Here is a 140,559-nt window from a genome sequence, read left to right on the forward strand (position 1 = left end):
TTAATTAAAATTAGAATTTTTTTTGGTTTAACTGGTTAATATTGTTGGGTAAACTGTAAACCGATTTAAACCATAGTTCATGTATAAATAAATTTGAAACTATCGGTTTAGGGAGAAATAAGATTGTAACTTTTAATTCGGGGAGAAATACGTTTTTAATATACAATTGATGGACATTTAGTACGAGGTCATAGTTTGGTGGACATCTGATGCTATATAATAGTTATCGTGGGGAAATAGCACGTTCACCCCGGTATTTTTGTTCACTTTTTCCATAGGTCTTATTTCTTGACTCAGTTTTAATTTTTTTATTTATGATGAATCAGTTTTGATTTTTTTTTTCCTTGACTCAGTTTTAATTTCTTCAAAAGTCTTTTTCGGAGGCCGTGGTTTTTTTTTTTTTTTTCTCTTTACTGCAGATATTTTCTTTTTAATTATTATTTTGTGCTTTTGAAAATACTATATGCTTATGACAAAATATATACCAAAGGCCAAATTTTAAGAGAAAAAGACTAGGATACCACCAAACCAAGTTTTTGTTCCCAAAGTAGCATTGAAGGTTCAAAGTCACAAAAATAGGTTTCATTAAAGAGGTAAATATACACTTATACCCTTTGGGTTAATTAATCTAAACCTTAGAGTTTAGAGTTAAGAGGTGGGGTTTTGGAATTAGGATTTAAAATTTTATAAAAAATAAATACTAAAATAAAAAATAAAATTTTAAAAACAGTTTTAAAAAGTATTTTCAAATTATAAAAAGAAAATTTCAAAAAAAATAAAAAAAATTTCAAAAAAAAAATTTCAAAAAAAAAGTTATAAAAATTTCGAATCTGAAAACACATAATCTGAAACTATAAAAAAAATTTCTTTTTTTTTATTTTATTTATTTTTATTTATTTTTGTTTGTTTATTTAATTTTAAACCAAGGGTATTAAGGATATTTTACCCTTTAATGAATGTCATTTTTGTGATTTTCTCCTTCTAGTGTTATTTTTGAGACATAAACTTCAAAAGATGCTATTATTGACAATTGCCCAAATTTTAATGTACTTTGTCTTTAAGGATGTTTTTCCATTTTATTATTGCATCGTACTATATTATTACTATAGCTTGAAAATGTATCATTTCATTATCATAAGTCTATAAACATATAAAACTAAATGGTACGTCACAGTACACAAGAGAAGCAGAGAGGCTGGCGGAAATAGCTTAATGGTAGAGTTTGAACAGCTTTGAAATGTCAGACGTTATTGAAAGAAGGATGAAAATCAGATGAGAAAAAGACATCTGAAATCAACCAATTGGAAGTATGCTAAATTAAATGGTTAATTGTTGTTCAATTAGTTAATTAACGTCGACGAATAATTTGCAACCAAGAGTTGTGGAGGTCGTTAGTCAGTGGCGCAATGGTTCAAACTCTGTCATCTACGAACCTCCAATGTTAGTCTTTTCTTTGATTACTGACACATTTTAACTATCGAAAGAGAAAAAACATTTTGATGTGCTTGACCTATTTCAAAAACATATATATGGCTGCTGCAAATCTAATCAGCCAGTGCAAACTTGAGTTCATAATTAACAAAAAATCTGAAATCAGCTTTATAAAAGGTGAAAATCTTACAAAGTCTGGTTTGAAGTTTTAGTACTTGATTGGTCCGAATTGCAACATTAGAACTAGTCCACTTTCCCACCCAAAGACCAGTATTGGATGGACCCACTTATCAAACGGGTCATACATTTACTCATTTAGGATATTTGAAAAACAAATGGGCTTAGTGGTTCAGAAGTAATAACGATTTGGAGATTTGAACTTGGATTTGAGCTTAGAATTTGGCAAATCCTTTGTTGGTAATCCTTAAGAGAAGGAAGTAAACAAGCCCTTTTTGGGTCTCTGAAACAAACCTTGAATACAGAAATGATACTATTTCGCGGTGACAGAGAGTTATTATATACAAACTCACTCATCTAAGTCACACCATCTCCAAGAAGACTATTTTTTTCTCTATAATTTACACTAAAATAGAATAACTCTATTATAGTGTAACTTTTGTTCCAATGGTGTTAATCTATTATAAAGTAAAATATAGAGGAATATCATATTTTACCCTATATTTTACTTTTATTCCACTTTTATATGATATGTTTTTTTCAAATGAGGAGAATAAAGAAAAGCATGTTTGCAGAAGGGATGACATTTTAAAAAGGTTAAGCACATTTTTATCTTTGTAAAACTGTAAAAGTTTCTTAAGTAATAAAACATTAATATTCTAATTATATATGCTTTATTATTTTTAAACAATTATATTTAAATATATCAAAGTTATCTGACAGTTTCAAATAAATTTCTTTTGGGAACTTTTCCTTAACTTTTATTTTTATCAATATTTTAGTTGTAACATATTTACAAAACTCAGAAACACTTGACATCAATTGTCTCCAAGAACACTCAATGCACTCATATTTGTTAGTATTTTTATTGTCTCCCTATACTTCTAATTTGATCAATTATCTACAATTTTTTTCCCAAATTAACCAAATTACACTTAACTAATATAAATACATTTCGTTTAAATTTCCCAATAGTTTAACCTGACTAAAACTTAAACATGTCCTTAATTATAATCTGCAGACTTATTCATGTAGGATTAATTGGGCCACAGGTTAAACAATAAAGTAATCTGTTAAGATGATTATGTTAACTAATTGTGATTTAGTTAAACTGAAAAAAAACTGCGAAAATAATCAAATTATTAGTCTAAAAAGAGCAGCTAATAAATTTAGATCTATTTGACCTTGGTGCCAATAGTATAAAGAAACAATTTATGTCAACTAAAACTTCTCTGGACATTATTTGATAAGTGATTTTTAAGGTTGTTTATGTAACATCACCATATTCATTTTAATTAGAAAGATATAAAAGAAATCTCCTATAAATTAATTCTGGAGCGTTACAACATATTTTTGTAGTCATATGTCATCACGAAAATGATTCTTATAATTGTTACGAAAACAAGTTGGTCCATATAAACATATACTATGATTTTTATTAAACTAACTATCAAATTAAGTAATAGTGTACAAAATATTATTTTTTATTTTCTTAAATAAAAGCTACGGAATTACCTAATATGATTAACATATATATGGCAATTAATGATTATGAATAATACATATTTGATAACAATTTTTCGAACCTCTCCCTTTTCCGTTTAATTTTATACTATTAAAAGATATTAAAAATCACATTAAGCATATAATAAAAAAATTATATTTTTTCTTATATGTTATATTTTGAATTTTTAAAAACAATTATAAATTACTAAAAATGGTAAATCCCACATTGAAAATTTTGTGATCAATAGTTTAACTTTTTTTATTCAAGCAAGATACAAATGATCATATATCGTAGGGATGGACGTTCGAATACACGTTCGGATTCGTATCGGGTATTTCAGAATAAAGGTATAGAACTCATTCGGGTATTTCAAAATTTCGAGTCGGTTTGGATATTTTTTTGTTGGGTACATATATTTAAATCTTGAAGAAAAAATAAATTTTAAAACCATTTAATAATAAATATTATTATAAAAACTCACTCCGCACACGTGCGCTGGTTATCATCTAGTTTGAAGCTGATATAAAAGAAATAAGTAAAATTAATAACATAGTTTGAAGCTGATTATGAAGTAAACGTTTACATTTAATATTTAATATTTATTTTGGTAAGTTTTTTAGAACAAGGTAATACCTCATACACCATCACTAAATGAAAGCTAATCAAATATAACATTAAAATAAAAATAATAAAATAAAAATATTTTTTTAAAAAAAATTGACAACATTATTTAATTCTATTTTATAATACATTAATACCAAAAGTTCTTCAAATTTTATACAATTTTTAAATTATAAATTTCTAATCCTAATACCATTAGTTTCCTTTTAATATCTACAGATTTTTGAAATACTATTTAGTTTTACTATATTTTAATCCTAATACCATTGATTTAATATATTTTAATCAAAGAAATAGGTAAAAATCTAGCTAAATTATAATTTTAAATATAAAAATATTTTAAATATAGTCCTTAGGTATATATTTAAATTTATGTTTAATTAAATAAAAATAAAAATAAAAATATTGTTAAGCAAATAATAAATCTAAAATGTTAATAATTATTTTTATTTTTATTTTGTGTAGGAAAACACTTAATTAATATTAAAACTTTCTGATGTGTACATCTTATATTAATATTTAATAAAAATGATAAAAAAATATTGGAATTCCCTTATTTCGAAAATATCCTCCCAATAATCTAGAAGCTCTAGTCTCTCATTCACCGACTCCACTGAAATTTTCAAAAGAGCAAAAGAAATCTTTAAGAAATATAAAAAATCCCCCAAAAATGTCTTCTCCCTTCCTAATCACATGGACCTTATCAACGCATTATCAGCTTACATCCTCTCCGTTCCCTGCAGCTGTATTGCACTTTCTCCACAAGCGAAAACGACTTCGGATTTACACATCACAGTCCTTTTCTCTCACCAAACCCTCACCTTCTAGAATCTCTTATCTGATTTGCTTGATATGCAAGCAATATAGTAAACCCTAAATACAGATATAACATGAAAAAGTTACTACAGTATATTCTCCTATCAAACTTCCCCTTTATATATTTCTCCTCTTAAATATTTACACGTATGCCTCGGTGGATATAGACCTAGAGAACGTGTGGAACTAAACGTTAACGCACTCACTTTTGACAGCGTGTTAACGTGTAATTGCTTTGTATCAAAGTATATGTATGGCGAAAGGGGAGTGAAGAGATTGATTCTATACTATTAAGTGGCTTTAGGTTTCTTCCTTCTTGTCTTTTAGAAATGCTCCTTGTGGAACTCAAACTTCGTTGAACCCTTTTGGTTGAATGTGTTGCATAGTTTGCTAAGCTCTTTGCCTAGAACTGGTACTCCGCAGTAAAACACTCCTGTCAAAGAAAGAAATTCAAAGATTTAAGAATCATTTTGATGTTTTTTTAATTCTTATTGTTGTTGGTTGTGATGGAAAGTGAAAGCTTCTATCAAATCATGAGAGTGAAAGCTTCCATAAAAGCAGATAGCCCTCAAAATACGTCGAAACTCATTGCCGTATATAAAAATGTAACAGAGCTGTGTGGACTAAATTGAGCGAATCTAAAGATATTCTCTTTTTGTTGAAATATGTGAAGATCTATAAACCATAGAGGTAAGTGATTGTTACCTATTCTTGCATTGCAGTGCTTGGAACTTAGCTTAGAGAGAACCTTTTTCCAGTTGGGTCTTGCAAAGTGTGTTCTGACCTGAAAATTGAAAACACAAATATTTTTGAGTTGTGGGGTTTCCACAAATGAGAAGTTGGGGACCGTTTTGAGAAATCAAAAGAATCACGTACACTAGTGCCAGAGACAATGTCGACTCCATTTTTGGCATGGTTAAGAGCTTGAACCATTGTAATGAGAGCAGAACGAGCATCACCTTCTTCATACACACTTGTCAAATAGTTATGCATCTCTATCACACCCTGTTCAACACACAAAAATAGCAAATCAACTTTGATATTCTCAGGAAAGTGCTAAGTGATTAGGAAATATTTTTACCCGTTGGTCAAGCTCTGCCACTTCGTTCATGACGCCTTTGAACCAATCAAAAGAGCCTTGTTCTCTTGTTACCCAATAGAAGTAAGCATTTGTGGTTTTTAATATTTTCTTTCCTCTCGGTGTATTAGCATTGTTGCCACTGTTGCTTCCTGTGCTGTTCTCTGATGATCTACTAAAATCCGAGATCGAATCCTGTAGATGTAAAATATATTTATCAAATTCACATCTTCATTAGTTGTTTGGAAAAAAAAAGGAGTTTAAAGATTACCGCTTGCTCCTCCATTTTAACAATGTTGTTAAGCAAATCTTTCAAGATACTGATAAATGGAGTTGCACCAATGCCAAGACCAACCAATAAGAGAACATCATATTTTCTATAGTCTTGTGCTGGTGCACCATAGGGTCCATCTATCAACAGCTTTGGCAAACTGTAACAACATTTGACTAAACACATCAGAATGTGGGTAATTACAGTTTTTAAGTCTTTGGTTTATTTTTTTTATTATACCTTTTCTTTGTTGTTTCATCGGCTCTGAGAAGTCCGCTTTTACCGGCAACCGGTGGCTCACACACTTCAGAGAATACTCTTTTGAGTTCTTGAGTCCAATCTCCGAGCTGTCTAATGTGAATACTGAGATAATCATCTCCAGGAGCTGAAGTAATGGAGAATGGATGCCTAAATCAAATACAAATTAGAAAGAAAGATTTATTTTAGTTTACAAAAAAAAGATTTATTTGATTAATAAGAAAGAATGTTTTTGTAATTTTTACCATTCAAATGGAGAAACTGCTGGACATTGAACGAACATGTACTGTCCACTTTTGTAACGAAACTGAGATGGTTTCGACATTTGCAGCGTCAGAACGTTACCAGGATATATAGCAACCTAAGGGAAAAATGAAAGGAAATTAGAATTTTTAAAATCGAGATATGATTTAACAATAAAGAAAACAGAGTACTCTGTTTTTGGTTTCATTCACTAACCTTTAGAAGTCGAACCGAATAAGAACCAGACCGGAAGTACCTAAGTGTTCTTTCTCCACCATAGAGTAAAACTGGTACTGCAAGATACATCCATGTCTACAAAAAGAAGAAAAGCATATTACATTTTTTCAACAATTAATGAGCTTTAAGTCAGTTTAGAGACTTACCGTGTGAACATACCAAGGTTTGGCGAAATAAAGGAAGATACCGTGAAGCACAAGCAAGACATAGACGATGATGAACAAATGGTGCGAATACCAAAAGGCGTTAAAACCAGTAAGACGATCAAATGGCTTTGGAAGCTTGACGAGGTTACGTCGAAACCATCTCGTTGCTAATGTGAATGAGATAGCCATCAGAATGATCATTAAAATCCCTGTGATTCCTTCAGGTCCCTTAACGAGGTCAAAGTACGTTGGCTGTTTGTGCTGAAAGTAGTGAAACAGATAGCGATTGTAATCATATTCCGTGGCTCTAACGATTCTTGGGAAATCACAAGCAATATGGTCTCCAACATGAAGGATCACGGCTACTAGAATGGCTCCTGCTATTGTCTGCACATTACACAAAAGATAAGTGAGTTTAAAACAAAAACAAAAAGGTTCCCTTAAAAACGCTTTTTCAAACCGAAACAAAAAGGGAAAGCGAAGTATAGCTGTTTAGCTGTCAACTTCCAGTGCGTGCACAAAGAATATGAGCCCCACATTATCAGCTTTGCTAGACAGACAGCACATTGCGTTCGAAGAGGGTTTTGTATTTAATCAGTGTTGTTTTTGACTTATAGAGTCACGAAAAGAAAGTTCTAATGGGACCCTAAGAAAATGCTAAAAAGTAACAATCAAATGGAAACAAACAAAATAAAAAAATAAAGTTTATATTTTTCAGGGTTTATTGTATAAGTTCACTAACCTTGTGGAAGTTGATGTTATCATCAAAAGGAATAAAGTAGGAGAGTCTTGTTGATCTGAGCCAAGTAATTGTGTTTCTGCAAACTGGGAAAAGTATAAGAGCCATGTTGAACTTAAGTGTCTCTGCTGCTCCTTTTGCTGTGAGTAAGCAATAACCCATCACATGAAATGCATCTTTTTGCTTGTATTGGAAGAATTTCCACAAGAACAATCCAATCATGATCATGATCCATAAAGACAAAACCCAGATCCTTTTCCAATTTTCTTGCATGAAGTAGACGAAATCCGAGCTCATTCGATGTATTCTGCTATTCTTTCTTAACCCTTGAAGGTTTTGGCTCAATGCTTGGCTTGTATAGCTCAATGCTTGACTGTAGTTGAGGTATGTGTCTTTCTGTAGAAGCAGAGTCTCTAGTTGCCATAGCTACACAAGAAAACAGCAGCATGAGATCTGTCTTATTGAACTTTAATAACAAAAATGCTTATGAGTTAGATAGTAACCGGACAAGCTTACACAGTGATATGTAATAAATTTAAACTCTATTCTACCTTAATTGGACATTTGCAATAGTTTAATTGTTGTAACTACTTCACCTACAAATTCAGGTCATTATTGAATGTCAAACTTTAGCTAATGGATTAGAAAAGGAAAGGAAAAGTTTATACAATATTTGAGCTACTGAATAGAAGGATCTAGGTGTCAGCAAATGAGATAAGAGTAGAAAAAAGTAAAACAGAAAATAATGTAACGCAAATAAAATTGTATTTTATAAACCATATAAGTATTGAATTCTATTTATGGGCGGCGGTTTGGCATACTTTATTCGGTTTGTGTAACGAAAGTTGAACTCTTTTTTTGCACTATAATATTCACATCATGCAAGCACGGAAACAAAACATGTGATGGCATGAAAATTCAATTCTCATTTTGTGACATATTTGAGATACAGAGTATTGGGACCAACCAACCTCAATGTAGCCAAGTCTTTCAGGGTCTAACTCCTCCATAATCAAAGCTGCATATTCCTCTGCTTGTTCTTTCAATCTTGATAGCTTATTTGCAGATGCACTCAGCATTATAATCTGTAATAATCAATTTTCATTTTTGCAAAAAAAGGGATAAGGACCTTTCATAATGTTAAGTAAGACATCTCTATTACATATTGTGTCACGGTCTAAACCAACTTGAATATTTAGTCAAAACCAATTAAAAAATAACAAATTTCAACATACATGCCACCTTAGTTACAGATAAGAATCTAAAGACGTTGGTAAAATACGAAGGACAAGAAAATTCGCATTTTGTTTCTTTTTATTTTTATAATATAGATGGAGTGGTTAGTATATCAGCATTTCATGCGATTTAAGGTCACCAAATCCCCGCCTAACTTTGAGTATATATAAAAAAAAACTAGTTTGAATTTTACGAATAATCTAAAATTTAAATATTTGTTTAACTGAATAATTAATGACACAATCAATGACGTTAATTGTCTGTTTCTTATAAATATGGAGTATTTTTAAAACTAGTCAACATTTAATTAATTACCTCCTTTACTTCCTCTTCTGTAATTCTCCCATCTTCATTCTTGTCCACTCTGTAATTTCCGACAAGAAAAGGTGATTAATAGATTATGATCGATTGCGTATTAATTAAAGTCAAAGGTTCTGTAATAAGAAAACGAGTTTAGTATAATTAAAACATACGCATCGTCAGGAACAATAATTCCCGCACACATGCAAATTACCATTATCATAATTAAGAAGACTGATCTGGAGGGATCGTTTATAGTAAAATGATTATTATGAGCTTTTAAGATAATGATTATTAGTAGGAAAAGCATGATTACGAGTAGTAATCTCATTACTTAATCATTAAGTAACTTTCTCTTTTCCATTTCAAAAAAAAAGAAAAGAAACTTACATGTCGAAGAAGATCTGGAGACGAGAATCGAAGCTATCGTCGTTGATTTGCAACCAATACTCGTAAAGCTCATCGTGGCTGATCTTCTCAACTTTTAATCTCCTTCTCCTGCTCAATGCGTCGTATAGCTCCAATGCAAACTCCTTTGAATCTTTCATTCCTGAGGACAGAAAAAAAACAAAATCAACTTCTTGAAAAAAACATAATCGAGTTCTTGAAAAAAAGAACATGATCGAGTTTCGAACCTATGCACTGGGCGAAGTCGGAGCGATAGATGTAACCGTTCTTAGCAAGCTTTTCGAAGTTGGTCTGAACATCGTTCCATCCTTCAACGTTCTTGTTCTTATTGCTTATGAATCTTAACCCACGTAAAGCTCTCTGAGCACTAGACCGAGTCCGATCTAGCTGAGCTCGTTGTTTCCGCAACGCTCGTGCCTCTAGCGCCGAGTTCACTATACCTCCTCCACCGCCGTTTTGGTTCGCTGAGGTTAACGTGCCGGAGAAGGAACGAGACCACGAGAACCGCTTCAGCTCATGCGATAGCTGCTTCGCCTTCGCCACTGCCTCCGCCTTGAGCTCCTGCGAGAACTGCCGGAGCCGATTCGACGAGGTGCGTTTCATCGTCGGAGATCTCGAGATCGATGCCGGAGTCATTATCCCCCCGCCGGCTCCACCACCGGCGGTTTCGTCGGAGATATCGATGTTAATGGAGGTTGCTGGCTCGACGCTTCGAAGGACGATGGTGTCATCGTCTTGGAGATCGATCGTGACCTCAACGAACTCTTCACCGTAACCGCCGTTGGAGCATTCGGTTCCGGGAGAGGTGGATGCACTTCCGACGGCGAGTTTTCCGGCGGAAACGGAATCAAACGACCACCGGCGACGATCGTTCTTGGAGAACGGCCTCATGGAAAGATCCGGCGAACACTAGGGATGAAACTGTTGGGGGAAGGATGAATATACACGTAGCATATACAGTAGTATATATATTGGTAGGTGGAATCTTTGAAAGGAGGAGAGGGAAAGAGAGAGAGGGAGAGAGAGAGATCTCAAACGCGTCGTGGCTCAGTGGAGAAAGCCATTTTTCACGCGCTGTGCATATCTGTGCTTTATAGGCGAGGGGAGAGAGAGAGAGAGAAAGTGATGCAGAGGTAAAAAAGACTAGAGAGAGAGAAAGAGAGAAACGCACTGAAGCAGAACGTTGACGAAGAGAGAGGAAACACGGCCCATGAGGTTCGAACTGGACCGGCAAAAAGTTTGCGCAATATACTCTTTTTGAAAAAAAAAAACTTTACAATAATAACATTGATTTTTTAATGTTTTTATCCGAATGTCCTCGAAAGAGATCTGACTACCGCCTAATGACCGTCTACCGGAGTTAAGCCGGAAATCTGCCGAAAATATCTAAGAGGCAATGAAACTCACAGCTGTTAACTGTTTACCACAAGACCACGAGCGTCCGGTTTGATTTTTAATGTTTTTATCTTTTTATAATTTTATTTTGTTATTGATTGACAAAAATATTAAACTATATTTTGTTTACCAGAATTTTTTTTATTCTCCTTCTAAACTTGAGCACATCAAATTTACAATTTGCAAAATAGAACAAATTATTTTGTAAAAATACATGTTGCTCCTAAATCAAACTACAAAGAAAGTTAAATATTATGTTTGGGTTCTACGTTTTAAATTCAGGGTTTAAATTTCCTTTTTATTATGAATTTTTATTCTTTTGATACTGAAATTATACAGTTTAATTAGAATTCTAAATTTGGTGTTAGGTTTAAGGTCTGGGACAAAAAAAACTAGTGCTATTTTGGAGAATTTATCTTTTCCTTTTTCAAGTTTATCCGTAAATATCACTAATAGTTTGCTCTTTTATGAAGTATGTAAGACATGTATACTACTGTATCCATGGCGTTTTACACAAGTGAGAAGTGACTGTGTGAATGTAATTTGTCTCTCTGTTAAGTCTACTTAAGTCTATTTCGCCTGACGCGTTTTTGCCAAAGTTGTGCTTGTAAATCTCTGAGAGAAAAACAAAAGGGACGACTTTGAATAAAAGCTTGGACGAAACTTTTGGATAGAAGTGTTGTAGTGATTGATGTAGTATATCGTCAAGTCCACGACGACGACAAATATATTCTCATAACTGAAACGAGTTTAGTTTAAGAAGAGCAAACTAATTTTGATAACAGCATTTTTAAAGTGATTCAAAATATTTTACATCAAACTGAGTATGTTTCATGGGTCGTCGAATAATCTTGTATCGCGGATACTCACATAAGACACGGAGTTGCTTACCAATATATTATTTATAGGAAGGCACACATGCCAATTTATATCTCGAGTGGTTGTGTGCGCCTCTTCATTTTTTTCATAGAGATTTCAATTCAAATATTAGGCTGTGTTAAAGTTGTAAAATAAAAACAAAAAGCTCCATGCAAGTATGAAAGTTAAATGTGAAAAATTTGATGAAGATCTTTTGTCAAAAAACAATTTTTTTGATGAAGATTTTGACTGTACTATACCTGAACCTGATATTAAAATATCGTGTTATTCTCGGGGGCGGACGGACGCCTACGGTAAGGGAGTCACGTACACCCAACTGTTTTTTTTTTCCTTTGAATGTTCTATGTTAATTTGATTAAAATTCTTTTAGTTTACTGAATAAACAACAAAAGTGCCTCCAATTCAATTTTGTTTCTGTTGTTTTTAGTATTGTACCCCCAACTAAATTTTTTTCATCCGCCACTGGTTATTCAATATAACGAGCCCACTTATCGTATAATTGGTTATTTACTGAAGCATGATTAATGATAGATTAGTATATCACACGTTAGAAAAACACAATGAAACCTTCTTTTATTCCAGCAGTTTCATACATGATACATCTATTCATCAATAAATCTTTTTTGGTGAACGCCGCTAGTTGTGGTAGCGACTAAAATTATAGTAAGATGAAAAGCAAATTTAACGGCACGGAAATTAAAATGAACGCTGATAAACTGTCGAAAGTACAAAATATGGGGAAGCAGCTGATGTTGAAATATTCAGCATTGCATTTACTCTTCGCGATCAGCCGCAGCGTCAAGAAAAGCAGGCTGGCAGTGTTTCACTGGTGCTGTGTTTTGCAGCAGTGATAGCTTAAATTTTCAGTCGCTGCCGCAACTACCCGCGTTCATCAAAAGAACAGCCCTAATATATTAGTATCTATTTTTTTATGTTGGCTATATTAGTAGCTGGTTAGATTAATTGGTTTAATATTTAAGCAATAAATCTGTGGGTTAGTGATTAACTCAAATTAGAAGGTTATTTAACTTTCCATGCGTCTAATCAGTTTTTAGTTTTTACCCTGGTTTATGATCAAGAGTCAGTGGGTTTCGTTATGTTTCATGTATGTATGCAGGTGTGGTTCAATGTTTCAACTTCTTCATGAACTAAGTAGAAATCAGAACTTATTAAGATTGCGACTTAGCAACAAACTAATGTGGACTAATTGGACATTCTAAACTTCAAAACGAAATGTCGATTAATCTAAGAAATATTTAATTAGTTTCTTTTTAGACGTTTACTGAGGAACTTTGTCTCCTTTATTTTTGTTAGTCTTTGGAAAAAATTTCGTAATCTACCAAGTAATTACTTATATATATATATATATATAATATTTGTGTTGATTGATGAACTGAGCCACACATGATAGTTTGAAAGCTAGCTAATCCGTATATTACGATGTGTGTTCGACCCTAATTGACATCAAAATTATTATTTATAGAAAAATGAAACTGTATTATGACATCTCATACTAGAATCATACTAGAACCAATGAGTACGATGGTTCTAATTTTTACGATTTACTTGTTGATCATCTCCTTGAAAATTAGGGTAAGTGATTGGTAAGGGCTGTAACTTTATATTTTTGACTGTAAAATTTAACCCGTAGATTTATTTATCGTAGATTTTTCTGCTATAACTTTGAAAACAAAACTATCTATATCAATTTTTAAATTTTCTAGAAATGTTTTTGTTGAAGGTTTTTTATAGAATTTTTTTTGATTGATTGACATATATAATTCTGAACTAAATTTTGGTTTCTAAAGTATTTACAGTAACAACCAATCACTCCAATATGTGAGTTAATATTCTAAAGCAGTATGTTAAGATGTTGTCAAATTAATCGGATTGTAAAAGTCAAGCTTGATTCTAGTTGCTATAGAAATATTTTCAGACATAACTAACCTCAATTTAATAAAACTTGTCTTTTCACGCTTAGCCAATTACAATTTAATAAAATATAATTGTTAATGTAGCCACTAAACAAGTTCTTAAAGTTATGTGGATGAACAATCATAGGTTTTTAACAAACTCGTATTTAAGAGAGAAATTGCGTATATAAACACACTTGGGTATATATATATATATATATATTTAGAATTTTTGTCATTCTATATTCTGCAACTTTTATAATTTCGTAGGAAAATAACTTGTCCCAAGAGTTAGTAAAGTATGCATCTGAACTCCAAGGTTGCAATGAAGAAAAGAAGTCTACTGAAAGAAAATATATTTAGATTAATATACGAGACCTTAATATACTTACAACATTTTCCCTTAACTGCAGATTATAAAATCTAAGGGGAGTTAACCCACCTGCTTGACTTTCAGGCTTTCAAATTTTGACTTATCATGTGCTTTTCGATGAACTAAACTGTTAATTACAAAAATAGGTACCTTTATTGATTAAAGCCAAACTCTAACTGTTGCTTTGTTTAATTTATTGTGTTAATGATTATATGTTTTGCAGAATATAAAGTTCCCCTTTACGTAGGTACATAACATAAACTTACCAAAATTAATGGTCACCAAGTCAAAAGTTTTTTTTTTTTGTAACATGTCAAAAGTTTGTAATATGTTTATAGACGACAAGTTATAGACTTACTGTTATATTATTTATTTTTGAACCCAAAACAAACAATGTATCATCCAAACTTCTGGGCTTCTAGAAGAAAATTACGTGATGGAGGCCCAATACAATGAGAGAAAAGGGGCCCACCATATATCTCCGAAGTCAATGACCCAACTACTTATAACTTACAAAAGAGGATCTATGCCATCTTATTTATTTTTATCTTATTTATTTTTATTAAAAATCTTTGAAAATTATATATTTATCGTCGTTGCTTATTTTATTTAACATTTACAGTTCTTTTTACCCTCCCAACTTTCACTAACGAGGAAAAATGTATGATTATGCGGATTTAAGTCTAGACGATGACATAAAGCTAGAATTAGTAAAATACTTTCTTATCACAAACATATAACTTCTTAGATCAAGAAAATTGGCTTGATGCAAAAAGCAAGAAAACGATAAAAAATGGAATAAAGTATTTGATCCAAAAAAAACAAATGGAATAAAGTACGAACAAATTGGTTTGTCGCCAAAAAAAAGAAGAACAAAATGGTTTATCATAAATCATTTTCTCGTTTTACAATTTTGTGTTAATGACTATCAAATTTTAAAGCGGTTATACCAGATATCAAGCTTATAAATTAATATTTTATTTTAAGAAGTTTCAATATGTTAGATTTGATTGAATCAATATTTCAGTTGGGAATTTTGTTCTCAATTGTACTTCAAAATAGAGTACAATTTCACATTGTAGTCTCTGGTGTACTATTTGATAGAGAATTTTCTATTGTACTACTTTGATATGATGCTTTTAGAAAAAGTTGGTAAAATTAATTCTCCGGTTTCTATCAAACTCATAGATTCAATTCCTCGGTTTTTCTGTGAAAACTTAAAATGTAATTCATTTAAATAACCAGTAAATAAAACATAATTTCAAAAGTATGTTAAAACACGTAAGAAATACGAACTCTCCGATCGCGATCGGTGTGACACCACATACATAAAGTTTGAACTAGAGCCGACCTCATGATGGCTTTCCAAAATTAAAAATATATTATCTTAGGTTAAACTAACTATTTATAAACAACCCATTAGTTACACATGTGTAGCGTATGCCTTTTCAACAAATAAACAAAAAGTTATTCTATCTTTTTTGTGGTTGAAAGAATGTTTAAATTAATCCTCAAAAAGGATGTTTAAATTAAAAACAGTTAAATGATACAAGACTATGACTTATGATTTATGAGCCAAACAGTATTTTACAAGGAACATAAGATAGAGGAGGTTCCTAAGAAGAGGAGGGTAAAGATTACATACAAGTTGACCCGTTGAACACGAGTCTTGTGGTAGTCTTCCACAATCACGACTCCCGCAACCGCTACCGACGATATGAAACTAATATACCACGTCTTGGAAACTACTTTTGTGGACAAAAGCTTTTTAGCGTTACACGGCTTAGGCGCCTGAAAATTTGGAAACAAGAACAAGTTTGAGCAGTGACGCGTTCACTGCGTTTGGTGAAAACGTAAAAGGCCACTATGACTATTAAATTTTAAGTCAATTATTTATTTTTAATTTACTAGTTGTAAATATAAAATACTTCAAATTCATGAGAATCTTATTTGTACGCGTCGTCTGATTTGTGACCAAGAATACTGTGTTGTTGGTGGAGACTAAAAAGAACAATTCCAAATTTAGGAGTTGACGAAATTTTCAAAGCTAATAGTCTAAATGTGATATGATAACTAGAAGCAGACCAAACTCTAACAACCATCTATATTGTGACAAAAATGAAGCCTCCTATTTTCTGTTCAACACGTTAAAGGGACATATTTTAAATTGTTATTCCCCTCTCTTTCCAAAAGATATTTTAAAATGTTAAAAATATTTTTAATTTTTAGTTTTTATAAAATTTTAAAGTAAACAATTTCCACTGATTCTAAACCAATAGCAATTAACAATTTTACTACCGTCCATAAATATTCTTAATAGTTAAAAATTGTTTATATTAATTAATGAAATGTGCCTTTAGATTTTTTAATAAGTTTATCTTTTAAGATACAATTAACAATGTAACTAAAATATTTTTTGGTATCCACAAAAGTGGTGAAATACATCTTACATATCCAGTACTCTGTGTGCCAAGAAAACTGACCATTATGTCTATGAAAACACCACGTTAAAATAGTTTGTTGCAAAAAGCCACTTATAACATTCATGCACTCCATTACCCGTGAAACATGAAAATACTACATCAAATATTCCTAGCTCCATTTGACCAAGAAAAAAGAAATATTTCTAGCTCCTATTATTGTTTCTTCTACTCTTTCCTACTGCAAAACCATCTCTAACCTCAAAATTTATCTGAACTTTCCAAAGCCTCATCAACGTAACATGGAAATCTTTATTTGAAATTCAATACCAACCATATGTGCGCACAAAGACCAATAATGGTAGTGCATACATACTACTACAAAGATATTGAAGTTGGGATTTATATCATTAACCTCGTCGAATTAATAATCTTTAAACACAACAGACCTTAAAAGAACTGTGTGGCTACAACTACAAATGAAAAAAATTTGTTACAACATTGAAGGCAATACATATATAAACTATATATATATAGTCTTCTGCACCTCCTAAACTGTGCAAATAGAGAACTTACCTTACACCGTGACAACATTCATATTTACATACGACTCCTACGAAGTGGTTTTGTCCCCTTGTAATACCAGACCGGCTTTGTGTAAATAAGATTGGTTTTTATAATGGATCTATCAACCGATTCCTGGAAACCTCCGAGCCTTATGAGGATAAGTGGAAGACTTTTGGAGTGTTCTCGTTGGTGGTGGAGGCGGCGGCATCATCATACGGGAATGATTCTTGAACTTGCTTGAAGATGAATGTTTTCTATCTGACTCTATTGCGGATGCTGATGAGCTTGGGAATGATACTTTCTTGTTCTCCATTGTCGATAGTTTCAGTCTCTTTGAGGGCTTAGGAAGATGGTGGCGATCATGATGATTATGCAGCGCTGCTGAATCTTTTCTCACGTGGTTGTTCTTCTTGCTGCTTGAGATAAGATGTAAGGAGGAGGATGACTCAGTTGTTCCGTGCCTTTCAAGAGGCGTTTCTATTAGTTTGGATTTGCGGGCCTTCATTGACTTCTGAGAAAGCTTCGTTGGCCACCTGAGGATTCCGTTTGGGTTGTTGTTGTGGTTTCCGGATTGGACTGCAAAGTCACAAAGCGTTTGAGCAGCTGCTAGTAGCTGAGGACAGGATCGAGCTGCAGGAAAACATAGCATCAATCATAAGACTAGGTGATGAGAAATTGAGTAATAGCATTTGTGAAAACATACCATCGTCTTGAACATCTCGCGAGCCCTCTGCTTCTGCATTTGATGAGATACAAATCCATACCATACAATTTTAGTTAAGAGAATAAAAGGGTGAAAATTTAGATTCTTACCTGTAGGAACACATGACGCTTTTTGAAAGGTAGACACAGATGCTTCTGTGCACTGGCACGAAGTGGTCTTAGTTCCAGCACCGGTTTGCTTCTGTACCGGAAGGACTAAGCTTTGGTTGAAAGTGAGTGAATCCAAATTTGCGAAATGATTTGTTATACTCTCGTGAGAGCTCATAGTAGTCTCCGCTATTCTTAGCCATCGTCCTTGACAAAGCGTTTTGCCGGTAAGAAGCTTTGCAGCTTCCGAGTTGGTTCTAGAGCTCGCATTATAAGCCTGTGACCAAGGGAAATGTGGCAATCCGCCACGTAGAGGTAGTTGTTTAGCTGAACGCTGCTGATCTGACATGTTCTTAGAGTTCTGAGAAGGTTTTGAAGCGTCTTGGAGTAGAGAGTCTAAATCTTTCGGCGAAGGAAGCCCTAATCTTTTCAATACATCGCCAGACTCGCATAATGGAAAATTAAGTGGTGAGGAAGGAATCTCAGGATTGACACAATGATCCTGAAAATACACAAGAGTAGATAACTTTTCAGTTGAATCAACGGAAGCATACAGAAGCATCTAAGGCCATGTCAGAACATATATGAAATTTCAAAGTATTGAATTAGGTAACACACCTTAGAAGATGAGGATAGATCTCCATCAAGAGCATTTACTTTAACGCTGTTTTCACCATTTACTGTGGCAGAGATAGAGCTAGGCGACTCCAGAGATCTGCTGATGCAAGCGTCCAATTCAGCAGAGATTTGTGATTGAACAGGCCTTCTAGTTGGAAGAACAGACCAAACATTTCTGACTACACTCAGCAAAGTGTCATTATTAGTCTTGTCAAGTTTCTTCATTTTGTCTTTGCCCAAAGGAGGACACTCATAAGAGCCTTCAAGAAGCTTGTTCAGTGACAAATCTTCAACGAGTTTGGTAACATCATTTATATCAGGCTTCAAGCCATAGGCACCTGCAGGCAAGGCAGATTATGACTTATGAGGTACACAGAACACTAGAAAAAGATCATAGCATGTCATGACATGAGGACAAGACCTTGCCATATCAACAATGTCGTGTTTAAGTGAAAATACTAGTGAAAACACAGGTGCTGTGACTCTCACATAGTCCCATTGGTACTATAGAGATCCAAAGAGTATATCAGCCAATGAAACCTTTTCAGTTTGATGTTAAGGAGACTAAGAGAAAAGAGCCTGAAAATCACCACACAACCAAGGGAACCTCTAGAGCTACATCAAAACAGGTTCACTTGTAAATTCACTTCAAAGTTCAGATTGAAAGTATACAAGAACTAGCCAAAGTAAATGGACCAAATTGAGGACTCATGGTTAAATCAGCAGCCTAGTACTGTTGGATACCACATACCAAAAAAAGCATTCTCGCCAGTGGCTGTATTGACGGTTGAAAAAGTTCTAGTGAGAACTTTTGGAGTCCTCTTATCACTTCGCCTGCCATTACAGCTGCTTCTTTGCTTCACTGCTAAGGGTTTATCTACGCACAACATTAAACAAAAAAAAATAATAAGTAACCAAATTAAAAAAGTAGCATCCCGAATCAAACTTCAAGAACATATTACATACTCTTAAGTTACCTGAGAGAGTAGATCCTTGTCCACATAACTCCTTGGAGTCATTATCTCTGACAGTGTCATCTAAAAGAATCAATCTAGACCTTTTGGAAGTAAGGTTACTACTACTACTTCTCGAAAGCTTTCCTCTTTTCCTAGAAGACTCCGCACTTTCAGGACTGGCCATAGGTAGATACCCGTTCTGAGGCTCGGAAGAACTCTCAACTCGGAGTTTGGTAAGCCTATCATGTACAAAGTCGTGTGAGTGCATTAACTTGCGCCATTGAGACGGATCTGATACCCCACTGCTACTCCCTCCTCCTAGAAGAGTAAAACAAACAAAGTTAGCAAATTTACCAAATCTCAGATACACTTTGGATCTATAAAGTAATAAAAGGTCAAACCTTTCTTACTAATAGAACGCTCAATCTCGACACGAGTCTTGTCACAGTTGTTGTTGTTGTTGTTGTCTGCTGTTTTATTCGACGAAACCCTAACTCCGCCGCACCCTTCGGATCCCATAAGCTTAGCCTGCGACGAAACCTCCAAAACGTCCATCAGAAGACGACATCGCAACCGTGAAGGCTGCGAGACGAAAAGGACATCTCTTCTTTTCTTCTTCAAGCTAAAAAGAGGTTCGATCGAGGTCGAGAGAAGCTAATTTAATTCGAGTGGGAAAATCGAAAGCTCGAAAGGAGTGAGATTGATTTAGGGATTTGACGATTTGGGGGAAGAAGGCGATGGTGCGGCTGCGTGGTTGATTTTTTCTAGGGCAAAAGAAAAAAAATGAAAGTGGATTAAAGATGAGTATTTATAGTTTTTGGAAAATTAATTTTGTCATCTTTGGATATGCTCTGTGTTCCGGTGTGCTCGTCTGCACCGGTGTGCGTGACGTGTTCACTGCATTATTGCTGTAGAGAGTGATTCGCAACCGTTCAATGCATACTGGTGACGAGGATTTTGTGATCTAACGGCTTTAAGAAGTCGTGTAGGCTTGGGCACGTATATTTTTTTGGTGAGTTTCTGAAATTTTCCCATGGAGTGTTCAGGTGTTGGCTTGGGCATATTTATTCGACAGAATTACCCCTTGTCTGAATACCAACGCCGTTAAATTCTCTAGTGTCCGTTAAATGTTTATATTTTTTTTTATTATTTGATTAACTAAAGGGAAATTAACATATATAACCATAAAAAAAAGTATAATTCGTTTTTTTTTCATAAAAAAGAAGAAGTATAATTCATGTTATACACAAGTGATATAATATGTTATATGAACAAAACTTCACCCCTGTGGTAAATTCTCTAGTTCACTTTATTTTTTTGACACCAATCAAAACGTCATGCAGGATAAATTAAAAAAAATAGCTATTAAGAAAAAAAAGAAGATCACGTTCTATTCTTCTTCATTGCCCACATATATAAGAAGCTTTGTTTGTCAAATTTGAGTGTCGAATTCTATGCTTTCAAATCCGATTTCGATTTCACCTTCTCCAAACCAAATCAAGCCATGTTGCCTTATGAGATAGAAAGAGCAGCTTGTGTCTGTAAAAGCAGAGCAGCTTATGTACTCCTTAATGCAGTTTTAGGGATCTTTTAGACTCTTTGATCTAATCTTTTCAAAATTTCAGATGCAGGGATAAACAAAGGAAGGAGGCTTCACGGCTTCAAGCTGTGAATAGGAAGTTGACGGCAATGAACAAGCTATTGATGGAGGAGAATGATTGGTTGCAGAAGCAAGTGTCACACCTGGTTCATGAAAACAACTACTTCTGTCAACACATTCCCAATGTAAGAATCCTTATCTTGAAGATTAGTAGTTTGTTTTACTTTAAAAGAGAGTTCCATATTGATTTTGTTTTATTTTTTGGTTCAAGGCTTCACTTCCAGCTAAAGACACAAGCTGTGAATCGGTGGTGACGAGTGGTGACAAGTGGTCTAGAGCCTACAAGGGTATGTGTAGATAGAACCATTCCTATGCAATGCTCTACTACTACTACTACCTTACATATGTAGCAAGACTGATCTACTATTCACTTCATGTATAAATATGTGAATAATCTTTCATATATTTATGGAAATTTATTGTTAGAGTAATTATATAATAGATTATGGGATAATAATAAAGAGAAAAAGACCAAAATAGCACTAAATCAAGTTTTTGTTCCCAAACTAGCACTCAAGGCCAAAAGTCACAAAAATAGCACTCAAAGGGTGGGGTTTAGGGTTTAGAGTTTAGGATTTAGGGTTTAGAGTTTAGGTTTTAGGGTTTAGAGTTGAGAAGTGAGGTTTCGGGGATAAGATTTCAAATTTTGAAAAATAAAAAAATTTAAATTTTTCAAAAGATAAAATACTATTTTGGTCATTTTAGTTTTTGAGTGCTATTTTTGTGATATAAACTTAAGAAGGTGTTATTTTGGAGATTTGCCCAATAATAAATGAGTTCATTTAAATTATGTAAACTATTTATATACTTAGAGAAATATAAGGTAAGACCAAATAAATAGTTAAGTCTAATGAAATGGTTTAACAATCTTGTTTAAATAGATTTTTTTAGGACTCGTTTTCTTTTAATAGTATTGATACAAGAAGTTACAATAGGTCGAAGTGGATGATTCCCAAAACCCTAGTTCCACCTTCTCGATATATATATTTATATATATATATATGTGAGCGCTCAGAACAAAAAAAAACATAAAAAAGCTAGAAAGATGATAGGTCGACGATTAGCAACCGGATACTCCTTTCTTTCAAGGATGAGTTCGAAGATGAAGACACAAAAACTTAGCACATCCTCAGAAACAGCAGATATGTCTGTCTTAGAGATAATCGCAAGTCCCTCTCTGTCAAAGAAGGAGCTGCAAAAAGCAATGAATAAACAAAACGATGCTGACTTGGTCCTTACCGGTAAAGTGATTGCTTCAGAAGCAAGAGACTCAAATTTCGTCTTCTCTCCGGCATCACTCAACAGCGTCCGAACCATTGCGGCTGCCCGCTCCGCTACTGAAGAACGTAAGGCCGTCTTTAACGAGACTGCTACCGTCGCCTTTGCTGATGGTAAGGCGAATGGTGGCCCCAAGATCACGGCGATTAACGGTGTTTGGGTCGAGCAATCACACTCCCGGTTGATCATTCGCATAAAAATCTTTTGGTGAATGTCTTCAAGGCTACTTTCACTCAAGTTGACTTCATGTCCAAGGTAGGTTTCCCCCCAATGCCTTAGTTTTCTTTTTGTTTGACAAAAGTTCCCATGCATTAGTTTTATATGCGATTATATTGAATTAATACTAATATATTTTTATTGTTCTGAAGGCTGGACAAGTGCGTACAGAGCTGAATAAATGGGGTTTCAGATCAGACCAATGGTCTCATCAAGGATCTTCTTCCTCCTGGATCCGTTGATAACAAAACGGAAAAAGTTTATGGAAACGCATTGTACTTCAAGGGAGCTTGGGAAGACAAATTCAGCAAGTCAAAGACGAAAGACAGAGACTTTCACCTTCTCAATGGAACCTCAGTCTCTGTGCCGTTCATGAGCAGTGGTCATGATCGCCAATACGTTCAGAGATGTGGTGGTTTCAAGGTCCTTGTGCTTCCATTTCGACAAGCCTTGATATCAACCGCAGTTTCTCAATGTATTTCTATCTTCCCGACAAGAAAGATGGTTTGGATAATCTTGTTAATAAAATGACATCAACCCCTGGTTTTGTGGATAATCACACTCCGACATGTCGAGTTAAACTTGGCGATTTCGCAATTCCAAAGTTTAAGATCTCTTTTGGGTTTGAGGCTTCAAGTGCTTTCGAGGGAAGTCTGGTTTCAGAGGCTTTGTATCATAAAGCTTGTGTCGAGATCGATGAAGAAGGCGCTGAAGCTGCTGCTGCTACTATGTTTCCTGTGCCAAGAAGCATTACTAAAGCTAGCGTTGATTTCGTGGCTGATCATCCCTTTCTTTTCTTGATTAGAGAGAACACAACGGGAACCGTTTTGTTTGCTGGTCAAATCTGCGATCCTTCCCAGTCTTCTTAACCGGGCCGAGATCAGATTCAACTTGGCAAAGTTTGTGTCCTAGCGGTTATGGTTTTAGTTTTATGTTCTAGATTGAGAAATTATATTTAGAAACCAAAAATTAGTTTCAGTCTATTAGTTGAAGTTCATTGAACCGATATGTGATATGTCTAAGAAGATTTGATTCAGTCCATATCGATTTGATTTGATGTTTTCTACGAATTTATATTTTATTATTATTTTGGTCAGCAAAGTTTGGTATTTCTTTTTCGGGAAATTGCCATGAATATCATATTCATATATACCATTTTTCATGTTTATACTAATCATTTTTACACTCACTTTTAATGAAAGGTAAATTACATTTTTTCTGAGGTAAAAGACACTTATATTCTTAGGGTTAACTAATCTAGGTTCAGGGTTAATGGATGGGGTATGATTTTTGAAATGTAAAATTTAGGATTTTAATAAATATATAAATAAATACTTGAAGAATATAAGAAAAGAAACTTAAAAATAGTTTCAAACATAATTTTTGATTTTCAAAAAAGAATTTTGAAAAAAAATTCAAAAAAATTTAAAAAGTCGAATTTGAAAAAGTATAATTTGAAGACATAAAAAAAATATATCTTTATTTTTTAAATTTTAAAATAATGATTTATTATATACATAGATAACAAGGGTATAAAATTCTTTTGCTACTTAATGAAGAATGTATTTTTTAAAATGTCTTTAGTGGTGGTAAATATGAAAAATGGTACTATGAAAATAGTAAACATATAAAAATAATTTTTAGCAGCTTCATAAATTATGCAATAAGTTAACTAACTAAGAATTACATTTTCTCACATTTTTCTTACAATATACATTAATAATAAATATACATCTATACTATTAAAACATAAACCATAGCTTATTTTATGTATAATTTTTTTCATTTGGAGTTTGGACCATTCCTTCAAAAATTAATCAAAATTTACATAGATTAATCATAATTTATTTTCTATCTATACTATTAAAACAGAAACCATAACCTATTTTATATGTGATTTTTTTTTTTCATTTGGAGTTTGGACAATTCCTTAAAAATAAATTCTTTTGGATAGCCCTATTTAGTTTATTTTCACAAAATAGCCTCTCAAGGAGAAAAATGACCAAAAGAAGTTTTATTAAAAGGTAAAATATGCATTTATACCCCTTGGATTAACTAATATTGATTTATGGTTTAGAGTTAAGGGGTGGATTTTGGGATGGGGTTTCAAATTTCAAAAATAAATATTAAAAATTTCAAAATAAAAAGATGCTATTTTGGTCATTTTATTTTATGAGGTCTATTTTTGTGGCAAAACTTAAAAAATGCTATTTGAGAGAATTGCTCTTCCTTAAATAATTAAACAAATTTTACATAGTTATAATCTATACTATTAAAACATGGGGAAATTACATGTTTACCACTTTCATGGTACCACTTTTCATTTTTACCACCACTAAAGAGATATTTTCAAAAATACATTTTTTATTAAGTGGTAAAAAACTACAACAGGTGAAACCAATAAGAACACAAAGGATTCAAGACCAACTGTCTCTTTATTAAGAATCACTTAAACAATCTTTTACAAAGACTTGTCTAATCTGAATTACACAACACCACACACGGCTTGTCACATACCAATTCTTAATCTACCTGTGAAGATCAATCTCTCTTCTTCAAGATCGTTATCACGCAAACTCGGGAGCACACACACGAGTGTTCACCCGGTGTTCACCGCACCACTCCGTTAACGAGGAATGGCCGCTATACTTCACCGGGGCCGGGATTGAACCGGCAATCTACTATGCCTTCAACGGATGAGCTCACAAGCCGAGCCACCGTCTTTACAAAGCGTTCTCCTAGCTCTCTCTCACTAGATGATTCTTGATCACTGATCTAACAACCTAATCAGCTCAAGTCAACAATCTTATCCTCTGCTAACTAACTCTTATATGTTGAGCTAGCTAACCTTTACACACGCGCACAAGCCACACGTGTGAGTACTATCTAAGGAGAGAGAACTCGGTCCAATACAATTACAAGCTTAACCGTTCTAAACCGAAACGAATCTAAGCCTAATCTATTGAATCCTAAACCGAACGTAAGACTTGAATAATACTCAACAAATCTCCTCCTTAGGCAAGTCTTCACTCATCACAAGCTTAGATGACAACTTCATTCTCAAATCCAGAATAAAAACCTCTTTTCTCATATCACATACCTGATACTTACCGAAACACTAACTTGAAGCTCTTCACCGAACTCCTCCTTGAGTCCTTGACCGGACTTCAAGACTTCTCCTCAGACTTCAGTCTTCAGTAACCCGAAGCACCTTCAATGCTTCTCTCATCTTGAATACTGGCAAGACCTTAGTAAAAATATCCGCCGGATTGTTAGCAGTAGCAATCTTCAAGACTTGTACCTCTCCTACTTTAATCAAGTCTCTGATAAAATGATACTTAGTAGCCATGTGTTTGGTTCGCTCATGGAACACCGCATTCTTCGATAATGCTATAGCACTTTGACTGTCACAGAATATTTCAACTGTATCTTGCGGGAAACCCAACTCCTCTGCAAATCTCTTCAACCAGACTCCTTCTTTTACTGCCTCAGATAATGCAATATACTCTGCCTCAGTTGTGGATAGAGCCACTACTTTCTGTAGAGAAGACCTCCAGCTAACAGGGTTTCCTCCTGCTGTAAAAATCATTCCAGTTGTTGACTTGGCATGATCTAAATCTCCTCCGTAATCTGAATCACAGTAGCCTCTAACTACAAAATCACCTTTCCTTTTAAAACTTAGCTTAGTACCAACTGAGCCCTTGATGTATCTAAGAACCCACTTCACAGCCTGCCAATGTTCCTTAATTGGCCGTGACATAAACCGACTGATCACACCAACTGCATAGCCTAGATCAGGTCGAGTTCCAACCATTGAGTACATCACGCTACCTACTGCATTCTGATAAGGAATCTTCCTCATGTACTCCTCCTGATCCTGAAACTCCTTATCTGTTGCAGTCTTGAGTGAAAAATGAGCTCCTAATGGAGTAGCCACTGATTTACACTGATCCATCTCGTATTTTCCTAGAACTTTCCACAAGTACTCTTCTTGTGACACAGATAGTTCTCCTTTAACTCGATCCCTTGCTATCTCCATTCCTAAGATTTTCTTGGCATCTCCCAAGTCCTTCATATCAAACTCCTTTCCCAATACAGATTTGAGCTTCTGAACTTCAGCTTTGTCTGTAGACGCGATAAGAATGTCATCTACATATAGTAGCATGTAGACATATACTTCTTTATCATTCTTCTTGAAGTAAACACAAGGATCATACTCACTCCTGATATATCCTTTCGATCTCACAAAATCATCAAACCGCTTATTCCATTGTCTCGGACTCTGCTTTAACCCATACAACGACCTGTTGAGTTTACAAACTCTGTTTGGATATCTCTTATCTACAAACCCCTCAGGCTGCTCCATCACAATGAATTCATCAAGATTTCCATGCAAAAATGCAGTCTTCACGTCCATCTGCTGTAACTCCATGTCAAAATGCGTGACTGCTGACAACATGAATCTTATAGAAACATGTTTTACTACAGGAGCGAAGATCTCTTGATAATCTATCCCTTCAGTCTGAGAGTACCCCTTAGCCACCAACCTAGCCTTATATCTCGGTGGTTCTACTCCAGCAATGCCAGCCTTTCTCTTGAATATCCATCTGCACCCTATAGCCTTCTGACCCTTTGGTCTCTCAATGAGTTCCCATGTCTCATTTACTTCCAGAGAAGTCATTTCGTCTTGAGCTGCTTCTGCCCACTTGTCACTATCAGGATCAGTCATCGCCTCTTGATAAGAATCCGGTTCTGTTATGGTGTCTTCAGACATAAGACAAACAAGACCCGCAAACTGATCCTCTCCTTCACCACTGTCACACTCATAATCTGTAAGTCTTGGAGGTGGCCTAGTTGTTCTTCTAACCCTGTCTCGGGCCAACTGATACTCCTCCAAATCTTGCTTCTCCTCCTCTATTGGTTCTGTAGTTGACGAAGCTTCTTCCCCTGTAGATGTCACTCTTATTGATTCTTGACCTTTGCTTTCAGAATCTAGCAACTTTAAGTCAATGATGACAGACTCAGTACTCAGCTCCGTTTTACTATCTTCTTCATTCTTAAAGTCTTTATAGACTCTCTCTTCCCTAAAGACCACATTCCTACTTATTACAACCTTCTTTTCTTCCAGAAGCCACACTTTATAACCCTTCACTCCTTCTGGATAACCTGTGAACACACCTTTCTTGGCTCGAGGAAGAAGTTTCCCTTCTGAAGAATGTACATACGCCAAACATCCAAATCTTCTAAGGTTACTCAAATCAACTTCATGTGACGTCCACATCTCTTCAGGTACTTTAAATTCCAATGCTGAGGACGGTGACTTGTTGATTAAGTATACTGCTACTGCTGCTGCCTCAGCCCAAAACTTCAGCTCCAGTCCACTCTCACTTAGCATACTACGAACTTTGTTCATGATAGTCCTGTTTAACCTTTCAGCTATACCGTTTTGCTGAGGAGTGTATGTGCATGTCCTGTGTCTGACAATTCCTTGTTCCTTGCAGAACCCATCAAACTGTCTGTTGCAGAACTCCAACCCATTATCTGTCCTCAACCTTTTAACCTTCCTCTCGCTTTGTGTCTCAACCATGGCCTTCCATGTAACAAAACTTTGAAATGCCTCATCCTTGAACTTCAAGAAATATAACCACACCTTTCTCGTGTAATCATCTGTGAATGATATGAAATACTGATTTCTACTGAGACTGTGCGGTACATTTGGAGATCCCCAAAGATCTGAATGAATGTAGTCAAGCTTGTCCTTAGAAACATGTTTCGCTTGACTAAAACTCACTCTATGTGTTTTGCCTATAACACACGCTTCACAGAACTTCAACTCTTCAATCTTACTGTTCCCAAAAGCTCCCTTCTTGTGTAAGACCTCCATCCCTTTACGACCTAGATGACCAAGTCTGCTATGCCACAGATGCGTGACATCACTCGCATTCTCTGTTGTTGTAGCAGAACTGGTTTCTCCCGTGTGTGAAGTTTGCAACTGAGACTTGGCTTGCAAAATGTATAGAGATTGTCTCCTAACCCCCTTCATCACCACTGTACATCCCTTTATGACTTTGAGAACACCATTTGCCGCTTTGAACTCGCAACCCTTCTCTTCAAGTGTTCCCATAGAGATTAAGTTTCTAGCAATGTCTGGCATGAACCTGACCTCAGACAAGAGAAACGTAGTCCCATCATTATTCTGAAACCTGACTGATCCTACACCTTTCACATGAGACACTGAGTTGTTTGCCATCCTGACTCTTCCTTGTGAAGTCTCTTGAAAATCCACAAAGACATCTCTTCTTGGAGTCATATGAAAAGAACACCCTGTGTCTAGTACCCACTCTTCATGGTCTGCTTCCGCTGCATTTGCTTCAGCTACCAAAAGACCAACAAAATCTTTTGCATCATCTCTGGCTAATGACGCTTCACCTTTTTCTTGGCCATACTTCTGTTCTTTGTTTCTTTCTAACCACTTGTGACACTGCTTCTTAAAGTGACCCTCTTTACCGCAGATCCAACACAATCTTTTGCCTTCCTTGCTCTTTGAACGAGCCCTGAACTTGTTCTTGCTTCCAAAGTTGCTTCTGTTCCTGCTCTCTGATCTGCCTTTGACAAAGTTTCCTTCTCCGTTTGACTTGGTGGATGGTGAGTCTTTATACTCCATCTCTTTAGACCTTGCTGCGCTGGCAATCTCATCCACCCTGATTGCTTCTCTGCTATACTTCAGAGTCTCCTTCAATGAATCATATCTGCTAGGTAGAGCGTTGAGCAGAAGTATAGCTTGAACCTCCTCGGGAATCTCTATGTTGAGATTGTTCAGATCCGTTATCAGCTTGAGGAAGTCATCAACATTCTGATCAATAGTTCTTGCATCTTGCATACGAAAGGAATAGACCTTAAGCTGGGCATGAACACGATTAGGCAAAGTCTTCGCCATGTATAGCTTGTCAAGTAACTCCCAGGCTTCTGATGCTGAATTGCATTTGTCTAGCTTCCTCAATACATGATCTCCTACGCTCATGAAGATTATGTTCATCGCCTTCTCATCTCTTTCGGATCTTGAAACTTCTTCAAGATCTTTCTTCTTCTTGGAGTCTTCATCTTCATCGTCTGTCTTCGTCGTCACTAAAGCTTGTGATTGAGGTGACAGAACGTCTTTCAAACCTTGGACGCTTAGATTCGCAAGCATTCGCTTCTTCCAGATTCCGAAGTCGCCGGTGCCATCGAACATCGTCACTCTCAACTCCATCTTGTGCGTCGTCATCGTACTCTCCATCTCGTCGTAGATTCTTGAGATGTGAAACTACGATTGAGAACTCGAAATCGAAGAATAACCCCGCTCTGATACCAATTTGTGAAGATCAATCTCTCTTCTTCAAGATCGTTATCACGCAAACTCGGGAGCACACACACGAGTGTTCACCCGGTGTTCACCGCACCACTCCGTTAACGAGGAATGGCCGCTATACTTCACCGGGGCCGGGATTGAACCGGCAATCTACTATGCCTTCAACGGATGAGCTCACAAGCCGAGCCACCGTCTTTACAAAGCGTTCTCCTAGCTCTCTCTCACTAGATGATTCTTGATCACTGATCTAACAACCTAATCAGCTCAAGTCAACAATCTTATCCTCTGCTAACTAACTCTTATATGTTGAGCTAGCTAACCTTTACACACGCGCACAAGCCACACGTGTGAGTACTATCTAAGGAGAGAGAACTCGGTCCAATACAATTACAAGCTTAACCGTTCTAAACCGAAACGAATCTAAGCCTAATCTATTGAATCCTAAACCGAACGTAAGACTTGAATAATACTCAACACTACCCTTTGCGTGAACCAACCCCTGTTGATCACGTTTACAAATCACTCACTTCCTGAAACCCCAAAACCCCTGTTTGTATTTCTGTGAGAATATAACGTTTCATATATTTCTAAGAGGGAACTAATTCATTTACCTCCTTATAATTTTTTTTATTTAATTATATTTATTACAATTTGGAGCAAAACATACTTATGAGTTATGATCCTTTGCAACCTCTCGAGATATTTCCTCCGCTTGATTTAGCAACCAGGCCGAAAGCATGACAATGACAATGATACTTCCGAATCTTCTTAACCGGGCTTAGATCAGGCTTGACCGCGTTTCGGTATGGTTAGCGTGGTAAAAAAGTCGAAGTGGATGATTCCCAAAACCCTAGTTCAACCTTCTCGATATATATATATGAGCGCTCAGAACAAAAAAAAAACATAAAAAACTAGAAAGATGATAGGTCGACGATTAGCAACCGGATACTCCTTTCTTTCAAGGATGAGTTCGAAGATGAAGACACAAAAACTTAGCACATCCTCAGAAACAGCAGATCTGCCTGTCACAAAGATAATCGCAAGTCCCTCTCTGTCAAAGAAGGAGCTGCAAAAAGCAATGAAGAAGCAAAACGATGCTGACTTGGTCCTTACCGGTAAAGTGATTGCTTCCAAAGCAAGAAACTCTAATTTCGTCTTCTCTCCGGCATCACTCAACAGCGTCCTAACCATTGCGGCTGCCAGCTCTGCTACTGAAGAACGTAAGGCTGTCTTCAACGAGACTGCTACCGTCGCTTTTGCTGATGGTAAGGCGAACGGTGGCCCCAAGATCACGGCGATTAACGGTGTTTGGGTCGAGCAATCACTTCCGGTTGATCATTCCTTTAAGGATCTCATGGAGAATGTCTTCAAGGCTACTTTCACTCAAGTTGACTTCAGGTCCAAGGTAGTTCACATGCCTTCGTTTTATATGCAACTATATTGAATTTATTTTAACATGTCTTTATTGTTCTGAAGGCTGAACAAGTGCGTAGAGAGCTTAATAAATGGACTTCAGACCAGACAAATGGTCTCATCAAGGATCTTCTTCCTCTTGGATCCGTTAGAAGCAATACAGATCGGGTTTATGGAAACGCATTGTACTTCAAGGGAACTTGGGAAGATAAATTCAGCAAGTCTGAGACGAAAGAAAGAGCCTTTCACCTTCTCAATGACGCCTCAGTGTCTGTGCCGTTCATGAGGAGCTCTAAACGCCAATACGTTCAGCGTTTTGATGGTTTCAAGGTCCTTAAGCTCCCATTTCAACGAGGCCTTGATATCAAGCGCAGTTTCTCAATGTACTTCTATCTTCCCGACGAGAACGATGGTTTGGATAATCTTGTTAAGAAAATGACATCAACCCCTGGTTTTGTGGATAATCACACTCCGACATGTCGAGTTAAACTTGATGATTTCGCAATTCCAAAGTTTAAGATCTCTTTTGGGTTTGAGGCTTCAAAGGCTTTGTACCATAAAGCTTGTGTGGAGATCGATGAAGAAGGCGCTGAAGCTGCTGCAGCTTCCTTTTGTGAAAGACACAGCTATACTCCTAATAGGAACCGTTTTGTGGCTGATCATCCCTTTCTTTTCTTGATTAGAGAAGACACAACGGGTACCGTTTTGTTTGCTGGTCAAATCTTCGATCCTTCCAAATCTTCTTAACCGGGTTAAGATCAGGTTTAATGGTCTATGTCTTGGCTGTTATGGTTCTAGTTTTATGTTCGCATTCCGAAAACTAGTTTTAAGTCTAGTTAGGTTTAGTTTATTGGTAACTTTGGTTCATTGAACTGATATGTGATTTGATTTTTTTCTACGAATTTATGATTGGGGAAATTACATGTTTACCACTTTCATGATACTACTTTTCATTTTTACCACCACTAATGAGACATTTTCAAAAATACATTCTTCATTAAGTGACAAAAGATTATTATGTTCTTGTTATTTATATATATAATAAATTATTATTTAAATAAAAAATTAAAAATAAAAAAAAAAATAAAAAAAAAAATAAAAAAAAAATAAAAAAATAAAAAAAATTTATTTTTCGAAATATACTTTTTCAATTTCGAATTTTTTTATAAAACTTTTTTTTTTGAATTTTTTTTTGAATTTTTTTGAATTTTTTTTTTCAAATTTCTTTTTGAAAAACAAAAATTATGTTTGAAACTATTTTTTTAATTTTTTTAAGTATTTATATATTTATTAGAATCATAAATTTCACATTCCGAAAACCCTAACCCACCCCTCAACTCTAAACCCTAAGTCTAGATTAGTTAACCATAAGGGTATAATTGTATTTTACCCTTCATTAAAAGTGAGGGTAAAAGTGGTTAGTGTAAACATGAAAAGTGGTATTATGAATGTGGTATTTGTGGCAATTTCCCTTTATGTTTATTATTTTATTATCAAAACATTATTATAAGCATTAGAGCATCTCAATTGGTGGGGATGGTGATTTGAGGTGCTTAACATTAAAAAGTTAAATATTTTGATGTGTTATATTTGTGTAGTTTAGTTTAATTGCTTTGAATAAATATTGGCTAATGAAAGAGAAACATGTGGCATTGAAATTTATTAACCGGTCCCAAAAATATGTGTTCAGAAAACCTCATGAGGGCATCTTTAGTGGCGGATTCTTCCAATATTTCTCAACAAAAAATATATTAAATAAATTAAAAATACAAGAAAGAAAAATTTAAAGAGATGAGTACAAAAAAACTTGTAAAAAGGCAGATGTCTCTATATAAATGGTGGTATTGGATTTTAAACATTTAATTTCAATTCATAATAAAACTCTGTTTAAAACATTATTATGATATTATCTAGAGACTGAAGTTGAGAAATTAGCCAGTGATGCTCTTCAATGATTTATCTTTCTTAGTTTTCTATATTTTTATTACTATTTTTTTTATTAGTTACCCGGGTAAGTTACCCCTCTACAACTCTTAGATCATCCACAGTGAATGTTAAAGCTCTTCCAATGATGGTGTTGAAGTCTTGGAACAAATCCACGTGACATCAACTGATGTTGTAAACATTCAACAGCTGAAACTTTTTTCTATGATCAGTTTCGCTATAAGGCGCAATTGGATTGAGAGAAATTGTTGGACAAATTTTTTAATTTTTATTTCCACCTACTAATTCAAACTCATTTATTTTATAATAGAATTTTTATTAAAAAAAAATAAAAAATTATATCAAAATTTATGATTTTTATGATCTAAAAATAGATACTATTCTCATATCATTTGGATATAGAAAGAATCATTTTTCATTATAATCAATTATTTTAGTGTTTTAAACATTTTTGTTAAATGGATCATATTTGTTTTAATAATATTAATTTTAGTATTATATTTTTAAAAGTAAGGTAAGTATATAAATAAAAGAGAATTTTGAAAATTCTGTTATTTTATTATAATTTAATTACAATCAAAAATATTATAATGTGTAATTATTATATTATAAAAGATAAAAATATGAAAACGGTGGGGTAGGATGTTAATTTTTTTAAAATAAACTATTGGATGTGGAATAAATTAGGTGGAAGAGAGAAAGAAGATGATGTACAATGTTAAAAAGAGAAAAATAGGGGTTGAAAATGAAATAGTAGTGGAAACCGTTGTATATGGTCATATGCTCCTTACTATCCAGTCAATAATTATTAAAAAAAAACGTTTAGAATAGCAATTAGAAGATACAAATTCTCTTCAATGTTTTTTGCCTTATGATTTCATATGAAACTTTTCATAGAAAATTTGCATTAAAAATCTATTAAAATTTTATAGTAATTTATTTATTTTTATTTAATAATATCACAAAATTATTTTGTATCCAAAAAGTAAATTATTATTATTTTAAAAAATTAAAATAAACTTGGTTTAAACTTTTAAAACAATAATATTTCACATTTAAATATAATTAAATATATTTTATTATTGTCAATAAAAATTTAAAAATGATATATATATATATATCATAAATAAAAATATATTTATATTATTTTGAAATAACCAAATTGTATATTTTATTATTGGTGATTTTGTGCATATCGTATTACAGCTCATTTCAATTATCTTAAGATTTTATATGCACAAAAGTAAATCAAATTTTGCGGATTAGATTTTCAGCTTTCGATTTGTTTAGTATTGACGCTCCATAAGTTATCATCTAATATTAAGAGCTCAATAATTTTTCAATGCAAAATTTAAAATTTACATATTTATATTTTATAATATATAATTAATTTAAATGATATATATATATATATATATTATGAATATTTACTAATGAGACTTCATATTCATACAATTTATGGTCATTTTTATCTTGATTGATTAAAAAAAGTAAAACCATTTATCACAAAATTTTCAATATGAAACTTTTACAATTTTTATTCATTTATGATCATTTTAAAAAATTCAAAATATAACATATAAAGAAAAATATAAATTTTTATTATATATTTAACGTGATTGGTTGATTTCTTTTAATAATATAAATTAAACAAAAAAGAGAGGTTACAAAAATTGTTATCAAATATGTATTATTCATAATCATTAATTATCATATATATGTTATTCATATTAGGTAATTCTATAACTTTTATTTAAGAAAAGTATTGAGAATATTGTTTTGTACACTACTAATCAATTTGATAATTAGTTTATTAAAAAAGGTAATATATATTTATATGAACCGACTTATTTTTCTGAGAATTATAAGAATTATCCTAGTTTATGTGTGCTGTTCTATACAAGCAAACAAAATTTAGATCGTACCAGATAAATGTCATAGAAAACTAAAAATTTCCACATTTCTGAAGCTTTACTTTTAAAATATTTAAAATATTTTTCTCTCTTAAAAATCAACTACAGATCAAACCATAGATAGAACTAATATAGGATTCGTATGCAAACCCCTAGATAGAACAAATATCTTGATATATTTGTTTGACACGACATAAACAAAAACTCTAAAGATGCCATCTTTAAGATGGTGATCTGTTGTGATATGTTGGAAATTGGAATCCCACTACATGCTTTGATCATGTTCAATCGAAGTAATAAAAGACAAACTGATCAAAGAAGTTAAAGGCTCCTGCCTAACTTTTGACGTACATATGTGGCGAACAACAACGGAAAAAATGTTAATTTCAAACGCAACAATTTTAGTCGTGCTAAATATAATTTAAACAAATAGTCAATACTAAATATGACCATAACTCAATTATAATTTTAAAAAAAATTCTTAAAACATGCTTAAATTCCATACTTCAGTGTCTTTTGTTTCATTTTTTTAATTGTTTTTACATTTCTTTTGCCTTTCTAAAACATTTTATTTTTATCTTTTTTATTAAATTTTTAAAAATGGTTTTAATGTATGTTTAATTTGATTAATGAAATGTTGGTTTTGGCATTATAAAAAATATTATACTATAGGAACATGATATTATTATACTAAGGGGACAACCATCCTAAATTTTTGTTCTGTTTTGATAATTTTTCCTTCATTTATTCCGTCTCCTCCTTTAAGGTTCTTTTTCTATTTCTTTCATAGCAAGAGAGTGTAATGTAAGAGCGGATCTTCTGGCAAAAAATGTCCGTTCACAAAACTCTATTTTCTCTCACGTAAACTCTTTAATTCCGGTGAAATTGGATTCAAAGGCTAACTATTTCACCTGAATTGATAATGCATATGGAGTTTGACGTCAAAAAAAAACAAACAACATGATGAAGCAATAAAATTTTAAAACTTATGTTGATGGGTCCTCATTCAGATGATTTGTAATTTTAAACTTAAACAAACAATAATCTCATTTCTATCCAAATGATACATTTTGATCGTGAAAAGCATGCCCTGACAAGTAACAACAGTACAAATTATAAACAAAGTTCAATTAAATAATTATGTGCTTTTGTTTCAGAGAAACTCGGCAGCAAGGAAAATGTTGAAGCAAGGTGGGATTGATATGAACAGTTTGAAAGTTGATGAAGAGAGTAAGATACAAAGATCGCGTTGGTGAATTCAGAATTCCAAAATTTAAGATCGAATTTGGGATTGAAGCTTCAAATGCTTTTGATGATTTTGAGCTAAATGTGTCATTGTACCAAAAAGCTTTCATTGAGATCGATGAAGTAGGTACTGAAGCTGCAGCTGCAACTGCCTGCTGCGGAGGTGGTGGTGGCCGTCCGAAGACGATAGATTTCGTGGCAGATCATCCATTTCTTTTCTTGATTAGAGAAGACCGAACCGGAACTGTTTTATTTGTTGGTCAAATCTTCGATCCTTCCAAATCTTATTAATAAGTTTTAGCTGAATCACTAATTAATTAATTTGAGAAAATATCTGTAATGAATTTCTATATAATTAAAAACAAACTTTGATTTAATAATATTTAAATATATGTTATATTAAAATTCTTATTTTCTTATTAGGTTTTAAGCTTTTATATAGGTCATTGATTTATTATTAGTTTTTAACTGAGTATTTATTAATTTTCATAAAACCCGTAATGAATTCTATATATAATAAGTCACGAGTTTTATTTTAATAATATTAAATTATATATATATGTTATATTAAATAATTAATTATAAACTAATATAATAAAATTGTGAAAATATATTTAAAAATTAAGAGAATTCTTATATATATTGTGTTACTATCTGAAAACAATAATTTTTATTATAAAGTTAAAAATTAAGATATAAAACAATTTATAATTAAATATTAGTCAAACAAAAATATTTATATAAAGATATTTTGTAAACTATTTTTAATAGCTCTAGTTGGTGACGATTAGAAGAATGAAAAAAACGAACAAATAAAAAATGAAGAGAAAAGTACAAAGACACTTGTAAAAAGGCAGATGTCTCTATATAGATGGTGGTATTGGATTTTAAACATTTAATTTCAATTCAGAATAAAACTCTGTTTAAAATATTATTAGTTACCCCTTTACCATCTGCCGACGGAGAAGCTCTTAGATCATCCACACTGAATGTTAAACCTCTTCCAATAATGGTGTTGAAGTCTTGGAACAAATCCACCTGGCATTGTAAACATTCAACAGCTGAAACTTTTTTCTATTATCAGTTTCGCCATAAGGCGCAATTGGATTGGGAGAAATGGTTGGACAAATTTTTTAATTTTTATTTCCACCTACTAATTCAAACTCATTTATTTTATAATAGAATTTTATTAAAAAAAATAAAAATTATATCATATTTCATGATTTTTATGATCTATAAATAGATACTATTCTCATACCATTTGGATATAGAAAACATCATTTTTCATTATAATCAATTATTTTAGTGTTTTAAAATTTTTTGTTAAATGGATCATATTTGTGTCGTTAAAAAAAATGGATCATATTTGTTTTAATAATATTAATTTTAGTATTATATTTTTAAAAGTAAGGTAAGTATATAAATAAAAGAGAATTTAGAAAATTATGTTATTTTAGTTTTAATTTAATTACAATCAGAAATATTATAATGTGTAATTATTATATTATAAAAGATAAAAATATGAAAACGGTGGGATAGGGTGTAATTTTTTCAAAAATAAACTATTGGATGTGGAATAAATTAGGTGGAAGAGAAAGAAGATGATGTAAAATATTAAAAAGAGAAAAATAGGAGTTGAAAATGAAATAGTAGTGGAAACCACTGTATATGGTCTTATGTTCCTTATTATCCAGTCAATAATTATTAGAAAAACGTTTAGAATAGCAATTAGAAGATACAAATTCTCTTCAAATGTTTTTTGCCTTATGATTTCATAAGAAACTTTTCATACAAAATTTGCATTAAAAAAATCTATTAAAATTTTATACTAATTTATTTATTATTATTTAATAATATCACAAAATTATTTTGTATCCAAAAAGTAAATTAATATTATTTAAAAAAAATAAAAATAAAATTAAACTTGGTTTAAACTTTTAAAATAATAATATTTCAAATTTAAATATAACTAAATATATTTTATTATTGTCAACAAAACTCTATTTTCTCTCATGTAAACTCTTTAATTCCAGTGAAATTGGATTCAAAGGCTAACTATTTCTCTTGAATTGATAATGCATGGAGTTTGACGTCAAAAAAAAAAACAAACAACATGATGAAGCAATAAAATTGTAAAACTTATGTTGATGGGTCATCATTCAGATGATTTGTAATTTTAAACTTAAACAAACAATAATCTCATTTCCATCCAAATGATACATTTTGACCGTGAAAAAACATGCCGTGACAAGTAACAACAGTACAAATTATAAACAAAGTTCAATTAAATAATTATGTGCGTTTGTTTCAGAGAAACTCGGCAGCAAAGAAAATGTTGAAGAAAGGTGGGATTTATATGAACAGTTTGAAAGTTGATGAAGAGAGTAAGAGAGTTAAATAAAGGGAAAATTGGAAAAATGGGACACTTTGAACTTTTATTTGTCACAATAGGATTTCTGATATTTTGGACAATTCTGGACATATTTTACCCTTTTTAATAGAAAAAATAGTAAACTGAATTTTAAAAATGTTAAAAAATATCAAAACTATTGGAAACATAAGTATGACAATATATATGTTTAAATTGTTTTTTTTTTTAAATGAATCATATTTTATTTCATCTTCTAGCTACAGTTACAATACTCATTCTGGTCATCTACTTAGTCTAGAATTCGGCTACTAATGTTTATACATAGATATATCTTTGGTATACAACGTAACCTATCTTTTCTTATATATTCTAACCAAAGCTAGGTTACGTTACGTTATAATCAAGAAAGATGTCTTTCTTATACCTTTAGCTTGATAACGACATGTAGCCACAATGCGTTGATATACCTTATCTATATTTGGAGCCATGATATGGTCTGTCTTTTACCTTATGTGGCGCCTAGGGAAGAATATGTTTCACATCTACTCTACTGTGTTCTGACTTACATAGGTTATACATTCTACAGGAAATCCGAAAAATATGGAAACTTCCATAATCGGTTAAAGATGTTTCCTAAATCTAAACTAAATCTTCCCTAAATATCTCCAAGAATATTTTCTCCCACGTTTTTCTCCTTCTCCCACGATCTTTTGTCGTCGTTCTTTGTGTTTCTCTCTTCTTCATCGACATAATCATCTCTCTTTTCTCTATCAATACAACATGGTTCTAATCTATGTCAAATCGGGTGAATGGATGTGTAGTCGCGGTGATGACTGGAGTTTCGTGGTAGACAAAGAAAGGCGTGGTCGAATGGTAACATTAGCAACTACTACTACGTTGAAGCAGCTCAAGATAATGGTGTGTGAGGATTATGGGGTGGACCATAATGCCATTAATGCCGAGTTCAGTTATTCGTTGTTGAATCAAAAAGGGAATCCTCCTATTATTATCACCAATGATCGGCAAGCATCTAATTTTGTGGGCTATGCAAAGAGGGAATCGTCTACTACCTTGTGTGTGATGTTCTCTGTTTCTGGTGTAAATCAAAAGGAACGAGTCAATATCGATTTGAATAAGGAGCCTTGTGATTCAAGTAATGTTGAGGATGAAGAAGTTCCTGAGATAAATCGAGCAGAGTTTGTCAAGCCGTCAAAGGAGTCTTTTGTTAAAAGAACGAATCATGTCGCTGCAGATGGTTGCGGTCCTTTAAGGAGTGAAAACATTGAACTTTGTCAAAACAATGGAGACAGTGATAAGGATGGTCGAGCTTGGAGAGGAGACTTCGTGAAGAAGGATCAAATTTTCACAAGTAAAGGGGTTCTGAAGGCAACAATGGAAATTTTGGCGATGAAGAATAATTTCGATTACACTGTTATCAAATCCACGAGAAAATGGTGGTATATTCGATGTAAGGATGCATTGTGCAACTGGACTGTGCGTGCAGAAGGAATAGATGGGTCTACATATTTCATGATCAACCAATGTGATGGAAGACATTCATGTGCTCCTTCAAAGAAAAGGAAATTCGGAAAAACAGCATCAGCAAGAACAATTGGGACTCTGATACAACATCGATTTGATGATGCAAACGATGGCCCAAAACCGAATGACATCATTCAATTTATGAGAATGGAGCATAGTTGTGAGATTACTTATTGGCACGCTTGGGAAGCTCGTGAGTTTGCTATTGCAGCTGCTAGAGGTATACCAGATCGCAGTTACTCTAAAATACCAGCATATTTGCATATGATTAAAGAAGCAAATCCTGGTACGCATACTCACTATGAAACTAATGAGAAGGGAAGATTCATGTATCTATTTATGTCATTTGGGCAATCAGTTAGAGGATTCTACAATGCAATGCGAAGGGTGATTGTCGTTGACGGAACTTTTCTGAAAAATAAATACAAAGGGACACTTCTTGTTGCTACTGCTGTAGATGGTAACTCTAATTTGTATCCGATTGCATTTGGGGTTGTTGATTCAGAGAATGACGATTCATGGGGGTGGTTCTTCAGACAGTTGAAAGTGGTTATTGCTGATTGTCAAGACCTAGCTTTTGTCTCAGATAGAAATGCGTCTATTTCTAAAGCTATTGGGACTGTCTACCCTCGATCAGCACATGGAATTTGCATTCATCACTTATTGACCAATGTGGTCTCATTTTTCAAGACAAAAGGATTGACTGCGTTGGTGGAAAAGGCTTCACGGGCATATAGATACACTGAATTTCAAGAACGTATCACCGAAATTTTTGATATGAGTCCTGAGCTTGGAAGATATCTACGGGAGGCTGATGTGCGCAAATGGGCTCGTTCTCTCTTCCCTGGCTCCAGGTATGACATTAGGACCACGAACCCTGCAGAGTCTATAAATTCAGTTCTTAGAATACCTAGAGAATATCCGGTTATTCCTTTGCTTGATAGTATAAGAGAACTGTTGACTCGATGGTTCTATGAGCGTCGCTTGTTAAGCTCAAAGCATCTAGATCCTTTAACCGCTAAGGTGGAGAGAAAGATTGATAGGAGAATTGTGAAGGCAAAAGGATTCCAGGTTTACAAGGTTGACAACTTCAGATCGGTTGTAAAAGGAGACATATATGATTGTCATGTTGATTTGGAAAGAAGAACATGCACATGTGGTAAGTATGATATAGGAAAAATTCCTTGCCGACACGCCATTCCTGCAATTTATTCACGAGGTATGGAAGTATAAACACATGAATACTTGAGAATTATTTATTTTCGGGATTTTCATCATATAGACTTCATATTGATCAAGTTTTTTTTGAGATTGACAGGTATGGAAGTGCACAGATTCACTGACGCCTTATACAGCACTGCAGCGTGGAGAACCGCCTATGCAGATTCCATTAATCCAATAGCAGTTGTAGAGTAAGAATGGAATGTCCCTGCTGAGGTTAAACTTGCAAAGGTTTTACCACCAAAGACAAGAAAGAGTGCTGGTCGACCAGTAAAGAGAAGGTATGAATCAGTAGAAGACAAGATCGCATCTTCTCAAGGATCAAAGAAGAATAAAAAGCATAAGTGTAGCCGTTGTGGAACTGAAGGACACAAGAGAGGAACATGCGATTTACCCATCTAGTTTGTTATGTGTCTGCATCTGTCTCTGTTTTTCTTTATTGCTTTTGAAACAATTTGATCTTCTGTTTAAGAACCTATTTGACAATTTGGTATTTGCTATACTATAGAGACAAATCGATTTATTCTAGTAATAACCAAAGTAATTGCAAAATAATTCGTTTCAGTAGATGATGATCACCTCGAAATAACAAGAAACATGGTCTTAACTTTGAAAAAAAGAAACAACAAGTTGAGGAAGCACATAAAAGTAGTTGTGCGCGAAGTCGCTGCCTTTGTTGAACATCATGCATAGATATGGTACAAGAAGACCATCACCAAACAACACACAAACAAAGCTTTTATGCCCCTAAGTTCCCTAATGCATTTCGAGGTCTTCTCTTCGCAATGGCACATTGCATCTTCCATCTCTTGAATTCTACTCTCATGGCGTGTCATCATGGCCTCACCAGCTCTCACTGATTTCTGAAACTCGGAATTGTCAACGAGTAACACGTCAAACAGGTCTTGGAAGTCTTCAATCTCCTCAACAACTGACTTGTCAGTCCATTTGAACAAGTGGGTTTTGTCCTTCATCAGTAACATCCAATACACAATTAGATTGACTAATTCTACTCTCATCGGACAACAACGAGACAGTTATATGATAACATGACTAACCTTTTGAGATCCCAAAGGACAACAATGAAATAATCTTCCCGGATTTTGAATTGTTTTTGAAGTGAAACGATTCACTGCCTCACCGCAATTGCATCTTGTGGGAATTCCCCGTTGTTTCGCGAGGCGATCTCTTGTAGTGGATGAAGAATTTACTGAAGACATGAGGGAGTCGATCTCCAACTTTTCGCCGCTGCAATCTCTCTGTCGAGGAAGAATGAGGAAGAAAAGAGATTAGGTCAAAAAAATAACCAAAACTACGTCGTTTCATACTCCCATAACGCGTATTCTAGCTAAGGCAGAGCAGAAAAAAGTCACTAAATTTATCGATAACACCACAAGAACTTTGTCTTTGAACCCTCTAAATTAGTGTTTAAACATCTATCAAACATAGTGGACGGACGTACTTAGATAGTGACCAATGTACAAAAATAATCAATAAATAGGTGTGTGTTTGAGGCGTTGGATTAATTTGTACTTTGGTTTTAGTTAAGGGTTTGGTTAGAGTATGTCTACGGTTATGGTTTTAGAGTTTGTTTAGGGTTAAGGGTTTGACTATGAATTACAGATTTAGGGTTTGTTTAGGGTATGATTAAGAATCATGATTGTATTATGGTTTTAGGGTTTGGTTAGGGTATGTCTATGGTTATGGTTTTAGTTAAGGGTTTGGTTAGGGTATGTATATGGTTATGGTTTTAGTTAAGGGTTTGTTTAGGGTTTGGGTCCTCAGTTTTTATGATTTTGTTCTTTATAGGGTTGTTTCATAATTTATACAAAATCAAAGCTAGAGTTGTTTCTTAATTCAAATCAAATACCAAAGCCAAAGTTGTTTTCTAATTCTAACAAACCAAACTACTAAAATCACAGTTAATCAATCATCCTCCAGGTCAAAGACCTCAGACCTCTCCCATGGTGAAGGCACATATCGTGTCATAACCTCAGCAAAGATGGGGTCGTGTGCAGCCTCCCATAAGTCCACTCCAATCTTCTGTCTACAACCCATAATGATTTCATCATCCACTAAACTGACGTCAAGACCAAGCAGCGAGCATTCCAAGTGCTTCAGAGCGTATGCACCGCAATCACAACAACTTTTGTTCAATCTCAACTTCATAGGCACATCCACGATAGAATATGATGAGAGGAGTAGCTGCTTCTGTCTTTCTTGTGGTGCAACGGACTTCACTATCCTAGGAATGATAGCAGCAAACTTCTCAACGTACTGTCTGTTCTTTCCCCGACCGCAATCAAAGACTTCCACTTTTCTTTCAATGATGTTGACACAGACACCAACCCAGTGATTACCTGCGTTCGAGTCCACAAAAATTTGTAAACGAAGAAATGTATACTAGGATGTAAAAAGAACTGAATGGTTACCATTTACAAACAGAGGAAAGTAGAGTCGATCAACATCAACACCCCAAACTAGATCAGTCCGCCCATGAGATGGAAGCTCTCCTCTGCCGTACCCAAGAAGGAAATCAGGAAATTGATAGGCTTTTTTGTTTGGTAAAAACTTCTTGTATGCAGCGTCTACTTGGAGGCAAAACATAACACTCATGAAAGCAACACGTCGAGGGGCCCAACGATTCAATGTAGTGTTCACACGCCATATAAACATAACCGCATCCATCTCCTAAAAATTTACAATGAAAGTTAAGTAATATAGCATATAAGAAGTGTTAGGAAGATAAATTGACTAAAGGTTAGTACAAGATTCATTACCTTGTTTCCAAGCCATTTTCCAGCACTTACTACTCTTGTAGCTACAGACAAATTAAAGCATGTAGGACCAATTGTTAAAGGTATAGGCTTTAATGCCCATTCCGTGAATCCTTTCCATGACTCTTCGGAGATATAATAAAGTGACGCCTGCGGAGAAGCATCTTCTGGCAATGGTGAATCGCTAAGCTGAAGTCCATGACCTTTTCTTTTGCACCATTTCTCCCACTGTGACGGCGGTGGAGCTGTATTCATCTCTGTCTTTTCTTTCTTTACTGGATTATCCACTGAACCTCGGACCGAAGTCATTGGAGTCCACCAGTCTTCTTCTTTTTTGTCCTGAGATGGATCAAAGCCTGGCACATACGACGTCTGAGAAAGCCCTTCAACCCCTTGTGTACCTATCCCGCGACCCAAATCATCTGCTTCACTATAATTCACATCGAATGTAGTCTCGGAACCATCCTGTTATATCATGACAAATAAGCAATAATTGAGACACCAAAATACATTATCATTACATAATTATTTTACATAAAAGTTCCAGACCATTACATAAGTTCAAACAAGACACTTACAAACCAAGGACACTTACACACCAAGCACACATACAAACCGAGACCTTATAAAGTACAACAAAATTCAGGCCGATAACTTAGATGCCAATAAAACAAACAGACACGCAAACCACGAACTTAAACAAGACAAAATAACATTGAAGAGGATGGTGAAGACTAGTGTTTGTTTACCCCGCGTGTGGACCTCCTCAACGGTGCCTGGCTCGTCGATGGCTTTGTCGGTGAAGGCTCTCCAAGCTCAACTTCAACGCTGGCTTCCTTACGTGATTGTTTAAGCTCTGTCCGCATCTGCTCAAATGTCTCGGCCATCTGTTTCTGTATCCTTTGTTCCATTCCAGAGAAGTTGTGCTCAAACAACTGTGTCATAAAAGCCTTCATGTCTTCATTAAAAGGAGCTTGCTTTGCGCCACTTGCGAGAACCTTATGCTTTCTCTTCTCCATACCACGATCGGGAAGCCTCTTTTTACCCCTCTTTGATCTAGAACCAACGTTTTTTGATCCTTTCGGAGTCTGAAAGTCGTCATCACTCTCGGCTGCTTCAACATTCACGCTTGCTTCATCATTCACAGCTGATTCGTCATCGAGAGATAAAGAAATCACTTCATTTTCTTCAGTTTCCCAAACATGCTCACTAAAATCATGCCCCTTCTTTATCATCTCCATCAGAACCTTGATTCTGTCATCCTCCACATCATCATCTCTGCGAAACGCCTGAGCTTTGACAACATCATAATTTCCTGTCCATGAGATGTATGGGTAGATGTCATCCTACACAAGAAAGGGAAATACAGTTAGATACTAACTACTCATTTCAAACCGGAAAGAGTCGTCATAAATAGATAAAATTACCTTGGGTGTAATAATCTCCTCCAAGCGAATGATCTCCTCATATGACACCTTCGCAGCTCCCATCCAGTTTATGCATCTAGGACCGTCCTTGAAACCCTTATCCAGCTTTTTTCCACAAAGCTTCCCGATTTTTGGCACCGCTTCCATTGCCCAAATCTGCAAGGCGTATGAGAAGCCATCCAAGACATAGCTAGTGGTCTTTTCCTTCAGTTGGGAACGATTTTTGGCTATGGATTTGCAGAGAAGGTCATAAGCAGCAACTCCCCAAGGATACCTTCGAACTCTGTCAAGATCCATGACCACCGCGATGTACTTCAGGGGGATATTAGCCTTCTCATCTCTCGCCAATACCACACAAAGAATGATCGCCAAGTAGATAAGACGTATGCGATCTGCATTCCTCCATTTCTTTACAGCTTCCTTGTCCTTAGTCCACAGGTTGAAGAGTGTAATTGTTCCATCTTTTCTCCTCAAAACCTTGCTCCAGAAACCACCATCATATTTCCACTCTTCAAACTCCTCAAGCGAGATATGAGTATCGCATTCAAACCCGGTTACGGCGTGGAACTCTTGCAATGAGAATCGAAGCTTGTGCTGTAAGAAAGTCACCAGCTCCCTACACAAGAAGCTGTGTATCACCCTCGCAGAGTATCCAAGACCATTCTCATGGAGCTTAAAAATCTGATGAAAAACCGGGTCTTTCTTCACGACATCCAACTCCTTTGGCAGGCACGCTTGGAACTTTCGGATTATGTAGTCGATCCTGCAGTTGTTGTTGATCTGAGTAACTCGGGGCTCCTCGCCCTCCTTAAAAAGCCTCTTCGGTAGCTCCTCAGACATAGCTACAAACCGTGACAAAATTATTAGTTCAACATGTAAAGGTTTCAATATCATCACACAAATAATAATGTATAAGATGTTTAACCAATCCGTGAAACAAAATTAGTTTAAGAAACACGCCAAATCATTTAAAAAAAAATCAAGCTTTAATGGAAGAACACTTCGATTTCGTTTAATATGAGAATCTATAGATGTAATCCAATACCTTCTGTGAAGAATTGTGAGATTGAGAGGCGAAATTGATGGAAGAACACTTCGAAAATCGATTTGACCCGACGAAGAGGAAGAACGATTCGCAGCCGTTGTGTCTTCAGTGAGATCGAAAAGGATGGTGACGGAGACGAGAGTAGAGACCACGGGCTGATGAAACACCGACGAAGAACAGAGCTTCTCACCGTTGAACCCTAAATCGCCGTGGGAGAGCGACGAGTCTACGACGGAGAAGACAAGGAGAAAGGGGAATTAGGTTTGCGGCATCCCGCGTCTCCTTTTTTCCCATTTAGTGTTTTTTTTTATTTTTTAATTTTTATGGATTTTAATTTTAACATTAAAATTTATTACGAAAATTATTATAATTTATAATTTAAATTCAACATAATTGGTAAATTAAGGGTACTTTGGTATTTTACAAGATCTAAAATCCTATTTTCCTAAAATATCTTCTAGAAATCCTAATGTGACAAATCCAAGTTCAAAGTGTCCTATTTATCCAATTTTCCCTTAAATAAAATACTCCATATGTTTCATTATAAGTGTCGTTTTAGGTTTCTTCACACGGATTAAGGAAACAATTAATTTTATATATTTCTTATATAAAAACACTATTACCTATACACCTAACCATATTATAACCAATAGAAAAATAAATTTTACATAAAATTAATAAAGTTTGCATTGAAAATAAAAAACGACACTTATTTTGTAACGAAAAAAATTCTCTAAAGCGACACTTAATATGAAACGGAGGGAGTAATACTTTTGAAGGAAAAAGCATTGTTTTTTTTTAAATCATCTTTCAGTTTCTTCATCAGACAATGAGATAATATAAAATGTATGAGTGATCGGGAGAATTTTGTATGTTATATAATTTTTTTTGGGAAAATGTATTATTATTTTCAGAAAAGAATGTCTAAATTAATTTTCTTTTCAATTTGTTTTGTGAGGTTATATATATAAATACAAGTATATATTTTAAATTTTTTTAAATATTTTCTTTTTTATTTGTTTAGAGAAAATATAAAAACAGTAAAATTTAATTAGTTTAAATATAAAAATCAGTATATTTATAAATATCTGTAAATATTTCTCTTTTCTTATTTATGGGCATTTGTAGAAAAAGGTAACTTAATTAAATTTTTTACTAGATATTAAAATAAAAGTAAATTTAATGGAAACTTCTAGGAAAATTAAATTATAGAATAATAATCTTCTAGATATATACATAATAAAGTGATAAGTTTCCAAATTTCGATTGTTTCTATCTTATACATATACATTTTTGTTTCTTAATTAAAAACATTCCCTTTGATTTTTTTCCTTAAGAAAAAGAGCTAAACCGACTATAGGGCGACCTCCAAGACCAAGAAAGAAGTAGTGTATATATATGTGCATGTATTAATGTGTGCTCACACAAAATAAACAAAACCCCTAAAGACGGTGATGGATAACATAAAGATGAAAGAAAAAGTTGGCAAATCACAAATCGCAGATCTCGCTATCCAAGAGACAAATCCAAAGAAGAAACAAAAACTTTGTGCATCACAAGTAACCTCAAGTCCTTCCCTATCAAAGATTGATTTGGCAGAAGCGATGAAGAAGCAAAACGACGTATCTATGTTCCTCGCGGGGAAAGTAATCTCAGCCCTAGCCAAAACCTCTAACTTGGTCTTTTCACCGGCATCAATAAACGCCGTGCTCATCATGGCGGCTAATAGGCCAGAAGAAGAAGAAACACTAAGATCCTTCATCCTCTCCTTTCTTAGGTCTTCCTCAACCGACGAGCTCAACGCTGTGTTCGGTGAGATCTGTTCTGTGGTTCTAGCAGACGGCAGTGCGAGCGGTGGCCCTAAAATCGCAGCAGTCAATGGAGTCTGGATCGATCAATCACTCTCGGTTGATTCCTCGTGGAAGGATCTCTTAGTAAACTTCTTCAAAGCTGAATTCGCTCAAGTTGACTTCAGTACCAAGGTACTTTTAGTATTTATAATTTTTGGGATTTTCTATAGGGTTTTGATTATTTCTGAAACATATATAATCTCCGTCCGGTTGATGATTTAAATTTTTTGTTAATTTTTTTGGGATTCTCTATGCATTTTTGGGAGAATTTCAAGGCAGTTGTTTTGTTTGATTTTGATAATTTTATAGCGATATACACTTCTTTGTTAATGATTGACGATTTTGCTGTTTTGAAGGCGGAAATAGTGCGGAAGGAGGTGAATGCGTGGGCTTCACGTCACACAAATAATCTCATCCAAGATCTTCTTCCTCGACGATCCGTGACAAGCCAAACCGAATGGATTTATGGAAATGCATTGTACTTCAAAGGAGCTTGGAAAAAGAAGTTTGATAAGTGTCTGACTAAGCACAAACCATTTCACCTTGTCAATGGCGAATCGGTCTCTGTGCCTTTCATGAGAAGCCATAAGAACCAATATGTAAAGGCTTATGATGATTTCAAGGTCCTGAGGCTCGGTTATCAACAAGGCCGTGATGATGCCGACCGCCAATTCTCAATGTACTTCTATCTACCTGACAAAAGAGATGGACTGGATAATCTTTTGAAGAGATTGACATCTACTCATGGATTTTTGGACCGTCACATACCGAGATACAAAGATCGAGTTGGTGAATTCAGAATTCCAAAATTTAAGATCGAATTTGGGTTTGAAGCTTCAAATGCTTTTGATGATTTTGAGCTAAATGTGTCATTGTACCAAAAAGCTTTCATTGAGATCGATGAAGTAGGTACTGAAGCTGCAGCTGCAACTGCCTGCTGCGGAGGTGGTGGCCGTCCGAAGTTGATAGATTTCGTGGCAGATCATCCATTTCTTTTCTTGATTAGAGAAGACCGAACCGGAACTGTTTTATTTGTTGGTCAAATCTTCGATCCTTCCAAATCTGATTAGGTCTTGTATTAATTTTGCTGTTTCTAGGTTTGGGTTTTAATTTATTGTTGTTTAGCCGAGTTTTTTGAAATGTTCATGATTTTAATTCACTTAGATTTGGTTCTCCTCGACTAAGTAATATTCTGAATCATTTCTTCACATGCAGTATCTTCATGATTTATTCGGTGTTAGCGGTCTTGGGTCAAGGGTTTTACAAAAAGATCATAGACCCTTACATTAGTTGAGGATTAATTTCCAAGCATCCTTTGATTATCTCTTGCAACAGATGAGTCACGATCTCTACTAGAAATCCAACATATGATTTTTTTGTAAAATTTGCACAAAGTTACTTTACCGTATATATTAAACGATTTATCAAAATGAATTACAGGATTTGTATGATTTGAAACGCACTAAATGTTCCTATACTTTTGTAAAAAAAGGGTTGAATTACAGTATTAGTAAATAACACAAGTATGAAACTTTCGATTATAACAATTTCAGAATAAAAAAAGAGAATAATATCATACATTATTATATATACTTACAAAAAACAAATGTAATATGATATATATTGTATTAAAACAAAATACAAAGAAGAATAACACATAAATTAAACAATTAGCACCACAAAGTTTTTTTTGGTAAAATAAAAAGATGTTTTCACCTTTTTGCATGAAATCCAAATGTTGTAAATAGTTCTTCCCAGCGCGAATGAATCCAGGTGGCGATAGTTACAGCCGCAATCCCTTTACCACTGGGTCAACTCGTCAACTCGACGTCGGTGCACCACAAAGTTAAGCAATTGATTCGATTAGACAATACAAACAACATGAAGCAAGAAAAACCACTAACAATAAAAATTATAAACTGAGTACAATTAAATAATTCAGTGGATTTGTTTGAGAGAAAATCTGCAGCAAGGAGAATGTTGAAGCAAGGTGGGATTTATATGAACAATGTGAACGTTGATGATGAGAATAAGAGCTTGAGTTATTGTTGAAGGAAAATGCATTGTTCTCTCTGCAGGCAAGGAGAACAAAGTGGTCGTTAGAATTTCCTGACTTTTTCTTATGATGAGTCTTATAGATTAAAATTTATATTCTTAAAATTGTTTCGTTAAGCCGCTTTATTCAGTCGTCGATAAATACTACACAGCAAGGAGAGAACAAAGAAAAAAACAAACAAATACCATCCCAATAAACATGAAAATCCTATAATTTAAGATTTGTTTTATACATTTCTATTGGGAAATCGATTGGGGTCAAGGGATTGGTTTTGTCAATGGAGTGATGAAATCATGATTAATATACATAATTACACAACTAAATTATATTTACAAATCAGAAACTCTGGTGAGGAACTGAAGTTGCCGAAGGAGAGGACTAAGAGTCTCCATTAGCTTCTCACAAGGATGATTGTGAACACCTTCGTAGGTTGTTACGACAACTTTTGGATCTTTTGCCAACCTTTGCACTTGTTTCTTCACGTTGCATGTATGGTACGTGCATCTGTAATAGCTCCTGCAATTTATTACGTAGCAAACACAAATGAATAATAAATCTGTTACCTATATGATATTGTTAGCTACGAAGCTACCATGCCAGGTTATTCTATATGTTATGCTGTTTTTTAGGTATAGTGGAATATATATGTTATCTGCTAAGTTTTTGAATTTTTAAAACTCATTCCTACATATACTTTTTAAAAATAAAACCTATACAAAAGGTTTGAATCAATCTGTTTTGCTGGGGATGAAGCCTATACATAACACTCTAGTTCAAAGACACGAGCAGTAACCTAGCCTAAATCAACCGGACTAACACAATTTGAATTCGATCGTTATAGGTTGTTAAGCTAATGTTTCCAACCAAGATAGACACGTGACCAAGTGTGTGTGAATATATTATCTTTGGTCTATTTCGAAATCTACTTTTAAGATGTCAAATATGTTTTTAAACACGTCATAAATGTATATATATTTAGATGTAATTAAAAGAAGAACCTGGGATGAGCATTGTTTTTGACAGATTTTTGACCGTATTTTCTCCACCGATAACCATCATCAAGAACATCATCATCGCTCCTCGTATGAAACGCAATTCTCTGCAAGGCCGACGATCTCTTGCCTTTCCCTTTATTATTGTGATCATTTAATCCTTCCATCTCCATCGCCTCTCCTCCTCCTCCGCCTTGAAAGTTCTCTGGCTGAGAAGACATATGAAAACTCGCTGGAGAACAAGAAGATGTGCCCATATCGCCGGAAAACATTAAGGAAGGAACCATCATCATTAACTGTTTGCCGTTAAAAGAAGAAAAAGGGTTGTTTTCGCCTTCTTCTAGTGTTAACATGGAGTGTGTGTTGTCTATCCCTTCCATTTGTTTTTGAAGCTTCCTCTATCTAGATTTATCTCTTTCTCACGCTATATGCAAGTTTGTTTATGTATATGTTTGGGGATATCAAGAAGAAGGAGAAGAGAAGAAGAAAGGTGATAAGGATATTTGTAGGGAAGAAAGAAGAAGAATGAGAGTAAAAGGGTATATAACATCGAGGCCAACTATATTCACCTAACTTTTTGTTCAACTGCCTTAGCAAGCTTTTGATCAATATTATTATTTGGATTCATATATTACCCTATAATGTATGTAATATACCAAATTAATTAGTGGAAAGTTAAATAGTATATATCTGTATTAAGAAAAAGGAACATAAATCAACTTTGATAAATAGTGGTATAAATTGATTACTATATCAAAGTTTTAACGTGCGTCTCATAAAAACCAATCAAACACATCCGCTTATATATGCTAGTGGTCAACGTTCTTGTTGATGTCTTCCCATGACAAAGGGAACGTTTTGTAATGGCTTCTTTGTCCTTTTGGATATAGCATGTATATAGATTCACATTCCCTTTTTGGTATCGTTTATGCGTTCTGAAATTTATATATAGGAACTGACATATATATAATATATATATATATATATACTAAGTTTGTTTTTTTGGTTAAATACATATATACTAAAGTTTATTTCATATATGAAATATATAGTTTAGGTTTATCAAACTAGTACTAGACATGATGAAGTCGCTTAAAGTGTTGGGGCATTAAATATGGATAAACGAACTTAAGCAGATTATCGTGGTTGTAGTTGTTAGGAATCGAATATATAAAAATAAAAATAAATTAGCATAAATAAAAGAAAAAAACACTAGCAAAACTACTGCACGCACGTGGAAGCTTCTCGTAATAGTTCATATCAGGACCGTCTCAAATTAATTTTAAGTCTTGTTCAAATTTTTTTTTAATCGTACATTTTATCAAGTAATTTTAAAATTTAATAATTTTGTCCGATTTTTTTAATTATAAGTTATAAATTTAGCATTATATCTAAAATTTTAAAGTTTCTTACCATAAGTTATCTATATATTTTGAAAAATCCTTCAATCTTTTATTTTTATATTTCAGGGTCCTATTCGACTGTTCTACTTGTGTGTGCTGTTAGACAACTCTGGTTCATATAATAAATCAAATGTTAATAGATCTTTTTTTGTCAACAAATGTTAATAGATCTAGCGTTTTAACTTGTGTCTTCGCAAAATTTCGGTTCAACTTATTGCTACACATACATCAATATGCATATCTTAGATCAACTGAAATTCACTTGATCTCAAAAAAAAAAAATCACTGCTACATATATTTACTTTTATATATGTAGCTTCACGTTTTATATTGCAGAATAGATACAAGCGCAATCAATTTTACAAGTTTGGATTATGCATATTAAATTTAACCACAGCAAAAACTTTAGATTATATACCGGATGCATGTCGGTTTCCTCTGATTGATACGACATACAGTCTAAAAGCACAGTTTGTGATTATATATAGGGTTTTAGTAATTAAACCCCTCAACTAAGATGAATCGTAAATTTTTTTTTTTTAAAATCCCGTGAAATAAACCTTCAACTTTAATTCTGTTAACTTATGTTGCACTCCGTCTAAAAAAAATGTGACGGAGGGTTATATACATTAACGGTTTATAAGTTGAGGGTTTATAATATTGAAAACTTAGTTGAGAGTTTTTTTTACGATTCAAAAATAGTTGAGGGATTTTATCACTAAAAGTCATTAATTATTTTAAAATATTTATTATCATTTATAATTTTTTTAGATTGATTTATAAACCTTTAAAACTAATTTATAAGCCTTTAAATTTTAAGCCTTTATTATCATCTATATATTGTTTTAGATTGATTTATAAGCCTTTAAAACTACTTTATAACCGATTTATAAATCTTCATAAACATTTAATACTTTTACATATGATTAATATGGATTCACAATTATTTTATAAGTTCTTACAATTATTGCTATTTTTAGGATAAAATAATCTAACATTATGATACTATTGAAACATAAAGTAATACAATAACTCAAAAATAATATATCAAATATATTATTTTATTGATCAAGAAAACAAACAAAAATATAACGGATTGGAATAAAAATAATCATGCATTATTTTTTGGGATAGGAGAAAGTATGAACCAGATGTCAAAAATCATGAAAATATGAAAAAGTGTGTCCTAACTCTAAATAGAAAGATTGATTTCATGTATGAATTATCCTCCACAATTTGTAAGACTTAATATAACTTAGAAACTTTAAATTATTTGATATTTGACAATGATAATATAAACACAAAAATTTTCTTATATCACTATTGTCAAATATCAAATAATATAATACTTTGAAGTTATATTAAACTGTAAGTAGTGTTTAAAATTATTAATTTAGGATGCATAAATTAATTTTATAATAAATTAATGTATTGAAATTTATAAATTAGTTTTAAAGGCTTATAAATCAATCTAAAACAATGTATAAATGATAATAAATATTTTAAAATATTAAATCACTTTTAATGATAAAATCCCTTAACTATTTTTGAATCGTAAAAAAATCTCTCAACTAAGTTTTCAACATTATAAACCCTCAACTTCTAAACCATTAATGTATGACATCCTCTGTCACGGTTTTTTAGACGGAGGGTAATATATGTTAACAAAACTAAAGTTGAGGGTTAATTTCACAAGATTTTTAGTTGAAGATTTTTTTTACGATTTATCTTTAGTTGAGGGTTTTAGTTACTAAATACTCTTATATGTAATGTTGCCGTAGATCAGTCAACATGGCCGGCCCTGGACCAAACCCATTGAAACATTTGTCTTTGGCCTCTATTTTTCAAAGATCCCATTTAGAAAAAAAAAATCTAATATACATCATATAATTATTATTTTTTAAATGAGATCACACACATATTTGGCAATATCGCGTTGGTTTAAACAACCAAAATCCATTTGAATGAGCCAAAGAATACATTAATGCAATAGCCCAATAAATCAAAAAGAATTAAAATTCACAAAGTTAACAAATTTTTCTGACTAACGTGTTTCTCTTTTTTTTTTTTGTCCTGGACACTTGCACTTCTTATTTTCTTAGGTTTTTTCCTTTCCCTGTCTTAACCTGCAAACCAAAAACACAATTTCATTATTGTTTTGTCAATTGCTTGTGTCTGCTTATATCAGAAGCAAAATCTCGCCATAAGTCATGAAAGGTATTCAAAATTCTGCTACTACAATTATAAATATGATGATCAAGCCAATTCTTCAGAAGATGTAAACTATCGGTTCATTTGTTTTTTTTTGTGTATGGAAACTAATGTTTTGTCACTGATTTAGTACTTTATATATGAAACTATGTTTATGAATTTGTTTTTGGGATACTTTTGTGATGTAATATATAAAAAATTTTACACCCAAGGACACTTTATGAGTTTCCAATTACACTTGGAGACACATTGAACTTTCCACACACATTATATGTGTCTAAAGACTCTAATACCCTTAGACCAAATTTCACTTTTTCTTTTCTCTTCTTTTCTAATTCATTACGGAAGTTCATCATCTCTCCTAATTTTGTTTTTGTAACCCTCTCTCCTCATTCCATTTTACTTTCCCAAATGTTCAGATCCTAATCCAAATCGATGAGTGTGATGAAACAAACTTTGTCAATAAATCGATTGTGATAAGCTTGGGATTTACCGTGGATAAGCTACCATGGCTATTACTAGAAGCAAATTCAAGCTTTCTGGACTTGAACAGAGGAGATTTGGAGAGTTTAATGAAGTCACAGAGGAGAGTGAATTCCAAAATCCAGCTCCGGTGACTAAGGCAATTAATCCGTCAAGAAGATTCGAATTGAGACTGAAGTTGAGAGCAGTGAGCTTTTGAAGCTTCAGCGGAGATCTGGGATTGTGGTTGAGTCGCTGAGGAGATCTGAGTTCCGATGAAATTAATTATGATGACTTAGGAAGGTGGTTATGGATATGAAGATGGTGGATACTAAGGTGGTTGCTCGAGATGAGGAGATGGTGGTGGAGATGGTGGTTGACACCGGATCAATGGCTCTCTTGGTCAATGTGTGCGTGAATATTGTTTGATGTGGTCGGAAGAGTTGTGGATTGGATCAATGGCTCTCTTGGTCAATGTGTGCGTGGATATTGTTTGATGTGGTCGGAAGAGTTGTGGATGAGGATCTCGTTGTCAGTGGTTGTGTTGATGTTGTTGATGTGACTGGAAGAGTTGCAGATGAGGCTCTCAGTGGTGGATACGAAAATGGTAATAGAGGGAGAGGAGAGACTGGAGGTGGTGATTAATGGAGGTGATGGTAGCTCGCTTGGTCAATGTGTGTGTGGATGTTGTTGATGTGGTCGGAAGAGTTGTGGACGTAGATCTCATGGTTGTGTGTGTGGATGTTGTTGATGTGGTCGGAAGAGTTGTGGACGGAGATCTCATGGTCAGTGTGTGTTGATATTGTTGATGTGACCAGAAAAGTTGCGAATGGAGCTCTCGGTGATGGACGAAAGTGGTAAGAGAGATAGACGAGATAGTCGAAGTAATGATTCAAATGGATGTGGTAATTAAAACGAAGGTGGTAACAGAGGTGGATGAGATAGTGGAGGAAGGGGCGATGGCAGATATGAAGATGATGATGGAGGTGGTGATTGAAAGGGGGATAGTGATAATGAAGGTGGAGGAAAGAGACACTGGTTTAGTCCCGTAGAAAAAACAAAAAAAAATGAAAAAAAAAATAACTTTTGGATAAAAAATAACTTTTCTAATTGTGTGGTCCAAAAACAATTCACTTTATCACATATACTTCTCTTTAGACAAAAGCAGGGTTAATTATGTCACAAAATATACAGCTGTCCACAGAATGTGTCTCAACTTCACTATGTGTCTCTCAGCGATACATAAAATCATATTGTGTCTCTGAGTGTAACTCTCTCTAATATATATGCCCCCATTTTTCATTTTTTTCAAGCCTCCAAATTCTCAGGACCAGCCCTGTCAGTCAAGTTAAAAACATCACGCGCAATTCATCTCTGACTCATTATAAGAGAACCGAAATTGAAGCTCTGTATTGCCATGTTGAAATACATCATGTATTCTATATCTTCTTTAATAAAAGAGATTATTGTGGAGTTTGTATGCATAACTCTCATATAAGTATTAATAGATTATCAAAACACATCAAAAAAAAAAAATTAAAGGATGATACTAGTTATACATCTGATGTTGATTAGTAACAAAACTTGCCCTAATCTCCACTTTCCTACGCAGGCAGGTATAGTGATATTTGTCCTCACTCACTTCCTTTTTGATACGAGACTGATTTTCTTTCCCTCCACAATAAACTTCTCACTTCGCTCCAGCTGCAACAAAGAGATGTCAAGTCCAACATCAGTAAAAAAAACTGAACATTCTATAGTAAAACTGAGAAAAACTATAATAAAAATGAGTAGGTGTACTAACGCTACCATTACGTATACTGTATCTCACATTAGATGAATTTCACAGCTCAGTGAAGGAGTCGGCACAAGAAGTAACAAGATAGATTTGACATAAGATGAGCAAATATTAGTATTACCTTAAGTTTCAAGTAAGCAATAGCATCTTTCCTTGAAGAGAACTCTGAGAGAATTGATGGTGCTTGTTCATCAATCATAGATTTAAGCTGTTTCAGCTTCATTGATCCGCTACTATCAGCGACCTAAAAATGTAAGATGTGTGAGAGAGAGGTTATAGAAGAAGACGATTGACTGTTCAAAGTAAATTGACAGCAAACCTTTTTAAGAATCTGCTTGCATAGGTTCTTCAACTTGATTTTGGGCTCAATAATTTCATCACGCTTCCTTTTTGCTGGGAGAGAGTTTTCAATAACAGAGTCCTTGTTGTCATCTTCTTCTTCACTCTCTTCTCGCTTCCTTTTTGCTGGGAGAGAATTTTCGATAACAGAGTCCTTGTCATCATCCTCTTCACTCTCTTCTTCTTCCTCTTCATCATCATTATCATCATCATCACTGTTATCAAAAGATGTTTTCTTCCCTTGGTAACGAACACCAGCTATCTTCTTTGGACGGTCCTTGATACCCAGTCCTTGTTTTCCAGCTGTGGCTTTATCCTGCAGACATAATTTCACAGCATTAAGATATCATATACACAAAACATGTTTTCAAAGATAGCAAGACAGAGACGTACCTGAACCATGTTGTAAAGATTCTCTTGATCGTCCTCACAAAACATTTTTCTCTCGTTAGACTTGGATGATTTCTTTTTGCCAGGCTTAGCTCCAAGAAGACCACCCGAGACAAACCCGGATTTAAATCCCCACCAGTCAGAAGAAGGCTCTTCGATTTTGTGTTCTGTTCAGTTCAAAAGATCAATAAATATTTTCAGCTCAAAGAAAGCAAAGTTGCACCATTTCAAGATTTCAGGACCAATCTAGACACCTTTAACATCAGGATGTTGGTCCTCGGATATAATTTCAATCTCCATAGCATCGGCTATGTCACAAACCGCAGGAGAAGGCTCCTCAGTTCGCTTAACCTACACAACATTGAAAAAACAATAGAGACCAAGTTAGACTAGGACTTTCATATTGCCTTTTGTTATAATAAGGGTTATAGCAGAGAAAATACCAAATATATGCACACATTAAGAATGGGTAGAAGCTATAAAGTAATGCTAATCGGCATGAATCTTTGGAAAGAGAATCTTACAAGTATTCCTTCAAGATCTTTAGAAGAGTAAGAATTGACAAGCTTCCCCTTCTCTCTACGTTTATACCTAATTACATAACAACAAGACACAAAACACTCAAACACAATGCGACAGAGAATTTCTAAAGATATATATATATATAAAAGAAAAGAAAAAGATGAAACAACCTTCCTTGTGGACGAGTAACTTTAGCAACATTGGACACGGCAGGCTCAGATTTTGCAGCTTCATCTTCACTTTCGGCTTCCTTGTCCGAAGCTGTTACATACCACAGAAACAACAAGTCATTAGGCTAACTAGAGTGAAATCATTTAAAAATGAGTAAAGTTAAAACGAAGTAGACTTTTACCATCGTCTTTCTTGCTAGGAGCTGCTTGCTGCAAATAACACAAAAGAAATTGAAATCACTTCCATTTTTTCAAAGAGACCAGAAAAAAAAAAAAAAAAAAGAAACACTAACCACTTTCAACTTCTTGAGAATGTTATCGAACTGAGTAGTATCGAATGCCCATGGATTCGGCTTATCAACACCAACACCTGCTCCCCCATGTGAAAAAATATTTAGCCATATTACTTATATGCTCTATTTTCAGTTACATTAAATCTAAATTCCACAAATTTAAACGAACCAGTTGTGTCTTGCTTGTTCTTGACTCGGACATAGCCTTTGATCCCTTGCTTATCTTTACCTAGTCCTTCTCCTTCTTCCCATCCCTTTACACACAAATAACAGTTACATCTTTGTGTTGAAATCTCTACGCTTTGCAAAATTTAACTGACCATTGATTTCATTAGGCGGAAAGCGGCGGATTCCTTTAGGATTCCGACGTACTTGACTGGAGCTTCCGGCGCCGCCATCTTCTCTTGGCAGACAGTCGGTCGCCGTTTCGTTGGAGCTCGGAGAAAGAGAGCGAGTTTGAAGAAAACCTAAAGCGGAAGAAGAAGAAGTGATTAGCAATTATACTCTACGACGCGGTCTTTTGTAAACAGACGACTCGATCGACGGTAGAGATCTAATCAAAATTTAAATGGGCTATGAATATAGGCCCAATTCAAAAGCCCAGCTTAAAGTATTTATTTATTATTTAAAATAAAAATAAAGTGAAATGTTGTGGCTGGTTGACTGAGGAGAGAGAGAGATGGCTATGGCTACTTCGACTCAGCTATCTTCTTCTTTGTTTCACTCTCAAATTACCAAAAAGCCCTTCCTTCTCCCACCGGCGGCGGCGCCGAACAGCGTTCATGGTTTCTCTACACGGAGGTTAAAGTCTCTCTCTTTATCCCATCATTCTTCTGTCTCAGCTTCGGCTGCCTCTTCCGCCGTCGACGTCACTGAGCCAGTGAAGAAATCAGTGAGAACGCTTCCGTTTCGAGTAGGTCACGGGTTCGATCTGCATAGGTTAGAGCCAGGGTACCCTCTGATCATAGGCGGGATTGATATCCCGCACGATAGAGGCTGCGAAGCTCACTCCGATGGTGAAAGTTTTGAGCTTTTGAATTAGATTGAATAGAGCTTTGTTGGTGATGTTGGGGTGGTTTTGTGTGCAGGCGATGTGTTGCTTCATTGTGTAGTGGATGCGATCTTGGGAGCGTTAGGACTTCCTGATATAGGTCAGATCTTCCCTGATTCTGATCCTAAATGGAAAGGAGCTGCATCCTCTGTCTTCATCAAAGAAGCTGTAAGCTTTTGTACCTTCCCTTTGATGTTCATTTCTGTATGCAGAGACTTCCCTTATGCCTACCAGTTACAGTCTTTAAAAGCTTATGGTATTGTATAGTGGTTCAGATTTTCATATTAATATGTTTGATTTAGTTTCCCTAGCTGCTGGTTAGTTTATGTCAAGGTTCTGTAGTAGTCTTGAGTATAATCTTGTCACCTGTCCAAAAGTAGACGAGGTGTTGATTGTGAAGAAAAGAATCGGCTTTCAACGTTATAATCTTACCGTTGATTGCATTCTAGCTATAAACTTTGAGCTTTGTTCACTTTTAATTTGGTGATGGAATGAGATTTGCGTATTTTTAGCGGAAAAAATGTGTCATGAAAAAGGATGGAGTTCATTGAGCTTGAAACAAGGTTTTGTTTGTCTTAATGTGCCAGGTGAGACTCATGGACGAGGCAGGGTACGAGATAGGAAACCTAGACGCCACATTGATTCTACAGAGACCCAAGATTAGTCCACACAAGGAGACAATCCGATCCAATCTGTCCAAGCTTCTTGGTGCAGATCCTTCTGTTGTGAACTTAAAAGCTAAAACCCATGAGAAAGTTGATAGCCTCGGAGAAAACAGAAGCATTGCAGCTCATACTGTTATTCTCCTCATGAAGAAGTGAGTCGGTTTTTATCATATTCTTCACTCTCATAAAAAAATACTTTATATGTAAATTTAAACTCGGTGTAATCACCCTTTTGACTTTAGATAAACCATCCATGATCAAATCTAAAATATTATGCAGTCATGGTAAGTCTGGAATCTCTGTCGCTCCCTTTCAGCAGATTCAATTCTTAAACCCATAAAGATCCCGAACAGGCCAAAACAGAAAAAGAAAAAAAAAAGCTTTGCCTTATCAATATAAAAACATGTACAAGACAAAAATATCAGCTTCTTGTGTCATTGTTTCAAATTCATAACCCCTAAACGAACCTTAAAAATAGAGAATGTATGTATTTCAAAAGATTGGTTTTTAATCAAAACGTTCATACAGAATAAAAAAAATATCGTTTATTTGTATAGGTTTCAATTCATAAACTATAAAGAACCCTAGAAGCAGATTGTGTGCAATCAAAAGTTTGTATTTTCGATATAAACTCATGAATTTGTGACAAAAAAAAAACTCATGAATAAGACGAGATACAAAGAAAATTGTTTCATGGATAATGTGAATTATCCTGACAGGAGATATGTCAGGTAAGCCAACCCGTATTCAGTAGTCCTGTAACTGATTCAAAACTTTCACGGCCCGTACATGCTAACCTGTCATAGATTTGGTTCGTATATATATATATATATATAGGTTCCCTTCGCGAGGCCAAACTCTTATGAATAAAAATGTCGTAGATCCATATTTTGCGGTGTTCTATATGGGATAAACAAGCAACTGATTCCAAACAATTCAAGATAAAACCACAAGCATCAAATAAAAAATGTAAAAAACATCCATACTAATTTATCATATACAATACATTTTACAGACTAGTTGAAAACAAAAGCAAAAAATTAAAACTCACCTCAATATAAACAACTTCGAAAACATTATTGGAGGATCCAAAAAGGAGATTAAGGGGAAAAATATAGAAAGATTGCACCACACCAGATTTGGCGAGCCGAGGATTTGGTTTAATAGATCATGTTCATTTGCGCCTTTCTGCAGGACTGGGAACATATTAGATGTGGGAAATATGGTTAGAAAAGTGACTTCAGTTCGCCAGTTCAGACTCAACTCCATGCTCTATGTTAGCGGACCTATGAACCAACAAAAGGCAACACAAGAATATTCACCTATTGTCAATCGACTACACCTTATGTCTGATCTTACGACAAAGAAGAATAAAAAGAACTCGAAACTACCTTCCTCAATTTTATTGTATTAATTAGATCTGAGTATTTTATTTGAATTCAAAAATCCGAATCAGAACCGATATGAATGCCCATATCTAACTAAATAATAAAACTGAGGATCTGTATTCTACTTGAGACCCGATCTGGTACATGAATAAATTGAAAACTATGTAAATATTAGAATTTTGGAAACTCTGGGTATTTTTGGTATTTTATATATTTTTTTAATTTTTAGATTTTTGGCTAAAATTTTATTTTTCTAACTATTTTTTAGCTTTTTCTGGATACTTGGGGTTTTTTCCAGGTGTTTGTGTATTTCGAATACTAAATACTAAAACCAAATCATAATCAAATTATTTGGGTATTTTACGGTTCTACAAATTTAGACTCAAACCAACCCATACCTGATGGAACTCGAAACAGAACCAAAAAAATTATACTTTTTACCTTTTTTTTATGGGCAATTGTCAATAATAGCACATTTTGAAGTTTATGTCTCAAAAATAGCATTAGAAGGAGAAAGTCACAAAAATGACATTCATTAAAGGGTAAAATATCCCTAATACCTTTGGTTTAAAATTAAATAAACAAACAAAAATAAATAAAATAAAAATAAAAAAAATGAAAATGAAAAAAAGAAATTTTTTTTATAGTTTCAGATTATTTGTTTTCAGATTCGAAATTTTTATAATTTTTTTTTTCGAAATTGTTTTTTTTTCCAAATTTTCTTTTTATAATTTAAAAATACCTTTTGAAACTGTTTTTGAAATTTTTTTTTTTAGTACTCCCTCCGTTTTTTAATATAAGTCGTTGTAGAGAAATTTTTTTGTTTCAAATTATATGTCGTTTTCGGTTTTCTATGTAAAATTTATTAGTAATTAATGTTGTATGACCAATGGTAATATATCTTTTATTTTTCTATTGGTTGAATTGTGGTTAGGTAAATAATTAATGATGTTTTTGTTTAGAAAATATAAGAAATTAATGGTTTTCTTAATCTACGTGCATAGCTATAAAACGACTTATATAAAAAACGGAGGGAGTATTTATTTTTTATAAAAATTTAAACCCTAATTCCAAAACCCCACCCCTTAACTCTAAACCCTAAGGTTTGGATTAATTAACCCAAAAGGTATAAGTGTATATTTACCTCTTTAATGAAACCTATTTTTGTGACTTTGAGCCTTGAGTGCTACTTTGGGAATATAAACTTGGTTTGGTGCTATCCTAGCCTTTTTCTCTTTTTTTTATTGACAAAACTACATTTCTCTATATGACTCCAAATATCTGATATCCAAAAACCTGGATTCGATGAGAACCAATTAAATCAGGGATCCGAATACCCAAATCTAGTGCTAATATTTCTATTTATTGTTTCATTAAATGTAAATCTATTTTTAAATAGCAAAATCTTCATTCAACTGAATAAATTAGAATTCAAATTATCATTTAAGTTAGCTAATTGAAGAGAAACATTAAGAACTGTTCATTTCAAACCAGTAAAAATACTGATTATTATAAATTTAAGATTAAATTAATACAATGTATCACATAAACTTTTAAATAAAGGTTAAAATGAAAAATTTAACAAATTAAAAAAAAAACAATTGCGTGTAGTAAGAAAAACATGCTTGTGTTTTTAAAAATAAATGGGATCATAAAGGAGAAGAAAACCTAACTATGTATGGTAGAGACATCTCTGTCTAATGATTATCATTAACTCGACCAACTACCCCTTGAAAGGCTATTATTTTAATTAATTAACACATTTGCTTCATTAGCATCAATAATTAATCACCAGAACTATTATTTATGTTAACAAAACATTACCTTATTTAACAAAAAATATATTGTTAAATCAAACATAGTGGACCCAAACTAAAAGGGTCATTTCATTGCTCCTCCTTAAAGGTAAGCCCTTAATGATTTCACTGATAGAAATAAACCTATGCTTAAGTTGGATTATCAAGTTTTATTTTTTTAGTATATGTTATGTCGTTTAGAAGTTATGTATGTGAAGTTCAGAATCGTTGAGTGCCAATAAATGATCCTTTTCTTCACAAAACTTGGAAAGTTCCTTGTTATTTATTACGTTCCGATCGAGACATGATGTTTCCTTGAATGCGTTAGTGTTTAAAATAAAATACATATATGCAAGTTTTTCCCCAGTTTCAAACGTAGCTATGTTTGTTTCACTTTTAAAAAAAAAAATCGGGTAAATTGAGTAAAAATAGCGGAGAAAAGATTGCGATATATAGAAGCAAAAGTCATATTTCTATGTGATCATATTCACATCGATGTTTGGTACATGATTTGCTTCAGTCCAACGGTCCCACTTCTCCATCAATTTCATCTACGTACATATAGGGTCTCGCCATACTTGTGTGTAATATAGTTTTTGAACTTTAAGGCTATCATTTGGAACATCGAATTATCTTTGATTCAATCAGAAAATTTAACGTTTAAAGAGCGGAATAAGTTGTATGAAATGAGTGTTTAAAAAAAGTTGTATAAAATGAGCGGAACGGACGAATGAAATTAAAAAAATAACAGTAATCATGGAATAAGAGTTTAATACTATATGTAGTGTTTTAAATTGTTAGTTTGACGTCGTTAATGAATATAAGTGAATCTTCAGTTTATCGACATTATAAATTTGCTGGATCCAGTGAATAGAACAGACGGAATCAACGAAGCAAATAAGCATAATAAAAATAAAATGAACAATGGTGTAAAGATGTATGGTGACCGGCGAGTGTTTTACACCTTCGGTACAAAATTAATATTAAGTATACACAGTGTCGTGCAAAGGTTTAGTGGGACCTAAGGTGAATATAAAAATGGGTTTTTTTTATAATTTTTTTATTAGAGCGTAATATATATTTGAAAAAACATTAAGAAGAAAAATAATAATTTTAAAAATTAAGACAAATTTTTCTTCCTTCTTTTTCAATAAACTTTTTTAACTAAATTCTCATAATCTAAATTCCTAACTAATTCTATTTCTATAAATATAATTACTAAACCATTTAACCTTTCTTGTGGTATGGTTGATCGCATATAAAATTTTACGAGTTTCCACTTGGAAATTTTTTTTTCAGCAGTGACTGAAACTGGAATCGTCAATAATATTTAATAAGAAATTTATGAGTCTTGATAACACTCTTCCTTTCCTTTCAAAAAATTCAGAACTTCAAAAGGTCTCTTGTAATCTTATGGCAACGTCTCTTTTAGAACCATCAGTTCAAAACATAAATCATCCTCAATAACATCAGAATGATTTACATGCCTTAAAGCTACTTGAAGATTGGTACAAGATGCCATCAAATTATCTTCACTTGCTGATTTTAATTTATAAATAAATGACAAACTTAAACCACTCTACTACTAATTATTTTCTGAAATTTGGAACCTTAAAAAAATATATATTTTGGAGGCCTTAGGCGAAAGCCTTTTTGAATACACTTGAAGCACGGCTCTGAGTATACATGCATCTCAAATTTTTGTGTAATGAAATCATATGTATCGCAATTTATATGTAAACCTTCGTCTACACTTTTTTTTGGGTATTACCTTCGTCTACACTTTTTTTGGGTATTACCTTCGTCTACACTTCTTTCGTTAGGATCCTATTTGACAAAATGTCTAATCAATGACGAACTGATGATTTCATTCATGATAAAATATTTGGGCATGTTAGAAGTACGATGAATGGAATTAAGCTTAAATATAGATGACCTAGGCAAAATATAATGCAATAATTTTTAGACACACTTGAATGGAATTCAAAAAGGTATACGAAATCTCATTGTTTAATAGATTATTACTTTGATGGAACGAACCTGATATGACATATAAATGTAATAAATTATTATATAGTATTGCATGACTATATTTACAAGTTATCAATACGAAACGAAAAACGATGAAGGGGAGATTTACAAACGAAGCGATTTCATTTTCGGCTAGGTCTCCCGATATGTCTCCTAACTAATTGAAGCCTTGTAATTGTAATTTGCAATGATTACCATTCCAAATATAGTTGAAAAACACTTGTGGTAATGGACGTACGTTAATTTAAACTACATTTTTAACACTGAAGGATGATACGCTTATGACCATATACAGCGAGAAGTCTATAAATTAAAAACACGAAAAACTAATAAATTTTGTTGATTCCGAGTTAGACCGGTTCAAAATATAACACTTTTGTAAAACTAATTTAACGTAAATATATGATTCCATTAAAATTATAACATAATAATATATATACAATTTATATAAGTACAAACAGAAGATTGTAATATTTATTTTATATTAACAATGGTTTATCTCTATTTTAGCACTTCAAAATATTTTGATGATTCAATAAATTGTATTAAATTATGTGATATATATCTTACATGCACCAAATAATATAATAAATGATATGAAGCTCGAATTTATAATATTTAACCTGTGAAATTAACTATTTTCTTATTTTACAAAACAAAATATATTGTAAAATAAAGAAATCTAAAAATAAAATTTGTGAATTACTAATTTCAATAGAATATTAAATTGTTAACATTATTAATTTATAGAGTTTTACTGTACTTAAAATATTTTAAGCCTATTTAAAGAGTTTATATGAGTATAATTAATTTTCCTAGAAATTAATTTATTGAGAGTCGAGAAATCAAGAGACAATGTGTTGAATACCCCCCAATTAAGGTTCAAATTAGCTAAATGCACATAATTATGGATAACCCAAAAATGAGTAACTTTTTGACACTGTGCGGACGAAAATGTCCTCATGCTTTATCGAAAATAAGTAACTTTAGATCTATAAGCTAAATATTTACATAACAGGTAACAATCTACATACCAACTAACATATCAGCTAATAATTTCAGTATCATCTAACAATCTATGTATCAAAAAATGTATCGACTAACAAATCATATATCAGTTAATGAAACTATTAACAATTAGTTAGTTATCTATCAAATAGCTGCAAATCTATTTGTAGCAGCTAACACTCCATGTATCGATTAAGAATCCATTAAAATCTAAATAATAGCAGATAAGTAATAAAATACCTACTAACGTATATATTATCTAAAAGTTGATTGTGAGTCGAAATTGGAAACATTGGAATTGAGGTGAGATAATAAGATTAACATTATGGGTGTCAAAAGAATCAGAATAAAAAAAGTAAAGATTTGTGTTGAATTAGAAGATGATTTGAAGAATCTGTACGAGAGATAAAGTGATTAAAACACATAAAAGGGAGAAGAGAGAGATAGAAATAAGGATATTATAGTCATAAGAAATATTTAAAAAAAAAGAGTGTATATAACAAATAATATGGGCTTCTGAGTGTATCCACACCAATTTCTCAGAAATCAACCGTGACTGAGCTAAAATATTTGAGAGACAAACTAAAACTAAATTCAGCTAAGTTTAAAAAGTTGTAAAAGAATAGTAATTTATGAAATTACTTTTATTTATTACTGTATTATTCCTTTTAGTTTATCTACTTTGATATGTCAGATAAATAAATTTTCTAGTCCTCATCAAATTTTAAAATACTATAGATATTCGTATTGCACGTGTTTGGAAAATGAGGATAAACAATGTTCTAAGCAAACGGTTATTAATTAGTTGCGTACAGTTTCAATTAGAGTGCGAAGCAAATATTACGAAAGGTGATTAAGAAAGAAAATTATTTTGGCTTCTTCTTTTTTTTTTTTCTTTTTCTGGTGGGATCGGCGGCTTGTCTGTTTATCTTATAATAAATGAACGGCACAAAACTAACTTTTCCGAGACTGTGTTTTCTATTTTTTTGATAAACTCTATCGACTGATTTAGTCGGTTTCGGGGGTTTTCATAAAATTTCATCCTCGGCAAAAATCCCATATCACTCCTCTAAATCAGATGCAATCATATCTATTTTTACAGAGATACATGTGTTATGTGGGGTCAACAAAATTTACAGGTTGATACAATTATATAAGTATGTTTTTGGTCCGACGACGATAATTACAAATTTCAGAATTCAATTAAGTTATTTTAGACTGGTTTCTTCTTATTATTGGCCAAGTTATCTCAATATGGATATTAATTATGAAATAAAGATTTTCTCTAATTAGCAATGTGATATGTTTTCAGCATTTAATATTAGGAAATTTTTTTTTTGCTAAAAGGTTAATATTCATATTGATGAAAGAGTTAGATTTACAAAATCATTTACAATACCACCATGGCAAAATAAAGGTCAAAAAACATAGTGGAACTAAGGAAAGACCAAAGATCTTTATCTAAGCTAAAGAGACATAAGAGAACTGGAGACTGTGATCCTCTAATCCAAGACATAAGCTCACTCCAAGTATAAAGGATGAGCGTAGTTGGCCCTAGGCGATCAAATATTTGCCTCCATATCTCTCCTTAGAAATCACAAGACAATAACAAATGGTCTCTGGTCTCATTTTGTAAAGAGCAAAGAGGAACTTATATGTCATCGTTAAATCTAGATTTTTAATAATTAAATCCTTCAAGTAAAGATTAATCGTAAAAAAAATCTCAAATAAAAATCCTTTGAAATAAACCATCAACTTTAATTCCGTTAATATATGTTACTCTTCGTCTAAAAAACTGTGACGGAGGGTGACATACATTAACGATTTATAAGTTGAAGGTTTATAATGTTGAAAACTTAGTTGAGGGGTTTTATCACTAAAAGTCATTAAATATTTTAAAATATTTATTATCATTTATACATTATTTTAAATTGATATAAGCCTTTAAACTAATTTATAAATTTTAATACATTACTTCATAAATATTTTAACACTTTTACATATGATTAATACGTTTTCACAATGATTTAATAAGTTTTTACAATTTTTGCTACTTGTTAGGATAAAATAATCTAACATTATTCGTGATACTACTGAAACATAAAGTAATACAATAAATCAAGAACAATATATCAAATAAATTATTGATCAAAAAAATAAAAATATAACGTATTTATTCAGAAATCATTGAGAATAAAAATAATCATGCATTATTTTTGGGGATAGGGGAATGTATGAGCCAGAGGAAATCATGAAAATAGAAAAAAAGTACGTCCTACTCTAAAAGGAAAATGTGCTTCCTACTCTAAATAGAAAAATTGACTTCATTGATGAATTATCTTTCACACTACTTAAGACTTAATATAACTTAGAAACTTTAAATTATTTGATATTTGAGACAATGACAATATAAACACACATTTTTATATCACTATTGCCAAATATCAAATAATTTAATATTTTGAAGTTATATAATAAGTTGTAAATAGTGTTGAACATTATTAATTTAAGATGTATAAATTAATTTTATAATAGATTAATGTATTAAAATTTATAAATTAGTTTAAAGGCTTATAAATCAATCTAAAACAATCTACAAATGATAATAAATAATTTAATAACATTTAATGATATTTCGTGATAAAATCCCTCAACTATTTTTGAATCGTAAAAAAAACTTTCAACTAAATTTTCAACATTATAAGCTCTCAACTTATAAACCGTTAGCATATGTCACTCTCTGTCACGGTTTTTTAGACTGAGAGTAACATATGTTAACGAAATTAAAATTGAGGGTTTATTTCACATGATTTTTAACTCAAAGTTTTTTTAACGATTTATCTTTAGTTGAGGGGTTTAATTACTAAAAACCCTTAAATCTATTACGTTTAATGGCGATCTACGTATTAATCTAATATTCGTCGTAAAGTCATTGAAAAAAGCAAGCAAAAACTTTGACGGGAGACAAAAGGGTACGTGAAGAAAAAAACATATAAAGTGATAAGGGCTTAACGTAATAATACTACAACAAAAACTCTCTACGTACAACGAGTAATAACACATGAAAATAGTAAGTTGATGAGACGTCGTTTTAAGGTTAGATCGATGAAGAAGCATCTCAGACCCCACCCCTGGGACCAGACCCGGCCCGACCTTTGTGTCCTCCCCTTTTAAAACTCCCCATCTTTTCTTCTTCTTCTCCTCTCTTCTACAGCTACAAACCCTCAAAAACACAACACAAGAAAGAAAGAAAGGAAGGGTGGTATACATATCCTTAAAAATATTAATTTAAGATAATTATTGTGGTTAAGTGTTTAATTATACTTAATTTAATTAATATTTGGAGCTAAATCATGGGTCATCACTCATGTTGCAACCAGCAAAAGGTGAAGAGAGGGCTTTGGTCGCCAGAAGAAGATGAGAAGCTTATTAGATATATCACGACTCATGGCTATGGATGTTGGAGTGAAGTCCCTGAAAAAGCAGGTACTTATTATATATTCATTTTGGTTTCTTACATTTTGTCTCTAATCAATTACAGTGGTCTTCTTCTATTTAACTTATAGATTCAATCTACTATTTACAATGCATATATATTTGATACATTAGGGCTTCAAAGATGCGGAAAAAGTTGTCGATTGCGATGGATAAACTATCTTCGACCTGATATAAGAAGAGGAAGATTCTCTCCTGAAGAAGAAAAATTGATCATAAGCCTTCATGGAGTTGTAGGAAACAGGTTTCCATTTTTTCAAATTTTAACCACAGTTATATACATATTTAAAACATTGTATTATTGTGTATTAGAGCGTTATATAAATTCCATATATTTTTATTATTGTTACCATTTTTAGAAATAAGTGTGTAGGGGCTTGGGATACATACTAAACTATATACGTATATTTAATTATCGTTCTATAATCAGTTAAAAAAAACATCAACTTGTTATATGTTTTAGTTTGGCACGGCTGAAGCAATGACTAGCATATAAAGAATCTTTAATGTGCAGTTTCATTCATATCTTTATAATTTTGTTTACTTGCTCGAGCTGTTAAGTAGTGTACATTTCAAGTTAATCGAACATCCACAAAATATAATACAAACGTCCACATGTATACATATTTAGCAAAAAGAAAAGCGTACACATAGACACATATTTGCACATGTACGTGCTTAATGGTTGATGTTTCTCTTATAAAGCTTGTATACGTGTTTCAGGTGGGCTCACATTGCGAGTCATTTACCCGGGAGAACAGATAACGAGATAAAAAATTATTGGAATTCATGGATCAAGAAAAAAATACGAAAACCGCACCACCACTATAATCGTCATCAACCATCAATAACTACTGTGACAATGAACGTGGGCGCTACATCAACTGGTACTGCTGTCCCATCTACCACCACCAATACATCGACTATCGATAACTTACATTTTGATAGCTTTATGAATTCTCCTAACCAACTAAATTTCACCAATGATCAAGAAGCTAATACAAAGATTCAAGAAACCCTTTTCTCCCATAAAACTCCTCTCTTCATGGTAGACCAAACACTTCCTGTCCTTGAAGGAATGTTCTCTCAAAACATCATCACAAACAATAACAAGAAGAACAATTATCACGACACACGAAGAGGAGGAAGAGGAGGCGTTCTTGAGCAATCATTTCTGACAAATAACACGGAAGAATGGGATATGAATCTTCCTCAACAAGAACTGTTTCAAGTTCCAACAATGGTGTCACATTTGTTCAACAACTCTACCAGTTCAAATACCGAGACGGTTATAAGTTACAATCTACCGGCGTTAGTTGAGGGAAATGTTGATAACATCTCCCCACTTGACAACAGCGCTCAAGATGGAGATATGGCTTCCACACTCGAATGTTTAAAGAAGCAAGAACTAAGCTATGATCAATGGATAGATTCACAACAGTGCTCTAATTTTTTCTTGTGGGATAACCTTAACATAAACGTGGAAGGTTCATCTCTTGTTGGAAACCAAGATCCATCAATGACCTTGGAATCCTCCGCCTTGTCTTCTTCTTTTCCCTCTTCTTTTTAAATTATTGTATAAATCTCAGGAGAGCAACTCACGCTAACTTGTCTATATGTTTACTTCTTTAATTTTTTTTCTTAGAGGTTGTTTTCGGATGTTTTTACTTTCAGCATGATGTTGTAATGAGTGTTATAAATTGTTGATGAGGAGATGGTGGTGTGAATGTATGTATGTATGGATGGGATGTATGTGTTATTTGCTAATTTATGTTTTTCCCTAAATCTATGTAATAAAGGACGAAAGCACTACTTCCATGTTGCAAAGCCATACGGCATGTTGTATGCATTCCCAAAGTTCGTTAATAGGGCTGGGCAAATAAACCGAACCCGAAAATCCGAACCGAACCCGACCCGATAAAAATGAATCCGAACCGATCCGAACCCGACATAAAAACCGAATGGATCTTGTTTTATGGTATTTCGGGTTATGGGTATTATCCAAACCGAACCCGAATCTAAATGGATACCCGATAGAACCCGAAACATTCAAAATTTCCAAAAAGAACTTGTACCAAACATGATCTCAATTCCTAATATGTATTCAAAATATATTGAACATCTAAAATAATTATCTATTATATGAAGATTGATGGTTGAAGGTGGCGGTTGAAGGTTGAAGTTTTTAGATTTGGGTTTTATTTTTTATTGAATAATGTTTTTCATTTCGTGAGAACTTGATTTTCGTTTCATGCTTTCATTTATTTGGTTTTCTTTCGATCAATAACTATGTTTACCTTTCACTTGATTTTAAATGATTACATTTGATGTTCCTTTCTTTTTTTTTGAACAGATTTTATTTATGTTTTGGTTACAAAATAGGTAGAAATCAAGTATTTTAAAACCAAAGAACCGATTTTAGTTACTTTTTGGTTACAAAGTAGATATAAATCAGGTACATTTAAACCGAAGAACCGATTGGGACCCGAACCCGAAAGTACATCGGGTTATACCGGTTCTTTGAAGATTTACTAAACCCGACCCGAACCCGATAGAACCCGAACCGGTCCCGAACCGAATTTTCATATAACCCGAATGGGACTGATTTCGATAAACCCGAAAAACCGAAACCCGATTGGACTAAACCGAAACCCGATTGGGACCCCGAATGCCCAAGCCTATTCGTTAACAATGTCTTTAATTTATTATACTGTACAATAAAGCTATGTTGTATAAAATTAATTAAGAGTTTTTAATTTTAACTAAAAATTAGATTTTGATCCGCGTTTTCAAAACGCCTATATTTTTTCCTTTGCAAGTCTCATATAAATGTATCAAATATTTGTAAGTTCATGTTATATATATTATTGAATTTTCATGTTACATAAGTACAATAAGTTAATTTTTCATTCTATTCATATTATTCTCTACGTTTTAAGCTTACAAATATTTATCGTAGTTTACATTACAAAAGTTGACATGTTAAATAACATGATTGAAAGAAATGAGCAGTACAAAAGAAAATGAAGAATAATCAAATCATATGTGGCTTCAAATGAAGAATCATTATGATAGCATGTTTATGTTCATCAGCACATAAACAAAAACCAGAATCATCAAACCAAAAATATATGTATATACATAAAATCTTTACATTCTAAAAAAATTACTAAGTTGAAAGCATCAAAAAGTTAACATCAGAAAAATTCAGTGGCTCGTTTTTTGCTGTGAATGTCATATATATAGTAGATCGGTAACACTTTTAAATGACCTAAATTTCACGATAAACTTTGAAAAATAATATTTTTTTTAATAAATTCTCTAAACATTTTATGTTTATAAGATAATATTATTTTTGGAATAGCTTCGTAGTAAAGAAAAGATAATATCTAGTGAGTGGATTTCATCCGAATTTTGGTTGAAAGATTTGATTATAAATATTTAAATATTAAATGCATGAAATTAAGAGAGAATATATCTCCTTAGTTGATTGCAACAACTTTTTGATTGACATGTTCCACTACATATATTTAAATATAAAATATATATAAGACAAAAAATCTAGGGAGTAGACTACAACATTTTTGGATATAATAATTTGAATATACTAAATTTTTTAAATGTTAAATATTGATAATAAAAAAAAAATACTCATGATTTGATTGCAACATATTCGATTGACATATCTTAATATAATTATTTAAATACTAAATTATAAATAATAAACAGTTATTTTGATATTTATCAGGTTTTGGTGAATATTAAAATGAATATTAAAATTTAAAATTTTTAAAATTATGCAATCATATTCAGTTAGCTAGTTTATGTAGATTATTCAATATAGATAAAACATATTAATTGTTTTGATATTTATATATTTGTTTAGAAATGTTGAATCACCATTTAATATTAACTTCGTTTTAATGTGATTTATTAAACGTTTCTAAGCAAAAATATTTTTTTATATCTATTTTTAGACTTTCATTCAAAATGTGGGAAGGCATTTACAGTTTAATGTTTTATAATTTTGTTCATGTTTTTCATATGGTGACAATATTCCCCATTTTAAATTTAAAAACTCGACCGAATTACCCGTTTTATAGCCGGTAAAATGCTTAAAGGAAGCCAACCGCCGCCATTTTGGCTTCTTGGCACAATAAATCAGTAAAGATTTAAACGGCCAATTTAACAAAATAAACTCTATTACACTGACTAATTACCGAAGAATAACAAAATTTATTTTTTAAGCCAATAAAAAATATAGGCTTTGAGTTTTTTACAGCCCATTTGATTCAACCGAAAGAGCATGCTATATTTATAGTAATCATTCTTGTTGATGAGTTTCACAAAATTTTGATGTTGGATGTTTACACTTTGTAGATATAAAGATCTTAAATATATTTAATGCATAAAAAATTATATGGATTTTTGTATAAATTATTTCTTATAAAATCGAAGAAAAAACATTCTAAATCTTGTTAGGCTCCTAAAATATTGCTAACCACGATTTATAGTAAGATTGTTTATTTTAAAAAGTATTAATAAGGAATTAAATAGCAAGAAAATAAGAAAACATGGTAGGTGTTTTAATAGTATAGATAAATTGGAGGATGTTGGTAAATGGGTAGAAAAAAACTGAGCCAAACCAAATCAAATCGATCAATCCAAACTCAGACCGACCCAAACCAAACCAAAGTATATGTCTAAACTATTTGGTTTAAGATTTTATCAACCAAAATGGTTCGGTTTGGTTCAGTTTAAAAAACTGAACCAAACTGAAAACAGAAGTGTTTCCTTAATTAGATTAACTAAATATATTAATACTATTAAGATGTAAGATACTTAACCATTTAGCCTAAACAATTAAACATAATTCTGTACATTTTACTTTTAAATAAATAGAGGCACAACAAAAAATAAAATACAAGAATATGAATCTCATACATTAACATCAAAACCAAAAATTATATATTATCTTTGTATTAGGTTTGAAAATAATAATATAAAATTATTGGATTGCATCTTCAGAATTTTTATTGTGATGTTTTTATTTACGCTTAAATATGAAGAAAATAATGATTTAGTGTCAAATAATGATTTGTTTTTTTTATAATAGCAGATAATTCATTATCCGCTTGTATAATATTGACTATTAAGTAGATATTACGGTCTAAGAGCTGCATATATCTATATAGTTATCTGAAACTACAATCTACGAGCTCGTAGACAACAGATTGAGTTTTCTCCTATCCATAGATCAAAAAATAAAATTTTGTTACTGATAATTACTCAACCAAAATATTTTTCATATGATTGTTCCTTGCTTATCCAAGTTTTGTATAATTTTTCATATTTTTCTGTTTCTAAAATAATTTATATGAATTGTTTAAGTAGGCCTTCGATATCTTAAGTCCAAAATAGACTAAAAAGAGATTTATGCGAAATAGACAATATATTTGTTTTCCTGTTCTATTTTAACAAATTTCTCTTAATTTAATTGATCGTATCTATTCATTTTCTGCCTTGTCTTATCAATTTATTCCAAAAATATGAACCAAAAAAAATGTATGGCAAAAGAACAATGTATTTGTTTTTTTGTTCTAGTTTAGCAAATTTCCCTTAATTTAATTTATCGTATCATGTTATTCTTTTTCTGCCTTATCGTATCATATAATTTTAATTTTGGTATAAAATATGTAATATCTTATATGTTTAGGTATAAAATATATACCGTTTACAGGTTTTGGTATAATATATCGTTGCAAAAAGGTATTTACGGAAAGAAATGCAAACATTAACCTGTACAAAATGTCTTAAAACAAATTGCTGTCTTACAATTATAAATAGTCTCCAAATTCTCCACTATAGTTCCACTAACAACTCAAACTGATAAAAGAAAATACAAACTTATATTCAGTAAAAATGGAGAAAGTAGCTTTGATATTCATCGGTCTTCTACTTTTCTCAACATGTAAGATTACTTTTTCACTTGCGTCTTATGTTTAATTAATTCATTACTAGCCTCCTCCTCTCAATAAGCATGATCAACACACGTTACACACCATTTCAATTCTCACAGGCACTCAAATTCTTTCGAAGTCTTGCAACACCGATTCTGATTGTACAAAGATCACGTGTGAAGGTATAACAAAAATCAAGTGTGTGCAGAATTCATGTCAATGCGTTAAAGATGGAAACGTGGATTTACCCCTTCAAACCAGGTGTGACCCTGCTGCTTGCGCTGCTTTATGCAAGTCAAAAGGCGAAGAAGTTGGGTTTTATGTTTGTGCTTTAGACCATTGTTACTGTCGCAAACCTCCTATGTAATAACAAGCTTGTAGTATACAATAGAATATCTATAAATAATACTTGATAAATTAATAATCTCTATAAATTAATAAATTTCGCCGGTCTCAATTTGGACAGTTTTAAAATTTAACACAAATCAATAAAATAATAAGATAATATATTTTTAGAAAATTCTATGTAAATGCATGACCCCATTAAAATTATAAATTAATAATTTATATCTATATATATTTTATATAAGTAAGAACCTATTATTATATTATTTATTTTATATTCACAGTGGAATTATCTTTATATTTTCTTAATACTTAATATATTTTTGATGAGATTTAGTAATATTATATCTAAAATCACATTTATAATCTATGCAATATATATATTAAATACGCTAAATAATATAATAAAATTAATATAAATGTCAAAAACTAACAATTAATGTCTACACACTAAAATCAAATATTTTTTTTATCTTACAATAAATATATATATCTTAAAATAAGAATTCTAAATAAGGGTTGGTTCGCAGAGTCAGTATGAGTCTGTATAAGTTGATAACAAAAAAAAAAGAATTCCAAATAAGGAAACTTTTGTAAATTAATATCATTATAAATTAATAAAATTTCAAAGTTCCAACATTATTAATTTATAAAAAATTTACTGTATATATCAAACTTTTGTTATTCACAAATGCCCACATGTTGTCATCTATTTTACTCTTTAATCAAGAGTTAGATAGTATATGTTATCTCAAGTTTTTTATTATATGTATAATAAATTATTAGTTTTTTGTTGAACAAGGTTTTATATTGATTTGTTTTGGGTTTTATCAGTAACAAAAAAAAAACATAAGAACTATACTATTAAAGCAGAATCCTTAGAATTATGCCCTGTTTTTTCCAATTAATTACAAAAATTGCTATTACCTTTTTGAAAATTTTAAATGGTTTTCGGCCACATATTAATTGCACCGGTCAGAAACAATTATTTAAAAACGAATTTACAAGCCCATTTCGGCAGTAAAAAAAAAGCTGGTATTTTCAAGCCTATTTCGACTTTATTAGAAACCTAATCATTTCTACGTATACTTTAAAGATCTATACTAAAATCAATTTATGACATATTTGCTATTTATATTGTATTAGCACTTTAGCCATGCCAAAAAATCTGAATATAATTTATTATTATTACTTTCCATTTTTTTTTGGTAAGACCATCGAAGAAGTTGGATTACTTGTGGGTGGGTTTCACGAATTTATAGACAGAAACTCATTTAAATATTTGATTTTTAATTTTTTATTGACAAAAAAAATTAGAAAACCCTTTTTAAAACAGTAAAACATAAAAATGGATTCAATTTTTTTGTTTGTATTTCTTTTAATCACCTTTTAAAATATTCTACGAAAAAGATATTTGGAATTTAATAGTTTACAATAAATTGAAAATATTAATACACGGAACTCTTTTTAAAAACCAACTCTTCGGAATTACTTTGTATGACTATAAACATCAACACTGTTAAAAAGAAATAGTTATCAAATAACACATAAGGTTACAATTAACAAATATTTAATTTTCAAAAGAAACAAATCGCCGTGCTTTTAAAATGCGAGTCATTATATATATTATTATATTTATATCTCAATACATATCATCCTAAATATATAAAACAACTACTACACATATAACAAAAAAAAACAATTATAAAAATATAAATGTTATAAATATAATATATTAAAATAATATATTTAAGAAAAAGATAATTCTGCGCTTTGAAAGTGCGGATCAAAATCTAGTTTAATTTAAAACTAAAGTCGAATACAGAAAAGCTCAAAGCCAGTCTACATGAAATCCTAACAACCGCACACATCAAAACCAACGGCGGCACTAAAGTGAGAAGGGAGCCAGCCACTCCACAAGAACCGAAGCCAAAAGCCTTTACAAGGAACTTCCTTGAAGGAAGCAACCACCGCAAATGCAAGCGGAGCCATCACCGATCGAGAAACGAGATACGAGAATAAGGAGCAGATCGATCTGGTTCATGACTGTCGCCGTAGCCATACAACGATCTCTCTCGCTTCGCTGTCTTTGTAAGAATCTCCACTAAGACAGCTTTTGATGATTGATTGATTGGATAGAGTTTTTGAGACAGTTTGGTTTGTTCTTTTGGTTAACTCATCTGCTTGTTGGGAGAAACGACGATATAATACAGAACCCAAAGACAAAGAAAATGATGGTGACGTCGACAATGTGTTCTGGAGCTAATTATGAGCCGTATATACGGCCCTCATTGTTCTTTTAAGAGCAGTTAAACACATTTGTGTGACGAATCTGATGATGTCATGGCCATCAGTAGGGATGTCAAATGAGCTTAGTGACCATGGTTTTACCATATTAGACCTAAAACTTAAAGTTGTCCAATTAGACAAAATCCATTAAATATAAATTAGATGGGTTTAACTGATTTGGGCATGGACAGTCCAATAAACACAAGAATCTAGGGTTTTTTAATTTTCGGGTAAATCACATTTTATCGTCAAAACCGTAAATCATGTTTTTCTACCAAAACCGCAAAATCATGTTTTTTTCGCTAAAACCACAAATCATGTTTTTTTTTACCCAAAATATTTTTAATAATGAGATCAGCTCATCAGTAAACAAATTATATAATTAACAAAAATGTTTTTTAAAAAAATGTTTAATGGCCACAAATATTAATTAGATCAAGAATATAAATTTTATTTTTCATATTATTTCTTAATTAATTTTCATATAAATTTATATTACGCAAGGTGCATGTCTTATCCTAGTTATATTTTATACCTTGTGTTACTAAACCGATTTAACAAGTCGTTTACTTTTAGGAGTTTGAACTTGAAGAAATAAAAATGCGAATAGACTTATGATCTTTCTCCCTTCCTATATGATTTAAAAACTACAAGTGTGAAGTGTTAGTTTACTTCCTAATTCTTCTATATATTTAAAAACCACCACTAAAGAACTACAATATACAGTAGAACATCTATTAATTACTACTCGATAAATTAATAATCTCTATAAATTAATAAATTTCGTCGATTTCAACTTGGGCAGGTGTAAAATATGACACAAATCGATAAAATTAATATTTTTAAAATTCCCATGTAAATATATAGTCCCATTAAAATGATAAATTAATAATCTATCTCTATACTTATTTTATATAAGTACAAACTAAACATTATATTGTTGGTTTTATATTCACAATGAAAATACTTCTATTTTCTTAATATTTTAATATATTTTGATAATATTTCATAAAATTATATCGAAAACCACATAAAAATTATATGAAACATAAAAATATACATCAAATAAGATACTAAAATAATATGAAAGTCAAATTTTTAAATTTAAATAATTTATATATGGTAAAATTAAATATTTTCTTAATTTATTAATAAAAATATTCAAAAAAAAAAAACTAAAAAATGAAACTTTGATAAATTAATATCTCTATAAATTAATAAAATTTTAAAGTTTCGAACATTATTAATTTATAGATGTTCTACTGTATATGGTTGTCATTTTGCGTAAATTGCTCAAAGTCTTGACTCAAGAGGTAAAGAACAAGAAACCCTTTATTTTTATTTCATATGAAGGTTGCTCCTTACATAAGTGATAAGTCAACGCGGTTACACACAAGGATCCCTGTTCTTATAATATAATTTCTGCATCTATATCTTTACTGAAAATTATTTGAAGTGAAACAATTGACTTCAACTTCTCTTCACCCTTTTTCTTCTCTTACTTCTTCATTGTCGACTCGCAACTGGAGTTACAATGTCTTTGCGAGCTTTCACGGGCCTGATGTCCGTAAAACACTTCTCAGCCACATGCGTGAACAGTTTAATGTCAATGGGATCACTATGTATAATGATCAAAAGATGGTGAGAAGCGAAGAGACAGCTCCTTCACTCACAAATGGTATAAGAGAATCTAGGATCGCGATTGTGATTCTCTCCAAGAAATATGCTTGTTCAAGCTGGTGTTTGGATGAATTGGTGGAGATATTGGAGTGCAAAAAAACTATGGGACAGATAGTGATGACCATCTTCTATGGAGTGGAGCCATCTGATGTACGGAAACAGACCGGGGAATTCGGGATCGCTTTCGAGGATACTTGTGAACATAAGACGAAGGAGGCAAAGCAGAAATGGATCAAAGCTTTGACTAATGTGAGCAACATTGCTGGAGAAGACTTCCTAAGATGGTTAGTTTTTATTTTCTTATAGGTTATACAAAGAAAATAAATAGTTAATGGTGTTATAAGGGAATGATTTTGTTGAATGGATACTAGAACTCCATGTTATAAACTATTGGTCACAGAGGAAGGTTATCATGTGACTATTTGATGGAAACTGTTGGGTGCTTTCCTGTTCTTTCTCTTTTGTTAGGGCAAATGAAGCAGACATGATCAAGCAAATTGCCAGAGACGTTTCAGATAAACTCAATGCTACACCGTCTAGAGACTTTGATGGCATGGTGGGACTTGAACCTCACATAAGAGAATTGAATTCTTTACTAAAATTAGATGATAATGGAGTTATGATGGTTGCAATCACTGGTCCTGCGGGAATTGGAAAGACCACCATTGCTAGGGCTTTACAAAGTCAAATCTCTAATAGGTTTCAGCTTACTTGTTTTGTGGACAACCTTAGGGAAAACAATCATAGTGGTTTTGATGAACATGGCTGGAAGCTGCGTTTACAGGAGCAATTTCTTTCAAATCTTTTGAATCTTGGTAGAATTAGGATAGGCCATTCTGGTGTGATAGAAGAAAGGCTATCCAAGCATAGGGTGCTCATCATTCTTGATGATGTGTACCATATAAAGCAATTAGAAGCGCTAGCAAATAAAACTACATGGTTTGGTTCTGGAAGCAGGATTATAATTACCACAGAAAACAAAGAGATTTTGCAGCAACATGGTATCAAAAATATGTACCGTGTGGGGCTTCCATCTGATGAACAAGCGCTCAAGATCTTATGCAGATATGCTTTTGGAAACAACTCTCACAACCAGGGGTTTGAAAAGCTTGTACCAAGAGTGACAAAGCTTTGTGATAACCTTCCGTTGGGTCTAAGTGTTGTGGGCTCATCTTTGCGTGGGAAGGAGGCGGATGAATGGGAAGAGGTACTGAGCAGGCTGGAAACTAATCTTGATCGAGATAGCGGAACTATTCTTGATCGAGATATTGATGACGTACTAAGAGTTGGCTACGAGAGTTTAGATGAGAATGAGCAAACGCTATTTCTCCACATTGCAGTCTTCTTCAACTATAAAAGTTGGAATCTCGTGAACACCATGTTCGATGATAGTGACTTGGATGTCAAACATGGGTTGAAGATCCTTGTAAACAGATCTCTCATCCAAGAGACCATTGGATATGAGCATAGAATAGTGATGCACAGATTACTAGAACAAATGGGTAAAAAAGCCATTCAAAAACAAGACCCTTGGAAACGCCGGATCTTGATGAATGCTCGGGAGATTTGTGATGTTCTTCAACATGCCAAAGTAAGTTCTTTCTCCTGCATTTACTATTTTTTTTTTGTTCAGTAAGTGTCATTCTTTAAACTAAACATTTTGCCAGGGTGCTTACAGTTTCTATTTATTTGGATCTTGACTAGGGTACATGGAATGTTCTTGGTATATCGTTTGATATATCAAGAATCAACGAACTATCCATCAGCAAGAAAGCTTTTAAAAGAATGACTGATCTCCGATTCCTCAAAATTTACAAAAGACAATATGACGGGAATGATAGAATGCATATACCGGAGGAGATTCAGTTTCCGTGCGGACTAAGGTTACTAGATTGGGAAGCTTATCCGAGCAAGTGTCTTCCTCCTACGTTCAATCCTCAATATCTTGTTGAACTCAGTATGAAGAATAGCAAGCTCGAGAAGCTATGGGAAGGGATCAAGGTATTGTTTCATAATATAAAATAGGTTTTTATCCGCATTTTCTAAGTAATTTCTCTTATTTTTTTGATAAAGTATTAATTTATAAAAGATATATTTGTGTTTATTTTGTTAATATTCGTTAACCGATTTTGTTAATATTTTTAGTAGTACATAAAAGTAGTTTTGCGTGGTCTTATTTACAAGGTTTTTATAATATAAATTATTTTGATCGTTATACTTTGTTGTAAATGATAATACTATATAATTTTTATTATGATAGAAATGAATTTATATATACAATATACTTAATTTGATTTCACATTTCTAACCCGTTTTAGATATTTTATTTTGGTCATGTTAATCTACTAATAATAGCAATCCCAATTAATTCCAAAGGTTGTGAGTCCACTTATGTTGAAAGGTTGTGTCTTTTGAAAAAGAAGTGTAAAGAGTTGTGTCTTTTCTAAAAGTTCTATGTTGGAAGGTTGTGTGTCTTTTCCAATTAATTTCTAAGGTTGTAAATCCACTTATGTTGAAAGGTTGTGTCTTTTGAAAAAGTAGTGTAAAGGGTTGTGTCTTTTCTAAAAGTTATATGTTGTAAGGTTGTGTCTTTTCCAATTAATTCCTAAGGTTGTGAACTTCAATTATGTTGAAAGGTTGTGTCTTTTGAAAAATATGTGTAGAGGGTTGTGTCTTTTCTAAAAGTTATATGTTGTAAGGTTGTGTCCTTCTAAAAATAGTCTAAAAGTTGTGACTATTCACTAGTATCTTTTGAAAAGTGAGAAGTTGTGAGTATTAGAAGAATGCGACTATTCATATTGAAGGGTTGTGACTATTCAAATAGGCTTTAAGAAATCTATAAATAGTCTCTTCCATGCATTTTTCAAATCAAGTTTTCACTAATCTACTAATAATAAAATGGTGAAAAAAATAATGTCAAAGTTGCAACTTTTCATCTAAACAAGGTGTCTTTTCATCTCAAAGTGGGATTGCTTTAAAAAATATTGGTTTTATTTAAATAATGTGTTAGTTTATATAATAAGTGTTGGTATTTTATAAGAACTCTCCCAAAAATTAAAAAAAAAATATTATAAATGAGACGGATCATATTAACGTAAATCAACATATATTTATTACAATATTCAATTTTCTGAATATTCATTTTCAATAAATAAAGCAGGTAGATAAATATATAAAATAACAATTACCAACATATAAATTATAATTGTTTAAAATTATAAACTAATAATTTTAATATTATGTCTTAAATAGGAAAAAAAATTATATATCATGCAAAAAAAAAATTGCATTTTGTTCAAAAAGTGGTTGAATATAACTATCATGTGAAAAATATATTAAAAAACTTAAAAAGGATGAAGACACAATTGTATGCAATATGTGTTTTGATAAAAAATTAAAGGGAACATTAAGGTTTATAATATATATATATATATATATATTTGAATACTTTGTAAATCATATTTTAATCATCAAAATTAAATTTAATTATTTATATGATTTAATTTTTTTATCAGACATATAAAATTATAAATTATAGATTATAATATATTCTTTATAAAATGAGTTCCCGTGCGATATCGCACGGGGCTCTTTGCCTAGTAAATATAAATTCTAACATTTAGATTAAAAATGAATTTAAATATATTAATATTAATTTGAATATTTCATTTTATAATATTCATTTTAAGAACTTCAAATATGCTAAAAAATACATTAATTTATGTTGTTAGTTACTTCAAATTTATAATAGCATATTTAGTAAAATAACACTTCAGACAAATGCTAGTTCTGTATAGTATATTTAATAAGATAGATATGTATATTTTATCTTCATGTTATATGATTTTCTTTCTTTTTGTGTCTACGTTCAGCCGCTTGCAAATCTCCAGAAGGTGGATTTTTCAGGATCTGTTCATTTGAAGGAACTTCCCGATCTTTCAAATGCAACAAATCTTGAGAAGTTGGATCTAATAGGCTGCGAGAGCTTGGTAGAGATTCCATCCTCTTGTTCAAATCTTCACAAACTACAGAAGTTGTGGGTGAGTGGATGCATAAACCTACAAGTACTTCCAGCTCGCATGAACTTGGCATCCCTTGATGAAGTATTCATGAGAGGATGCTCAAGGTTGAAAAACATTCCAGTCATGTCAACGAACATCAGAAAACTGTGTATATCGGAGACAGCTGTTGAAGATGTGCCTGCATCAACTAAGCTATGGACTCGTCTTACGTCTCTCATTATAAACAAAGGTGGAAAGCTCAAGAGATTAACATATCTCCCCAAGAATGTCACAGATCTAGACCTAAGCTATTCTGATATTCAAAAGATTTCAGATAGCATCAAAGCCCTTCATCAGCTACGGAACCTTAATCTAGCTGGCTGCACAAGACTCGCGTCATTACCAAAGCTCCCTGGCTCGCTCAAAACCGTAATAGCCGAAGACTGTGAATCACTGGAGACCGTATCTAGCTCTTTGAACACTCCAAACGCGCAGAGCCGGACCTGACATTTCAGGGGCCCGATTCAAAATAAAATTTATTAAAATTAACAATAGAGATTTTGTGAAAAAATATTAAATTTTGATTTCACCTAAAGTTTTTTTAAAAATTATCTGCCATTCATACGAACAAAAAGTTATTTCTGAAGAGAAGAGGCTGAAAAGACATAGTAGTTTCAAAACGTAGTTATTTTCCTTTAAATAAACTACCTATAACCTACTTCACATTATTTTATTCTTAACAACACAATCGAAACTTTACTTTTCAAACTTATTTTACATATGAGTTTACATTTATCAGCATACATATACGTACATATGACCAAAAAAATTACAAATAGGGGGCCCCAATAGAGTGGGGGCCCCATTCCAATGTTTCACATCACTCTGTTCAAGCCCGGCTCTGCAAACGCGCGGCTCAATTTCATCAACTGCTTCAAACTAAGTCAACAAGCAAGAAGAGCAATTTTTAAACAATCTTTCTTTATAGGAGTGGCACTCTTACCAGGAAGAGAAGTGCCTGAAGAGTTCGATCACCGAGGAAGAGGAACCTCATTGACCATTCGTCCAGACGGTAACCCTTACAGCGGCTTTGTGGTTTGCGTTGTGATTTCCCCTAAGCAGCAAGAGTTTAGTTTTTCCCAGCTAAAGTGTCGTCGCATAGGCGTAGCTCAAGACGACTTCTATCCAGTTGAAATGTTGGTATACGTAGGTGAAGTCCACAAGTTTCGAAGGGAGCATCTATTTGTATTCGACTCTCGGTTTCTAGAGTTCTACCCATCTGATATGAGCAGAGAGATAGTACTCGAGCTGAGCAGCAACTCCAACGATTTCGATATTATTGACTGTGGTGCCAGGATCTTGACCGACGAGAATGGGAGCAATGAATGTGGCTTAGACGACCAAGTGTTAGAAGAAGAAACTGAGCTTGAATCCAGGGAAGCCTTTGAAGATAGCATCGAACATACAAATGAAGTAGTCTGTTACTCGGAAGAAGTGGACGGTGGAAAACGTACTGATTGTTGGAGTTGGCTCTTTCTCTGCTTCGGTCTCTCCCATTTGACTAGATTTGTTTCGGGAAGAAGACGATAAAATCTGGACATAACTAGGGCAGATGTCTAAAGCTGTGCGATTTCCTAAAGACCATGTCTAAAGCTATGCGATGCTGAGGTTATTGTCGTTGGAGGTTATTGTAGTTAGACTGAAGATATTGTAGATTTTGTTAATTCGGGAAGTGGTTTAAATTTCATTCCACCGTAAAAGTTCATATTCTTTGACCAGACAAAGATTGACTAGTTATCATTTATCAAGATTGAGAAGCCACTTTTAATAAATAAGGAAGGTTTTTAAAGAGAAATTGAATATCGCGTTTTGATGTTGTATAAATATTGGTTTAAGGAGTTGTAAATTACTTATTCACGTAATCAACACAATAATAACACAAGTGCTTCTCAAGAAAGTTGACACATCAGCATTTTAGAGTGTTGTGGAGTTGACAACTCAATTAATGAAAAAACTGTGCTTCCAATGAAAACAAAAGAAACTTAAACGTCACTTTTACATCAAACATTTTCATTTATTCGTTTTATTTACGTTCATAACACTGATAAAGTCAAAGAAAATTAATATCTAACAACTACATTCCCAAAGTGCTGGTTAATCTCTTTTCTTTTATATACTAAGTCTTTCATAATTTCCTCACTGAATCTATTTGTTTACGGTCCTCTACATGTTAGAAGTCACGTTCTTGTGACAGTTGTGCACAAACCAACTCATATTTCTCGACGAGATTGGTGAGCAAGACAACGATGTCTGACAAAACATGTTGTTGTGTTCACATCCACTATCATGAGTAAGATTTTGGCTTGTCCCAGCGTCTTAAAGGCCGTCGCCACTAAAGATCTGACTGTGAAAGTAAATAGAGTTGATGATGTGGTGCTTAACAGGCTCTTGTGTCAATGAACCACAACACAGTCTACATCAAAAATCTATTTGTTTCTGACTGCTGCTCTTTTTCCTGTTCTGTAGAAACAGGTTCTGGCACAGTGAGCAATTGACTAGAATTTTTATATAAGCTTCGTGTGATCTGCCTTTATGCTTGTTAAAGGAGATGAAGATGAAGATTTAAAGGATTTTTCGGTCACATAAAGTTTAGTAGAAAGTCAATACATGTATATACTTGATAGATGAAGGTTCTATTTTTCTTAAGATTTTACCATCATTTATTCGTTCGTTAAAGCAACTCATCCAAAAAAACACTATATGGTCATGGAACCAATTCAAAGAACACATTTGACTGGTCATTTTTACAACTTTATAACCCTTTAAATTTGTCAAACGTAGGGTGATTAGGTTATGGTGTTTCAAAATTCAACAATTGTCTACCAAGAGAAATTTGTTATGCATATTAATAAAATCAGGAATGTGTGGATAGCATCTTTTTGCTCAGCTTATATATTTTGTAATTACTAATGCAAGTGAAACCATAAACGTTAATATTTTTCATATCTATTTAATATTATTTAAGAAATTATTTTAACGCAATTTAATATTTGAAGTTTCAGCATTTAAAGTATATTAAAATATTATTTTGAGATAAACACATAATATTACTCCCTCCGTTTTTTTTTAATATAAGTCGTTTTAGAGAAATTTTTATGTTTCAAATTATATGACGTTTTCGGTTTTCTATGTAAATTTTATTAACATTTAATGTTATATGACTAATGATAATATACTTTCTATTTTATTATTGGTTGATTTATGGTTAGATAAATAATTAATGATATTTTTATTTAAAAAATATAAAAATTAATGATTTTCTTAATCTATGTGCATACTTCTAAAACGACTTATATTAAAAAACGGAGGGAGTAGCAATGTTTACGATTGAATCGTATGTACGATGATAATGAATTGAGTTAAGACAAAAGGAAGGAGAACACCTGGAAAGTGGTCAAAGAAAAAGTGGAAGATGAACGACAGTAAATTAAAAAATAGATTAAACATATATGATATAGGAATATGATACATTGTCATTTCATAGAAATACAATGACACTATTAGAGGACTAAAAATGAAAAAAAAAACATAAGAATTATGAGAAATCTTCGCTTTGGACCAATGTTAAAATAATGTTAAAATAAAAGTAAGAAGTTATCCAAACTCATTTTGCACCCAATGTAAACCCAAGATAAACAAGTTGAATAACAGTTTAAATGAAAATAATACCATGGATGATAAAAAAGACACTGAACTTTGTTCATATCATACAAAGATATAGACATTAGAAAAGAAAGATGGCATTTAAAGGTGTAGTGAGAAGAAAAAAATCTTTCGTCACTGGACTGATGAAGTCTAAGAAATTGTGGAGATCAAGAGAATAGAGCTATAACAAATTGAAGAACATAGGTTACAATTAAATTCGGGTGAAATACATCAGTTCTTTGTAATAAATATCTAAATGTAATAATATACATGGGACGACTTAAAAAAAAATAAAGTGACATATTCAAACTTTAAAATTAAAAGAAAAACATACACAGCGTTCTTTTATTTTAAAGGTTTATAAGCAATTTGGATTATCCATGAGAATTGATGCTATATGCAAAATAATAAAACATTTACTTTGTTTTCTTATAAAAAGACATTTTTACTCCTCATTTTTTATTTGGTTTTATTTGGTTTTATTTAGTTTTAATAACTAAATTCAAAATTTTAATATCACATTAAATAGATTTACATTTAGAATATTTATTTTTATATAATTCAATTTGACCATAGCATAATATAAAAAACATAAAAATATAAGATATGAAAATTTAAGGATGTTAAAACCGAAGATACAAAACATTCCGCAGCGTAGCGCGGGTATCTATCTAGTTTATATAAATCCTAAAACGGATTATATGCCTCAATCGTGTTTTTTTGCAAGTTGTTCTTGTTTGATTCGTGTTTGTGCACAACAAATCTCTTCTTGCTTTGTTTGTGTGTGTTTTTTTATCCGAAAATAGAAAAAAACTGCTTATAATTAATCCCCGATTAGTTCCTGCTTTTTACTAATTCGCTAGGTCCATACCAACCATCCAATTCACATCTATCGTACTTATATTGATACTTCTACATATTATGGGTAACTTAGGAGATCTCTATTTTCCTACTAGTGTAAATGGCTTTGATGGCGCTGAGAAATCGCTTATGTAAACTGTTAAATTTCCTTTTTTTTTGTAATTTGACGAACTAAACACTTCAAAGTTCCACGTAGATGAACTGGAGACCGTTCCAAACACATTTAAGCAAAGCTTGAATAATATTAATGTGAAAGGGCCATAGGCCCATAACACAAGATTCGTTGTTTCTAGTTACTCGTAGACTTGGAACCGAACTTTGTTTTTCAAAGTCTTTACTACTTTAATAAATAGTGAGTGGTCTTCTCTTTTTGAAACATATTTATGTGGAACAAATGCATATATTAAAGTCTTGTGTACATATTTTTTTTCCAAGCTTATGTTGAGGACCCCAACTTAAGAAGTACACATATGTGGTTGTAGTTTGTGTACATAGCTTAAAGTCTTGAGGTAGAGAACAAATCAATCTTCCTCTCTTTTAAGTTCAAGACTCCTCTCTCATAAGTCAAGATGTTGCCTCAATACACAGAAGGTTCCCTTTTTATTTTACTTTTATACAGCTTTCCAAAAATACATTACTTTGAAACAGTTGATATAACTTAACCTTTTAACTCTTTTATTTCATCTCTCTCAGCTTGTCTCTAATGGCTTCTACTTCTTTTACGTCTCGCAACTACAAAATCAACGTCTTTCCAAGGTTCTGAGGGGAGTACGTATGAAAGCATTTCTAGTCACCAACCAAAAATTGATCTGGTAAAACTTTTAAATTACTTAGTAAGGATCTAAGAATTATAGGTTCAATCATGCGGTGAGAAAGTCTGCTCTCCAAAAGAAAATTAAAAGATGGAAAGTATAAGCTTTGCCATAAGGGATCGATGTATAGACTTAAAGATCCAGTATTTTCTTGTCATTGAAAAAACATTTCTAAGTCACTTGCGCAAGCAGTTTGAAGTAAGATAAGGTACTCATGGTTCTTATGCGACTTGAAGAAAGACATGTCATAAGTAATAACTAACATGTTTGCTGGAGTTGCCTCAGTGTAGGAAGTAGGAGATACCATTCTTTCATTATTTTTCTGTCAACTTTTTCATATATAACTATGGTCGATTGGAAAGGCTGAAAGCCCCTAGATACTCATCTTTGTGACTAAGCGGCATGGATTTTTAACTTCCACCACGTAGAACAACAAGGTTTGCCTGTCGCCGGTGGACCAGCTTCCTAGAAATTAGTCTGGACTTCGGCCATAAAAGCCAGATGAATACAAGATAGTATACACAATTTAAAATTCATATCTGATCATGACTCATTATTTATTTTATTTTTCTCTGAAAATCTCTTTCTTATATCGATAATAAAAGAATAAAAATAATTAGGGTCCAAAATATCCTAGATTGTTTTTCCTTTGTACGAATAATGAAAATTTCCAATAGTGAAATTTCCAGGTAGCAATTAATTGGTAGTTTCCAGTAAGATTCTTACTCGAAGTCTTTTTAGGGAACCATATCTTACTTTTCAAAGGTCTTTTGTGAATTATGCACAGATGCTTAGAAATGAACGATAGCGAAGATTATTAGTCATGCCACAATCATTTTCTGACATTTTAAACTTTAAACGACCACCACGTAACAACTAAGATTAACAACTCCGTAAATACAAAGAAGCATCCTTCTTTTTTTTCTTGTAACACAGAAGCATCCCGTTTAATTTTTGTTTTTATATAGCTTTCCATTACACATTTAATTTCAACATAGCTGATTTTATTTATCTCAAGACTACTCATTACACATTTCCATATATCTTAGCTCGTCTCTCATGGCTTCTTCTTCCTCATCTACGTCTCGCAACTACAGCTACAATGTCTTTGCGAGCTTCCACGGTCCTGACGTCCGTAAAACACTTCTCAGTCACATACGTGAACAGTTTACCCGCAGCGGGATCACTATGTTTGATGATCAGGAGATTGTCAGAAGTGCAACGATCGCCCCTTCTCTCACAAAAGCTATAAGAGAATCGAGGATCTCGATTGTGATTCTCTCCAAGAACTATGCTTCGTCAAGCTGGTGTTTAAATGAAATGGTGGAGATATTGGAGTGCAAGAAAGCTATGGGGCATATAGTCATGACAATCTTCTACGGAGTGGATCCTTCCGATGTACGGAAACAGACCGGGGAATTCGGGATAGCTTTCAATGAAACTTGTGCAAGTAAAACAGAGGAGGAGAAGCAAAGATGGAGACAAGCTTTGAACGAAGTGAGTAACATTGCTGGAGAAGACTTCTTAAGATGGTAGGTCGTTCTTAATTTTACTTTATTATTTCTTAGTCTTTGAAGTGTTAATTTTAACTTTTCTTTTCATTCTATTTTCTCAGGTCAAATGAAGCAAAAGTGATCAAGAAAATTGCCAGAGATGTTTCAGATAAACTGAATGCTACACCGTCTAGGGATTTTGATGGCATGGTTGGACTTGAACCTCATCTGAGAGAAATGGAGTCTTTGTTAGATTTTGATGATGATGGAGTTAAGGTGGTCGCAATCTCTGGTCCTGCAGGCATTGGTAAAACTACCATTGCTAGAGCAGTACATAGCTTGCACTCTTATAGGTTCCAACTTACTTGTTTTGTTGACAACCTTAGGGTAAGCCATCCCATCAGTTTTGATGAGTATGGTTTGAAGTTGCATTTACAAGAAGAGTTTCTTTCAAATATTTTGAAACAAGATGGTATTAGGATATGCCATTTAGGTGTGATAGAAGAAAGGCTACACGACCAGAGAGTTCTCGTCATTCTTGATGATGTGAACAATATAAAACAATTGGAGGCGTTGGCTGGAGATATTTCTTGGTTTGGTCCTGGAAGTAGGGTTGTGGTTACCACAGAAAACAAAGATCTTCTGCATCAACATGGTATCAACAATACCTACCATGTGGGGTTTCCATCTACAGGAGAAGCTCTTGAGATCCTGTGTAGATATGCTTTTAGGAATAGCTATCCACATGATGGTTTTCAAGAGCTTGCATTAAAAGTAACTGACCTTTGTGGTAACCTTCCGCTGGGTCTACGTGTGGTGGGTTCATCTTTACGTGGGAAGAAAGAAGACGAATGGGAAGATGTAATGAAGAGGTTGGAATCTGTTCTTGATCGAGATATTGAGGAAGTACTAAGAGTGGGCTATGAAAGTTTAGATGAGAATGAGCAAACGCTATTTCTCCACATTGCAGTCTTCTTCAACTATGAAAACGGTAATCTTGTGAAAACCATGTTCGCTGACAGTGACTTGGATGTCAAATACGGGTTAAAAGTCCTTGAAAACAGATCTCTAATAGAGTTATATAACAAGAAGGAAACAATAAATATGCACAGATTACTACAACAAGTGGGTATAAAAGCCATCCATAAACAAGAGCCTTGGAAACGTCGGATCCTGATAGATGCTCCGGAGATATGTGATGTTCTTGAACTCGCCAAAGTAAGTCCTTTCTCTTGTGTGTTATATTCTTTGTCCATTGGAACTTTATTGCTAACGATATGTTATCATTTGGAATAATGGTGTAGGGAACTAGATTTGTCTCCGGTATATCATTTGATATATCTGATATCGATGAAGTATCTATAAGCCCAATAGCTTTTAAAAGAATGCCAAAACTTCGATTCCTCAGAGTTTACGAAAGCAAAGAAGGTGGGAATGGTGTAATTCATGTACCTGAGGAGATGGAGTTTCCGCGTCGTCTAAGATTACTAGAGTGGAAGGGATACCCAAACAAGTATCTTTCTCCTACCTTTCATCCTGAATATCTTGTGAAACTTGATATGCAAGGTAGCCAGCTAGAGTACCTCTGGCAAGGAACCCAGGTTAGTTACTGTTGCATTATTCATCCTGAAGATATATGTTATTTCCTGTATTTTAAAAATTGCGGTAAATCGGGTGTGAACGAAATGATTTTTTTTTAACTGAATGTTTTTTTTAAAGTTGATTTTGGCTTCAAAAAAATCTGTCTAGACGTCCGCCTAAACACCACCTAACTATTTATTTAACATTAGTTTTTTTTCTCTTCATGTTATATGTTCAGCCGCTTACAAATCTCAAGGAGATAGATTTGCAGAGGTCTTTTCATTTGAAGGAGCTCCCTGATCTCTCAAATGCTACAAATCTTAAAGGATTGTATCTAAGTTATTGCCAGAGCTTGGTAGAGATTCCACCCTCTTGTTCAAGTCTTGATAAACTAAAGGATCTGTGGATGGATCACTGCACAAACCTACAAGTCATTCCAGCTCACATGAAATTGGCATATCTTAAACGCGTCAGTATGAAAGGATGCTCAAGACTGAGACATATTCCATTTATGTCAACCAACATTAGGCAGATGGATATATCAGAGACGGCGGTTGAAGATGTGCCTGCATCAACCAGCATTTGCGCTCGTCCTATGATTTACTCCATGATCAGCTGCCAAAAGCTTAAGGAAATAACACATCTCCCTCTATATGTAACTGAACTAGACCTAAGAAAATCTTCTGTTGAAAAGATTCCAGATTGCATCAAAGATCTTCGTCTATTACTTAAGCTAAAGATCTCTGGATGCAGAAAACTAACGTCATTGCCAGAGCTTCCTTCTCAGCTCATGCTCCTATCTGCAAACGACTGTGAGTCACTCGAGGAAGTTGCTTCCCCATTTCACAACCCGAATGCGAATATGTCTTTCACCAACTGCTTCAGATTGCGACAACAAGCAATTATCCAACAATGGTTCTGTCTCGGGTCTGCTTTCTTGCCAGGAAGACAAGTACCTCCAGAGTTCGATCACCGAGCTAGAGGATGTTCCTTAACACTTCCTCAGTCTGCTTGCACCAGATTTAAGGTTTGCCTCGTGCTCTTACCAAACAATAAAATCAAGGAAGATAGATCTTCACTACTGTTATGTCGTCGCGTGGTCAACGGCGACTTGGCAAACTCTGATGACAAGTCGTTCTACTTCAACATATCCAGATGTCGAGCGGAACATCTTTTTATATTTCCCTCTGGTTTGTTTGAAGAAGATGAAGGCCTTCCTGATGAAGTTCACAGAGAGATAGTGTTCGAGTTCAGCAGCAAATACAACGACTTCGACGTTGTTGAATGTGGTGCCAAGTTCTTGACAGACGAAAACAGCTATGAATCTGAATCAGACCAAGCAGCGACGACAATAGCCTCGTTCATGGGAGCTATGAATGTGGATCCAACGCCAATAATAGCATCATTGATGAGATATGAGTCCATGATGGCCGAACAGAGCGATGAAAGAGCTACGGTCCAACTATTCATAGTGAATGTGGATAACCAACACACAACTAGTTGTTGCCGCAATATCTCCTCCCTAGTCAGTTCTGTATATTCTCGATACTAATAATAGGGATGATAGACGAAAATAGCTGTGAAAATTGATGACAACATTTACATTCCAAAAAAACCTATGAACTGTAAATTTCTGTTATATATAGATATATTTTTGTCATGCTTTTCTTGCATGTATTGGCCATGTCCTGTCATGTTCAAAATATTCAAAATAAATATCTCTTTGAACTTGGTCTGTTTTGAATCTCTTTAAACAGCGTCTTGTAAGACTAATCGTTAAAAAATTGTTATAGACTTAAATACTAATCACAGCAAGCCAAACTCAAATACGTTTCACTTAATAATGTTTCAAAAATAAGATTATTAAAAATAGAGTTTTTAGTAATTAAATCACTCAACTAAAATGAATCGTAAAAAAAAACCTCAACTAAAAATTCTGTGAAATTAACCTTCAACTTTAATTCAGTTAACATATGTTATCATCGTCTAATAAACCATGACGGAGAATGACATACGTTAACGGTTTATAAGTTGAGGATTTATAATGTTGAGAACGATTCAAAAATAGTTGAGGGTCTTTTTCACTAAAAGTCACTAAATTTTTTAAAATCTTTATTATCATTTATATATTGTTTAAGATTGATTTATAAGTCTTTAAAACTAATTTATAAATTTCTTGCCCTTTTTGTTTCTAATTTATAAATTAATGTATTAAAATTTATAAATTAGTTTTAAATGTTATAAATCAATCTAAAACAGTGTATAAATGATAATAAATATTTTAAAATATTTAATGACTTTTAGTGATAAAACTCCTCAACTATTTTTGAATCGTAAAAAACTGTCTCAACTAAGTTTTCAACATTATAAACCCTCAACTTATAAATCGTTAATGTATGTCACCCTCCGTCACGGTTTTTTAGAAGAAATGGTAACATATGTTAACGTAATTAAAGTTGAGAGTTAATTTCATAGGATTTTTAGTTGATATTTTTTTAACGATTCATCTTTAGTTGAGGGGTTTAATTACTAAAAACCCTTAAAAATATTGTGAAAACTAGGTTTTTTACCCGCCATGCGGACTTAAACATTTTCATAAATTTTTGAAAAGTTCTTTATACATTATATTCATTATACTAAAATAAATTTTAAAATAACTCAATATTAATTTTAAATTAGATCAGGGGTTAATTATTCAATTATATAATTTATGCTTTAACTTTTACTAAAATACTTTTTAGATAACAATTATATATATATATATATATATATATATATATAAATTGTCTTTTTTTAATTATATTTTTAGATTTTGGATAATTCAATATTCTCTTTTTAATTTTATAATCAAGAATTTTATTTGATTAATATTTAGTTATATAATTCATGTTTTTAACTTTTTACTAAAAATATTTTTTCAGATAACAATACAATATATACATAAATTATCTTTTTTTAAATTATATTTTCAGATTTTGGATAATTATTACTATTATTAATTTTAATCAATTATCTAATCAAATAAATTAAAATTTCGTTTTAATTTTTTAATTTATTTATACATTCAATATTCTATTTTTAATTTTATAATCAAGAATTTTATATGATAATATTTAGTTATATAATTTATGTTTTTAATTTTTTACTAAAAGACTTTTTTAGATAACAATACAATATATACATAAATTATCTTTTTTAAAATTATATTTTTAGATTTTGGATAATTATTATTATTATTAATTTTAATGAATTATCTAATCAAATAAATTAAAATTTCGTTTTTATTTTTTAATTTATTTATACATTTTATTCATTAAGGGTATAAACGATATTAACCACTCTAACTTTTAACATGAGAGCTCGATTCCAAAAATTTATTTTGCAAATAATAGTATAGATAGATTATTTACTAAAAATCACTTACAAAAACACTTTTCAAGGGAGAAAAAAAGGCATCAGAATTAAAAATGTTAAACTAAAAGAAAAAATTAAGCTCATATCTGTTCCATCTCCATATCTTATTGCTCATTGGCGCAGTTTGAAGCAGTTAGAAAAAATTGAGCTCCACTTGTGTAGACCCGAAACAGCTAGCTAGGTACTCTTTGGAATGAATCGCAACCGCTTGCAGTTAGGACTATGAAATCCTCTCATGCTGGCTAATTAGGCTTACGTATACAGTCTTATATGCGACCACGAAATCCTCTCTACACTGAAAATTAAAAATCTATTGTCTTCTTCCCCCAAGCAAAGATCACAATGCAGCAGACGATGAAGCAGCAGAGTAGGAGACAACTCCAGAAACTTCTACGCGATTTTCCCTCGTCAACGTTTTCGGTTTCTTCCGCACCACATTCAATAGTCTCTAAGGCAGGGGTTTCTTCCGTCCACATCTGCGCGCCACATTCAGTAATCTCGAAGTTCGGTCCGCTCTCGATTTTGAACAGTATCTCGCTGAGGACGCCAAGTGAATGGTCTTTTTGGTCCAAAACATAGAGAAATACGAACAGATGCTCCGTTGAAAGGTGAGCGAAAACTGAAGACATTGAGATTTTGTTGTAGACTTGGAAGTCGTAACATGGGCAGGAGCAGACGAATTTGTTCATGCGAAGACATATTATTTTTGGAAGGTTAGATCCTACCTTGTTCTTCGGAGAAATCACGATGCAAATCTTGAAAATTGCTGAAGCGTAAAGAGGCTTGTCACTACTCTCAGGAAGAATGGTCAGAGAATTTCCTTTGGCTCTGTGATTGAACTCTGCAGGTACTTCGTTTCCAGGTAAGCATGCCCACCCAGGTAACCTCGCCCACTTATTACTAGACCGAGTCCCCACATATTTTCGGCCGTCTAGAAATGATCTTTGGATTATCGATTTTCTTGCTTCTTGGCTCAGATTGAAGCACTTGGTGAAATTGAGTGCCACTTTTGTAGAGTGAAAACAGTTGGGTACTCTTTGGAGTGACTGGCAACCGTTCACATTTAGTGTTATGAGTTCAGTAGAAACAATGTCTGGCAATGATTGGAGTTTCTCGCATCTGGTAAGAAAAATATGTCTTAGGTTGAAAGACATGAAACTTGGGGTAAAGGTTCTTAATCGTAAGCATCCCACCATATTGACTGTTTCAATAGACATCAAGTTCAACCCCTCTGGAATTACTTCTAGGTTTATGCAGAACATCATCATCAGTTCCTGTAGTTTATGAAGATTTGAAATAGAGGATGGAATCTCTACCAAACTCATGCAGCCGCTCAGATCCAGTAACTCGAGGTTCTTGGCATTTGAAAGATCTGGAACCTCTTTCAAATTCCCTGACCCTGACAAATTCATCTTCGTGAGATTTGTAAGCGGCTGAAAGTTGAAGAATTTACACACCAGATAAGTGAAGGAACTTGACAAAGACAAAGAGTGTAATTTTGGACAAATATATAAAAGACTAACCTGGGTTCCTTCCCAAAGCTTTTCGAGCTGGCTGTGCTGCATATTGAGTTCCACAAGATATTCAGGGTGAAACGTAGGAGGGAGACACTTGCTTGGGTATGCCTTCCAATGTAGTAACCTCAGTCCATGTGGAAACTCCATTTCTTCTGGTATGTGCACTTCAACATTTTTATCAATTCTTCTTTTGTAGACTCTGAGGAATCGGAGATTACACATTCTTCTAAAGGTTTTCTTGCTTATAGACACTTTGCTGATTTCAGTTATATCAAAAGATATACCCATCACAGTACCAGTACCCTAGAAAATTTCCCAAGTATTTGTTAGCACAACATGTGAGATTTTGTTATCCTTACAAAATGACTTTGTTTAAACTAAGTAAGCTTAACAAGGAAATATAGTATCTGCAGAATAGTACTTTTCTCCGTTTCATTTTAATTGTCGTTCTAGGTTTATACACACAAATTAAGAAAACATATGATTTTGTAAATTTCCAAAATAAAAACACAATTACTTATACATCTAACCATATTTCAACCAGTAGAAAAATAAAGTGGAGAATCTTATTAATAAATTTTGCATTGAAACTCTAAAACGACCGTTATTTTGAAATGAAAGTTTTTCCCTACAACCACAATTAAATTGAAATTGATGGAGTATAAGTTTCTGTTTAAAAAGTAAATTAATGAAGATCTTACTGTGTTAGATTGAAGGACATCACAAATCTCATAAGGGTCGATTAAGATGTGTCGTTTCCAAGGCTCTTGTCTTTTAATTTCTTGTGTACCCACTTGTTGTAGTAACTTGTGCATCTGTATATCCCCATTGGTAGATATACATATGAGAGATTTATCAACTAGGGTTTTCAACCCGTGTCTTTCATCTAAGTCAGCAAGCATGGCACTCAAATGGTCACACTTTGTATAGTTGAAGAAGACAGCAATGTATAGAAACAGAGCTTGATCTTTCTCATGTAAGCCATCATACCCGACCTTAAGTATTCTCTCGATATCTCGATCAAGACTAGTTTCTAGTCTATGCAGTACAACTTCCCACTCGTCCTCCTTCTTCTTACGCAAAGATGATCCCACAACGCAGAGACCCAACGGAAGATTACTGCAAAGCTCTGCTGCTCGTTCCGCAAGCCTCCCAAAACCATCAGGTGGAGAAATTTGTTTGAAAGCAGATAGACAAAAAATCCCAAGAGCTTCTTCACTAGATGGAAAAGCCACATTGTATACATTGTTGATACCATGTTGCTGCAAAAGCTCTTGATCTTCCGTTGTCACAATAATCCTACTTCCATGTCCGAACCAAGAAATATCTCTAGCCAGTGCATCCAACTGCTCAAGATGATCCACATCATCGAGAATGATAAGAACCTTTTGGTTGCCTAGCCTTTCGTATATTACATTTAAGTGACTTATCTTCATTCTTTTTTGGTTCAAAATTTTCCTAAGTAGTTGTTCTTGTAAACGCAACTTCAAGCCATGCTCATCACAATCAGTTCTCCTATAACTCCCCTTGACATTTCCCATAAAATATCTAAGCGGAAAAGAAAAAGAGAGTTGATTGAATAAAGCTCTCGCAATGGTAGTCTTACCAATGCCTGCCGGACCAGAGATTCCAATAATCATCGCTTCATTGTTTTCTAAATGTAACAAAGACTTCATTTTTCCCAAATGATCTTCAAGTCCCACCATGCCATCAAAATCTCTTGACAATGACGCATTTAGTTTGTTCGAAACATCGGTGGCAATTTTCTCAATCAGATCCGCTTCATTTACCCTATAAAAGAGAAGAAAAAAATCATTATATCCATAATGTCTATATGGCTAAGTGTAAACTTTAAGCCGAGTTTTGTAGCATAACAGCCAACCAGTTCAAGGAGTGTTCTCCTTCTATGTTGGCTACATATGTCAAAGCTTTAGTCCAACTCTGTATCTCCGTCTCCGTTTTCCCTTGGCAAGTTTCCTTGAAAGCCTTCCCAAATCCTCCGATTTGCTTCCTCACATCAGATGGGTTCACTTTGTAGAAAACCGTCATCACTATCTGTCCGGTTTCCTTGCAATCCAAAATCTCCACCAGCTCGTTCAAGCACCAACTCGAAGAAGCATAGTTCTGGGAGAGCACCACAATCGAGATTCTTGATTCTTGTATTGCCCGAGTGAGCTCGGGTTTAATGGTCTGGCTTCTCTCGATCTCTTGATCATTGAACGTTATGATTCCATTGCGTTCGAACTGTTTGCGTAAGTGACTCAGATATGAACTGCGGACGTCAGGCCCGTGGAAGCTTAAGAATACGTTATATCTCCAGCTACGCGAAGATGAAAGAGCCATGAGAGACTAGAGATATGAGAGTAAAGAAAGGTTGAAGAAAATGAGTACACAATACAAAACAATGAGGGTAGAAATTTCAAAAGAGATTATTGGTTTTTGAAGACTTTCGGTCCCTATGATAATGTGTGCAATGACGCAGAACGCATGATGAAAGGAGAAATTTCAAAAGAGATTATATTCTCTTTTTCTTTTTTAACATCACGAAACTGTATTATCAAATTTCAAGAAACTACGACAACCATCATGTTTCTTAGTCAACCTTGACGTTTAAACAAAGTGAATAGAAAAATGGATCATTTTCTTATATGGTCCTCTAGAGAGCCAAAAAAAAATATAAAATAGATCCTTGTATTTTGTTTTTTAATTTAACAATTTTTTTCTATTTAAATAGAAATTATAAAATTATTATAAATATTGTGAAATTTATTGACTAATAATCACTTACAAAAACTATTTTCAAGGGGAAAAAAGCATCAGCATTAAAAAAATATTAAACTCAAAGAAAATAGGTTTAAAATACAAAAAAAATTAAAAAACAAAAGAAAAGTTATTAATTCAGAATCAAGTGGTTTTGGCGTAATGTTAAGGGTTCACAGCTGTGAGTATAATCATGTGTTTGATTTCCCTTGACTACTTGGAGCACCTTAAATGCTAAGAAAATCGTGGATCATGCGGGTTCGTGGTTGGTTAGTTTTTAGATCTAGAAAGCTTTTGAGATTCCGGTTATCAGAAAAAAAAAAGGTTATTATTTCAGAAGAGGGATCAGATGGTACGACTATGGAGAGCGCTCAATTGTCGTAACAGGCCGAGCGAAACACTCTTCTCGCATTATTAGCGAGTTATTAACCACTCACCACTTCCCTTTTAACTTGCCTGAAGGATCATTCTTTAAAACTAATTCAACGCTAATCCTTTTATACCCAACTAATCATTCCCTCATTTCCCCAACTAGTTGATGTGGGACAACTCTCAATTTCTTTCTTCTTTATCGAACTAATTTCCTGATGTGGGACAACTTTCAATTTTTTTTTTTTGAATTAATGTGAAATTATATTCAAACAAAACTTTTGTTACATCTATTGCTTCTTTTTGAGAAATTTTCTATAGTTTAAAGAATGTAAAAGGAATCTAAGAAAGAATGAAATAAATGCTCTAAGTGTTCATCCTTGAAGCAAACCACCTTGACTATAAAACTGTCTTTTGAACCACTGTGTAGTTTTTCTGATTACAAAAAACTGTCTTTTGGGTACATGTTTTGACTATATACTTTCTCTTACACTTGTGTCATGGAATTTGCAGCTAGGAGAGCTGGCACTTCCTTTCCCTGCTTAATAGCTGCTAAGGTCGGAGCTAATGGCACCCTTACCAATGAATCTAGTAAAGCAGAGGTTTGAAAAATGTATTGATAAATACCTTTTCTCATTGGGTTCATGCGTTTACTAATGTGCAAGTTTTGGAGAATGTGAAAAGCGTTTGTAAACTTAACAAGCTCAACTGTAGTGTAATCTTATACTACCATTTTTCACTTTCGTCAACTTAACAACTGCCAGATAAATATTTGTTATCTACGTTATTATGCGTATACGTTTGTTTGTCTCCAATATATTTGTTTTATGGGGTTTGGATTACCATCTTTATGAGGTATTAACATTGCTACAATATAAGATATACTTTGTTAACTCTTTGCTTAAAGTCAAACATGTCTATCCCGAAGATCAACCAAGAGCCTTATGAATTTTACATTTTCTTGTATATACACATCTGTAGTATACCCTTTGTTTCTTCAGGTAGTCACTGTTTTTGATGTCCATATCAGGCATAACGTTGTTAATGAAGATATTAGCTTGAAGACCATACTTGAGACTGAAAACATTTGCTTATGTTCTTTCTGTTATGGCATGATACCTTCGAGTCTTTGTTTATGTACTTACTACAAACTTAAAAATGTCCTCAAATGGTGTACGTGAAGCAATAGATTTTCAACCTCATTTTAGTAGTACGAAACAAGAAGACAAAGAACCTCATCTATATGCGTGATAAATTGACCAAGATTATAATCAGAATTAAAACCGTAACAAAAGCAGAGAAAGCATTGAGAAAGGTTCGACTTCAAAGTTACTTTTCAGATACACTGGAGATTAAGAAAACTTAAGAGAGATGTACAAAAACGAGCTCTGCCTCAATCAAAATGAAAACTACTTCCAACGATCATGTTCATGCAAAAACTAGTTCTAATCGTGATCGATGTACTAAATTCCGATAAAGCTTGCACACCTCCCTCCATTCATCATTCCCCAATCCCGAGTTCAAGACCTCAGATTACCTTCTCTTTTGGATTTAGATTCATCTTCTTCCCCATTGTCTGATCCTTAAGAAACAAGGCAAAGGTAGACGTGGAATAAACACAAGGTTTAACAGATATCTCAAGAGTTATCAGTGGCTGAAGCTATGATTCTTAGCCGAGCAGGCTCCTCCTGACTCTGTTCTTTCCTTCTCCAGAACGCCCGTCTCCACCAAACTTCAAAGCCTCTCTGGATATTAGGACAGTCGTTCGAGTTCAAGAACCGATCAAACCACACCAAGAAAAACTCTTGCTGCCAAGCAAGAGGAAGAGTGAGAATGGTATTGCTCAAACCATCCTCCACTACATACCGATCCAGCCCTTTCGACGCTCTCTTCATCCACGCGAAATCGTCATAGAAAGGTGTCAACCAGTTCCTCAGCAACAAACACCTCACTTCCTTCGGCGTCAGAATCTGCCCCTTCCCAATCCCAACAAAGATCCTCGCCGTCACTCTGCTAATCTCAAACCTATGAACAACGGGAACCTTACCGTGCACGTCAGACAGCTCAGAGAGAGAAGCCCACATCACAAGAAAATCCTCAGCGATCTGTCTATCTATCAAAATATCCAAAATCCAATGAAGGTTATCCGCTTGTCTAGCTATCTGATCCACATTCTCCAAATCAGACTCCGCCGCTTGTAGAAACTGACGCTTGAGCTTATGCAAACACCCATCACAAGCCAGATACAATGACTCTTTCCTAAGATCGTTACCAGACGAGTTCTCTCTAAGCATTTTCGAAACAAGCGTCTTCATATCACGCCTCGCCTTCTCGTCTTTCCCCTCGAGAACTATATGCAAAAGATTCAGAAGCACCTCATCGTTGCTGCCATTGTTCTGACTAGCTTCTACAGAAACCCTTCTCAAAACTTCCGTTGCTCCTACGTTCTCAAGGTGTAACTCAGACAACAAAGAAGCAATCCTGCACTCTTCATCTTCCGACCAAGGTGCAGCTTCCAAGTACTCCAGACACGACAGCACTCCAGCATCAAACCCAATAGCCGCCGAAACCTGAACACAAACAACACTCTGAGATTTCAAGATTCCAATCTTTTCATTAAATAGTTTTTAACAAATACCTTCAAGATACCAAGAACTCTAGACACGTCCTGCCTCATCATCTTCTTCCTTAGGTCCCTACAGTACATTAACATCAACGTCTCTATATAAACCTCCACGTCATCACAATCCGAGATCTCGACAATGTAGGGAGACGACGACGGCGCCATCTGCTGCTGCTTGGACCATCGATCAGATAACTTCACAGCGAAGAACCTACTGTGAGCAACGAGAATCTGCCTATGCACGCACATCGTGATGCTAATCCCGTCTTTAGAGGACAGAGTGAGCTTCACGTCGCTCGAAGCCGGGTCGTTGAACTGGTTCCCGGGGCTCCGAGTCATTAAAAGATTCGATATCCGCTGCATTGCGAGCGCCTGCTTGTCCTGGGCCGAGATGACGAGGTGGCTCCCGTTCGTCGTCCTCGTCCTCGAGGAAGACGGAAGCGCGAGGTTCTGGATCTGAACCGGAGATCCGGCTTCGCTGGACATCATCTCGAATAGCGTCGGGCTCGCTCGGGACTTGTCGAGCGTCGCCGGAGGAGGAGGAGGAGGAGACATCGGATTGAGGAGGCCCGCCGTTAAAGCGGAGTTGAACTTCGTGAAGCTCGAGGGGATTGATGAGTCGCGCGGCGAGCTGTAACCGTTCGCCGCCGTGGAAGTAGTCGTCGTCGTTGTAGAGAAGTCCATGACGGTTAGGATCGAAAGCCGGGTCGGGTCGGGTCGGGTCAAAATCTCAGGTTCAAACTAGAGAGACACTGGCGATGGTATCACTGCGGAAGGAGCATAAAAGACTGAACCCGGGTCGGGTTATCGGGTCGGGTCAAAATCTCGGGCTCAAACGAGAGAGTGGCGATGCTATCACTGCAGAAGGAGGATAAAGACGGAAACCGGGTCGGGTTATCGGGTTAAACCGGGTTTTAACGGACCCTGACCGGAGATTTTGGAGGTAGTTGCTCGAGTCTCGTGAATGCAATTGATGCCATGAGGTGTCGACAGTGCCAGAAGTTAATAAATGCGCATCGCTTAGATTTTAGTGCTGATTTTTTTATTTTACAATTATTATTATATTTACTTCTCTGTGGTTTTTATCGATGGGTTTATCGTCATCACTGTGGATATTATTGGCCTTTGGTATTAACAAAGATGCTCGTTTTTTTCTCGAATTTATCATTATCCCATTAAAATCTGAAATGTTTTATTATTGTTTTCTTAATTTGTTACTTTGTTAAAAGAAGAAAACGATGTAATTTATTGATGAAAACTCGAAAAGTAAATTGTTTTGCTTGTCGAGAAGGGATTAAAATAATTTTTCAACGACATTTTGTTTGTAGTGTGGGCCAAAGCCCAAAGAACTCATGAGCCACGACACTGTGATGGCGACTTTTATTTTGGAGGTTGCAAGGTACAATGTGTGGAGACCATCATTCACTACACTATCATCAATCTTTTTTTGTTTCATTCCATTTCAGTAGCCCTTTTCTTAGATTTAATCATATTTTATGTTTACTAATCATTAGATATCGTTTGATTTAAAAAGTTTCTGGATCATTAACTATCAATGTATAAATCAAAGAAAGGGATGTAACACTAACATCTACAATATAGGGATAGTGAGAACATTACAGTTTTTAACTCACTTACGGATTTAACTTTCCTTATGGTTTTTCTGAAAAACGTTTGTAAATATGTTGTTCTGTTATAGTATACTCTGATGTGTGATTCTGCTACATTTGATCATCTTGTAATCAATAGTTAAATAACTTGGCAGAAATTTTCATAACTTTAGAATATGGTTGCGACTTGTGAATGTATTTGTATGAATTGTTTCTTGAATTGAGGCTTACGAAGATTGATTTTAGACTTGTTATGGGTTCAGAAATTTGGATATTCATACTAGGGGTGGGCGTTTGGGTACCCGTTCGGGTTCGGGTCGGGTATTTCGGATTTTCGGGTATTTCGGTATAGAGGTCTAGAACCCGTTCGGGTATTTCTGTACTTCGGGTCGGGTTCGGGTATTTTTAGTTCGGATTCGGTTAATTCGGATCGGGTTCGGATATTTAGATTTTGAAAAAAAAAATTAAAATTTTCATTTCTCAAGTTTGTTGTATTTAAAAATATAACTTTTAGTTAACTAATTTTCTAGTTTTAATAGATTGAATGGTTAATAGATTTGGACATAACATTTTAAAACTAAAAAGGCATTAATTTAGTTTTTTTTTATGTAAGTTTTTGTTAATTTTTGAAATAAAAAACTTGACATGCATTTTAAGTGATTAACAAATCATTTTTTCCGTAATTGTATGTATATCATATGAACTTAAAGTATGTGTAGTATCAATATAAATATTTTATATAAAATGAGAGATATAAACTAGAAATATATGGTTAATTATACATATGTTCGGTTATCTTCGGATATCCATTCGGGTTCGGGTATTATCCGTTCGGGTTCGGATATCCAATCTCTTCTTATTCAATACCCATTCGGGTATTTTGCTACTTCGGTTCGGATTTCGGTTCGGGTTTTTCGGATCGGGTTCGGGTGCCACTTCGGATATCGGATAAAGTGCCCACCCCTAATTCATACCCTCGTAAGGCGAGTGTAATCAAGCGCATTAAATCCCATATATTATGGTTGTATTGTATTCCTATGACTAGTGGGCTCTTCTAACATGTGACCCAATTTAATTATGTCATAGGTGTATATTTAGCTGAATTAATTAGTTTTTTTTTAGAATGTAAAATTTATTCAAATAAAAAAAATTACATCATGTGTGGTATGGTTGTCATTGTTCTAGTATGAATAGAAATGAAAAAAAAAGTTGAGCCTAAAGTAGTTTGCTAGGACTGTCGGGAAGCAAACCAAGCTATCATAGCCTTATCAAAGCGGGTTCGTCTTCCTCGGATGAGTGACAGATCCTTTTCGAACCAGTTTGTGGATGAAACCAAAGATTATAGTCGCAGTCTGATGATGTTTGCCATGCTGCGTCCAATTCTCTCCCTCCATATCAAATGTACAGCTGCTTGAAACACATATCGTAACAGAAACATATGTGTCTTATCTCTTACTCCATTAACCAGAGCTTTCATAATTATGTCCCAAAAAAAAAAAAAAAATAGCTTGTTCGAAGAATACTCCTGGAGAGATTACTCCATTTTTCTTCCGAGAAAGGGCAGCAGAAAAACAAATTGTAACGACCCGGATTCCTGGAGCCGTTGTGATTTTCTCTTTCTATTAATTATTTTTCACTAAACCAATCTGGTTTCTTTTTGGTTTAATTAATTATCTCCACCACTCGTTTTCTTGAACCAAACCGTGTATGCATGTACTTAAAGCGTATGCATCTTCCTCTTATTTCTAACCTAGCCGTCAAAGTCATTGTTCCTCCACTCAGAACCTAGCCTCAAACCATGATCGATCTCTCATGCTTCACCTCGTCCCCATCTCTCTTGCTCATCACTTGTGCCATTATATATCTTCTTCTCCCCCATGTTATTCATGTGTTCGTGTGTTTGATGACCGAGAAGACGTGACGTATCCACCATCGTCACCACCGGAGCCATGTCCTTCACCGTCAACCACCGTGAGCCATGCCACTGGAGCCAGCGCCTTCACCCGAGGAGTGGCTCGTGTTACTAGAGATCCGTTGTCACCGTGGAGAAGAGATGTACGAGCTGGAGCTATCGCATCTTGACGCCACCGGCACGCATCAACACCACCAAGCACCACGACCGGAGCCGTTTCAGTCTGACCAGCCGTGATCCTCAACCGTGAGTCACCGGAGAGGGCCATTCACTTTTGGGGCCGAGATCCGCCACTACGATTCCAAGCCGTGAAGGTTAAAACTTAAAAGAGATTATATTAATTTCTTGTGCTGCAAGTTTCATAATTAAACCCTAGATCTATTATATGATATTTATGTCTCCTATTTCGCGTCTGTTATTTTCCGATCTGGTGTGCCATTATCGAGAGTTCGAGATCCATGGCGAAACCCTAGCTTTCTTTCTGATCAAGTCATTTCGTTTATAGTCGGACTCGCTTCTGGTTCTTCCTTATTGGCTAAGGTGAGGGTATATTCCGTAAATCTTGTACCAGTGTAGAATTCTCTCTATCGTAGTTTAGATTTCAAATCATGATCCGTCTGTTTGAATTGAGTCTATTTGAGTCTTGTTTGTTAGTTAGCTCATTCATTGTAAATTGGAACTAGGGGTCTAGAGGATTCAACCGTTGATTTGATTGTGTGATGTTAAGAAATGCGATATATATATGTATGTTTACATAGTTATGAGTAGGGACTATGTGAGTGGGCGGGGATCGAGAGATGTTTGGACTAGCGACGCAGCTTTGGTAGGCGGGGGCTCAGAGACGTCTGGGACGCAGCGTATGTATATATATATATCCGTATGAGGAGATGCGGGGTGTATGGACTAGCTATATGCTATCATCGCATTGCTTGTGTTGTGTGATGCTTTAGGCGTCTTGTTTGTTCATGTTAGAGCTAAACTTCCATAGTGGGAGTTCTATTACTCAAGTCAGTGGTTTGCGTGTTTAGCATCCCCATACCTCACAGAGTAACTCCCCTGTTACTCACCCCTCCTATTCTTTTCCTCTTTCAGGTGAGACTGACGAGCTTAGTGATTGTTATCGGATTGGTGCTTTGGGAGTTCTATTTCTTTTATTTTCAGACTTTCGATTTTATGATTTTATCGATATTTCGGGATTTATCTTTTTATTGCATTTATGGTTATTTATTGGATTTATGACTTTGGAGTTGACTTTTGAAAAGTAATAAATGGAGATTTCAGACTTTTTATTTATTTAAGTTATTTCGAAAAATACGGGTGTTACACAAATGGTCCAGCGTTTTAAGTGGATGGGAACAAAGTATGCATTTCGCGTCTGCCTGCGCATTCTATTTCAGAACACGATCACCAGTACAGCCAGCCTGTTATGCATCACTATCCAAGACAGGATTTAGAACTTTGGAGAATCACTAGGAAACCATATGCATTTGTACTGGTAAACTTCAGGCGATATGAGTCTCGTCATCTGCCATGTCTGACCTGATTTAAAACTTGGTCTGAAATTATCACCTTCTCCTCTCCAAATTTTAATATCCTTAGAATGCGTGTGCATTCGCAGCTGCATAATTTCCTTTTCACTAATACCAGCTTCTCCATGCAATGGCTGCAACAACGATAAGTCTGCACTGCATTTCCACCGTGACATTAATATATATTCCAAGGTCGATGCATCCACGAAGGCCTGTGAGTTCAATTAATCAATTCAAAGAAGACCAATCATCGAACCAAAATGAAGTAATTAATTAGTTTTATATACAAACAATGTAAGAATTTGATTTTGAAGAATATTTTAAAAAATAATAATAATAGACAAAGATCATGTGATGAAAATCAAAAAGACAAGAAATGGAGCTTTTTTTTCTTTTTCTTAAGGACACAGGTGAAATTAACAACCAACATTACATATTTAAAACTATTTCATCAGGTCATATTTTAAAATTTACATGTTTGGTGGGCGATAAAAATATGGTTTAATGAAAAAGTAATTTGTCACTTTGCGTAGACATTAGCCAGTTAAGATAATCGATTCCACTGGAGGCTATATTAACCATGTATAGTTTCAAAACAAACTAAAATATTATATACTGTATAGTATATACTATCCTACTAGGTTAAGACTCTTACATTGCACGGAATAAATATTTTATATACACACTATATTTATATATTATTATTTATTGTATGTTATCTACATATTATAAAATAATAAAATAATAAATATATATTAAATATTGAGAAATCGGTAATATTACGTATATAATTAAATTTGCTTGTGCATATAAATCAAACAATCACTCTTGTTTATTAACAATCATTTTATGGTAAATAAATAAAAAATAATAATTTTATCCATTCTATATTATATAATTAAATTTAAATGATAAACATAAATATAAAATATATCTTTAGTAAAGCTGTTTATTAAATACAATTTTTAATCATATGGTTTTATGATTATTGTTATCTTATAACAAAAATTTAAACCACTAATAAAAAAATTAGTTTGAGATGTCTAATAGTTTTAGTAATTTATATCATTTTAATTGAATGCAAATTTTAAAATTAAAATATTAATTAAGTTCTCAATATTTGTTCAATGCAAATAGGCATGGGAAAAAAACCAGAACCGAAGAACCGAACCGGAATCGAATCTAAATACCTGAAACTGGAACCGGACCGAGACCCTCAAATATCCGAATGGTTCTTATATTTATATATTCGAACCAAACTGAAACCGAACCGAGAACCAAAAGGGTACCTGGATATATAACACTATTAATTATATATACATATAACATAGCTAAATATATATTTATAATTTAAAAATCTATTAAAAGTACCAAAAAATATTTGAAAATAACTAAATTATAATAAAGTATCCGAACTACCCGTAAATATCTGAAATCCGAAACTATTCGGATAGTATTATCCGAAATATCCAAAGTAAATGAAATATCTACATTTTTTATCTAAATCATCCTAATTTTTTAATATTTTACACTAAATAACTGATATTTTACCCGAATTACCCGAACCGGAACTGAAACCAAATAAGAACCGATTTTTTTGGGTATTTTTTGGTTCCTTATTTTATTATCCGAACCGAACCAAAATCAAAACTATCCAAACAAAACCAAACCGAAAATATGTCAAGTAGTAAATGAATCCTCTAACCCCCTACCCGAACTACCCAATACCCGAAATTTTCTAATCGAACCGAATCTAAACCCGAAATGCCCAAGCCTAAATGTAAATATCAATATATAGTTTGTATTTTATATCATATGTAGTTTAATTAAATGATATGTATATATAAACACTTATTAAATAAGACTTCTTACTCATGTGGTTTATGACTATTTATATCTTATTATAACAAAAAAATTTAAACTATTGAAAACAAAAATTTGTTTGAGACTTTTAACAGTTTAGTAATTTATATTTGTTTTAAAAAATTCAAAATACAACATATACGAAAAAATCTTATTTTTTATTATATGGTTAATGCAATTGTGTAATTTATTTTAATAACAAAGAATTAAACAAAAATGATTGAGTGTATACAAATTGTTAGCAAATCTTTGTTATTGAAAATCATTAATTGCATACATATATTAACAATATTAGGTAATTCCGTAGCTTTTATTTTATGAAAGAATGAAAAATAAATTTTAATACTAATTAATGAATTAATGATCAGTTTAATGAAAACTATAGTTTATATTTAGATAAACCAACATACTTTTCTAAAGACTTTTGAAAATCATTCTCATGATGACACTTGTCATGCTTGTAATGTTATAATGCTTCTCTTTTAATATATAAGGGATAGTAATGTAGTTTTTTTTTTTGCTAAATCTTATAGTGATGTAGTTGACAGGAAAAAAAGTATTACACTAGAAAACTTCTATTAACCGACACAAATCCATTTTGAATTTAATTTTTAAACATTTATACTAGTATAGCAGATCTACTATACAGCTAAATATATGCATATATATATAGTATTTTACCTAATATTACAAGGAGATTTAGTAGTAAAACCCATCAACTAAAAATGGATCATAAAATAACCTTTCAAAATTAAAATTTTGATAAAAGAAATCCTCAACTTTAATTCCGTTAATGACGGAAAGTTACAAACATTAAGAAAATTAAAGTTAGTTAAAGGTTCTTTTCGTCAAATTTTTAGTTGAGAAATTTTTTTTTTACAATTTATCTTTAATTAAAAGATTTTATTACTAAAATCCATATTAAAACAAATAAAAAAAACAAGAAGACATTAGTTTGGGGAAAAGGTACAAACTACAAAGAGTAACGTGAATGGAGAGCACGTTAGTTTGCCTGGTACAAGGAGAGACAATAGATTCGCTGCTTCAGGTCTTGTATTAGCTAGCTGTCTTTGTACTATTTCAGTAACTCTTTTATTTTTTCAACTTTTTGTTATTAAAAGTGTGACTATATATATACCAGTTTACTCGATAATAAATATATATATAATGGTTTGATAAAAAAAAATATATATATATATAATCCATTGTAAATTTCAAATTTAATTGGTGGCTGTGCTTGTCGTTGTTGGATAAATGCATCTACAGACTACAGCAAATATATTTGATAATTTTTAGTGGTTTTGTATTGATCTCCCTAACTTGCTATTATATAGAAAATTAGCATTCCGTTTGCCTTTGATTTACACCTTTTGTTATTATAAGTTTGAAAAATGGTAGTGTATTAGTTATTTTATCAACACGAAGTATTATATAACTGCATAAAATTAGTTAGCACTTAATAGTTATTACATGTTTTTTAAAACTTAAGTTATTACATGTTACAGTTTACAGTTATGTTTGTTTCTTTGAGAAAGGACCATTTTCAGTACAGTATGTTGCATTGTTTCTTTGTATAATTAATCCCATATGATTTTGATACAACCCGGTATGTTATATATCAATTAACAGAAACAAATTTTACCTACATATTCGTTATGCAGTTACTAATAGTAAATGTATTTAAGTGTCCCTCGCCACACATGATTTGCGTATTCACAGAGGCAAAGGTACGGTCTGACAAATACGGATGATAAATTATTATGTATAAATGTGACTGCCAATAAAAAAAAGGAAATTAGTTTTTTTCATTTTCTTCCTAGCGAAAAGGAAAAGAGTAGGCTTTCAAAAAGAAAAAGCGTGGTCCAAGTCGGTCAGTCTACATGACCAATCATTAACATAGTGTGACTTGTTCACATTTGAGAACTAATTACAGAAGTAACAAAAATAACAACAAAGAGCTCCATTTTATTTTTTTATTTTCATTCTAGGAAGAACTCAAAAATCTTAAAAAGCAAGCAAAAATCAGGTGTGTTAACTATTACTAAACCAACAATATACCTGCGCAAGTATAAAAATGAACTAAAATCAAATGAGTTTTAACCGGTTAAATATGGAATCATTAACATAGTGTGATTAGTTGGTCGCTTACTGACAAAACGACAGTGTCTGACATGCAAAACTGGAATGAACTTTGTAGCTATCCATTGAATTAGCAGACAAGTTTCGAGTTAAAGATGTTTAACTCTACTTTTAAAACTTAAAAGCAAAATTCTTTTAATATTTGTTTACTGTCCCCCTTTCTTATAATAGTTTAAGTTCTGCAAAGCATGTTGTCTCTACAGTAATCTCCGTACTTTACCAATACAAGTAAACTTTTATGTTTTACATATAGATACTACGACAGTGCATATCATATCTTTAACATTTTACAAACCACTCCATTTGTTCAAGCCAAGGCTGATTATTGCAAATATTATACTGTAATTGATGGTTTTAAAATCATATTTTAATTGATTATTATGAGCTTACGTAACATACATACGAGAGAAACTTAAGGTTTTGATCATAATCCAATATATATAAAGAGTATATATCACTAGCCCGTAGCACGCTGGTTAAGGTTTTCAAAAAAAAAAAACTCTCTGGCTCAAAGTTTGAAGTTTGTACTTAGGGTTTTGATCATAGCCCGATCTATAAAGGGCCCGGAGCTTAATTCCAACAAGTTTGAACGTAAAACTACGTTGTAATTTATCTACTTTCCAAAATTTAAAGTTTTGATATTTTCATGTGAATTGAAAAAAGAAGAGGTAAACAAAAGAAATTATTAGTATGCTTAAAATGGGTCAAACTTTCACGCCCACGCATCAAAGATCGTTAAATCTTTATAGACATCTAAACGGTTTGACAAACTAAATCCAAACAGAACCTTGGATGTAAATATGTAATTATCTTAACTTTTTGAACAAAACTCTTTTGTAACATTAACCAAATTACCTAAATAATTCAAATTAGAATGTTTCTCTCTTTAATAACTTAAAAGAAAGGTTATTTTCCCCTTAACTTTCTTAAACGAATTTGGTTGTTAAATTAATTGTCCAGACAGAAGGAATTAATCTTTGCTGGGTTCAGCTGGCCTTTCTGTTAATATATATCTAATAACGCCAAGAACTGACAGTTAGTGAAATTAATATAGTAGACACTTTTTAATTATTCTATAAACTCATCTTTCTATATAATATTCACATGAATGTGTTGTAATCTTGATCTGCTTAAATGTATATGTGGGAGACAAAGAGTCTGATGATTTTTGTACTCTCATACCTTTAAACATGTGGTGAACTCAAATTTTCCAAAGTACATTTTTAAAATGTTGACTAAACATACAAGCTTAATTAATTGGGAAAATTTATCCAGTGAAATATTGGTAAAGTTATATACATGTTAATGTATGTATAGTTGCAACAAAAAGTGTTAAATAGGGGAATGTGAAATGTTGGAGGAGAAGATGGAGAGGGTGTGAGGTGGGTCAGTGCTGCTTTGGCTCTTTCGTACATATTAGTCAGATACCCATATGACCCCCTCTCTAGAATAGATCCCCAAATATTCTTGGTTGGTTAATCAATATTGTATTCTAGACGTATATCAAACGGAATCAAAATCAAACTTGAGGAGCTACAAAAGTCTTTCTACGTAGTTAATTTTATGTCATAATAATACCTATTAGAAGTCAATAAGTGAAGATTCAAACAGGAAATGACAAATATGTGGATTGATGATATCTCAACGTAACTAGTCATGTGAAAATAAATAAATATACTGATTTGGTTTTTAATTCAAAGTTCATCAAGAATTGTATATTATCATTGTGCTATCCAATAAATCAGATTTTCTGGTACAACTTTATATATAGAATACATTGTAATGTTGATTCTTTATGTTTTGCAATTTCAATGGATGTGAGAAGACCCTATTTTCATGGATACTTTTTTCGAATGAAGCTATATTCCTACAATAAAAAACTTAATTTGACGGTAACCAAAAACATATTCCAATAAAGTTTAGAGAAATTGGAATTAAACGAACCCGACGATCTGCCTTTACCTCAATTATCTGGCATGTTTCCGGATTTACATTAAATACTTTAATAGTTCTCTGAGAAGAACATTGAAAATAGCCAAATTTCAGTAGTCACGCGGCATGCTCCTCCATTATTTTTAGATTTCAATATATCAGGTTTATAAGGCTTAAAAAAATTTCATAATCATTTAATTATTCCATAAATTTGTTACGTGATTAACATAACAAACCCATTTAACAAATTTCTGGAATAGAATTAAATGGTTATGAATTTTTTTTTAAGCCTTATAAACCTGATATATTGAAATCTAAAAGTAATGGAGGAGCATGCCGCGTGAGGTTGGTGGTGGCTCGGGCCATGAAGATGAAACCGGTTCAATATGAAACCGGTGATAAAAGAATGCACATCACAAAACTTATATAATATATGTGGCATGTAGAAGAAAAGAACTGTTACTATAAATATGAGCAAAACACAAGTCAATAATTAGTCTATAACCTAAAGAAACATCATCACCACATTCCTCGTTATATCCTTCATCAAGCAAAATATAATAAAAAAGAACAACACGCAAAATAAAAGCACATTATTGACTACTAAATTAACAAAGTAATAATTAATTAACTAAGCACTTCTAATATTAATATATACATATATACACACTCAACTATATATAAACCCCACCCTCTTGATCTTTCACTCACAATCCAAAACTCTCTCTCTCTCTCTCTCTCTCTCCTGTATATTATCTTTACTTGTTACCATTTTTCTCTCTAACGACGAGTCAATGGGTTTTCCGGTGGGCTACTCCGAGCTCCTTCTCCCAAGAATCTTCCTTCATCTACTCTCTTTCTTAGGTCTGCTCCGAAAACTAATCTCCACTATTTTCTGGCTCATTGGTTTACCCGATTTCCTAGAACCCGAACCGGTTTCATCTTCATGGCCCGAGCCCCCACCAACCTCAAGCCACCAAGACTCTCACTTGTTTTCAGCAGCGCTTCTAGCTGGAGATATCTTGCCCGTTGTAAGATTCTCGGATCTAAACCTACCCGAGTCCGAATGTTGTGCAGTGTGTCTCTACGACTTCGAGAACCACGATGAGATCCGACGGCTGACGAATTGCAGGCATATATTCCATAAAGGATGTTTGGACCGTTGGATGATGGATTATAATCAGATAACATGTCCACTGTGTCGTACACAGTTTATACCTGATGATCTTCAAGTGGCGTTTAATCATAAGCTTTGGGCTGAATCTAGTGAAGTTTCTGAACTTCTTGTTGAATCATTTTAGGACAGTTCCTTTTCTCTATCTTTAAATTGTAATATAATTTTTTAGTATTTGTTTGATGGATGTATATAAAAAGATAGTGATTACTATTTACAGGCTAGTGAAAGAAGAAGACGAAATTTGTATCATCTATCCGGAAAAAAGGAAATTAAAATTTTGAATTAATATCAATGTGTAGAATTTTTTCCTGTTATTGAGTGAAAATATATTTACTCATTAATAATTTTTTGTCATCTACTCCTTCCCGAAAGTAAGATTTTTTAGATTTTTTACTTATTTCGCAAAGATAGATTTTTTATATGTTTAAGATACTTTTTAATAATTTTAAGAAACATTAAATGAAAATATTTAAATTGATTAAATTTTATTGGTGAAAAGTTATTGAAAAGTTTATAATAAAGTAAAAGAAAAATTAAATTATAAACATTTATTGAATTTTTAATAAGCGTTAACACTTTAGAAAATATTACTTTCGGAAACAGAGAAGTAACTTTTATTGATAGTCTTGATCAAAACAAAACCGGATTTTGTTAACAGATTAATAAATGTGTTATTTAAAAATATTTCCTATTTTATTCAAACTTGTCACACAAATTCAAAAAACTTCCAAGGTACAAAACCGTAGTTACGATGCCGTGTTACCGGACAATTGTTTTTCTTTTAGAAACCTTTTTTTATGATTTGTAAGAATTTCCTAGTTTTTTACAAGAGAATAATTTTTTTGAGAGTGTATGGTTTATTTGTTAGGTCTTTATTAATAAAGAAAAAGAGAGATGCTAAGCCATTTCCCACTACAAGATTTAAATGAGACACTAAAATTTTATATGCGACACCTCTTCTTCTCATGCCTCTGCTCCTCAGAAGTGTGGCACAAGTTGATGGCTATTCTAATGGAAGGAGAGTATACTCCAGAGTGGGGGAAATTTGTAGACTGCGTATCTGATACTAAACTGCCCACGATCCGTTTCTTTCCGATCCGATATGTTTTTAGGCATTTGTTTACAGGATTTGGAAAGAAAGAAATGCGTTCAAGCATGGGGAAAGACCACGTTCACCTATGACTCTTTACCGGATTATTAACAGACTTGTTCGCAATCGTCTCCTGTCAATCTACCAACAGAGAAATCAAAGATGTCATACTGTTCCCAGAAGTGGCTGGGAGCAATACAACCTTCTCCTCTGTCACATTGAGTTTCTTTAGGCCTCTGATGCCAAAACAAAAATAGTTAAGATCTCATGTTAGATTCAATGTAAAACTGTATATATTTTTTCTGAATCAAATGTAACATTTTGTTTAAAAAAAAGAATTTTAAATGTATCAAGAAGCTAATCCTTAAGTTTGCATAACCATTCACAATTAAAAGACCCATGAAGCTATCTCCTTCCGAAAGCCATAAGCCATGAGATCAGGTGATTAGATCAGAGATTTGTAAATAATCAAACAATGGAGGCTATATGCTCTTCACTCAAAAATTCACGGAGCTCTTATAGACGTTTTAAAATTTTGTGTTTTTTAAATAGACTTTGAAGAATTTCCTCCAAAGAGTTTTTAATAATAGAGCAGAGAGCGTAACGAGGAGAAGCTTCCCATGTGTTGGAAACTTTGGAATCTCTTATGCTGTCGCCACGTGGCATTGTCTATGCGTGTGCTTATTTATTTCTTACTTATACGAGCCCACACGCTTCTAATCATTTCTTGCTTTCGGTTTACCACAAAAATAAAAACAATCTCTTGAAAAAAATATGAAATAATAACAAATAAATACTCTTTCTTTTCGTATAGATGAAGTTTTGGTTCTTTACACACATATTAAAAAATTAGTTTTTTTAAACAAAAAAATATTCAAAAAACTAATCTACTTAATTATAAACAAAAATAATAAAAACATAAAGCTATACAATTTTTGATAAAATTAAAATTATATAAATATGTGAAACATCATCTATTGTGAAACAAAAACAATCACCTAAAACATCATCTACATTGAAACGGAAGGAATTGAAACGGAATGAGTAGTAAAGTTTAACTATAATTTTAAGTTACAACAATACCAACTTTCTGTCACTAAATTGGAAAAGGCACACTTAACATGCTATTTGAAAAGATATACTACTAATTAAATTTTAGATCATGTATTCTTCTCCACCATTCCCATTATGAAGATATTTCAACTAAACTTTTTTTTTTCAACTAAACTTTGCGTGGTGATATGAAGCTTTCTAGCATAGCCCTTGATTATTTATTCTAAATATGTTGTTTAAAAATATATGTTACAATTGATGATAGTTTTACAACTTGATAAAATTTAATATGATAATTTGTACATATTACCTGTATATGTATGAGATAGCTTTTCTTACACTTTTTAACGAATACACTGAATTTTCTAAGTAAAGTGGGAGAAGTCGTTTAATTAATGTAGATGTCTTTGAATACTTGCTGGGGTTGACCCACTTTGACTAGAAAGCGTAAGTGCAGTAAAAAAAGTATGAATGAATCATTGTTTAGCTTTTTTAATATATTTGTATTTCGACTTTTTATAAGACCTAACAAATCTTTCCAAGCAATTTAGCCCATCGTCATGGTTCCACGTCCACCCTCGTGCGCCAGTTGAATTATAAAGAATCGATAAATAAGTTACATTGAGCATAAGATGTTTGGTTAAATATGTAAAGAACAATCATGTCCTGGACAAACAGAACATACTACTCAGGCTGCCATGTTAAAATTTGTTTACGTTATTTCTAGTGTTTTTATTATATACTATAATATTGATTAGAAGAGCTCAAATAAATAAATAAATACGATTCTAATTCATAGTAAATCTAACTATCATATTTATATATCTTTTTGTTTTAAGAAAAATGTACATATTATACCAATAGTAATTCTGTTTACTAGGAATGATTTGATTTAACATGTATTTTACTCAGGCTGCTCCAGAAATTTTGACAAACAAGAAATTCAGACTAATCTTTGGAAGCATTTAAGCCTTGAAACTCTGCTTTAATCCATATTATTATTTATTTGTATATATGTATATTAGCACACGTCTCATATTCCTCATATGGCTTCAGCATGAGAGGGCTCCAGTGAAATGTCTCATTAGATTCAAGCAAGTATTCAATCAATGGAGATCCACAATACAATCCAAGAATTTCCAAGAAAGACAGTTGAACTGTCGTAGAAATCTGCTAATGAGGAGGCTGAAGATTGATCCAGTAGTTGTGATGATCTAGTATGCCTCTTCCTGTCTTCCATCACTGGGATGTGCCGATCCTGGCCCCCAATGTTTTAAGAGGTAATTTTATATTGATATAGATCTTTAAATTTTCTACATTTTGACATGAATTGTTTTTCGAAATAAAGTAAAGAAGTTAATCTTCAAAATAAAAGTAAAATTAAGAAGTATATATATATACATATATATATATATATATATAAATATAAGTATAGTGTATAATATTTATTTATATAAAATGAGTTTTCGCATGAATTTGTGAAAACTATAACATGTTTAAAAAAAATATTTGCATCTTGAATGACGAATTTATGAAATAATATATTGTCATAAACATAAGTTTGCAATGGTTTCTTATTATTATTATTATTATTTTAAATATATACTGATTTTGTTAAATGTTACCTTATAAATTATGACATCTTTATTTTTATAAAATAGGTTCCGTGCGATATTGCATGGGTTCTTTATCTAGTTTATATAGATATATAGATCTCTAAATGTCTGTAAAAAATATTAAAGTTCCTACTAAATAGTTATGCCCCCAAAATCTCGGATATGTCCTTCTGGTGTATTGTGATCAATCCAACTACTAGATGGCATTGAACTCTCCCCCTATCCAAATTTTAACAAGGTATGTCTCCCTCGTCCTACCAATTTTCTTTGACTAGATTGGGTATATACCCATTATCTTTGCATGGATTCTGTAAAGATCGATTCAACGGCACCTACAAACCAGTTTGGCTATATAACTCTCAAGAGTTTGACGATGTTACAACTACGTGTGAAGTTTTCGATTATAGCACCAACGCTTGGAGGTATGTCGTCACTCCTGCATCCCCTTGTGAGATTACTTGATGAGCTCTCTCTGTATATGAATATGTAGAAGGATCGCTTCATTGGTTCACAAAGTGTGAAGAAACCTAAGTATTATCATTCATTCACTTGATAAACAGTTTCATCTTCTCACTCCCATTTCATTTGTTCACCAAAACAAGAGATCTAATCCAGTGATATGTGTACCTGCAGAAGTTGAGGGCATTTTCTTTCTCCATATATCCAGCACTAAATTGTTTATGACTTAAAATCTCATGACCCGCCCTGAATAGGCAAATAACATTTCAGATGTATGTATCAACAAAACATACAGAGAAACAACAAGAATCATTCATATAAGAAGGATCAAGAAATGCATTTGTTTATTCATTCGTTGGTTCTCTACAAGATCAGATTAGAAATCTCATTGGTTTACTTTTGAAGGAGAACAATTGTCTCTCTAATTCACTGCATCATTCAATACCAAAACCACTGAAGCAAGTTCAAATTTATTCAGTATTTGTTAAATTGATTCCCAACATGAAGCTAATTAGTCTATAAATATATGCTTTACATTTCAAATGGTAAGTATCAATATTTGAAGTTAAATGAATGATGGAGGAAATGAAAGAAAAAAAATCAAAGTCTAGTTAGCTTCATGTTGCAAAATCCACTGAATATTAGTACAAACAAAGAGTGTCCTTAACAGTACAGCTTCCAGCTTAGATGTTGATTATTCAGATACAAATGAGAGGGAATATAAGCTTTTACAGTATCAAGCAGATGAGTGAATAGAAGCACATCTTGGAGTGGTCTTTTGTCTGAGAAGAGTCTTGAGCTGAACCTTCTGGCACTCGATCTTCGAACCCCATTTCTCACTTTTTGATCTTATTGCTCTCATAACTCTAGGGAACTCCACAAACCCTTTGATCCCTCTCTTTATGTGCGGATTCTCACACCTCCCACTCGCAGGTGTACTACTCGCTCTATCCAGTATCTTTGTTTTCATGATCATGTTCCTCTCCTTGTCTCTTTCTTTATTAGACTCCTCTAACTCAGATAGCTTCTCCTCCAAGAAAAGCCTTGCATCCGACAGTTTCATCTGAACTCTCTCTTCCCTCAGAACATCTGCCAACCTATGCATCTGTCTCTCTTCCTCAACTTCTTGTCTCATCCTAACCATCTCTGCTTTCTCAGATGATCTCTCCTTTAAGAGCCGCTTGTATTGCATCTCCTCAGCTTCTCTACCCTTTCTCTCATCCTCCACATCTTTGGCCAGCCTCATGTTCATCAGCTCTGCCCGTCTTCGAGCTTTTCTCTCGTAGTTCAGCTCTGCCTTCAACCCCTTGATCTCGGCTCTAGCTTTCTCTAGTTCAGATTCCATGAAGACTCTTATGAAATTTAGATCCCAAATAAAAGACTTGCGTTGGTGTTGATGCTCTTGAGACTGTGAACAACAGTAGTAAGGGTTGTCATAAAGTTTCCAGACTGAGTCCATTATATCTGAAGTGGTATTGTGAGGATCTGAAGTGGGGATTCTGGTCATCATCGTTTCATGACTCCTCTCCATCTTCATATCTAAGCTTTAGCTGTAAAAGGAGGTGGTGAGATGTCTTTTATTTTTAAACAATGTATTCAGTATAAAGGAAAAAAAGGAAATAGAAAGTTGGGTTAATCTATTATCACTTTAGAAGATGGAAGTGTGTTGTAAAGCTGAAAGACTCATCACATGTTTATCAGCTCTAATCATTCTCTCTTGAGTCTTTTCTCTCTCTCTCTCTCTTGACCTCAAAGTTAGCTGCTATCTTTAGAGAGTAAGAAAATTGGGCAGAAACAAAGGCTGTCTTACTCTTTAGGTAACTAACAATAACAGTTCAATGTCTGTGATTGTTTGTTGGGCCAACCAACTTCCATGTGCTTTCAATGAATCACCTCCCAATCACACTCCTTTCATTCTGTTTGTACTCTTAGGTGTGGCCCATTCAAATATTAATGTTTCACCTGTTCAGTTTTGTACACCCTAGCTATAGGAATTAATTCAGAAATACGCTTCACGGAAAAGTGGAGAGAGAGGTATACGCTCAAGTGTATGTGTATCATAAACTTTCACAACTCAACTAGAATACTAACACAGAATACTAACTAGTATCAAGACTCTTTACATTGTTGACTTTTATCTGTATATGCTTGTAAAAAAGTATATAATGTATCTCTTGGAAAAAACACATCTGGCTGATCCAATGCCTTTCATGCGTGTAGTTTAGGGCAGACTGGCGAGCTTGGATTGGACATAGAACCTGCATGCAGGCAGGCAACATCATCATGTGTTAGTTTAAATTACATACTAGCTACATCTAATTCAATCTGAGACTTTGCAAGACGTACATATGTCTGCTAGACAAGGTTGTCTGGTGGCTGGATCATCCTCAAAGGCAGGAGGCGCTTGGCCGTATATCATCTCGCAACTCATATCATCAAAATCTACGAACAGAAAATGAAGAGAATGGGCAATTATGTTGAGGAAGAAGAGATTATATGGTGAGAAAGAGATTACTTACTTGGGTTCATGGTGAGTGGGAGGCCAAACTCATTTGTGAAGAAATCTTGTGTTGGGATCTTGCACATATTCACACACATTCCTACACACCCACTGTTCTCCAGATACCTTCAATATTAATAGAAGTAAAAGCAAGTATGTGAACGATTTTGGGGGCTACGAATAATTTAGTAAAAATATAAATATAATTTTGAGGCTTTATGTTTATGTATATTAGGTTTTAAAATTTTGGAGATCATACACCAATGTTTCAGGTGCCGTGCCTTCCACAACAAGTAGTAATAGTCAAAAACAATTTGAACTTAATTGCTACCTGCATTTCTTTATACGAACGCCACTTCTCTGTTTCACCCCATTCACTTCCACTTCTATGACCTGAGAAGGACCAACCAACCAGTGAAAGAAAGGCACGGTAAGAGCTGCATTAAACTCTGCTGCCCATTTCGTAGGTGGAAACAGTTTTCTAAACTGTTCAGGAGCGCCAGGAGGAAGCATGGAGAGAAGAACCTCCCTCACAACCTCTTGCTGCTGCGTCCTTGATCTTCCCTGCATCACTCTCTTTGAAACCTCAACGAAGCTCTCGTAGTCGTAGTCCCAAAACCCTTTCTCCTTCATCTCATTCTTCTTCTTCGAGCCACCAAACTTGTCCATCTTCCTCGCGAACAGTCCCATGAACACTCTCTCAGCTAAGCCATCGTTGTATCTAGTCTTCTGCCCTACAGGAGCTGGCTCTCCGCTCGGCTCCGAGATCCCACATCGGATGCTGCCACGTCTCCCGAAGTTGAGATGAATTGCTTGGAGACTAGCAATAGCCGCCATGGATAAGATCTTTCCCTCTCTCTGTTTCTGCTCTTCCCTACCAACGCACTCTGATTTTACTACATATAGTGGCCACACACATAATACACACACGCAAAAGGGTGAGACAGAGAGAAGATTCAACTCAAAACTTACAAGTGTCCACTTTGTTTGCCTCTTGAAACAATTTTTCACTTTAGTTATTTTTCTACTTCTGCTATCATTATTGTGGACTAAACACATCTCGGCCCATTGACATACAATTAGACATAACTGGCAATGTAAGCATTTTTTTGACAACATCAATGTAAGCATATATTTATATTCATCAATCATCATCATTATTTTTTTAAATCCTCATTTTAGTTTTAAAATATTTTTATAGAGCGTAAATTAGGGGTGGCAAAAAAATCAAACTGAACCAAACCGAACCAACCCAGCCGAACCCAAACAAAAGTAATGTCCCAAACTATTTGGTCAAAAATTTTGTCAACCCAAATAGTTCGGTTTGGTTTGGTTTTAAGTTAAACCGAATAGAAAAATCGAAGAATTTATTTAATTAAATTAATTAAGTATACTAATAATATTAAAATTAAAGATACTTAATCATTTAGCCTAAACAATTAAGCATAATTTTATATATTTTATTTCTAAATGAATAGAAGAGACACAGCTAATAATAAAATAATATGATTCTTATACACTATTATCAAAGCCAAAAACTACTATGATATTTATATTAGGTTTGAAAATAATAATACAAAAATTATTGAATTGCATTTTCTACATTTTTATTGTGATGTTTGGCTTTTATGTTTAAACTAGGTTAAAATATGCGTCTTGCGTGAAATGAACACTATATATAAATCACTTTTACGTATTATATATTTTTTTACATATTACTAAATAATAATTATATATTAAATATTAAAAATTCAGTAACTATTGCGTATATTATCAAATTGATGTGAACACATAAATACATTTTGTTAATCTAAGCAAACACTTTTTATTTTATATGGTCTATAAATAAATTTAAACGGTATTAACATATATAGTATATTTTTAGTATTGATATTTATTAAATAATTTTTTCTACTCATATTGTTTTTGATCATTTGTATCATTTTATAATAAAAAATTGAATCACTGATAACAAAATTGTGTGATGTTTATAGTTTTTGTAATTTATAATTAAAAAAAATATTCAATGCAAAGTTTAAAATTTAACTATTAATTTGTCAATATTTATTCAAATCTTTTATAAAAAAATGTTCAATTTTTTTTCAAAATAAAAATATTTATATATTTTATATTGTATATAGTTAATTTAAATGATATTAATATATACATATTTTAAACCTAAGCAAACCAAACCAACCCGAACCAAATTCAAATTTTAACCGAAATGTCTTTTTCCCAAAAAAAAACCCGAAATGTCTATCCCAAATGCAAATGAATAGATTATTTACTCTTTTTTTTTTTGTTTTAACCGTTTTTGTCAACTAAAAAGATTAGAATAAGCGTCTATAATAAAGGTTCCATGAAATTTTGATAGCTTGCTTTACAATTTTAATCTCAAAAGTATATTCCAGATTATATCTTAGTACAATTATATTTTATCTACACAGTTTTTCATCAGCGGTGGTAGCGGTAACAGTGGAAGAATTAGATTATTTTTGTTTCTCTAGTAGTAGCAGTACGACTTCAAAAGTTTTCAATCAGTTTCTTACTTTTGATTATGTCATGCCTAATAGGCTAATACTCTTAAGTAGACTGTATATTAAAAACATGAGAGAGAGAATTCCTACAAAGATTCTCAACACTGAATAATTTGATTAGTAAATTTATCGACTAAATTTTGGAATATTTTACATTTTAAAACCTACAATAATTTATCGAAAACAGTTCTAACCAATGTGTATACTAACCAAGAAGTTTATGATTCTGTTAATTTAGATTTTTATAACTAAATTTAGGTAACAATTATCATGAAAAACTGTTATTTTGTGACAAATTATAAGTTATATGGATAACATATAAACTTGTGTTTATGTTCTGTTATGTTCTTTTGGCTAGAGAAACAACTTGAACATCTTTTAGAAAAAAAAACTTGGAGATCTAAAAATGCAAAATTAATATATATATTGTAACAACTCGTCCTGTGGAAACTATCCGCCTATAGATCTCAGGCTGGTCCTGCAGAATATCGACTCTAATTCTTCACATGTGAATCTTTATTGATTTTTTTCTTTTAGGTTATTAATGTGTTTGGCGTTACTTGAACCCAAGACCTCATCTTTTAACAATTCAATTATATAACATCTCGGAGCGTTATAGGTAGCCAAATCAATTCTGTTAAACGTTTCCATATATCACAATTTGGGATATTACAGTTCACCCATTTTCAAAAAACGTAACGTCCTCGTTGCGCTTAACGACATATCTCAAAACGCCTCTCGGGTTAGAACCGAGATGGCTAACATAGTTCTGATACCACTTATAACGCTCTGACCGTCCACGGCTAATAAGCCAGCCACATCCACTTTCTCCGCCCCATGGATCCCATCCTATTCCAACGATCGGTCCGTTAATTTTCCAAGGCCCAAAATCATTTCCTCGTGCATTAGCCTCACTCGCACGGTATCGCGGATCAATAGGTCACACATCCTTTCACTACTCTAGTCCAAGTACGCTCAACTCTGAAGTTCTAAACGAATATATGACGGAAAATCGATCTTTCAATGTATTACAACTCGAGATGTTACATATATATATGCAAAATTAAAAACTTAAATCTGTAAAAAAATATTTAAGAATACAGACGAGGTTTAGCTAATCCTTAATTAATTTCAACAAATCCGTATAATCTTTCTTGCTTAGATTAACATAATCCAATATAAACCATCTAATTCCGTGTGCAATGCAAAAAAGCTCATACAACGTTTTTGAGCTCTAAACTTGCATGTTCTCATTTTGTTCTTCTTTAAATGCCATCCTAATCTACAAAATTGATCTATAATCAATCCAATATAAAATAATAATAATAATAATAATAGCTGTCAAAAAAAAAAGAATAATAATAATAATAATAATAATAATAATAATAATAATAATAATAATAATAATAATAATAATAATAATAATAATAATAATAATAATAATAATAATAATAATAATAATAATAATAATAATAATAATAATAATAATAATAATAATAATAATAATAATAATAATAATAACAACAATAATCCAATAGACATATTTGACAAGTTGAGATTAGCGCAGCGAGAAGTCTCACGACGCTTTGATGCATGACAAGTTGATGAAATATAGACGGATTCATTTATAAAATATATGAAAACGAGGGCTTGTCTGTCAAATTCATATTTTTGTCCGCTATAAAAACCAGCAGACCAAATAAACTGGACCTTACGGCTCTCTCTCTCTCTTCCCTCTCTAACCCGTGAACCTTCAACCCTAATCAGCTTGCGCCGTCTTCAGCCGGTGGCGGCTCCGGCGGATTCGCTGCCTCCGTCGCCGGCTGTCTCTCCCTTCTCTATCCTTTCTTTCTCCTTCCCTGTCTCGTCTCTTTCTCCCTCTTCTTAGCTTCGTCGATATACTTTCCGTTGTGGTTTCTCTCACTCCTCTCCGGCGTCGCTGCCCGGTGGTGAAGATTCTGGAGCGGTGGTGAGGCGCGGCTGGGAGAGTGGAGCTTGGTGGCTCTTCCGTGGGTTTCCTTCGAGGCATCGCTTAGATCTGGCCAGATCTGCTTTCAATGGTGGTCGATTTTGCTCCGGTGGTGGTGCTCCGGCCCTCAGTCGTCTCTTCCGGCGTCAGTTTGCGGTTGTTGATGACAAGTGCCCTCGTTCTCGGTTTGGGGGTTCTCGTTTTTGAGATTTCTCTTCAGATCTATCTTCTTCTCATTACCAGTGAGAGTTTATTGTATCAGGAGTTGATTTTGAATCTCAGGCAAGTTCTCAGACAGTGGTGGTGATTCTCTGCTGGCAGCTCTCCTTGCAGGTTGGTGTAGTGCTCCTTGTGGCTAGAAGGTGTCTCTGTCTAGCTTGTGAGATAGGGCTGAGCTCTTCTTCTTGGCTAAATCAGAAGTGGCGGTTTGGTGAAGCGGGTTGTTTGAGCTTCTCTTTGCGGAAAAGGTCAGACTCTGGTTCTCAGGGTCAGTCGCTCGTGCGGGTTATTGTTGGCTTAGGTATGTTGTAGTCGACCTTGGACTACAGTCCCGGTGAGGGCGAGTGTTGCTAGCACCTCTGCAGATAGGGTGTGGTTCCGCGGATTCTTTGCCCTGTGGTGTTAGCGTCCTTTTTTTTCGTTCATAGTCTGGTGGTGGTGGCGGGTTATCAGCCAGTGGTCTATCCAAATAAGAGTGGTTTGTGCTCGAAGTTGGGGTGTTGGTGGTTCCAGTGGGGGTCTTTGGGGTTTTTAGAGTTCTCAGGTGCCTGTGAGTTTCAGGAAGGAGGAGTAGAGGTGGCTGTTTTGCGGTGCTTGGTGTCCGGTGCTTCGACAGGCTCTGGTTCGTCGGTTCCGCCGTTTCGGTACGGCCCCATTGTCGTCTATTCTGAATTTCAAGCTCTAGTTGGTATCTGTGCAGTTGCAGGTGGTAGGACCTTTGTGGTAAGGCCATTTTTTTTGGAGGCGAGTGCCTGGGGAAGCCAACTATACCGGCTCGTGACTCATGTTTTAACTGGCGCCTTCCTTTGGGGTTCGATCTTGCGTGCTGCTCGCTCTTAGCAACCCTTACAAGTTCTTCCCGTGTGTTCTCTCTTCTACTTCTAGGTTCAGCTCATTCTCGCGTTTTTCTTACTGTAATTGTTGTTGTGTTGTAGTTTCTTTTTGGCGTTTGTCTTCTGCTACTAGTGTTTCTCTGTAACTTCTGTCACAAACTTTAAAATGGTAATGCAATCTTAACATGTTTACCAAAAAAAAAATAAACTGGACCTGTCATGGCTTGGTTCTGATACCAGAAACTAAACCAAGAAAGAAAGAAAAACACTTTCTGGGAAAAAGTCCAAATTTACATTAATTCTTTTCTTTTTGCCATTTTTGGATTCTGGTGATTTTTCAAAAATAAAGATCACGAGTGTCACTTGTGCACTCTGTAACCGTTTCATTTGGTCAATTCAATTACAGAAACAAACCAAAAAAGAAGACAGAACATAACCCAAAAGATTGAAGTGTTTTGCTTGCTGTCTTCTTCTTCTTCTTCGATTGAAAAAATCTAGAGTTTGTTTTCTTTTTTTTTGTAAACTAAAAATCTAGAGTTTGTTAAGAAAAAAAAAAGAATGGATTCTGAGCTTTATATCGTTGATGGGTCTTCATCTTCTTCCTCATTTTGCCACCATTCAAGTAGTACTGAACCAGATATGTTTTCTTCCGACACAACAACAACAACAACAACAACAGATCTCTTCTGCAACAATCCTTATCTTAATCCTATAGATGATCAGTCTCTCAATTTCTTTGACAACTTTACCCCTACGACTCATCATCTCCTCTCTTCATCTCCTCCACTCTCTCAACTCCAAACCCTTAACCTCTCCCACACTAACACTTTCCCCAGTTTCGAAAGCTTCGACGCCGTCAAAACAGAGCGTCCTCTGTTTAACTCTTCAGTCATGGAAGATTCATCGAGTTTCCCGAATCAGAATCTCTTAGGCTCGCCTGAAAACTCCATCCTCTCCGATCACATGCGACGTGTCTACAGCACTGGAGATTTGCAGGTATCAATTTACTGTTTTCCTCTGTAATTTCACCTATAAAACAAAGAGAGTAACTTTTTGTGTACTTTTAAAGAATCTGAGAATGGATACTACGGGACAACGATCATACTCGAGTCCTTTAGGTGTGGAGAACTCATGGACGACGCCGTTTCCCGGAGAAGAACAGAGTTTGAAGGTGGGGCGTTACAGTGCGGAAGAACGTAAAGAGAAGATTTCAAAGTATAGAGCTAAACGAACACAAAGAAACTTCACCAAAACCATTAAGGTAATATAATACCTGTTCATGCCATTTTGTCACGTAAATAAAATAAATATGTATGTTTTTTTGGTTAAAACTCTATTTTTCGGTACAATGGAGAAAAGAATTCCCAGCTGTGATCTTGATTCAATCAAATCTTACATATTGAAACTTCTTAACGAGTTGCATTTGGAATATAAAAGAAAACTTTAATTTATAAGCTTGATATCTAGTATAGTAAGCCTTTTAACAAGATAAAATATCTAGTATAGTAATGAAATATATATGTTTGATTGGTTAGTTATAATTAATTTGAAAATCTATGTATAATTTAAAAATTCACTCATTTAAAATTTAATATGTGGCTCTTAATACCATTACAGTGAATTTTATTTGAAAAGATACTCAAACTAAACGTTTACAAATTCAAATTATGGGATATTTTTTGTTGCATGGTTATAGTTAGTTTATTTAAATGAAATGTTTTTGAAGTATGCATGCCGGAAAACGTTGGCGGACAACAGACCAAGAGTACGTGGCAGGTTTGCACGTAACGACGAAGTTTTAGAGAACCCCAAGATTGCTTCTTCTTTCTCTATACAAGAAGACGACGACCTTTGGGTAATTATCTAATAACCAAACTGCATTTATTTTATTTACATAAAGGTTGTATTTCAATTGAGCTTAAGTTAATAATAACCTAAGAATTATATATCTTTTAAACTTGTGGCAGAATTTGGATGGGTTGCATGAGGAAGAAGAAGCTTTTATGAGTAGCTTTGTGGAATGTCAGTCTCAGCCTCAACGACAAATGCAATACACAACAACTTCCTTCTGGTGAAAGCATATCTGTCTGAAGAAAGAAGAGATGAATATTATATTTTCCGACTTAATTTAATATGGAATGGAATCGAATCAAGTCATATAATGGATATTTATTTTTGATTCTCACTTACATCAAGAACAAAAACTAATATATGACTCGATTGTATAGTACTGCACTAGAATAAACAATTCATGTTCTTTACAAAACAATAATAATAATTACAAAATATGGATTTATTTTAGGAGAATAAAATAGTGGTTTAAGTTTAACTAGTCACTTAGTGATAGTGGTGTTGTAGCTTTTTCATCGTTTTACTTTTATTAATATGGAAACTGTTTCTCAGTTGCCTTTATGTGAATATGTAGAAAGTTCAAATATTTGTATCACCTTTGGAGAAATATTTGACCCTTGAAGGAAGATTCTTCGGTGAAATGATGTGGTTATTGAATCACTTTGAATTAGTGGACTATCAAACATTTATGTAATCTTAATTGTATATCATGAGAAGATTAATATACTAATGGCCCGAATCATTGACGGTAGTCAAGATCCTCCCTTGTCATGTTGGTATTGTCTATTGTGTGTATATATACGATTAATAGCTTAGAGAAACACAATTCAAATATAGCATAATATGTAAGTCTGTCTGGTGTATTAGCTTTCGTATGTCCAGTGATCAGTTGATTAAACAAGTCATCAACGTTAAATTTATAGTGCATATATAGTTTCTTTAAAGATTTTTTTTGAGAATTGATTTACTAATTTTTCTAAGAATAAGTTGAACGTTTTAGAAGGAGTTTTATGTTGTTTGAAACTGAAATAGTTTTATAGACTATTATCATGTATTTCATCAATACATTAGAATCTAAATGACGGTTGTTGATTCTAAAATCATTTGACATCAAGAAAATCCTTTTATAAAAAATAGAAAGTTGAACTAAAATATCACCATACTTTTTCTTTTCGAGGGGTTGATATTTTTGACGTAGCTAAGCAGTTAAATGGGTCAAAGCAGGATCATTTCAAAGTTCAAACTATTCTTACACCTATGTTCAATTCTTTTTTTCCTATGTGTTAATTTTCTTGAATTTTCATATTTCAATATGTTTCGTTGAGTCTTGTTTTCTTCCACATATTCAAAACGGTATATTTCATTAAAATATTAAAATATTATAAATTACAAACTGAAACAATCAAAACATATAATATAATTATTTGTATTAATGATATATATCGTTTGGCCATCATTGAAATTAAAATCTAATATAATACGATGATGTATAAATACAAACAAGTTGCAAAATTATCAACTTGCAAATTCTGGCTCTATGTAGCACCTGCTTTCGAAATAATTGGTTACCTAAAAAGGAAAGTTGATGCTCAATAAGGAATATGTTCTTGCAATCGAACATCGATATATTTTCCTTTTGAAACAGTTTTATGTTTTCTAATGAAATGTAGAGTAAACCAGCATCATTCTATGAAAACGACGCATTAGTTAATCAATGTAACTTATACTACAACTAATCGGTCAAATTCGGATGCACTGTAGTTAAATCCACATATTTACGTTTCAGAATTTATGTACTTGAAGTTTAATTTTTTTTTCTTACGTACTTATATATTTAAGATTAATTTGTGTGCTGGTTCGTCATTTAGGTGTTTCGTTAACGAATATATATAAATATTAAGTTATTTCTATATCTATCTTTTCACAAACCATACATCATATTTTTTTTTGAACTTTACAAACCATACATCATTATCAGTTTTCTTTTATTCTTGTTTATTTGTGTCCGGAATAAGCCGGATAAGTTACCAACCGGATCCCCATAACCAACTTGGATATATACTTATATGTTCTCCATTTGATTTTCAAACAAACTTCTAAAATTATATATACTGTAATACCTTTTTTAAAGTAGATGTATACATCTAAAGTTTAATTTTCTTCTTATGAGGAAAACACTTGCTAGAGAATAATGTGATGGTATCATCGATTAGCAGATCGTATTGTTAATTCTTCGGACTTGCCTTCTATCTCTCTCTTTTTTTTTTGTTAATTCTTCGTATAATTTTTCCTATGAAAATATAAAAGTTGTAAAATTGTATTTAGTATTATCCCCCACTCGGACTCTCGTAAATGGAACTCGATGATAAGTGTAACAATGGTAACTGAAAAAAAAAGCTTTAAAAAAACACGAAATGGTCAACTTAAAAATTAGCCCTCTTTCGGAAGCTTTCTTTGGTGTTTGGCTAAAGGTTCAATAATGCTTATAGACCAGTAGGTTTAGATTTCAAATCTTAGAAAATATGAAACTATGCAAATTAACGAAGAAAAAACTTACAAGAAATTTACATCATGTCGCAAAGAATATCATCAAATGTGAATCCGATAGAGTGACTCATATGATTCAGTCAGATGTGAATCGTTATAAAGTAAAATTATCGACCGCAAAATAGTCTATAATATTTTTCATAGTTTTTAATAGAATAGTTATCCAACACTAAAAAAATTAGCCGCCTAAATAAAATTAAAAATACATTGCACGGAGACGCTGAACGGGTTCATCTATCTTATTAAAACTCAAGTACAAAATTGGAGTGTTTGGAGATTTGAATAGGACTATTAAAAAATTTGGAGTGTTTGGAAACATGAATTGTAGTCTTTTAAAAAAAATTAATTTTGTTTGGAAACAAGGATAGTAGTAGTAAGAAAAAAAATAATGGGCTTATGTTATTAAAAAAATTAAAAGTCCATCATATTATAAAAAACTATCTATCTGAGCCAGATTTAAAATATACGAAAACGGGTCAATCTAATTGCCTAAAACTTTTTCTTTTCTAAACTAACCATAAAACAAAATTTAAACTTTATACACATATTTCAAATCAAAATAATAATTTAAAGTTGATTTATATCAAAAATTGATTAAAAAATAATACATATATTCAAAAATGGATTTTTACTAAACTATTTTTCAATAACCATTATAAAAAAATGTTGTCAATATATATAATAAAAATACAATACAAAGCCCAATTTGAAATACCAACTCAAATTATGGTATTTATATTTCATATTAAGTTTTAAAAATATAATATATTTAATTATTTATATGATGGTACGTATAAAATACTATTAATTATATGATTATTTATATGATGGTACGTATAAAATATGATTAATTATATGATGCCAGTATACGATATATAATAATGAATAGGGATGGGATTTCGGGCACCCATACGGGTTTTGGTTCTGATCGGTTTGTGTTTCGAGTTTTCGGAGTCAAAGATTTAAGCCATGTTAGGATGTTTCTAAATTTTGGTTTGAGTTTGATTCGGATCTTTGCGGGTTTGGTTCACGTTTGGATAACCCATTTAAATTATTTTTAAAGTTTTAAATCATTATCTATTTTAAATTTCTCAAAATCTATAAATAAAATAATATATTACCTATAAATTTGAATAACATATATCAGAATACTTAAGCTTAACATATCAATTGGCTTGATTTACAATTTTGGATACGGAATCAATAATTATTTTAAGTATTTTTGGTGATTTGAGTATACTTTAACTATTGCAGATATTTACTTTTGACTATCTATATATATATTTTTAAGTATATAAACCAATTTAAAAGTATCATTCTTAATGTTTTATATATTTTAAATCTAAAAATAATTAATATATATATATAAGCATATAAATCTATTTTTAGATAAATTCGGGTACCCGAATACTTCGGTTCGAATCAGATTTGGTTCTCTAAATAACAAAATTTTGGATAATTCGAATATTTAATCAATTTATGTTCGGGTTTGGTACTATATTTTCGGATCGGTATTGGTTCTGTTCCTTGGATTCATTTTGTAAAACCCTAATAATTACATGAAAAAACAAATATCAACATATTTTTCAAAATATACACCCGCGCGCCTGCGCGGGTCAAAATCTAGTTGCTAATTATGTGATGTGCTGACCCTTTTAACAAAATCACGTGGTGACAAAGTAAATACTTTAGATGAACAAACAAATGTTGCCAAGGCGGCTAGGCCTAAAGCAAATGGACAAGCTAAGATTTGATTTACACACAATATTAAAATTCATTCAAAACATTTTTCTTATACGATTTGTGGTATGCATTGTTCTGGACTTTTGATTGTAATACTCTTCCAAGAATTGGATAGGTTAATTCTAAGTGAACAAACATAGGTGAGACGAGGATATTGTCTTTCGGTACTGAGAGATGCATGCAAGGAGTAGACGTAATCACATATAACCGATTAATTTTTTTTCTCTGTTAAATAATCAGTTTAAATTTTGATTTTTAAAAGCACTTAAGCTCAAATTCTATGAAATAGTCCAACTAACTCAAAATTCATCCGATCAAAAAATCCCATCGCTTCATCACTGTGTGTCACAAGAATGGAAATATTATACATAGTCATGTAGCCACGAAAGTAAAAAATTACACATTTGTATTTTGAATTCCTGAAAGTTTTTTTTTTACTTTGCAGAAGTTTTTTTTTTTTTTTTTCGTTAACCGCGGGTTTCCGGCGACCGTGATCAACCGACTATTTCCGCGAAGCCCACGGCATTCCACGTATTCTTGCGATTTAACGCTAGCCCGGGTGGCCAGCGGGACTCGAACTGGGGATACCGTATTGGGAGATTTCCCCTCAAGTACCACTAGCCCGAGGCTGCTGGTTTCCCCTCAAGTACCACTTTGCAGAAGTTGATCACAGCCTTTGAGTGGCATTTGTACCCCACACGCCTGTCTTTTCTTCTCTCTACACAAAGTTCCGTTTTTCTTTCGGGCAGAGGTTCAACGATCCCCGGTGATCTCGTTTATGATTCATGGTGCATTTTCAGTATACTTTAAAAGATAAATCTTGATTGTATCATTTATTATCTAATTCTTACAAATATAAAGATTGGTGTTCAAAAACAAAATATAAAAAAATATAAAGATCAAGGTTTTTGGTTTTTGGTTATTTATTTAACTAAATGATGTATTTGTAATATTTGATGTATTATATTCACCAAATAAATATTTTTTTTGGCATCTTAAACCATCTATTTATGACGAATATTCGATATCATATAAAAAATAGAACAAACAGACGTAATTAGAGAATTGCAGACGATAAATAAAAATAATGGTTATTAATGTAAACTATGAAGAAGTATTATATTATGACTTAGTATGGCATAAAAGATTATAAATTAGTTATATATGTTTAAAGAAAATACAATGATTTTTAAACTTTTATGAAAAATTTAACATATAAAAAAGGACGATGAATTAGTCATCAAATTGTAAATAATTTCATAATTTTATTAATAATAAAGTATTTATAGTCTTTGTTTTTCGTCAAGATAATTATTAAATGTCTATAACATTAATATGTTAAAATGTCATATTATGAAAGCCCATGTTATAACCGTTTTTTTCCGGAAAGTGTAACAAAAAAAATTACATTTAACTTTTCATTTTGTTTAAGTTTTGTGTCGGTAATAGATTAAAAAAATCTCTCTGTCTTTTTCAATGTTCAATTTGAAGCTTATTATGCGAATATCATACGCAAATATAGGCAATTGGTTGGAATCTCTATATCTTTATATTCTTACAAAATTTAAATTTATTGTTTCCTCTTCTGCAAGAAAATCAATTACCGAAGTAATAGATCAATTGGTTGTAATCAAATATATTCTTATAATTAGTATAATTATGGTTACAGTTACTATATTTAATAGATACATTAAAGATACGACATTGAAGATATTATGTTTTGATTAATAAAAGATATTGGATTTTGAGTTTGTATTTAATGATTTGTTTTTTTATAAAGCTTAGAAAATCAATAGGATGATTGGTTGGTTGATAAATCCTATAAGGAAAACGAAAACTATAGGTGGTTTGAATATTGTACATCGATCGATGCATGATATAAATTGACTATATAAAACTTGAGCATGATCATTTCAAACTAAAGTATAGGAAGGTTATATGCATTTGTTATATTGTACTTAATATATTTTAAATATTACATACGTCAAGTGATTCACATTTTCGTAAAAATAAAATTCAAGTTCATTATTGGGCCGTACTCATCCGTAATAAGCTACGTTAAATGTGATGTATTTTTAGGTTCATTTAATGACATTAAGTTTAAATTTGATTAAGAAAAACTCATTAATTTAACTGAAAAAAGACAAACATTAAAATATGTAGGTTCATTTAATGACATTAAGTTTAAATTTGATTAAGAAAAACTCATTAATTTAACTGGAAAAATAAGCTTTAAAATATATAATTTAATTTAATTCTCAGTGACATGGAAGTGTAAATAAGTTAGAAAACTTAGGGGTATTTTTTAATGGGTACTTCTCTTTTAATAATATAGACTAGATTTTGATCCGCGCTTTCAAAGCGCGGGATTATTTTTTGAAAAATTCCAAATTTATTTGATATAAATTTGTATTTTAATTGTATTTACACTTAGATATTACAAATGAAACATTATATTCAATGTTTTGAAACCCTACCCGACCCGTAGTTAAATTGCTAAATTCGGTGGTTCATATGTAATCCATTTTAGTTTTCAAAAAAAAAAAACTGTTATTTAAAAATTCTACAAAATCCGTAACAATCGCTAAAACCCGAGATCTGGTTCTCAGTTGAACTGATAGATGACCCAATATATAATCCGGTTTGATTTATTATTATATTTAGAGTATTGTAATATATATTCCTGAACGTTCAGATGAATAGTGAATATATTATGAAATTGATATTCTAATTTTAATACAATTTTAGTCCAACTAAAATTCCATCTTGTTAATAGATTAATATTTGAGTGGATGCATACTAAAAATAAATTCCATCTTGTTAATGTATTACATGTCTGTTTGAGTAACCCGTAAAAAATATATTCATTAAACTATCAATAGTAACATGTTTCATCATATAATTACTATTAATATTTATTTTATAATATATATTTATATATATTTTAATACTCTAACTATAAGAATTATATTTTTATGTATTTGGTGAGGGTTTTGAACAATTTGTTTTTTTTTTTGGCATTTGGATTAATATATAGTTGTATATATACGAATGAATAGATATATATATATATATAATTATTTATTACATTAATAACTAAAATATAATTGATTAGTTATTTGAATTTTGAATTAATATAAATTAAATTCATTAGTTTAAAAAATAATAGATTAGTTAGTTAGTTCCTTAATTTTAGGTATGATGTATATTTAACAATTAAATTAGATATGAGTAGAAATAATAGTAAACTAGATTTTGACCCGCACGTCCGTGCGGGTGTATTTTTTTAAAAAATATGATACTATTTGTTTTTTATGTCACTATTTAGAGTTGGGCAAAAAACTCGAATTCGAAGAATCGAACCGATCACAACCTAAATAAGTAGTACTAAATCCGAACCAGAATTGATTAAATATCTGAATTATTCAAAATTTTGGTATTTGAAGAATTGAAACCTAATCCGATCTGAACCGAATTATTTTTAATATATATAAAAACATCCAGAATATATATGATACTTTTATGTTCGCATAAATGCTTAAAAATATATACAAATAATTAAACGTAAATATCTTAAATAGTTAAAAATACTCAAAACTCCAAAAATACTTAAATAATTATTAATTCTCTATCCAAATATTTAAACCAAACCTATTTAAATTGGTTATCCAAATCAGAACCAAATCCTCAAAGATCTGAACTGAACACGAAATCCCAAAAAGACCCGAAAACGAACCCGAACGCCCACCCATAATCACTATTATATATATATATATCCATATATGTGTTATCATAGGTTACAAAATATGTGTTATCATATAATTAATCGTATTTTATACGTACCATCAAATAAGTTTTCTTATAATTAATAATATTTTATATGTACAATCATATAAATAATCACATATATTATATTTTAAAATTTAATGTGAAATATAAAAACCTTAATTTAAGTTGGTGTTTGAAATTGGACTTTGTATTGTATTTTTATTATATATATTGAAAATATTTTTATAATAGTTACTGGAAAATATGTTAGTAAAAATCAAATTTTGAATATATGTATATTTTTGAATGAATTTTTGATATAAATCAATTTTAAATTATTATTTTAATTTGAATATATATATATCAACATAGATCCAATACTTTTTAATATAATATAATGGACTTTCAATTTTTCTAGTAGCATAAGCCCATTATTTTTTTTGTAACTTACTACTATTCATGTTTCAAACAGTATTATTTTTTTAACTACTATCTATATTGCTAAACAATCCCATTTTGTACTTGAATTTTAATAAGATAGATATATTATATTTTAAAATTTAATGTGAAATATAAAAACCATAATTTAAGTTAGTGTTTGAAATTGGGCTTTGTATTGTATTTTTATTATATATATTGAAAACATTTTTATAATAGTTATTGGAAAATATGTTAGTAAAAATCAAAATTTGAATATATATATATATAAATTTTTGAATGAATTTTTGATATAAATTAATTTTAAATTATTATTTTGATTTAAATATATATATATATATATATAAAATAACATACACCCATTACTTTTTAATATAATGTAATGGACTTTTAATTTTTTTAGTAGCATAAGCCCATTATTTTTTTTCTAACTTACTACTATCCATGTTTCCAAACAGTACTATTTTTTAACTACTATCCATATTGCCAAACAATATCATTTTGTACTTGAGTTTTAATAAGATAGATATAATTAAATGTAATGATCCAACCTAGACTATTTGTAAGTAGATAAAAATTGCTTATGTTTTAATAGTATTGATATGTTCCAAATAATTTCAATAAATTATAACTATTGGTATGGTACATTGTGAGGCAAAGCAAGGTTCTCTATAATCTGTACATGCCAGCATACAAGAATATGACAATATCACAAGAAGACATCTGGACAAATAGAACATCTATCAAATGGACATTTTTATTTATTTCAAAGCAAAAATGAATCTCCAAGGAGTTTTAAGATATAAACAATGAGATATTCTTGACCAATCATTACATTATTTTATTTGTATAGAATCGATCCAATATGGAGCTGGTGTCATGTATGTACATTTTTGGCTTTAATGAATTATCAAACTTTAACATGGATGTTAAGAAACGTATAAGCACGGAAGCCTGTATTGCCGTATTGGTTGCTGTAATTTTTTCCTTTTACAATAGAATCACAATATTAAGTCAAATAGTATTGACTTGATAAGACTACACAAATCAATAACACTTTATAATTGATCAGGAAATATTCGCTAAAATAGCTTGTGTTAGTGTCATTACTGTGTTAATTTGTGATCAGGAAATGTATTCTAATATAGTTCATTAGTTTGTTTTAGTTTGTGTCACAATCAAAATTTATATTATTGACTAAATAAATAAAATTTTACACTAGGGGGACAAAGGCACCAAAAGTCAATTGTCATCATTGATAAATTTTCATTTATTGTACGTATTATAGATGAATTACTTACTAATAGGAAGTAATCAGAAACCTTTTAAGTTTTTGGCGAATAATACAATAGAGTGGAAGTGTCTTTCCAAAACATTCAGACTTAGTGGCAGAGGGAATCTATTGAGGCCAAAATGATTCCAAACAGCTTTAACCGTACCCTCTTTCGTTTAACAATTTATTGTATCTACTCGGTCACGAATCTCTATACAATATCTGCAGAAGGATCCATTAGCACAACTCGCCATAGAATATCTAAAACTTAAATGTAAATTAATATTAGATTTTGATCTGTACTTTTAAAATACGTAATTATTTTCTATAAAATTTTAATGCAATAAAATAAATATTTAATTTTAGTTTTTG

General features: G+C 32.9%; 18 protein-coding genes, 1 long non-coding RNA gene, 1 other non-coding gene and 1 pseudogene across 23 annotated transcripts; 11 read left to right on the forward strand and 10 right to left on the reverse strand.

Moving 5' to 3' along the window:
- Window positions 1-4,156: 4,156 nt before the first annotated feature.
- On the reverse strand, window positions 4,157-10,635 carry LOC106366491 (respiratory burst oxidase homolog protein F). Of its 2 annotated transcripts, XM_013806091.3 has the most exons (14): window positions 9,696-10,581; window positions 9,451-9,610; window positions 9,076-9,124; window positions 8,496-8,609; window positions 7,528-7,950; window positions 6,786-7,172; window positions 6,619-6,714; window positions 6,405-6,520; window positions 6,142-6,309; window positions 5,902-6,061; window positions 5,634-5,825; window positions 5,429-5,557; window positions 5,258-5,336; window positions 4,157-4,985 (listed from the first exon to the last, which is right to left on the reverse strand). In XM_013806091.3, exons 1-14 carry the CDS (start codon window positions 10,357-10,359, stop codon window positions 4,876-4,878), a joined length of 2,847 nt encoding a protein of 948 aa, XP_013661545.1. In that variant the 5' UTR covers window positions 10,360-10,581; the 3' UTR covers window positions 4,157-4,875. The 2 variants fall into 2 exon arrangements, with proteins under 2 accessions (XP_013661545.1, XP_013661546.1); XM_013806092.3 differs by lacking the exon at window positions 8,496-8,609 and having other exon boundaries at window positions 9,696-10,635.
- Window positions 10,636-16,833: 6,198 nt separating this feature from the next.
- Window positions 16,834-20,185, reverse strand: BNAA09G11860D. Of its 3 annotated transcripts, none has more exons than XM_048739752.1 (7): window positions 19,801-20,185; window positions 19,421-19,717; window positions 19,195-19,320; window positions 18,444-18,781; window positions 17,829-18,327; window positions 17,719-17,745; window positions 16,834-17,645 (listed from the first exon to the last, which is right to left on the reverse strand). In XM_048739752.1, exons 1-7 carry the CDS (start codon window positions 19,952-19,954, stop codon window positions 17,137-17,139), a joined length of 1,950 nt encoding a protein of 649 aa, XP_048595709.1. In that variant the 5' UTR covers window positions 19,955-20,185; the 3' UTR covers window positions 16,834-17,136. The 3 variants fall into 3 exon arrangements, with proteins under 3 accessions (XP_048595709.1, XP_013661548.1, XP_013661547.1); XM_013806094.3 differs by having other exon boundaries at window positions 17,719-17,751; window positions 19,810-20,184; XM_013806093.3 differs by having other exon boundaries at window positions 17,719-17,751; window positions 19,801-20,183.
- A 1,474-nt stretch (window positions 20,186-21,659) lies between these two features.
- On the forward strand, window positions 21,660-24,317 carry LOC106364247 (annotated as a pseudogene).
- Window positions 24,318-30,712: 6,395 nt separating this feature from the next.
- On the forward strand, window positions 30,713-32,232 carry LOC106364250 (probable non-inhibitory serpin-Z5). The gene is made up of 2 exons (XM_013803868.3): window positions 30,713-31,306; window positions 31,378-32,232. The coding sequence occupies exons 1-2, from the start codon at window positions 30,821-30,823 to the stop codon at window positions 32,059-32,061; spliced, it is 1,170 nt and encodes a 389-aa protein (XP_013659322.3). The 5' UTR covers window positions 30,713-30,820; the 3' UTR covers window positions 32,062-32,232.
- A 7,335-nt stretch (window positions 32,233-39,567) lies between these two features.
- Window positions 39,568-41,745, forward strand: LOC125578030. The gene is made up of 2 exons (XM_048740301.1): window positions 39,568-41,548; window positions 41,648-41,745. The coding sequence occupies exons 1-2, from the start codon at window positions 39,568-39,570 to the stop codon at window positions 41,743-41,745; spliced, it is 2,079 nt and encodes a 692-aa protein (XP_048596258.1).
- Window positions 41,746-43,549: 1,804 nt separating this feature from the next.
- LOC125578031 lies at window positions 43,550-46,422 on the reverse strand. The gene is made up of 4 exons (XM_048740302.1): window positions 46,414-46,422; window positions 45,755-46,348; window positions 45,077-45,673; window positions 43,550-44,792 (listed from the first exon to the last, which is right to left on the reverse strand). The coding sequence occupies exons 1-4, from the start codon at window positions 46,420-46,422 to the stop codon at window positions 44,262-44,264; spliced, it is 1,731 nt and encodes a 576-aa protein (XP_048596259.1). The 3' UTR covers window positions 43,550-44,261.
- Window positions 46,423-48,079: 1,657 nt separating this feature from the next.
- Window positions 48,080-49,962, forward strand: LOC106364252 (serpin-Z2-like). The gene is made up of 2 exons (XM_013803870.3): window positions 48,080-48,781; window positions 49,006-49,962. The coding sequence occupies exons 1-2, from the start codon at window positions 48,254-48,256 to the stop codon at window positions 49,717-49,719; spliced, it is 1,242 nt and encodes a 413-aa protein (XP_013659324.1). The 5' UTR covers window positions 48,080-48,253; the 3' UTR covers window positions 49,720-49,962.
- An 859-nt stretch (window positions 49,963-50,821) lies between these two features.
- LOC106364253 (probable WRKY transcription factor 56) lies at window positions 50,822-56,420 on the reverse strand. Its single transcript, XM_013803872.3, has 2 exons — window positions 51,704-56,420; window positions 50,822-51,221 (listed from the first exon to the last, which is right to left on the reverse strand). The coding sequence occupies exons 1-2, from the start codon at window positions 52,075-52,077 to the stop codon at window positions 51,035-51,037; spliced, it is 561 nt and encodes a 186-aa protein (XP_013659326.2). The 5' UTR covers window positions 52,078-56,420; the 3' UTR covers window positions 50,822-51,034.
- A 742-nt stretch (window positions 56,421-57,162) lies between these two features.
- LOC106366494 (G-patch domain-containing protein 1-like) lies at window positions 57,163-59,805 on the reverse strand. Its single transcript, XM_013806096.3, has 11 exons — window positions 59,606-59,805; window positions 59,455-59,539; window positions 59,286-59,362; window positions 59,175-59,202; window positions 58,993-59,083; window positions 58,825-58,891; window positions 58,555-58,651; window positions 58,304-58,467; window positions 57,891-58,226; window positions 57,693-57,815; window positions 57,163-57,477 (listed from the first exon to the last, which is right to left on the reverse strand). The coding sequence occupies exons 1-11, from the start codon at window positions 59,681-59,683 to the stop codon at window positions 57,412-57,414; spliced, it is 1,212 nt and encodes a 403-aa protein (XP_013661550.2). The 5' UTR covers window positions 59,684-59,805; the 3' UTR covers window positions 57,163-57,411.
- A 115-nt stretch (window positions 59,806-59,920) lies between these two features.
- On the forward strand, window positions 59,921-61,283 carry LOC106366495 (2-C-methyl-D-erythritol 2,4-cyclodiphosphate synthase, chloroplastic-like). The gene is made up of 3 exons (XM_013806097.3): window positions 59,921-60,301; window positions 60,374-60,504; window positions 60,924-61,283. The coding sequence occupies exons 1-3, from the start codon at window positions 59,965-59,967 to the stop codon at window positions 61,155-61,157; spliced, it is 702 nt and encodes a 233-aa protein (XP_013661551.2). The 5' UTR covers window positions 59,921-59,964; the 3' UTR covers window positions 61,158-61,283.
- Window positions 61,284-70,422: 9,139 nt separating this feature from the next.
- LOC106364255 (transcription factor MYB13) lies at window positions 70,423-72,550 on the forward strand. The gene is made up of 3 exons (XM_013803873.3): window positions 70,423-70,710; window positions 70,834-70,963; window positions 71,443-72,550. Exons 1-3 carry the CDS (start codon window positions 70,578-70,580, stop codon window positions 72,287-72,289), a joined length of 1,110 nt encoding a protein of 369 aa, XP_013659327.1. The 5' UTR covers window positions 70,423-70,577; the 3' UTR covers window positions 72,290-72,550.
- An 8,214-nt stretch (window positions 72,551-80,764) lies between these two features.
- Window positions 80,765-88,099, forward strand: LOC106364256 (disease resistance protein RML1B-like). The gene is made up of 5 exons (XM_048739753.1): window positions 80,765-81,277; window positions 81,462-82,584; window positions 82,698-82,994; window positions 84,866-85,488; window positions 85,909-88,099. The coding sequence occupies exons 1-5, from the start codon at window positions 80,901-80,903 to the stop codon at window positions 86,582-86,584; spliced, it is 3,096 nt and encodes a 1,031-aa protein (XP_048595710.1). The 5' UTR covers window positions 80,765-80,900; the 3' UTR covers window positions 86,585-88,099.
- A 1,301-nt stretch (window positions 88,100-89,400) lies between these two features.
- LOC106366496 (disease resistance protein RML1B-like) lies at window positions 89,401-95,044 on the forward strand. Its single transcript, XM_048739754.1, has 4 exons — window positions 89,401-91,904; window positions 91,988-93,083; window positions 93,170-93,466; window positions 93,685-95,044. Exons 1-4 carry the CDS (start codon window positions 91,432-91,434, stop codon window positions 94,996-94,998), a joined length of 3,180 nt encoding a protein of 1,059 aa, XP_048595711.1. The 5' UTR covers window positions 89,401-91,431; the 3' UTR covers window positions 94,999-95,044.
- A 1,744-nt stretch (window positions 95,045-96,788) lies between these two features.
- On the reverse strand, window positions 96,789-100,735 carry LOC106366497 (disease resistance protein RML1B-like). Its single transcript, XM_013806101.3, has 4 exons — window positions 100,260-100,735; window positions 99,079-100,168; window positions 98,384-98,680; window positions 96,789-98,293 (listed from the first exon to the last, which is right to left on the reverse strand). The coding sequence occupies exons 1-4, from the start codon at window positions 100,718-100,720 to the stop codon at window positions 97,163-97,165; spliced, it is 2,979 nt and encodes a 992-aa protein (XP_013661555.1). The 5' UTR covers window positions 100,721-100,735; the 3' UTR covers window positions 96,789-97,162.
- A 743-nt stretch (window positions 100,736-101,478) lies between these two features.
- LOC125578808 lies at window positions 101,479-101,582 on the reverse strand. The gene has a single exon (XR_007316891.1). It is a non-coding gene; the product is annotated as a small nucleolar RNA Z279/snoR105/snoR108 (small nucleolar RNA).
- A 1,179-nt stretch (window positions 101,583-102,761) lies between these two features.
- LOC106366498 (BTB/POZ domain-containing protein At1g63850) lies at window positions 102,762-105,144 on the reverse strand. Its single transcript, XM_013806102.3, has 2 exons — window positions 104,145-105,144; window positions 102,762-104,076 (listed from the first exon to the last, which is right to left on the reverse strand). The coding sequence occupies exons 1-2, from the start codon at window positions 104,811-104,813 to the stop codon at window positions 103,144-103,146; spliced, it is 1,602 nt and encodes a 533-aa protein (XP_013661556.1). The 5' UTR covers window positions 104,814-105,144; the 3' UTR covers window positions 102,762-103,143.
- Window positions 105,145-106,547: 1,403 nt separating this feature from the next.
- On the forward strand, window positions 106,548-108,940 carry LOC125577832. The gene is made up of 2 exons (XR_007316220.1): window positions 106,548-108,191; window positions 108,744-108,940. It is a non-coding gene; the product is annotated as an uncharacterized LOC125577832 (long non-coding RNA).
- Window positions 108,941-115,816: 6,876 nt separating this feature from the next.
- Window positions 115,817-116,605, forward strand: LOC106364257 (brassinosteroid-responsive RING protein 1). Its single transcript, XM_013803875.3, has one exon. The coding sequence runs from the start codon at window positions 115,909-115,911 to the stop codon at window positions 116,413-116,415; it is 507 nt and encodes a 168-aa protein (XP_013659329.1). The 5' UTR covers window positions 115,817-115,908; the 3' UTR covers window positions 116,416-116,605.
- A 4,515-nt stretch (window positions 116,606-121,120) lies between these two features.
- LOC106366502 (protein BRANCHLESS TRICHOME-like) lies at window positions 121,121-122,299 on the reverse strand. The gene is made up of 2 exons (XM_013806107.3): window positions 122,157-122,299; window positions 121,121-122,059 (listed from the first exon to the last, which is right to left on the reverse strand). Exon 2 carries the CDS (start codon window positions 122,044-122,046, stop codon window positions 121,246-121,248), a length of 801 nt encoding a protein of 266 aa, XP_013661561.1. The 5' UTR covers window positions 122,047-122,059; window positions 122,157-122,299; the 3' UTR covers window positions 121,121-121,245.
- A 247-nt stretch (window positions 122,300-122,546) lies between these two features.
- On the reverse strand, window positions 122,547-124,107 carry LOC106366501 (beta-carotene isomerase D27, chloroplastic-like). The gene is made up of 4 exons (XM_013806105.3): window positions 123,341-124,107; window positions 123,029-123,135; window positions 122,856-122,951; window positions 122,547-122,767 (listed from the first exon to the last, which is right to left on the reverse strand). Exons 1-4 carry the CDS (start codon window positions 124,066-124,068, stop codon window positions 122,718-122,720), a joined length of 981 nt encoding a protein of 326 aa, XP_013661559.2. The 5' UTR covers window positions 124,069-124,107; the 3' UTR covers window positions 122,547-122,717.
- A 3,071-nt stretch (window positions 124,108-127,178) lies between these two features.
- LOC106379544 (two-component response regulator-like APRR7) lies at window positions 127,179-130,977 on the forward strand. Its single transcript, XM_013819472.3, has 4 exons — window positions 127,179-129,563; window positions 129,637-129,828; window positions 130,294-130,422; window positions 130,535-130,977. The coding sequence occupies exons 1-4, from the start codon at window positions 129,126-129,128 to the stop codon at window positions 130,640-130,642; spliced, it is 867 nt and encodes a 288-aa protein (XP_013674926.1). The 5' UTR covers window positions 127,179-129,125; the 3' UTR covers window positions 130,643-130,977.
- Window positions 130,978-140,559: the final 9,582 nt, after the last annotated feature.

The sequence above is a fragment of the Brassica napus genome, chromosome A9 (assembly GCF_020379485.1).
Source record: "Brassica napus cultivar Da-Ae chromosome A9, Da-Ae, whole genome shotgun sequence".
Taxonomy (NCBI): domain Eukaryota; kingdom Viridiplantae; phylum Streptophyta; class Magnoliopsida; order Brassicales; family Brassicaceae; genus Brassica; species Brassica napus.

What these genes read in the sequence shown, in the direction of transcription:
- LOC106364257 (XM_013803875.3), top strand. Translation starts at nt 115,909, where the DNA reads ATGGGTTTTCCGGTGGGCTACTCCGAGCTCCTTCTCCCAAGAATCTTC.
- LOC106366494 (XM_013806096.3), bottom strand. Translation starts at nt 59,683, where the DNA reads ATGGCGGCGCCGGAAGCTCCAGTCAAGTACGTCGGAATCCTAAAGGAA. An exon ending in GTTACTCGTCCACAAGGAAG is followed by an intron (nt 58,892 to 58,992) that starts GTTGTTTCATCT and finishes TTATGTAATTAG; the next exon opens with GTATAAACGTAGAGAGAAGG. An exon ending in GCAAGCAGATTCTTAAAAAG is followed by an intron (nt 57,816 to 57,890) that starts GTTTGCTGTCAA and finishes TTACATTTTTAG; the next exon opens with GTCGCTGATAGTAGCGGATC.
- LOC106366498 (XM_013806102.3), bottom strand. Translation starts at nt 104,813, where the DNA reads ATGGACTTCTCTACAACGACGACGACTACTTCCACGGCGGCGAACGGT. An exon ending in GAGTTCTTGGTATCTTGAAG is followed by an intron (nt 104,077 to 104,144) that starts GTATTTGTTAAA and finishes GTTTGTGTTCAG; the next exon opens with GTTTCGGCGGCTATTGGGTT.
- LOC106366491 (XM_013806091.3), bottom strand. Translation starts at nt 10,359, where the DNA reads ATGAGGCCGTTCTCCAAGAACGATCGTCGCCGGTGGTCGTTTGATTCC. An exon ending in ATAACATCAACTTCCACAAG is followed by an intron (nt 7,173 to 7,527) that starts GTTAGTGAACTT and finishes TGTAATGTGCAG; the next exon opens with ACAATAGCAGGAGCCATTCT. An exon ending in TTAAAATGGAGGAGCAAGCG is followed by an intron (nt 5,826 to 5,901) that starts GTAATCTTTAAA and finishes TTACATCTACAG; the next exon opens with GATTCGATCTCGGATTTTAG.
- LOC106364250 (XM_013803868.3), top strand. Translation starts at nt 30,821, where the DNA reads ATGATAGGTCGACGATTAGCAACCGGATACTCCTTTCTTTCAAGGATG. An exon ending in AAGTTGACTTCAGGTCCAAG is followed by an intron (nt 31,307 to 31,377) that starts GTAGTTCACATG and finishes ATTGTTCTGAAG; the next exon opens with GCTGAACAAGTGCGTAGAGA.
- LOC106364256 (XM_048739753.1), top strand. Translation starts at nt 80,901, where the DNA reads ATGCGTGAACAGTTTAATGTCAATGGGATCACTATGTATAATGATCAA. An exon ending in AGCTATGGGAAGGGATCAAG is followed by an intron (nt 82,995 to 84,865) that starts GTATTGTTTCAT and finishes GTCTACGTTCAG; the next exon opens with CCGCTTGCAAATCTCCAGAA. An exon ending in TTGAACACTCCAAACGCGCA is followed by an intron (nt 85,489 to 85,908) that starts GAGCCGGACCTG and finishes TGCAAACGCGCG; the next exon opens with GCTCAATTTCATCAACTGCT.
- LOC106364253 (XM_013803872.3), bottom strand. Translation starts at nt 52,077, where the DNA reads ATGGAAGGGATAGACAACACACACTCCATGTTAACACTAGAAGAAGGC. An exon ending in AAAAACAATGCTCATCCCAG is followed by an intron (nt 51,222 to 51,703) that starts GTTCTTCTTTTA and finishes AATAAATTGCAG; the next exon opens with GAGCTATTACAGATGCACGT.
- LOC106366501 (XM_013806105.3), bottom strand. Translation starts at nt 124,068, where the DNA reads ATGTGTTTAGTCCACAATAATGATAGCAGAAGTAGAAAAATAACTAAA. An exon ending in GTTCGTATAAAGAAATGCAG is followed by an intron (nt 123,136 to 123,340) that starts GTAGCAATTAAG and finishes TTAATATTGAAG; the next exon opens with GTATCTGGAGAACAGTGGGT. An exon ending in CCCACTCACCATGAACCCAA is followed by an intron (nt 122,952 to 123,028) that starts GTAAGTAATCTC and finishes TTCTGTTCGTAG; the next exon opens with ATTTTGATGATATGAGTTGC.
- LOC125578031 (XM_048740302.1), bottom strand. An exon ending in AGGAGATTATTACACCCAAG is followed by an intron (nt 45,674 to 45,754) that starts GTAATTTTATCT and finishes TTTCTTGTGTAG; the next exon opens with GATGACATCTACCCATACAT. An exon ending in TGAGGAGGTCCACACGCGGG is followed by an intron (nt 44,793 to 45,076) that starts GTAAACAAACAC and finishes ATGATATAACAG; the next exon opens with GATGGTTCCGAGACTACATT.
- LOC106379544 (XM_013819472.3), top strand. Translation starts at nt 129,126, where the DNA reads ATGGATTCTGAGCTTTATATCGTTGATGGGTCTTCATCTTCTTCCTCA. An exon ending in ACAGCACTGGAGATTTGCAG is followed by an intron (nt 129,564 to 129,636) that starts GTATCAATTTAC and finishes GTACTTTTAAAG; the next exon opens with AATCTGAGAATGGATACTAC. An exon ending in ACTTCACCAAAACCATTAAG is followed by an intron (nt 129,829 to 130,293) that starts GTAATATAATAC and finishes ATGTTTTTGAAG; the next exon opens with TATGCATGCCGGAAAACGTT.
- LOC106366495 (XM_013806097.3), top strand. Translation starts at nt 59,965, where the DNA reads ATGGCTATGGCTACTTCGACTCAGCTATCTTCTTCTTTGTTTCACTCT. An exon ending in CTGCGAAGCTCACTCCGATG is followed by an intron (nt 60,302 to 60,373) that starts GTGAAAGTTTTG and finishes TTTTGTGTGCAG; the next exon opens with GCGATGTGTTGCTTCATTGT. An exon ending in CTGTCTTCATCAAAGAAGCT is followed by an intron (nt 60,505 to 60,923) that starts GTAAGCTTTTGT and finishes TTAATGTGCCAG; the next exon opens with GTGAGACTCATGGACGAGGC.
- LOC106364252 (XM_013803870.3), top strand. Translation starts at nt 48,254, where the DNA reads ATGGATAACATAAAGATGAAAGAAAAAGTTGGCAAATCACAAATCGCA. An exon ending in AAGTTGACTTCAGTACCAAG is followed by an intron (nt 48,782 to 49,005) that starts GTACTTTTAGTA and finishes GCTGTTTTGAAG; the next exon opens with GCGGAAATAGTGCGGAAGGA.
- LOC106366502 (XM_013806107.3), bottom strand. Translation starts at nt 122,046, where the DNA reads ATGAAGATGGAGAGGAGTCATGAAACGATGATGACCAGAATCCCCACT.
- BNAA09G11860D (XM_013806093.3), bottom strand. Translation starts at nt 19,954, where the DNA reads ATGGACGTTTTGGAGGTTTCGTCGCAGGCTAAGCTTATGGGATCCGAA. An exon ending in AGCGTCATGTGTTCCTACAG is followed by an intron (nt 17,752 to 17,828) that starts GTAAGAATCTAA and finishes CATCAAATGCAG; the next exon opens with AAGCAGAGGGCTCGCGAGAT. An exon ending in GCGAGATGTTCAAGACGATG is followed by an intron (nt 17,646 to 17,718) that starts GTATGTTTTCAC and finishes GTTTTCCTGCAG; the next exon opens with CTCGATCCTGTCCTCAGCTA.
- LOC125578030 (XM_048740301.1), top strand. Translation starts at nt 39,568, where the DNA reads ATGGTTCTAATCTATGTCAAATCGGGTGAATGGATGTGTAGTCGCGGT. An exon ending in TCCTGCAATTTATTCACGAG is followed by an intron (nt 41,549 to 41,647) that starts GTATGGAAGTAT and finishes TGAGATTGACAG; the next exon opens with GTATGGAAGTGCACAGATTC.
- LOC106366497 (XM_013806101.3), bottom strand. Translation starts at nt 100,720, where the DNA reads ATGGCTCTTTCATCTTCGCGTAGCTGGAGATATAACGTATTCTTAAGC. An exon ending in GGAGAACACTCCTTGAACTG is followed by an intron (nt 100,169 to 100,259) that starts GTTGGCTGTTAT and finishes TCTCTTTTATAG; the next exon opens with GGTAAATGAAGCGGATCTGA. An exon ending in AGCTTTGGGAAGGAACCCAG is followed by an intron (nt 98,294 to 98,383) that starts GTTAGTCTTTTA and finishes TTCAACTTTCAG; the next exon opens with CCGCTTACAAATCTCACGAA.
- LOC106364255 (XM_013803873.3), top strand. Translation starts at nt 70,578, where the DNA reads ATGGGTCATCACTCATGTTGCAACCAGCAAAAGGTGAAGAGAGGGCTT. An exon ending in TGAAGTCCCTGAAAAAGCAG is followed by an intron (nt 70,711 to 70,833) that starts GTACTTATTATA and finishes TTGATACATTAG; the next exon opens with GGCTTCAAAGATGCGGAAAA. An exon ending in CATGGAGTTGTAGGAAACAG is followed by an intron (nt 70,964 to 71,442) that starts GTTTCCATTTTT and finishes TACGTGTTTCAG; the next exon opens with GTGGGCTCACATTGCGAGTC.
- LOC106366496 (XM_048739754.1), top strand. Translation starts at nt 91,432, where the DNA reads ATGGCTTCTTCTTCCTCATCTACGTCTCGCAACTACAGCTACAATGTC. An exon ending in GGAGAAGACTTCTTAAGATG is followed by an intron (nt 91,905 to 91,987) that starts GTAGGTCGTTCT and finishes CTATTTTCTCAG; the next exon opens with GTCAAATGAAGCAAAAGTGA. An exon ending in ACCTCTGGCAAGGAACCCAG is followed by an intron (nt 93,467 to 93,684) that starts GTTAGTTACTGT and finishes TTATATGTTCAG; the next exon opens with CCGCTTACAAATCTCAAGGA.